Below are 123,176 nucleotides of genomic sequence, written 5' to 3' on the forward strand. Positions count from 1 at the left end.
ATCCTGGAAAGAAGACACATGGAGAAGCGCTGCAGTGAGCCCACACAAGAGAGGAAGAAATCTTTGCTTCTGTAAACCATTGAGATCCAGGGGATGTTTGTCATGCTAGCATAACCTAGCACACACTGACTGATACAACAGCTAACATTTATACAGCAGTTACCATGGGCCAGGCGAAGTCTGAGTACTTTGACCCTCACAGCAACCCTGATAAGATGGTTCCAGTTATTAAACCCTGTTTTACAGATGAGGGTAGTAAAGCTCTGAGAGGTTAAGTATCATGTCCAAGGTAGTAACGAGCAAATCTGGGATCTGAATGGAATCCATCCACCTTGAATAAGCCTAGACGGTTTTCTCCCATTTTACAGATGGGGAAGCTGAGGCTCTGAGAGGTAACACCATCTGCCCAAAGTCACACAGCTAGAGCCAGTCCATTTATGTCACGTGGCCCCCAGCAAGTCATGCAGGGAATGAGAACCAAGGTCTCCCCTCTTTGAGCCTGTAGCCTGCCACCACGTGTCTTTGCCAGGGCAGGACCCACTGGCTCTCGGGCATCCCTGCCACAGCCAGGGTCAGGACGCCACTCTTCAAGAGCCCTTCCCTCCTCCTTGAAGTTCAAGCTTAAGTTTCAGGAGCCCAGGCGCCCCTCCTCAGCACAGGGGCAGAGGCATAGCCGCATCTGCCCAGGCTCTTCAAAGCCTTTTGACACTTGTTAATATCCTGCCACTTCTGTGCACGAGGATCTGGCTTGCATTAGCACCCCAGGCCCCATGGTGGTCAACACAGGGCTTGGGCTCTGTCCAAAAAGTATCAGACTCTGCTGGGGCTCTTCTAACTACTTATCTAATGTGGAACATCGAACGGTTTGATCTGCCAATTAGGCTCCCCCGGAGCTGCTAACTGGAAGCAGATGGGCCTATGTGTTATTGTATGGAAAACCCCACACTCCCATCTTCCCTGCAGAAGGGGCAGGAGAGGCCCGGCCCACCCTGGACATCCCCCGTGGTCGCTGCTCTGAGGGCCTCCTTTGGGGGTCTTATGGGGGAGATCTAAGGCCCAAGGAGAATCTGCCTCACCTCCTGCTCCCAGAGAGATGGAGGAAATATTGCTTCTGGTTATGCAGTGAGCCAGGATGGGGACCCACCCAAGTGGTCCCAAGTTCCCGGATATCACAAGCTTCTTTCTGCCAGTTCTCTGCATCTAGTGCTCTAAGCCTGCCCAGGAGACCTTTATAAAGCGGGTCAGCGCTGGCCACCAGGCTGGGCCCCAGGCCTGCCCAGAAGCAAGGGGGTGGTGTGAATGCCCTCTGGGGTCCCTTCTGACTCTTAAGTGGGCCGGATCCACCCACCTGACAGCTTCCCCAGCCAGCGGCTGCCCAAATCAGGAGCCCCCTCCTCCTTCCAGGGCCAAGCTGTCCCCAGGTCCACGGCCGCCCCACGTCCACGGCCGCCGCAGGTCCACACTTGTGTCCTCACTCACCTGGACCTGATGCCCAAGGGGCCTGCCCGCCTCCTGTCTCACACCACACGGCCTGCTTTCTCCCTTCAGAAAGCCTTCAAACTGCCCTCTTAGGACCAAACGGCTTACCCCTGCCGGGCACTCACTCTGCCAGGAAGCCTGCTGAGTGCTTCACAAGGGCAGCTCATGTCATCCTCACAGCGGTCCTGTGACCACCCCCCATTTCACAGAGGAGGGAACTGCAACGCAGAGGGGTGAGTTCACTCTCCCAGAGCCACACAGCTGGATAGGTGCGCGCTCTCTCTCTCTCTCTCTCTCTCTCTCTCTGCCTCTCTGTCTCTGTCTGTCTCTGTTTCTGCCTCTGTTTGTCTATCTCTCTGTCTCTGTCTCTGTCTGTCTCTGTCTGTCTCTCTCCTTCCCTCTCTCCCTTCCTCCCTTCCTTTCTTCTATCCTCAGTTTCCTCTCCCTCTCTCTCGTTCTCTATCTCCCTCCTACCTCCTCTCCCTCCCCCACTCCACAACTCACCCTCACTCTCAAGCTCAGCTCCACGCCCCCTCTCTCTATTTTCTGGACCTACCGGGTCCTCCTCTGCTCAGGCTGGCCCCTGCCTGGTGCGCCCTCCGAGCCCCCCTCACGGGGCCGATGGTGCACACCCCTCAGGTCTTGGCCCGATGTCACCTTCTCGGGGCACCTTCCTCCCCCTCCCAATGCGAGGCATCTACTCCGGGTGTCCCTGCAGCACCTGGAGCCTACCCCTCACACAGTGTCACATGGAGTCCTGGGTCCCCCACTGGAGCATGAGTGCCTGGGAGCAGGGACTGACGTCTGGGGTGGTGTCTCCTCGGAGCCACACAGCGCCCGACCCTAGTGGTGTTTTGTAAGCATTTGTGGAGTGAATAAATGAACAAGGGAGTGAGAGAAGGGGTGCACGAGTGAATGCACCTCACTCACAGACCTGAACTGTTCAGCCTGTCCACCACCGTCCACGCTTCCCGACCTGCCCCTCCTTCTCTGGCTTCTGACCTCACAACCCATTATAGTTCTGTTTCTTTCACTCACTCATTCAACCAGCATTTGTTGGGCACCTACTCTGTACCAGGCACTTACCTAGATGCTTGAGATACGTCCGTTAACAAAACAGACAAAACTCCCTGCCCTTGTGCAACGTGTAGTCTATTGGGGAAGAAACACAATGAACAAGACAAAGAAGTAAAATATATAGTGTGTTAGTGGCCAGTGTTAAAGAGAAAAACTTAAACAGGAAGACAAAATGCATGAGAGAACAAGCCATGGGACTATCAGGAAGGACATTTCAAGAAGAGGGAACAGGGACTTCCCGGCAGGTCCAGTGGTTAAGACTCTGCTCTTCCAATGCAGGGGGCCCAGATTCGATCCCTGGTCGGGGAACTAAGATCCTGCATGCCGCACGGCGCGGCCAAAAATATAAAATTAAAGTAAAATAAAAATAAAGAGGAGGGAACGGCCAGTGCAAAGGCCCTGAGGCAGAAACATGACATGTCTGGGGGATGGTGAGGAGGGCACTGTGGCTGCAGAGGAGTGCAGGAGGGAGGTGGCGGGCAGCCCTGTGGGTCTGACACACGCCCACATAAGGACTTTGGCTCTTCCTCTGAGGGTGCTGGGGAGCCACGGGGTACTGAGCAGAGGAAGGCGATGAACTGACTTAGGTTTTTAGAGAACCATTTTGGGCACTATGGGGACGAGGGCAGAAGCCATTAGGAGGCTGTTGCTGGAACGTAGGTTTAAACCAGGATATAGTTTGAAGGTAGAGCCAACAGATTTGCTGACAGGATGTAGGATGAGAGACAAAGAGAAGTCGGGATGATGCAGAGGGTTCTGGTCTGAGTGATGGAGATGCTGCCATATTTTTTTTTCTTCAAAAAGTGAGATTTAGAGAAAGATATCCTACTATTTCTATGAAATTTCCCAAGTAAAACGGTTACCTGGTGAAACTGGAACAGATATTTGCTTTTTCTTTCTTAAAACAATGGAATTTAGTCTTTGGGATTTTCTCTTTCCAAGTTAAGAGTTATATAAAGTATACCTGAGGTAAGTAAACTGTTGGAGACCAGGAAGCACTAGAGACTTGTGCTTGCCTGGGAGGCTCAGTCCCAGCTTGCTGGCTCCCCTCTCTCACCCTCTCCATTCCCCCCGCAGCCCCTGCCACCTGGGAAAGCAGCACCTCTCTCCTGGCCCGGCCCCCAGGTCACAGCCAGCTCCCACCAGGTCCACTCCAGCTCTGAGTAAGGCCCCGGGCATCTCACTGCTCAGCCAACAATGCCTTGAGCGACGAGACCACAGGGGAGAAAAAGGCTGCACAGAGAACAGTTCCTGCCCTCCCCCGCAGGTGGTAGCAGACCAGAAAGGCAGCGGCCATGTCACAAGTGCTGGACCAACAGAGGTTAAGCCCAAGTGGCTATGGGAGCACAAAGGAAGCCCTCTGCCTAAGGCAGGGAAGTCTTCCCAGGGGAGGAGGCATTTGAACTGGGCCTTAGGGGACACATGTAAGTCCACTGGGGAAAAGACAGAAGGGCCTGAGTAAAGGTGTGAAACCAAGCAGTGTGTCTGGGGACTAGCTGGGGGGCTGCTGGAGATGAAGCTGGAGAGGCAAGCAGGGTCCAGATTTTGAAGGATCTGATTGGCACACGAAGTGGGTGGGGCAGGATCGTGTAGGCCCTGGGGAGCCACAGAAGGTTTCTGAGCAGGGGAGACCTGTGATTGTGATGGGAATAAGGGGACGTCAATCAGCTGGCCAGACTGTGGATTTGGGCAGGATGACAGGGGCCTCGGAGAGGAAGGCTGGAGAGGTGCTCTGGGAAAGATGGTTACGGGTCAGAGATTAAGGAGAGGACCAAAAGAGAGCTCCGGGTCGGTGGTCACAATCAGGTCCTAAGAGCAACTGAGAACATTTAGACCAAAAAAACAAATGATCTGAGGAGAGCACAATAGCTGAACCCCAGCCCAATTACCCCTTGAACCCAAATCCTAGCTCCCTCACTTATGAGCTGGTGACCCTGGGCAAGTTAATCAGCATCTCTGAGCTTCAGTTTCCTCTTCCCTAGGGTAAGGACGCATTGGGCTGCAAGGGGCAGAAAATCCAAGTCAAACTGTCTTGAGCAATAGTGGACGTTAATGGACTCGTGAAATGGGAAATTTCAGAGGTGGGGCTGCCTGCTCGCAAGATCCATCATCTCAAAGGTTTCCAAGGACCCAGTTTTTCCATCCTCCCACTTTGCCTCTAAGGCTGACTTGCCTTGTGGTCCTGCAAGAGCTGCCCCCAGCTCCTGGGTCAACAGCCTTGCTGGTTCCTCAGAAAGAAGCTACCCCAGCAAGCAGCCTGAAAGTCGCTCTGATTGGACCAACCCAGGTCATGTGCCCACCCCTGAGCCAATCACTGCAGCCAAAGGAAGAGTGTGTGTGGATTGGCTTGGCCTGGGTCACCTGCTCCATCCCCTGGAGCCAGGACACAGGAGGCAGCTTCCCTATAACCATATAGATCTCCCTCGGGAGACCAGGGGCTGCCAGGGAGGGGGGGAGGAAGGGGATGCTGGGAGGTATCGGCACGTGGCCACTGAGGGTCACAGGTACCCATCAGGCAGGGTCATCATGGGGATTAGAGATAATGTGTATGAAGCTCCTTCAAAGGCAATATGCTTTTTGTTATTACATATAAAAGACCTTCATGAGAAAAAGGAATGAGATTTAATTTGTGGTCCCCAAAAATAAAACTAGTGGCCACAGATGTTTCAGAATCCCGGGGAGTTAGGTTTTGATTCAATCTAAGAAGAATTTTATCAACATAGCAACTGGCATTGTCCTCAGTGAGCCTCCTGTCACTGGAGGGGAACAAGAAGGGATTAAGCTCTCAGCTCGGGGTGGCTGTAGAAGGTGGTGCGGAGCAGATGCCTCTGAGGTCAGTGGGATTCCTGGATTCTCTCTCTAATGGTGGTCTGTGAGGCAGAACCAGGAAAATGAGGTCATTATCTCTTAAAAAAAAGATGTTTAAACCAAGGCATCAGAAGCTTGCAAGAAAAGAGAATTAAGAGCTTAAAACTCCCTGAGCCTCTGACAAGCTGGTCCCAAGGGCGGGGGGCACGGAACACAGGCACATCCAGGAACAGACTGCACAGAGCTGCTCCCCGGAAACTCAGGGCTGGATGGGGTCTCAGCCGAGGCTCTGGGCTCCCCTGCGAGGCAAGCGGAGGGGACAGAAAAGGGATGGTCACACCAATAGTCCATCCTTGGGGTCTTGTCCCAGCAAGTCTCCAGCCCACCAGGCCAGCACCCAAGACTGTGGGAAGAGGATGGAGCCAGAGAGGAGGCTGGTCACAGAGGTCAGGGACATCCAGGGACAGCACCTCAGGCAACCCCAGGAGCAGGGCCAGCCAGTCTGTGCAGGGGACGCCGACAGTGGCCACCAGGGAAGACAAGGTCCAGATACCTAGGTCAGGGTCCCCCACATGTAGCCCCAGCTATCCTTCCACGCTCGGTTCTACAACCCAGCCACCCTCAGCCGCCTGCTCCTGCGGGCCTCCCTCCACTTTGCCTTTGCTCTGCTACCTGTCCCACCCACCCCGCCCCTCCCCAACCCCACCCCTCCCCAACCCCCGCTCCTCCCCAAACACTCATACTTCCTGCCTTCCCAAACTTCTCTGTCCTTCAAGGCTCTTTTCAAATGCCAGCTTCCCCCAAAGTCTTCCCTGGTCACTGCATCCACCAGCCATCTCTCTAAAATCTGAAGCCCCCCCAGCACACCACAGGGCCCTGGCGGGGACACTGCACCCCCTGCACCCAGCCGTGATTGCCATTCCCCTGCACCAGCTTTCCAGGCAGGGCTGTCTGGGTCTCACTCCACAGAGGGCCGTGGTTCCTGGGGTGAGCTGTGTGGTGCTGGGGACGTTTCATAACCCTTTTGAGTCTCTTTTTTTCCCCATCTGTAAGATAAGGATCCTAACAGCACCCAACTCATAGGGTTTGGTGAGGAATAAATGGATAAAATTACAGCACAGTTCTTAGGGAGGGCAATAAACCTTAGCTGTTGTCCTCATCAATTTTAAGTACAAATATTTGTAGCGTCCTTCCAGTACCACAGGCCATGAAGAATGAACTGAATGAATGATGTGATGGTTTGGGGAAGGGGCAGTGGGCGGTGGAGGAGATAGTGGAGGAAGCCGACAGCGACTTAGCGGTTCGTCAGTATCCACGGAGCACCTGCTCTGTGCCAGGCTCCAGAAAGAGGCTTAGGGAAGAGAAAACAGGGACCGTCCACGGAGAAGCGGCCCAAAATATGAAGGCCGTTGCCCCAAATCCCAGATGGTTCAAGCCAAGATCCTGCCACCCACCACCTTGAAGCATGAAAGAGGTAAATTCAGGACAAGGACTCAGTCCTGCCCTCCCAGCGGCAAATAAGCTTAGGGAAGTTGTTCCTGCCAGGGTTGGGGCTGGCCAAGCTCTCAATCACTCCCGGGGATTTCTGAGAAGGCCACCATGTCACCGCAGTTATGGATTCTCCCTGCCTGAGTGCACTGAGGCTCTGACACTCCCTCTCCCAACCTGGAGCTGGGCGCACCTGAGCTGGTCACTCAACCTCTCTGGGCAGGCAGCAGTTGTACGGAAGTTGTGGCTCCCTGGTGAGCTGTCAGAGGCCAGGTCTGACCCGTGAACAGGGAAGACAGGGCCCCTCCTGCAGCTGGAGCCCACCATCGGGGGTGGTTGACATGCACACGGCCACACCCAGCAGAGCAGCCTCTCCCGGGTTTGGCAGTGCCATGGTACACAGTGGCTCTGGAGCACGTGAGAGGCTCGAGCACCCCATAACAACACCCAGTATTTACTGGGTGGGGGCCAGTTTCCAACAGAGGCTAGTGCCATGGACTAGAAGATATACCATGGACGACATCAGGGTGTAAAAAGGAAACACAGTCTTATTTTGCCCCTGACAGTTCCAGGGACATGTGGATTTGCAACGGTTGGCATTTACTGAGTACGCACTTTGCACCCCTTATCTCTGATCCTTCAATGTTCCCATTTTAGGGACGCGGAAGTGTAGGCTCAGGGGCAGTAAATAATTGGCCCAAGGTACACAGCTCGAAAGTGGCAATGCTGGGATTGAAACCGAGGTCTCCGATTCCACATCTTCTTAGGGGACCTCCGGAAAACAAGAAGGAAACTTATTCGTTTCACCCAAGCGAGGTTTATTCCCCAGCATTTATGGGCTCAGCCGTACTCAGAGACAACAGAGAAGCCGGGGATTCGTGCTCTGGGGGAATCTCGGGGATGAGGCGCGGACACACGGGCAGCTAGTGAATGAGGCAGGGCAGCATTATTTGAGCTCACATCCTCCAACCCCAGCCCAGCCCTCCAGCAGGCGTCCCTTCACCGTGAACCTGCAGGTACCCACAGTGACCACCAGATGGCGGCTGTAGGCTGCCAAACTGGACTCAGTCCTTGGAGACCAATAGGTCAGCTTGGGTTGTTTTTCTAGAATGGGGTGGCATTGCCTGGCAAGCTAAACAGCTCGAAGGAAAGGAACGAAGGGCAAATGTTTCTAGGCATCCATCGCTAGGTGGGCAAAAATGGCCAGGACGCAGAGAACCTCGGAGGAATGCCAAATCAGATACCAGGGCATGGTGGTAATCGTTGGGGGTGGCTTCCTTGGATCCATCTGGAGTTGAACAAACAAGCCCCTGGCCTCCATCTCCCAAAGCTGGGGCCCTCATCCCAATGGGCAGATGACAGGAGTGCTATCCCCTCCCCATGGTGTAGCCCTGAGTCATGCTGTTGAAGTAGGCTGGCGTGTTGCACTCCAGGTAGAAGAGGATCATGTAGCACTTGGGGCCGAAGTAGCCCAGGGTGATGCCCAGGAGGTAGAGCACAGTGACCAAGAGGTCCAGGATGGTGACCAGCACCCCCTCGTAGACAGACACGAAGGTGCAGAGGAAGACGGCGGAGGTGATGTAGAAGGTCATGCAGAAGGTGATGAACTTGGCCTCGTAGTAGTTGGTGGGCAGCTCCTTGCCTATGTAGGCGAAGCCGAAGCCCAGCACAGAGACGAGCAGGTCCAGGCTGGTGTTGATCAGCAGCCCCCGCTGGTAGCTGGAGTTGCAGGACAGGGTCGTGACCTTGGGATCATCGGGGTCAGTGCGGGCAGTGGGGTTGGTGGTCACGGCCAGTATGCTGCTCCCCACGATGACCGTCTTGAGCACCGTGATGAATGCCGCGAAGACGCAGGGCCCATGGCAGCAGACCCAGAAGCCGCAGGCCCGTGGGAGGCGTCTGGCCATCTCGAAGATGCAGATGATCTGGAAAGCGCGCACGGTGATGCAGGAGAGTGTGAAGAAGGCCTGGAGGCAGAGGCACATGGAGACCACGGGCGGCCCTACTTACACGGGGACCACCATGTATGCCATCAGCTGAGGCGTCAGCATCAGGAAGCACACAGGCCCCCCCAGCCGAGTGAACCATGGGCGTCTGAAACTGCCTCCAGAAGATTATCGAGATGGCCAGGGTGCTGAGGAAGCCCAGGGCAGCCAGCACGACCACGGTGATGGTGGGTGCCTCATGCCATTCAAGGAAGGCCAGCTGCCGCTTGAAGCAGGAGGTGTCTTTCCTGTGGGACCACTCGTAACTTGGGCAGGGCTGGCAGTCGAATTCACCTGCAAGAGCCCACAGCAACTCCCATCAGCCGAACCTGCCTTCTCAGCATCTACATCCACTGGGCCTGCATTGGGCCAGGCCACGGCAGGAGAAAGAGAGAGAGAGAGAGCTAAGGGCGACCAATGCTCACTGAGTCCCTTACACCCCCTGACTCACCAACTCCTCACAGCAACCCCATTTCACAGATTAGGAAACTGAGGCTCAGCCAGGTAAAGTCACAAAGCCAGGAAGTTATAGAGGCAGGATTTGAACCGAGGACTCCTTGACTCAGAGTCTACTAACTATAATTCCTTCCTCCCAAGACCTCACCCTCTGGTGGGAAAGACATAATTCTTGGCCTTTGGACACTTACGTACCATGGGGGAGACCCCAGAGACCCTGCCGAAGGTGAAGGGCCCTGGAGACCACCCCCCTCCCAGGGCAGGGCAGTGGCAAGGCAAGCATGTGGGCCCATGAATCATACCTGCAGCTCGGTGTTGAGGAAGGTGCCACAGAGGCAGTCAATACGCTCGAAGCAGCAGGGGTGGATGACAGCTGGCTTCTTCTTTTGCCCAGGATGGCAGTCCTTGGAACACATAGACACAGCGATCTGGAGGGAGGAGAGCAAAAGCCCCTGAGTCCTCTTTCCCACTCTCTGGGGGCTCCCTCACCCTCTCTAACTCATCCCCAGCACGATGCTCAGGGGAGGGGAACTGGCTTCTGTCTGGGAGGGGGAGGGGTGCTGGGATTGCCATTAGAACTGGACCTCTGTAGACACCTTCTTAGTTTCGCCCAGCAAAGACCTAATCCACCTTCTTCGGGTAACAGCACCCAGCTGTTGAGACGGAGACTTTCTGAGGTTGCTGAGTGAATAGGATATAACTCTGGAGCTGCTAGCAGCCTGCTGGTTTCCAGGGGGAGAACATGCCTGAGGAAGGATCTGGGAGATGGGGAGAGTGAGACCCTGGATCCAGCCTTGCCTGAAGCTTCCCCTTCAGGTCAACTCCTGGAATTTTCAATGATGTGAGGCAATAAACTAACTTTTTGTTCATATTGCTTTCTGTCGCTTACCACCAAGAGTCCTAATTAACACATCTTTTATGGAGGGGCAGGGGTTTTCAGGTGAGCAAGGGCAGATAGGCAGTGGCCATGTCTATTGCTTTTACTGCTATATTTCTTTTTTCTTTTTTAAAAAATAAATTTACTTGTTTATTTATTTTTGACTGCGTTGGGTCTTCATTGCTGCATGTGGGCTTTCTCTAGTTGTGGCGAGCAGGGGTTACTCTTCGTTGCGGTGCACAGGCTTCTCATTGCAGTGGCTTCTCTTGTTGCAGAGCACGGGCTCTAAGCGTGCGGACTTCAGTAGTTGCGGCACGTGGGCTCAGTAGTTGTGGCACATGTAGTAGTAGTAGTAGTAGCTCCACAGCATGTGGGATCTTCCCAGACCAGGGATCGAACCCATGTCCCTTGCATTAGCAGGCAGATTCTTAACTATTGTGTCACCAGGGAAGTCCCTGCTATATTCCTAGAAACGAGAAGAGTGCCCAGCAAAGAGGAGGCCTCCAATGATTGTTTATTAAATGAATGAATGAATTACAAGTAGAGGAAACAGTAAGAGCAATGAAGTGGAGGAGAGGATGGTTATGGCATTTTGGGGAAGAGGGTGTGTCCGAGCCTGGCTGAAGTCAGGCTGCATGGGGAGAGGGTGGGAGAGAGTGGAAGACTGAACTATGACACTAAAAATGTAGGGGTGGTGGGAAGCAGCCATGGCTCTTGGGAGTGGCCTGAGTAGGTTCGGGTTGTATAAAAATCGTTCTGACAACCAATGAGGAGGGTGTTGCAAAACCACACAGATAAAGCACCAAGGGCCCAGACAAGAGGAGCCGTGGTAGGACCACTCGACCTCAGAGCCCTGCTCTTCCGGCCTCTCAGAGACCACCTGCTTTCCTGTTCCGCCCCTCTAGTCTCTTGCACATACATCGGATGGTGTTTCTGGATGTCTTGTTCGCTCCCTGAAACCTAATGGAAGAGCCTCTCCATCAGCCAAGTTAAGTCTGATCCCCTGCCAGCCTTCCCTCTGTGGTCTTTTCTGCCTCCTGTGGGACCACACACATGTGCAGGCATGTGCCCACCAACACACACACACACACACACACCTTATCCAGACCTACACCCCACCACTCCCTTGCCATGTATTCTCCCCCTCCTCCAAATTCATCTCTACACTAACTCTGAGCCCCTAAGTAACCAAATTAATCCTACCTCTTACCCATGGGGTCTCAACCTGATATTCACACATTCATTCATTCAAAAAGGCATTGAGTACATACCGATGCCAGGCACTGGAAATATAGCTGTGAACCAAATGAGACAAAGTCTCTGTTCTTATGAAATGAATATTTCCATGGGGAAGAGAGACAACACACATATAAATCTGTGCTACAACAGATGGTGATAAATATTGTGAAGGAAAATAAAACCATGCAAGGGATATGGAAAATGATGGAGGAGCTGATTTCACTTTCACATTGGGTGAGAGGGGAAGGAAGGCCTCATCCAGCAGGTGACATTGGAGCAAAGATGTAAAGGCTGGGAGGGAGCAGGTCATGAAGATATCTGTTTAGGCAGCAGGGACAGCATGTGCAAAGGTCCTGTGGTTGGGAGACTTGGTATAGTCGAGGAGCAGCAAGGCCAGCGTGGCTCTAGCAGAATGAGCAAGAGGAAGAACAGTGGATCTGTTCAAAGAGCTGGAGTCGGGCTTCCCTGGGGGCGCAGTGGTTGAGAGTCCGCCTGCCGATGCAGGGGACACGGGTTCGTGCCCCGGTCCGGGAAGATCCCACATGCCGCAGAGCGGCTGGGCCCGTGAGCCATGGCCGCTGAGCCTGCGTGTCCGGAGCCTGTGCTTCGCAATGGGAGAGGCCACAACAGTGAGAGGCCCACGTACCGCAAAAAAAAAAAAAAAAAGAGTTGGAGTCAAAATACTTTGGCTTTTACTCTGAATGAAACGAGAAGCTACTGGAGGATCCCAAGCAGAGGCGTGACAGGATCTGACCTTCATTTTAACAGGATTGCCCTGTCTGAATATAGATCACGAGGGGTAATGGCACAACAGGAGACCAGGCAGGGTGTTATTGTAATAGCCCAGCTGAGAAATGGTGGTGGTTCTGACTAAAGAGAGAGCTGTGGAAGAGGTGAGAAGTGGTCAGATTCTGGATGTGTTTTGAAAGTAGGCTGGACAAGATTTACTGCTGGGTTGGATGAGAAAGAAAGGAGTCAAGGATGATTCAATGCTTTTGGTCAAACAACAGAAAGATGGTGTTGCCTTTTACTGGAATGGGAAGACCATGGGGGAGCAACTTTGCATAAGCAGGTGAATATTTGACTTAAAGTTGAGGGGAGAAGTCCAGTCTGAAGATATAAAATTGGAAGTTATAAACCTATGGATCATATTTCCAGCCCTGTAGACAGAGAAGAGAATAAGTCCATTGGCTGACCTCTTGTACCCTCCAGGGTTTAAAGGTCAAGGGGATAAGGAGGGACCAGGAAATGAGACCTAGAAGGAGTAGTCATAGCTGTAGGGGAACCAAGAGAGAGACTGGCCCAGAATTCAAGTAAAGATATTGTTTCCAAAGAGAGGAAGTAATCAGCTGTGTCACATCTGTTCACAGGTTGACTACGATGATGATGGTTGGATTGGCAATATCTAGACATCAGTGACCTTCACAAAAGCAGTTTCAGAAGGGTGATGTGGTGGAAAGCCTTGCTGATGTAGATTCAGGAGAGAATGGGGAACTTCTGGTTTCTGGTCTGGCATGTAAGGATCTTGGAAGTCATCACCTCCATCCTCACAACAAGGAAAAGGCTGAACAAGCTAAAAATCAACAACCCTTCTTAGGTCCATCAGAGAATTGGGGTCATGGGGCAAACTACAGATCCCAAAACCGGGGAGACAGGTGCACACAAAGAGTCACAGCTTAGCGGGAGCAGGAAATGCTGCTGGAGGCAGCAACTGGTAGGAGCAGCTAGAGAGCAAATGACCAGTTGCTGGGACTGAGCTCAGACTAGCTTGAGAGAGAGCTCTAGGGGTGCATCCTTAACCTCAGGAGCCCCACCAGCTTCTCAGGGTAAAGACTGCTCTCCAGCAAGGGGAGAGGAAAAAGCAACCATTCTGAAATACACCCAGAGCATTCTGTTCTCCTTAACAAAGGCCTGCCCTCAAGGGAAACTATTTTGCCACAGCTGAATTGACATAGGGGAAAGGAAGTACCCAACTGCAGCCCCCCTCTGGCCTTCCTGTCTCACCGAAGGTGGAGAGAGCTGAGAGGCACTTGTGAAGGGCACAGCCCAGGGCACAGGCTTACCAAAAGAATAAAACCTGGTCACAGATGATTCCAGAATTCTTCCCCTCCTCCCACATCTTACCACCACATCATTCAGGCTCCTGTATAATAACAGGGGATTACAACCAAAAGAACTGCAAGGCTCAAATTCTGTTTAAGAAGGAGTCTCTAGGGAAACCCAAAGCCAGCAGGGAAGACCAAAAGAGGGAGACATTAGAGGAAATTTTAGCCTCTGACACCACAGCTATGGCAAAGAGTAAACATAGCCTCACTCCTACCCAAAAAAACATAAAACCTCATGCTAAAATTTATTTACCTCAGTTCCTTTAACAAACACATCATGTCTGGCTTTCAACAAAAAATTACAAGGCATGTTAAAAGACAAAAAAAAAGTCTGAAGAGACAAAACAAGCATCAGAATGAGACTCATATATGGTAGAGATTTTCCAATTATCAGACAGGAAATTTAAAATAACTGTGATTAATATGCTAAGAGCTGTAACTGAAAAAGTGAACAACATTCAAGAAAAGATGGGTAATGTGAGCAGAGAACTGGAAACTGAAAGCAAGAACCAAAAGGAAATGCAACACATTTTGAAAAAACCTATGGTAACAGAAATAAAGAATGTCTTTGATGGGCTCATCAGTAGACTGGACACAGCTGAGGAAAAAGCCAGTGAGCTTGAAGATATATCTATAGAAACATCCCAAAGTGAAAAGCAAAGAGAAAAAAAAAGTGAAAAAAAGAGAACAGAATACCTAAGAGCTATAGAACAATTGTAAAATATGTAACATACATATAATGAGAATACCCAAAAGAGAAGAAAGAAAGGAACAGAAGAAATATTTGAAGGAATATAGGCTGAGAATTTTATAATTATTAATGACAGATGCCAAATCACAGATCCAGGAAGTTCAGAGAACACCAAGTGGGATAAATACTTTTTAAAAACTACTCTTAGGTATACAATATTCAAAATGTAAAAAAAAAAAGTAAAGTCTCAAAGGAAGCCGGTGGGGGCTTGGAATACCAATAAAAACGTTTACTAGGGAAAAAGAAGGACCTTTATGACAATAAAAGGGTCAATAGATCAAGAAGATATAATAATTATAAACAGATATGCACCTAACTAGAGAGCCACAAAATACATGGAGCAAAGACCATCAGAATTAAAGGGAGAAAAGACAATTCAACACATAATATTCCCCAGTAATAACTGAAGACTTCCATACCTCACTCTCAATAATGGATAGAACAACCAGACAGAAAATAAGTAAGGAAATAGAGGACTTGATCAACACAATAAACCAACTGGATTTAACAGATATACATAGGACATTCCACCCAACAACAACAGAATATACATCTTCTCAAGTGCACCTGGGACATTTTCCAGATAAGGACAGACCTTATGTTAAACCATGAATTAAGTGTGAATAAATTTTAAAAGATAGATATCAGGCTTCCCTGGCGGTGCAGTGGTTGAGAGTCCACCTGCCAATGCAAGGGACGCAGGTTCGTGCCCCGATCCGGGGGGGGTCCCGCATGCCGTGGAGCAGCTGGGCCCGTGGGCCATGGCCACTGAGCCTGCACGTCCGGAGCCTGTGCTCCGCAGCAGGGGGGCCACAACAGTGAGAGGCCCACATACAGCAAAAATAAATAAATAAATAAATAAAATTTAAAATAAATAAATAAAAATAAATTTAAAAAGATAGATATCACACAAAGTATCTTCTCTGACCACAGTAGGATGAAGTTAAAAATCAATAACAGAATGAAAACTGGAAAATTTGTGAAAATTAAACAATGCTCTTACACAACCAACAAATCAAAGAACTCACAAATGGGATAGAAAATACTTAAAGATGAATGAAAATGAAAACACAATGAACCAAAACATGGGATACAGCAAAGCAGTGCTAAGGGGGGAATTTAAAGCTATAAACACTTACATTGGAAAACAAGAAAGATCTCAAATCAACAACCTAACTTTACAGCTTAGGGAACTAGAAAAAGAAGATCAAACTAAACCTGAAACTAGCAGAAGGAAGGAAATAATAAAGATTAAAGCAGAGTGAAACAAATTAAAAAATAGAAAAATATTAGAGAAAATCGATTAAGCCAAAAGTTGGTTCTTTGAAAAGATCAGCAAAATTGACAAACCTCTAGCTAAAATGGCTAAGAAAAAAAGAGAGGATTCAAATTACTAAAATCAGAAGTGAAAGTGAGGACATTCCCACTGATTCTACAGAAATAAAAACAATTATAAGAGAGTACTATAAGCAATTATACACCAACAAATTGGATAAACTAGATGAAACAAATTCCTAGAAACACAAAATCTACTAATACTAAATCACGAAGAAATAGAAAATCTGAATAGACCTATAACTAATAAGGAGATTGAATCAGTAATCAAGAAATCTCCCCACAAAGAAAAGTCCTGGATCTGATGGCTTCACTGGTGAATTCTACCAAAAACTAAAGAGGAAGGAACTCTCCTTAACTCGTTCTATGAGGCCAGCATCAATCTGATAACAAAGCCAGTCAAAAAGACTTCAAGAAAAGAAAACTACAAACCAATATCCCTTATGAATAGTGATGCAAAAATTCTCAACAAAATACTAGCAGACTGAATTCAGCAGCATACTAAAAGGATTATACACCATGATCACATGGGATTTATTCCTGTAATACAAAGATAGTTCAACATATGAAAATCAATCAATGTAATACACCACATTAACAAAATAAAGGGGAAAAAAACACATGTTCCTCAGTCATAAGAAAGAATGAAATTTGCAACAACATTGATGGACTTGGATGATGTTATGCTAGTGAAATAAGTCAGACAAAGACAAATACTGTATAGTATCACTTATATGTGAAATCTAAAGAATACAACAAGCTAGTGAATATAACAAAAAAGAAACAGACTCACAGATATAGAGAACAAACTAGTGGTTACCAATGGGGAAAGGGGAAGAGAAGAGGGTCAATATAGGGGTAGGGGATTAAGAGGTACAAACTACTATGTATAAAATAAGCTACAAGAAAACATTGTACAACATAGGGAATATAGCCAATATTTTATAATAACTATAAATGGAGTATAACCTTTAAAAATTGTGAATCACTATATTGTGTCCCTGTAACTTATATAATATTGTACATCAAGTATACTTCAATCAAAAATAAATAAATAAAATAAATTTAATAAAACACATGATCATCTCAATTGATGAAGGAGAAGTATTTGACTCATGATAAAAAAACACTCAACAAACAAGAAGTAGAGGAAAACTACCTCAACATAATAAAAGCTCTATGTGAAAAGCCAACAGTGAATATCATATTCAATGGAGAAGGTCTGAAAGCTTTTCCTCTAAAATCAGGAACAAGGCAAAGATGTGCAGTTTCACCCCTTCTATTAACACAGTACTGGAGGTCCTAGCCAGAGCAATTAGGCAAGAAAAAAAAAGTCATCTAAATTGGAAAGTAATCAATAAAATTACCTGCTTACAGATGATATCTTATATGTAAAATATCCTAAAGATTCTGCAAAAAAATTGTTAGGACCAATAAGTGAACTCTGCAAAGTATCAAGACACAAAGTCAACACACAAAAATCAGTTGTTTTCTACACACTAACAATGAATAATTCAAAAAGGAAATTAAGAAAATAATTCTATTTACAATAGCATCAAAAAGAATAAAATACTTAGGAATTAACCAAGGAGGGAAAGACTTGTACAATGAACACTACAAAACATTTCTAAAAGAAATTAAAGAAGACATAAATAAATGGAAAGACATCCCATGTTTACGGATTGGCAGACTTAATATTGTTATGATGTCAGTACTACCCAAAGCAATCTACAGGTTTAATGTAGTTCTTATCAAAATTCCAATGAGGTTTTTTTGCAGAAATACAAAAACTGAAATTCATATGGAACCTCAAGGGACCCTGAATAGCCAAAACAATCTTGAAAAAGAACAAAGCTGGAGGAGTCACATTTCCTGATTTCAAAACTTTCTACAAAGTGGCAGTAATCAAACAGTGTGGCACCAGACTAAAGAGACACAGACAAATGGAATAAAATAAAGTCCAAAAATAAAACCTCACATATATGGTCAAATGATTTTTTTTTTTTTTTTTTTTTTTTTTTTGCGGTACGCGGGCCTCTCACTGTTGTGGCCTCTCCCGTTGCGGAGCACAGACTCCGGACGCGCAGGCTCAGCGGCCATGGCTCACAGGTCTAGCTGCTCCGTGGCATGTGGGATCTTCCCGGACCGGGGCATGAACCCATGTCCCCTGCATCGGCAGGTGGACTCTCAACCACTGCACCACCAGGGAAGCCCTGGTCAAATGATTTTGACAAAGGTTTCTAGGCCGTTCAATGGGGAAAAGATAGTTTTTCAAGCCAATGATGCTGGGAAAACTGGATACCCACAAGCAAGAGAATGAAGTGGCCTGTACTTAACACCATATATAAAAATTAACTGAAAATAGATCCATGACCTAAATGGAAGATCTAAAACTATAAAAACTCTTAGAAGAAAACACAGGGCAAAAGTTTCACGACATTGACTTTGGCAATGGTTTCTTGGAGATGACACCAAAGGCACAGGCAACAAAAGAAAAGAAGTGGTGAAATTGGACTTAATGAAAAATTTTTAATTTATGCATCAAAAGATACTATCAACCAAGTAAAAAGACAACCTATAGCGTGGGAGAAAATATTTGCAAACAAGATATACAAGGTATTAACACGCAGAATACGGAGAACTCCTAAAACTCAACAACAACCAAAAAAACCAACCTGATTCAAAAATGAAAAAAATAGGGGCTTCCCCGGTGGTGCAGTGGTTGAGAGTCCGCCTGCTGATGCAGGGGACAGGGGTTCATGCCCCGGTCTGGGAAGATCCCACATGCCATGGAGCAGCTGGGCCTGTGGGCCATGGCCGCTGAGCCTGCGCGTCCGGAGCCTGTGCTCCACAACGGGAGAGGCCGCAACAGTGAGAGGCCCACATACCACAAAAAAAAAAAAAAAAAAAAAGACAAATACTGTATGATTCTACTTATATGAGGTATCTATTGCTGTCAAATTCAGAGATAGAAAGTAGAATGGTGCTTTCTAGGGGCTGGAGGAGAGGAATGAAGGAGGAGTTACTGTTTAATGGGCATAGAGTTTCAATTTTGCCAGATGAAAGTATTCTAGAGATGGATGGCAGTGATGGTTGTACAACAGTATAAATGTACTTAATGTTACTCAACGGTCAACTTAAAAATGGTTAAGACGGTAAAGTTTATGTTATGTGTATTTTACCACAATTAAAACACTGGGAAAAATCTTTTAAGATGGTAACATTTATGGGTTTTTTTTTTACCATAGTTAAAGATAATTTTTTCAAGTAACAAAACTTATGAAATACAATTGAAAGCAGTACTTAGAGGGAAGTGTCTAGCTGTCAATGCCCACATTTAAAAAGAAAGACCTCAAATCACATTCGCTACCTTGTTGCAGAGTTGTGTACTCTGCTACTGTCTGTCATGACAGACTCCACAAGGAACTTGATCACTCTAGAAGACGTGGGTCCAGCAACCACAGGGTGGAAAAAGGATTGGCCACACTCACCATTCTTTGCAGAGGCCCATTGTAGAATCAGGGCTTCTCATCTCCAGAACCTTAGATTCTGCTAGAATAAAGCATGGTCTCCAAAGGGGGAATACTCCCACCAGCAGACACAATAGGGCTCTATGGTTACCACCTGGTCATTTAGGGGGTCTCATGCCAGCGAACGAGAAAGCCAAGAAAGGAGAGGTAAATGACCTGGATTAGCAGGAGGGGCTAGGAGTGCTGCTAAGGGTAGGAAGGCGTAGGACTGGGATCCAGGCGATTCCCCAAGGTGGCATTTGGTGTTTCTAGCCCAGTGATGACTGCTACTAGACAGCCACCAGACCACAAGCCAGCCAGGACAAGGTGACAACAGCCTCTGACACCTTGGGGATGAATGTCTGGATCACCCCACATGCCAATGACCTAGAGCAGCCAGTGGCTGAGGGTGAAGGAATCCAGAATGGATGGTGGCAGAAAGAGAGGTTGAATCAGGTCCACCCGGGGCCCAGGGCAGCAGCAGGGCCCGTGGCTGGGTTCACTTGACTCCCCTTGTGCAGAGACCAACCTGGCCGCTCTCTGCCCAGGGGCTGCAGGGTGAGACGCCCGCAGGGAGCTGCTGGGTATCACACGAGCGCGACCTGGAAACGCCAGGGAATTCATACCCCCTGGCACAACCCTTGACCACTGGGAGATACGGAGCCAATGGATCAGTGCCATCCTCTTCCCACCCTCGGGGACCGTTCTAAAGTGACTTCTGAGAAGGTCCAGGTAAGACTGAGATCCCATGGCTCACAGCAGCATCCAGCTTGAGAACATTCCCTTATACTGACTCTTTCTCTGTTAAATACTCCCCAGCCCCCTGTTCCCCCAGATCATATCCTGGGATAAACCAACTGCTGGCCAAGCTGGACTGAGGAACCTGGGTTCCAGGGGCCCAACACATGGGGCCAGAAAGCATTTCCCTGTAATTCTCCTGAGTAGGCAGGGCAGGGCCTATTATTGGCAGGGGCCTGGGTCTCTCTGGGCTCCCCTTTTGGGTCTGAGCCTTGCTTCCCCTTCCTCACCTAGCCCCACCTCCAACCCCAGCAGTGGCTCTACCCCCAAGCCCCAGCCTCTCTCCTAAGGCCAGACACTGGTGTCAGAAACAGAGGAGGAGACACTCAGCTTCTACTCTGCACCAGGTAATGTACATACATTATTATTAATCCTCATAATAACTCAGCAGCATACACATTACTCCTTCTGTTTAATAAATGAGAAAGCCGAGGCTCAGAGATATGAAATAACTTGCCCAAAGTGGCACAGCTAGTGGTGGCAGAAGTGGGACTTGAACCCAGGCTGCCTGATTCCAAAGCTGTGCTCAGATCATCACCACCTGCCTCCTAACAGATGGGCTGTATCAGAGATGCCTGAGGGGTATCAGGGGAGGATAAAGACGGGGATGCCGGGAGGCTGAGCGATAGAGTAGGCAGCTGGTTCCAAACTATGGGAAAGTCAGTGAACTGTTTAAGCAGAGATGTCTAATGCTGAGTAGAAAGCGTACACCTCTGGTGTGTATCTCCTCTTCTCCTCTGGATCCTCAGTAAAACCTTCTACACTTTCCACAGGCCCGAGGTAGGGTGTGTGTCTGCCTGTGCCTAGACCAGGAAAACACAGCTTTAAATTCCAGGCCTGAATCTAGGTGATGCCGAACTGGGACCACGAACCTGAGAGCTGACGGGAATACACAAGCTCATCCCCAGGGCCTCCACCCTGGAGAGGCTGCGGGGAGAACTGGGGCTCCAGCCTGCAGGGCTTCATTCTAGGGAATTTCACCCAAATCTCCAAGGACAGACTATCATGGGTGGTGATGATTAAGTTAATTTGTTTTTTTTAAAGGAATTTTGTTTTGTCACCACGAAGGACTCCTATGTGTCTGGAGGCAGGGCGTGATCCATGGCCTCTCCCACCCATTTGCCCAGAACCCACCAAGGGAAGGGCAGGATAGAGCAGAGCAGTGGGCAGCTCTGCGGTCTCCATGGCAACCATGGACTCTGCACCTGCTCCGTGGGGCCCTGGCTTTCCACAGGCCAGAACTCACCTGCCAAGGGTAGACCACCTCCTTGTGGCAGCCGGTCTGGTTCCAGCCCAGGAGGCTCTGCAGCGCGTGAGCCACGGCGTAGACGGCGGAGTACACGCTGTAGACCACGCGTTCGCCAGAGAGCGTGAAGATGGTGTTGAAGTACTCAGAGGTGTCCATACAGGTGTCACGCTCCTGGTTGCAGGTGGCCCCCAGGCTGCTCCTGTTGCGCGCGGGCCGGCTGACCTGGGAGCGGTGCACGTGGAACTCGCTGAAGCCCGGGATGGGCACGCTCTGCTCTGAGTGGTGATGCCCAGGAAGGTGCCTGTGCGCTGCAGCTGGGTGAGGCGGTGCAGGACCGGCTCGATGGCCCAGGGTTCGGAGGCGACCCACACTGCGCCCCTGGAGTTCTGGCACAGAACCTCGCGGAAGAAGTTGAACAGGGCCAGGTCTGGCGAGGACACGGCCACAACACGCGCCATGCTCTGCGGCAGCTTGCCCATGATGGCCTCCAGGCGCTCACGCTCCTGCTGCGTCATCGTCCGGTTGGGCTGCGGCATGGGCAGCGACTCCCGGAAGGCGATGCAGATGTCACGGTGGGCCAGGCACTCGCTGAGCAGCTGGCTGCTGCCGCGGCCATAGTCATCGCTTTTTGTCAACACAAGGATCCAATTCCAGCGGAAGTGCCGCATCAGCTACACCACGGTCTCCATTTGGTGATGCACACCTGGCGCCGCGCGCAGCGCAGCTGGGAAATGCAGCTGGCCATTGACGGCACCGTAGGTGATCTGCCGGAGGCAAGGGTCCAGCAGGTATTAGCGAGGGCCTCACAGGGTCCCCCCCCAGGGGGGTTCCACCCACCACCATCAACCTTATGGCATTTGAGGAGCACAGAGCGCCAGCCATGCCCAGGGCTAAATGATGTACACCATCTCACGATGGTCATCAGCCTGGCAGCCTTTAGTGGGCACCCACCACATGCCAGGCCCTGGGCAAGATGCTTCTCATCGACGTCAGCCCCACCTCAGCCTTTAGCAACACTGTTGACCACCTATTGTGTGCCAGGCCCTAGGCGAGGTGATTTCCATCATTCCCATTCTCATGATCTAGTAACATTTATTGAGTGCCTACTGTGTGCCCCAAGCATAAAGCTTTCCTCCTCACCATCCTCCTCCTCAGATTAGTCACATTTCCTTCCGCAGCCTCTGGGATGGCACAGTCTCGGTTTTCTTCCCCTTTCACTGGTTGCTTCTTCTCCTCTTCTCTATGACCTCTTGGCCTTGGGGGACCCCAGGGCTCAGCCTTCAGTCCTTGTGTCTTCTCCATCTGCTCCCCTTCCCTTGGTGATCTCATCCAGGCTCCTGGCTTTAAATACCATATCCGCGCTGACAACTCCCAATAGCCCTGCCCCGGACCCCCCTCTGCTAAATTTCAGACTCATACCTGCAACTACCTCCTTGACATTTCAAACTTAACGTAGCCAGAACTGAACCCCTGTCTCCCCTGAACCTGCTTCACCCACAATCTCCCCATCTCCCCTGATGGCGAATCCATCCTTCCAGTTACCCAGGCCAAAACTGTAGAGGCCTCATTGGCTTGTCTCTCTCAAACATGCCACCTTCAAGCCATCCGCACTTCCCACTGGATCTACCTTCAAAGTATGTCCATTCAGTGCCTACACCTCCCCACACCACCCTAGTCCAGCCACCATCATTCCTGCTATGAGTTACCCCGATATCTTCTCCCCTCTCCCCTCTACAATCTACACTTAGCGTGGCTCCAGGGCGACCCTGCTCACACACACACCAGTCACATATTCAAGACCCTCCAACAGTTCCTAATGCCACTCAGGAAAAGCCAGAGTCCGTCAGTGGTCCCCAAGGGGCTCCATCATTGACCCCAGCGCTTACCGCTCTGATTTCATCTCCTTCTCTCCCACTAGTCCCAGCTCTGCTCACCCAGTTCCATGGACACACCAGTCACCTCCCAGCCTCTGCATCTGCTGACCCCTTGTCGTGGAGGCTGTTCTTCCTCCTCCAGCCCCTTCAAGCCTCCATCCAATCTCCCTGTACCCACTCTGCCTGCTCGCCGACGTGCCCCACCTCCCTTAACCTTGACCTGACTTTTCCTTTTATCCATTTCACGTCTCACTTCCTATCATCCTACATCACATACTATTTATATCAATCGTCTGTCTCTCCCCACTGGAAGATAAACTCTATGAGGGCAAATTTCTGTGCATTTCCCCAGCTGCATCCCCAACACCTACAGCAAGACCTGGCACAGTCGGTGCTCCATAAATATTTGTTAAATGAATGAAAGAATTACTGCAGTCCCGGACTAGATTCTTCACATAAGAATATTAACACTGATTGAGCACCTACTCTGAGTCAGATCCTTGGTGCTTGATATAATAAAAACAACAGCAAAAATTACAGTATTTGGGGCTTCGCTGGTGGCGCAGTGGTTGAGAGTCCGCCTGCCGATGCAGGGGACACGGGTTCATGCCCCGATCCGGGAAGATCCCACATGCCGCGGAGCGGCTGGGCCCGTGAGCCATGGCCGCTGAGCCTGCACGTCCGGAGCCTGTGCTCCTCAACGGGAGAGGCCACAGCAGTGAGAGGCCCGTGTACCGCAAAAAAAAAAAAAAAAAAATTACAGTATTTGTAACTACCCACTGTGGGCCAAGTCTTGTGCTAGCTGCTCTTTAATGAGCAGATATTTTATGCCACTTCTGGACTACGCCTTTTTGATCATGATGGTGAAAATAGAATAGCAGTAGTAATTCTATAGCACTTTTCTGAGGACCTGCTGTGACGCAGATTCTGTGCTAGGCAATTATATAGGATAATATTGAGCGCTTTCTGAGTTTTTATCCTTGCGCAAGATGCTTCACGTAACAACAGTAACATTATTGACTACCGATTGTGCACTAGAAATTCTTACCTAAATTGAACGCTTTCGTCTTCAGACAGTCCAAGGATGGGACTCTTATCATCCCACTTTAGAGATGGGGAAACTGAGGCTTGGGAAAGTTAAGAGGTTGGCTCAAGGCCTCACACTGGCCAAGACTCAGAGGCAAGATGCACACCGAGGTCTTTCTGCCTCCAAAGCCTGAGCTCTTAACCGATAGGCTGGCTACCTTGCCAGGGCTGGGGTGGATGTCCTGACCTTGCTTCTGCTCCCCAATCCAACACCCCCGGGACGGGTGGGGGTTTTGAGCCCTCAGGAAAAGCACTCGGCTACCCTCCTTCCCAGCCCCTTCTCCCAGGGCCCAGGGGCCTCACCTGTGGAAGGGGAAAGAGGGAGAGGACGTGGGCCACAGTCATGGGGGACTCGGAGTTGTCAGGGCCGGTGATGGCCACCACACGGGGCATGTAGTGGCTGTAGTCTTCCTGGATGGGAAGGAAATAGTCGTCCTGTGACAGGAAGTAGAGCACAGGATGGATGTTGTTGGACATGTAGCAGGTGTCCACCATCTCGTAGCCCAGCAGCACACTGGGCTGCAGCCTGCTGTCATTGCTGTCATTGTTGATTTCCTCCACTGCAACGCGCATGGCCTGCATGAGGTTGTAGCCCAGCACCTTCATCTCATACCTGGAGAGGCTGCAGTAGGGTGGAGTTGGCAACGGGTCCAGAGTGAGGAGGGGAGAGGAGGGGAGGGGAGGGGAGAGCCAGCCTGTCCCTCCTGCCTGCAGTAGGAAAGCCAAGGCATCGCCCAAGAAGGAACCACTCCAGAGGGTTCTGGCATTTTTACCACATCATTTCACCATCCCACAGCTCTGAGATCACCATCGTCCCTATGACCACCTCTGAAGCTATGATCTCTGTGGCCACTATCAGTCACTACCACTGCCACCCGTACTACCGTCCCTATGACCTCCGTCATCACTCTATCAATGTCCACCAATGTGACCGCCATTACCCACCGTAGCCTCCATCATCACTATCGTCACTGTGACCGTCAACACCAACTATTCCTATTATGGGTATCATCACCACTGCCATCACAGTCACCCCACGTCTGTGACCATCGTTATCAATACCACTACCATCATCACCACCATCATCATCACCACCACCTCCACCACCATCACCACTGCCGCCACCATCATCACCGTACTCCATTTTCCTTATCACCAGTATTACTACTACCAACATTATCGCCATCGCCATCACTTCTCTCACCACCATCATTTCTCCAGCCTCTCCACCATCATCAGAAGCATCAAAATATACCTCATGCTTAGTACCATCACCCTCACCATTCTCAAGCCAGCATATAATCTTCCCCAACATCTTATAAATGGTTCGTTTCTTATAGCCAGGCTTTAATCATCTTTGCACTCTCCTTCCTTCCCTTCTTTCTCAGAATGCCTCGCCCTCTCTGCACAAGGTCACTATTTTATAAGCCCAGGTTGGCTCCAGTATCCCAGCCTTCATGCCTGCCTGAAGGTGGCCCACTCCATCTCTGAATGATGCTGCCACCCCAGTGGGTTCACAGGGGATGGAGTGCAGAGGAAAGCCCCCCTGGTCCTGGAAACACCCCTGCCCACCCAACCACAGGCCTGGGGAAATACAAACCTTCCTTCCAGTCTGAGAACCTGCCTCCCAAAGGTATAACAGTCGGGTCTTGGCATGGACTCACTGGGAGTCCTGCTGCTGCCAGAGGGAAGGGGGTTGGTTTTGATGGTCTCTAAGACCCCTCTAGGCTCAAACATCCCATAACTCTTTGGTAAGAGACGTGACATTAAGACACCAGGTTTCAAAATTTCAGGACATAGTCGCCATAGATTTTAATAATGCGGACTGTGCTGGGCCTCCCTGAGAGCCAGTGGGGTGCATCCAGGATGGGGGCTTGGCAATGAATGAGGAGACGCATTCTGACCCATTGGTCTTGGCTTGGCCTCCCCAGGGCCACAGGACCAGCCTCGGCTCCCACCCCGCCCCCACCATCACTTCCAGCCTCACACTGGAGACTCACTCATTGCACTTGGGCACCTGCAGGTAGTTGAGGTGGACAGTGCCCTTCACGTTGGCATGGAGGATGAAGAGGCCACCCAGGAGTTAATCCTCAAGCAAGTAGAACTCCGAGTTCTCAGCCAGCTCAGCCAGGGCCCGCAGCAGGAAGATCAGGGAGCAGACCACCCTGCCCTGGGCTCCCATGGCTGTGAAGTGGAGGTCCCAGAGGTGGCTTTGCCTCCCTGGAGAGCTGGCAACCTAACCCCAGGGGATTTGCGCAGACATTTACATATGGGTCCTGTTACTGTCCAAGGAGCAGGAAAGCACCTGGGACAGGTAGAGAGGTTTGAGGGCTCTGAAGGAAGGGGAGGAGGCTGGAATGAGGATGATCCCTTCATAGGGCACAGCAGAGCCTGGGTGGTCCGGGAGAACCCCATCTGGCCGTAGACAGAGCGTGTCCTGCTAACCTGGCCACACCTACACCTTCTGCCATTTCGATGAGGTCAGGTCACATCTCCCTGATGTTTCAAGCATTTGGGAGTAAAGGACATAGATGCTCCCATCAGGAGACAGAGTAGGGGGGCAAAGGGAGCCCACACTCCAGAGCCTGACCAAGTTGGGGCTGGCACGTGGTCGTGTGTCCCGCCCCTGACCCATAGTAGTTGTTCCAAAACAGCAGCCACTGATTCTAAGGACCAGGCATCACGCTGAGTGCTTGTCACTGGCCATCTCATTTAACACTCACAGTAACTAGAACTATTACTAACCCCATTTCACAGGTGAGGAAACTGAGGCACAGAGAAGGTAAGAAACTCTCATTTAACACTCACAGTAACTAGGACTATTACTAACCCCCTTTCACAGGTGAGGAAACTGAGGCACAGAGAAGGTAAGAAACTCTCATTTAACACTCACAGTAACTAGGACTATTACTAACCCCCTTTCACAGGTGAGGAAACTGAGGCACAGAGAAGGTAAGAAACTCAGTGTCGGTTGCACAACCAGCAGAGCTGCGATTCAAATCACACAGCCAGACCTCAGGGCCTGGCTCTTAACCTCCAGACCTCAGGGCCTGGCTCTTAACCTCCAGACCTCAGGGCCTGGCTCTTAACCTCCATGCCATATTACATCGCGAGCACCTTGCTTTTGGTAAAAGTAGCAGAACAGCGGCAAAGAGATTGGGAAGTGGGAGTGGGGGAGGGGGGCCATCTGTCAGCCCAATAATCCATCATCACCTCTGCAGAGGGAGCCCTCTCTAGGTATCCCCCCTTGGATCCAAGACCCAGGGGCAGGGGTGTTGGCAGAAAGGAAAGTTGAAAATTCCTAACGTTGAAGGTGACTGCCCCCAAGGAGTGGAATGGAGGGAGACGGCTCCAGCAAATCAGGGACCTGTTTAAATCAAAGACCCTTGTCCACAGAATGCTGTTTTGGTCCTTTCCTGACCCAGCAATATGGCCTAGCAGGAGCCTTGGGGGCCTGCTATAAAACGCCCAGCCTAGGTGGATATGTCACAGGCCTGAATGCTGCTCCTGGAGCCCAGGCTTATGGTGGGAGGAGGCTCCAAGGGACAATAAGGGGATTGGAAACTCAGTACTGTCCCCCTGCCCACCCCTGCCAAACCCTGATCCTCCTTCAAGGGCCAGTTGGAGCCTCACCTCCTCCTAGAACCCTTTCCTGGTGCCAGCTCACGGGAACAACTCCTGCTCTGCGCTGCAGTGACTCTTCCATCTGTATCAGCACTGCGCCCCTGGTAACAGACCTACATCATTGACCAGCTCCTGCTGACATGTGTGTCTACACTCGAGGAACATTGAGGCAGCCTGTCCAGCCGGCCTGGACTGGACATCAGCTCTGTGTGCTGTGTGAGAATGGCAGGTTACTTAAGCTCTCTGAGCCTCTGTTTGCTACTGAAATAGGAATAATAATTCTAGCCTCATGAGATCGGTATGGGGATTAAATAAAAAGGCATGTGTGAACAGTGGGGTGCAGGGCAGACCCTGGAGAAAGGTAAATTTGCCAGAGTGCGAGACTGTCCTTTCTTGTAATGAAATGAACCGCCCCGGGGGGCACCCCGGGCTCTGAGCCCAGCTGAAAGAGCCCAAATCTTCTCGAAGTTACCCTGAAAGATACTGGCTGTGTCTTTAGCAACTTCAGAGGGAGCACCCCCTCCCTCACCCCTGACCTCCCCTGGGGTGGAGTCAACTCACAGACATTGAAAACAACAGGGAGAGGCCTCTGGGTGCTGTGGAAAGATGCAGGATTTGCTGCGTGATTTGGGGCCTGGCCCTGGCCCTCTCTGGGTGTATGTAAACCAGTGGGGGGGTGGGGAGATCCAACCCATAGCATGAAAGGAAGAGCCCTGCACGGGGTGTCTGGAGGTGTGGGTTCTGGCCCTAGCTCTCCCCTCTCCTGACCTCAGTTTCCTCATCTGTACAATGGGGAGGTCCTCTTTGGACCTTATTCACCCTCCGTGTCAGCAGGTCAAAAGCCCTAGCACTAATTCACAGTGTCTATCGGTTCTCTCCAGACTCCTCCCCCTTTTGCCACACCCCAAGCTCAGACCTCCCTGACTCCCAGACTTCCTGTCTGGACCTCCCCGTCTGCCTCAGGTTGACAGTTTAAATCCCTGAAGGACAGCTCTGAGTCTATCACACCTTGGCTCTAACACCCCCTGGGACTCCACATTGCTGTAGGATCACAGCCGAGCTCCTGGCCTTGGCTTTCAAGGCCTCCCCAGCTTGGCCCCAGCTCACCCATCCTGCCCCGCCTGCTCTCTCCTGCGCTGTGTGCCCCAAACTACAGCCACATTGGCCTCCTTGGAACGCGGTCCCTGGTGGCATTCTAGGAGCCCCCGAGACCACTGTCCTCTGCCCGGCCAGATACTTAGGGAGCCGTGAAGACAATAACTAAACAGCACTTTTCTGGGGTGTATCGTATGCCAGGCACAGTATCGTTTAGCTACCCTGCAAAGCAGCCATTATTACTCCCATTTTTAAAGTGAAGAAACTGAAGCTGAACAGTTAAGCAACTTGCCGAAAAGCACACATTTAATAGGAAGTGACGCTAGAATGTATTTATTTTAATTTTTTTGGCCGCACCGCACAGCTTGCGGGATCTTAGCTCCCGGATGAGGGACTGAACGCGGGCCCACAGCAGTGAAAGCACCGGGTCCTAACCACTGGACCGCCAGGGAATTCCCAATGACACTAGAATTTAGATCCAAGCTGCCAAGCTCTCAACCCTGTACTGTCTGATTTGGGTGTGTTCTGCCCTCGGGAGCTACACCCACCACGGGGGTGGGGACTGGTGCCGCCCTCTCCCAGTGCAGGTCCCACCTCAAGGCCAAGGTGTTGGTGAAGGACCAGTTCCAGGCACAATGAGTGTGTGCGTCAGTCTGAAGAGGGAGAATAAAGATGCCAGTTGCTGGGTGGCCCTGGAATGTTCTGGAGACTCCCAGTCAAGTCAGATTATTTAGCAAAGCTTGGGGGTAAGGGGTTGGTAGAGAAAAAGAGCATCTAAGTTAACTGGAGCCCGCTGGGTGTGGCGTTGTGGAGGACAAGAGTGGCTGAGAAAACCATGCATCCAGAGGGCACTAGCAGAGCCCACTATGTGCCAGGGCTGGGTGGGGCACAAGGGACACAGCCAGGACACACAAGGGATACGGCTTGCGGTCTGGAGACAGAAATCAGGGCCATGTGCTCGTGAAGGCAGCACATGCTGGAAGATGCCAGGGGCACCAGGGCCATCCATAGTGTGGCGTATTGTATCAGAGCTGAGAGGGTCTGCACAGCTCCACAAACCTACCCATTATACAGATGGGGAAACTGAGGCCCAGAGAGGGCCAGTCGCCAAAGGGCCGGAAAAGCAGGTGGATTTCCCCTGGGCTCCAATCAAGTCAAAAGCATGTCGGGACAGCTCTATGATGACCCACGCTGTGCTGGTTGCCAAGAAGGGGTAAGGAGGAGGGAAGGCGTGGGCCAGCCAAGAGCTCCATGGGGGAGGCAGCGTCTGTGCCACGAAGAATGGGAGGAGGATGGGGATAATGAGCACAAGTTATTTCTATCACTAACACGTTTGCAGGGCTCATTCTATGCCAGGCTGCCATCCCATTTTATTCTCACTACCTTTTGAGGTGCTGTTATTATCTCTCCATTTTTCAGATGAGGAGACTGAGGTTCAGAGAGGGACAATAACTTATTCAAAGCCACATGGCAAGTATGTGGATTGGAGGAATCCAAGACCCTAATGGGGGCTCATGGGAATGGTGTTGACCAAGGCACTCCAATGAGGAAGGAATGATGGGGTCCCCCTGCTTAGTGGGGGCTATTAGTCCAGATGGATGATCTTCTCTGAAGACTAAAATCTGAAGAAGGAGCTCTGGATAGAAAGTCAGAAGTCTTGGCTTCTGGTTCAGCTCTGCCCCAACCTGAAGGCTGCCCTCACACAAATGGCTTCCATTCTCTGGGTCTCAGTCTCCCCACCTGTAAAATGGACTCGGTGCTTCTTAACATTTCAGGGGCAAGGATCCTTTTGAGATTCTGATGAAAACCCTGGACACTAATACACACACTGACAAATGCAGCCGTGCACCCAGATCCAGGAAGACACAAGGCTCAGTCCATGACCCTTGAGATGCCCTGGGCTGGATGATCTCTGTGGTCCCCTCTAGCCTTGACATCACCTAAGAAGGGCAAGTGGGTGAGGCTAGGGCACTGGCTGCCCTGAGAACAAATGTCCGGGAACACCAAGGCCCTGCAGTTCTCCTTCAGGGCTGCACCCAGAGCACATGCCCCACGGTGGCCCAGGCTGAACACACTGCCATCCTCACGGCCCAGTCCAGGGCCCGAGGTCCCCATGATCACACCTGTGTGGCTACTGGTTGCCAAGGTGATGGAGAACCATGACAGACTTATGCAAAGTTCATGGGGCAGGGGCGAGCCATGGAAATAGGGGCCCGGGAGATGCTGCCCATTTGCCTTACATCTGCTTCCCTGGGTGCTTACAGAAAGGAACTAGCCATGTTTGCTTTGGGCGGGTGGGGGCCACCCTGAACTTCCTTCCTCTCCCTGCCATGGTGGTTGGAGGGGCCTAGAGTGCAGGGGGGAGCCCCCAAAAGGGGCATGACCCCAGGGACTGGGTGCTGCATCGGCTTCTCTCCCCTACCCCACCTTTGTACATCCTGTTTGCTTCTGTGCCCCACCCCCCGCCCACCATTTCCCCTGTCTCTTTCCTACCAGTACTGCCTCCTCCAGGACAAAATTGGGCAGCTGGAAACCTAGCTCCAATCCAGCTGAGGGTAGAACAGGGGTAGGCAGGCAGGGCTTCCCCAAGGAGGGTCTGGGAGCTGCACAGCCCCTGAGCCAGCTGGCTTGGTTCAGAGACACCTTGGAAGAGGGCACAGGATAGGCCTCAGAGCTGGTTATCAGAGGACCCAGCCTCATTGGTCACCCCTCTGAGATGTCAAAAGTGTAATGGGTAGGGTGACCCCTAGAAGCTGGGGACCTAGGGATCAGCTAAGGCCTGAAGGAGGGACTCTGCTGTGGTTGGGACACCTTCTTGAGTCCAGAGATCCACGCAAGCCATTCAGAAAAAGATCTGAAGATTCCAAACAACCACAAGCCCAATAAGAGCCCAAAAGGTGATCGTCGCTAAAGGGAGCATAAAGGGCTGGGATGGGGAAGGGGGCTGGTCCTGTTCTGTGGGGCTCTGGACGGCCCCACCCGCACCACCGGACAGGGGCCAACCAGCAGGCCCTAACTCCGCTCAGCTTCCTCGCCTGTAAGATGCACAGCCACCTCAAACAAGGGTGATTAAATGGGATGAATACGTCAAGCACCTACCTCATACGTGATAGTGAATATTACGCTACAGTGTTGATGGCTTTTGTCCTAGTACGGAACTGGCATGGGACCCTCGGTTCTAGGCCCAGTAAAGGGCTAGGGTCTATGATTCTGTATGACTCTCCTTCCTGAGACTCAGATCTCTCCACAAGCCTCACTCTCCTTCCGACAACACCTGCCCGGATGCACCTCACCAAGCAGGTGCCCGGCAGAACATCAGCTCCCTCGTTTCGCCCTGGCCTCTGTGCACCAAATGCTCACGAGACTGAAGAGTACCTGTCACGCACCTGGGGCCTGGAGGGAGGGCATGGCAGAGCCCCAGAACAGAATGCTCATGTACCCCAGCACCTAGGGTCATATGGTACCTGCTCCACCATCCAGGGTGGCTGTCAACAACCCGGGGGAGGGGGACAAGGCTGGCTATGTCTGGAGCCAGTGTCAGCCACACCTACTCCCATCCACCTGCTGGATGGCTCCCACCCAGAAGCTGCTGCATTCCTTCGAGGGACCAGGACAAGGGGGTGCTGGTATAGCCAGCTCTTGCCCCTGTACCTGTCGCTTACTGAACAAGTCTCCCTGAGGCTCCCTAAGCCTCCGTTTCCTCATCTGTGAAATGGGGCCAAAATACTACTCCCTCCCTCCCAGGCTGGTGTGGTCCAAGCTAATTAGCAGGGGCACCTGCCCATGGATAGGTGCTCAGGGAAGCCCAGCTTCATCTCCTTCCTGAGCACAGGCATCCAGGATGAGGGTATTGAGAGGGTGGGCAAAGGTAAGTTCTCACTCACTGAGCATCTCACTCTGTGCAGGGCACGGGACCTGGCATTTTGTTCTAAAACATGTCATTCGATCCTGAGCTCCCACAGAAACGTCTACTCTGAGATTGGGGAGGCCAAGGCACAGGTAAGAGGGGTTAAGGCAGGACATCAGGGCTGTGCTCAGTGCCCAGGCAGGCAGACATGAGAAACAGAAACTCAGGCAGTCATCTCCTACTGGTGCACTGGTTACTCCACCCATGCGTGCCTCAGTCTCCTCATCTGTAAAATGGGACTAACGGATGTACCTTCGGGGGCTGCGATGAGGATCCGAGGGTGTGACGTGTAAAGCATTTAGCACAACGCCCGGCACACAGCCTGCGCTCAAGTAATGGTGACTCTTACTATTTCCTACGCCGCCTCTAGACAGAGGACCTACAGGACCTACAGGAACTGTGGTAACGAACGTGTCGGTCGGGGAGTTAATGAAAATGAAGGCGTGACTCTGTGAAGAGTGTGGGTCTGCACCCTGCTGCTTCCTCTTGCCCCCCAGGAGCTCCAGGTCTGCCTGGCGACCGGGGCACTGGTGGCCCCTCATTTCCTTAGCATGCACGCCCCACTGGCGGCACCGCGGTGGCAGGGACATCCAGCCTCAGTCAAATGGTTCACGCTCCAGCCCAGGCCTGCGGCTGGGCCCCCGGCCACAGCAGGGAAATGAAGAGGCTCCTTGGGCCACCGTGGACATGGGGACTTACTGCAGTGACCATGCAAAGAGGCCTCGGGCACCCGGGTGGGCACTGGGCCTTTGGGAGCCACCAGCCCCAAGTCTAGGGGACAAGGGAGGGCAGACAGAACGGAGTGAACGATAGCTTTGAGCCACCCCCTGACCTCGTTCAGTGGAGTCAGAGGCACCAGGATAAAATGACACTGGTAGAGGCATAGCTCCTGGGAGGCATAGGTCCCTGGGAGGCGGGGACCTGATGGAACAGGTGGCAAGGACCATGGGCTGTGGCACCCATAGCCCTGGGTTCTAACCCGGCCCTTTACTAACCAGCTACGTGACCTTGGGCTCGTCATTCTACCTCTGATCTCCATAGCCCTTCCATAGAATGTTGTAATAGTTACCTGGTAAGGTCAATGTCAAGGCTCTGAGACTAGGTAGGTAAAACACTACCAGTCATCAGCCAGCTCTGCGGCTGTCTCAGCGTGACCTTGAATAAGTCACTCCACTCAGCAACGTTAACGAGGCCTATGTATCCCCCGACGACAAAAGGCAGCTGCCTCCCTTCCCTTCCGTGAGCTCCAGCCAGAGCACTCTGGGGGCTGCCCTTTGTCCCTGACTCAAGCCCCCTTTGGCACAAATCAGTAGCAGCCCCTGGGTGAGCCAGGGCAGGGGCTCTGCCCGGAGTTGAGTCCCCTTCCCTCCCCACAGCTCTGAGATCCTCCAGCCAACAGCCCTAACCAATGGACCCTCGGACAGGGTGGCGTCTGTGTGGTTCAGGGCCAGCTCTGTTTACATTACCTGTGGTTGGAGACAGGTCAGGACACACGTGTCTTCCCCTCCAAGTCAGCTGGCCCAGGTGGGTTTAGACCCACGGATTCCAGGCTCAAGCTAACTGGCCACGGTTGCTCCCTGCCATGTCACCTGGCCAACTGAGCCGATCTTTGCGAGCCATGTGTGGACATCTGGGTGGAAGAGAGAGAATGGGTTTTGGAATCAGACAGACCTGGGTTTCCACCCCACTGATAGCATACCCTCAGCAAGTCCCTTCACCTTTCTACACCCCAGTGCCCTCATCTGCAAAATGGGAGCACAGCAGCTCTTCCTAAGACTTGTGAGTGAGAAAACATACGCATAGTCTTTGGCACATGTATGACTCAGGGTTCTGAAGAGAAGCAGAACCTCTATGAGGCGTAGAGAGACAGACACAGGGAGAGAGATTTATTGTAATGAAGTAGCTCACGTGATCACGGAGGCTGCTAAGTTCAGAATTTGTAGTGCCGGCCAGCAGGCCAGAGACGCAGGAAGTTGCAGTTGAGTCCAAAGGCAGCCACTGGCAGAATTCCTTCTTGCTTGGGGGAGACCAGTCTCTGTTCTGTTAAGGCCTTCAATTGATTGGATATGGCCCACTCACATTATGGAGGGTAATCTGCTTTCCTCAAAGTCCACTGATTTAAATGTTTTTCTCATCCAAAAAAACACCTCCATGGAAACATCCAGAATAATGCTTACGTAGTTAATTCATATGAATTAACTCATTGAATTCTCAAGACAACCTGTGTGCATGTGAGTGCACACACGTGCGTGCGTGTGTGTGTGTGTGTGTGTGTGGTTATTTCCATCTAAGACATGAAGAGACAGAGGGTCAGAGAGATTGCACAACTTTTTGGAGCCAGGATTTGAACCCAGGCCCTCCGGCACCAGAGTTCCTGCCACCCACAGCAGGGATTCCTGGCATCAGTGCTCACCCTTCCTTCCATCACACCAAGGGCACTGTCCTCCTGACACCTAATGACACACTGGCAACTCCGTCGGATGTAGAAGGTGACCAGTCCCCACCAACTCCACCAGAAAGACCACCGACTTGGTTAAGTAAGAGGCATTTTATTAGGTGGCATCAGGCAGATCCTATTGCCACCTCACAGTGTAGAACCAGTAGAATCAGGAACACCTCCAGCCCCCCGCCGCCTGACCTGGCCCCTTGTGGGAAACAACCCGGGCAGCATCAGGACCCACCCCTGACCGGGGGCCAAAGTGTGTGACCGCGCACTTGGGGACCGGCCACTCCAGCCCCGCGGGGGCCCCATGCCAGCTGTGCTTGAGGAGGGTCCAGCCCTTTCGGGGCCCCCTAAAAGCTGTCCTCCAAAGTCACCACTTCTCATTCCCTGGCCACCAGAATCTACTCGGGATGCATTTGCAAGTGTCCACCGATTGGCTGCGTCAAGGAACAGGCCTCTTAGGGGCCAGTCCACACAGAGCCACTAACATGCAAAGGAGGAATAATTTTAGAGGCAAGCCTCAGCCCGGGCTGGACGGGGACCCAAGGAGAGGTCTCAGGGTGCTGGGGAAGGTGGCAGCAACATGTACCCGGGCCTGTTCAACCACAGCCAGTGGGTGCTGAGCTCCTGCAGGAAACCCCAGGCTCTAGAGGCAGGACCCGAGAGCTAAGGGAAGCAGCAGGAAGGGCCCCCCAAAGTCTGCCAATCTCACAGCCCAAACAGGAAGGACCAACACATCCCACGTCTTGGCAGGTGGCCTGCAGCAGTCCCCTCAGACCCCCAGACGGAGATAGCCAGGAATCCATGGGTCGCAGGTGAGCTCAGGCACTCTGGAGCAAGGCACACGGGGTCTAAGGCATTTGGTTGGGCACAGGTACCTGCTGGTACAGGCGCACCTGGGCAAAGAGCTAGTGAGCCGCCCGGACTACAGAGGGCAAGGCCAGCTGGTGCCCCCATGCCCTGCAGCCACGATTTGCCAGCCCTGTAGGCCACTGTGGCCACACGTGACCCTGGACACCCGGAGAAGCCGGGGCCAAGGCCAGGAGCCTCTGTGGGTGGTGAGGTTTGCCAGGGGCCCCCAAGATGCCTCCTTTTCCTCCATGGATCCGTGAGCTACTCTACCACCATTCCTCAGGTCCCTGAGCCACTGGGCCACAGTGTAGAGGAAAGGGAAGGGGACATATGGAGAACCAGCCGGGCACCAAGGTCACATCTACCAGATGGAATTTCTAGGACAGCCGATGGGGTCAAGGGTGGCGGCCCTGTTCTCCCCACAGCGTAATCTCAAACCAGAGCCCGGCATCTGACTCCAAGGGTGGGACAGGCCAGGCCAGTGGGGGGCAGGGGGCAGGCCTCGGCCCTAGAAAGAGGGTCATCCCGTGGGGAGCGGGTGGAGGGCCTGGGGTGGGGTCAGTGCACTGAGGTCAGTCGTTTGGACAGACAGACGGGTGGACGGCAGAGGCGCTGAGCGGGCTCACTGCATGTACGGGTAGCGCCAATCCCCCAGAGGCTTGTGGGTCTCCTTGATGACCTGGGGTGACGTCCACCGCAGGATGTAGTGGGGCCCTCCTGGCTTGTCATTAGTCCCTGTGGAAAAGACAGCTCTGTTTATCTCCAAAAAGATACAATGGCTCTGGGCAGAGGGAAAAGGAGTGGGGAGGATCTGATGGAATAAATGGGGCACCATGGGCAGAGGGAAAAGGAGTGGGGAGGAGGAATAAATGGGGCACCAGCACGGGCAGCAAATTGCCAAAGTAACCCTAACACAGCCACAGCAGCCAGGGTTTCCAGAGCGCATCTGTGTGGAGGGCACTCAGCCGGAGGTCGGGCAAGCCAGGAGCTGGTGAGCAGGCAGGACGCCCATGCTCCCCAGGTCCCTGCACCCCACCTGCAAGAAGTGTCTGGGAGGCAGTGGGGCACCGTGGAGCGCACTGGACTGGGAGTCGGGAGACCTGGCTTCCGGCCCATGGGAACTCTGGCAAGTCACCGCCCCTCGCCGACCCTCAGTTTCCCTATTTGTAAACAGGAGGGGGATGGACTTTGGTAGCCTGGAGTATGACAGTAAAAGGTGTGGGCGCTGGGACCCAAATCCCGGCTCCACCACTCTCTAGCCATGTGCCCTTAGGCAAGTCACTTCACTTCCCTGGGCCTCAGCTTCCCCCTCCATAAAATGGGAAGAAGAATGGCAGCACCTGGGCTTAGGCGGCTGTTGGCAGGACTGAGTTAGCACAGGGCCCGGCCCACGGTGCTCAGTAAATGGTGCTACTGCTGCAACTCTTAACACCCTTGAGATGAAGGACCGAGGGTCTCCCGCCGGGAACTCGGCCCCCCTCTGGAAAGGGGGCCCCACTCACCAGAGGTTCGGGCCCCCCCGAAGGGCTGCTGGCCCACCACCGAGCCAGTGGACTTGTCGTTGATGTAGAAGTTGCCGGCAGCGTTCCTCAGCATCTCTGTGGCCTCCCGGACGACATCCCTACAAGGCAGGGCAGCGGTAAGAGGGCGGCCAGCTCACCCTCATTCCAGACCCAGGGCCAACCTCCAACACCCCCGTCCCAGCCCACATGGGCCACCCTGGTGAGCATGAGGCCAGCCGCCAGCTATGGGCCCTTGACAGGCTCCCAGGAGTCTCTGAGCCTCGGCCTCCTCCTCTGAAAAGGGGGTTAGCACGCCTGCCTTGCAGGGCATCTGTGAGGGCTGGATGAGGCTCAGGCTGTACGTATTCGAGGGAGTGGCCCATCTCGGTCCAGTTTTCCTGCCTTTGGGAGCTGGGGAACCTCCAGACCCCTAGCCTGCCCCTCAGGTTCCAATCCCGCCTCCACTCTTTTTTTTTTTAAACAATTCAATGTTTTCTTTTTTCTCTCTTTTTTTAAAAAATTTATTTTATTTATTTATTTTTGGCTGCACTGGGTCTTCATTGCTGCGCGTGGGCTTTCTCTAGGTGCGTCGAGCAGGGGCTACTCTTCGTTGCAGTGCGCGGGCTTCTCATTGCGGTGGCTTCTCTCGTTGCGGAGCACAGGCTCTAGGCACATGGGCTTTGGTAGTTATGGCACGCAGGCTTAGTAGTTGTGGCTTGCGGGCTCTAGAGCGCAGGCTCAGTAGTTGTGGCGCATGGGCTTAGTTGCTCCGCGGTATGTGGGATCTTCCCGGACCAGGGCTTGAACCTGTGTCCCTCGCATTGGTGGGCGGATTCTTAACCACTGCGCCACCAGGGAAGCCCCCACCTCCACTCTTAAAGGCAGACACAGGGAGACAAGCAGTACCACGGAGAAAGGAAAGGGCAAAGCTTCGAGTTTAGTGTCCTGGTGCTCAAGTTGGAATCCTGCCTCTGCCAGACAAGCAGTGCACCTGGGCCTGAGCCTCTGTCTTCCACTCTGCAGCTCCATCAGACCCGGGGAGCAGGTCAAAGGCACCGATTCCCCAGCCCCGCCCCTAGACACCTACATTCAGCAGCCGAGAGTGGGGCCCCAGAATCTGCATTTTAACAAAAGAGCCCACTGCCCGTGTCTACCTGCCGGTCAGGTCAGAGGTGAGGAGAACGGAGAGAAGCAAGGGCAGCATTATTACTAGGATCAGCGCCCAGGAGGCAGTCTCCAGGGACAGCAGGGTCCTGTGGGGACAGGACACCAGGACGAGAGTGGAGGGGCTGCAGCCACTCACTTATCCTGGGCAAATACTGCCCCCGTGAGGCCATAGCTCGTGGTGCTGTCGACCAGCCTCAGCGTCTCTTTGTACTTGTCATCCGGGTAGACGTACACGGTCAGCACAGGCCCGAAGATCTCCTGGGAGAGAAGCCCCAGGGTCAGGCCCCACCTGGACCAACACCCCGAGGCCTCCCGTCTCCCTGCTCTGGCCTCCGCCTCTCCCCATCCCCCTCCTCAGCCCCTGCAGGAAGGGCCAGGCACTGCCTCCCGCTGGGTTCCCTCGGGGTTGGCTTCCATCCGGCCCACCCCACCCCGACCTGGCAAAAGATCCAAGGAGTCTCTGGCCTCCCTGCCAGCCAGACCCACACCCAGAGCCAAGGGCCCAGGCCCTTGGAAAGGAGAGACTTCTGGCAACAGCCGGCCCAGGAATTGCCCAATGGTATCACCGTCCCCTCTGCCATCGAGGGGCTGGGGGAAGACCCCCACCCCTGCACTGTCCTCCTGACCCCCCCTGACCTCTCGGAGACTCAGTTTCTCATCTGTAAAATGGGAACGATATGCCCACCTCATCTCTGTCAAATGTGCGGCCCACAGTTAAGAGTCTACAAGTGTCAGCCACTGAGACGGCCGCAGGGACCTCGGTGGCTGCGGACAGCGCAAGTGCCATGACACCAGCCCGGGTCAGCAGTGTCGAAGACAGAGCACTGGATTTGGGGTCAGGAGGCCCGAGCTCAGGGCCTGGCTCTGCTCTCACCGGGTGTGAGACAGTCCCCTCGTAGGGCCTCGCTTTCCACATCTGTGAGATGGGATGACGCCCCGTGAAGCACCAGGGCCCTGTGCGTGTGCCATGCTCGGGGGACAGGCTACCTCCTCCCGGCCCCGGGCCGCCCACCCCATCACCTCCTTCATGATGGGATCCTGGGGGTCCTTGCTCTCGATGATGCAGGGCTCCACAAAGTAGCCCACGGAGTCGTCACACTGGCCCCCAGCCAGGACGGTGAGGCTGGGCGAGGAGTGGGCGTGCTCCAGCCACTTCCTGATGCGGCTGAAGGACTGGGGGAGTAGGGTGGGGTAGGGGGCGTCAAGGGCTGGCTGGAGGCCATTCCCAGCAGCAGCCCCCTGACACACTCACCCCAAACACCTGTCCCTGAAGGGCCCAAATTCTGAAGTGGGGGGAGCGAGGGGGGGGGCCCTGACAGCAAAAGTCGGGGCCTGGCTGAACCAGGGCAGAGACAAGGGCAGATGTGCACGCTTTTGTGTGTATGTGTGTGTTACAACTACAAACATCACAAGCACACATATACATGTATGGCCATGAATTTGTAGGTTTACATACGTAGGCACACATATGCCTGCATTGTATGGACGTGTTTGTTATGTGTGTTTGTGCGTGCACACCCACAAGTGTGCCTATATACACATGTGAACCTGTACGCCAGTGTTTCTCTGTAGGATATGTGTGCACGCGGGCGTGCGTGTGTACGTGGGTGAATCTACAGGCATGCTCCCACTCAGAGATCTAAATGAACGTGCTCGCGGCTGTGCGTGGACGTGCGCGTTCGGGTTGATGCATGTGGTGTACAGGCCTGTTTGTATGTGTGTGTATGAACACAGGCACTTAAAGGGGGCTTGTCGAGCCTGGGGCAGGGTGTGCGGGAGGCGAGTTGCCCTCTGGGTACGGATGCCTCCACCCTTTTCAGAGCTGGCAGGGGTGGTGCGGGTGTATGCGTGGCTATCAGGCTGCCCTGCTCGAAGCAGCAGGTCTGGGTCGCCCCTATAGCTGTTCCTACGCCTCCCACCCAGTCCAGGCACGGGACCCCCGGGAACGGCCTGCTCATACCTTGGCATCAATCACGGCGGAGAAGAAGCTCCCAAAATCCTCTGCAGGCTGGAAGCAAGGGAGACATGGGAGGAGACAGAGTCGGAGACAAAGGGAGCGCCCTCCCCGCACCCCCTCACCAGCCTCCAATCCCATCAGCCCCCCGCTGGGCCGTGGCGGGGAGGCCGGCGCCACTCACGTTGCCCACTTTGATCCTGCTGCGCTCCTCCAGCAGCCGCCCTTTGATCTGCGACCACAGCGAGCGGGGCACGTAGAGGCGGGAGCAGGCCGAGCACTTCTGGCCGCCGTACTCGAAGGCTGAGCGCAGGGTCCCGCTCACCACGCTGTCCACGTCGGCCGAGCGGTGCACAAAGTGGAAGTTCTTCCCGCCACACTCTTCAGGGGTGGGGCGGGGCGGTGAAGGAGTATGAGGAGGGGGTGGGCTCCCCAGGCCAGCGAGGGGCCCGACGCACTGCCCACACCCGTCCGCAGGGCCCTGCGACCAGCCCCAGTACTGGCAGGACAAGGGCACGAGAAGGCAGAGTCGGAGCCCAATAACCTCCCAGAAACTGATCAGCCAGGCCTGTCCTCCCAACCTAGGGATGAGAAAACGGAGGCCCAGGCAAGGGCAAAGGGCACCAGGGGGCATCAGGACCAGCTCCCCCAGCTCACAGATGAGAAAACTGAGCCCTGGGGCTGCTGCCCAACATAAAGGCAGAGGAAGGACCAGAACCCAACGCTCCCCAAAGCTGGTCCACTCCCTGCAGTGGGTGTGGCTTCCTTTGAGCCTTCCCCTGACCCCCACCCAGCGAGAGGAGAGGGGGCCACCCCAGGTCCATGGCCAGGGCTGGCCCCTCTTCCTGATCCACGGTGGAGACACCCCTCCTCGATCTCCTTGGCATGAGGGAGCCTCGGTTTCCTCACTCCGTTAAACATCAGCTACTAGCAGCTCGTTACAAAGCACTAACTTCCAGACTCAGGTCAAAGCACTTCGAGCTCCGTCTCGCTGAAGCCTCACAGCAACCTCCCATTATTATCCCATTTTAAAGACAAGAAAACTGAGGCACAGAGAGATAAAAGTCTCATACTCAAGGGGGGAAGCGGTAGAGTAAGTAGTGGTCTCTCTCCCTCAGGGAGATGGTGGGAAGGAGACAGAACAGAAAACCATGGACAGCTCACACAAGGGACTCACTGTCCCCCATCTCGTGAAGGCTGGACTGGCGCACACTGGGGAACCGGAAATTGGAGATGCAACAGCTGGCCCTGAGGAGGGTCACCTGCCCTGACACCCCCATCACAGCTCCCACCAGCTTAAGAGGCAAACTATTATATATAGGGTGGATAAACAATAAGGTCCTACTGTATAGCACAAGGAACTAGATTCAATATCCTGTGATAAATCATAATGGAAAAGAATATGAAAAAGAATATATATATGTATAACTGACTCACTTTGCTGTACAGTGGAAATTAACCCAGTATTATAAAATCAACTATACTTCAATAAAATTTTACGAAGTTCCCACCCGCTCAGGCGTGGGGTCCAGTCTCCCTGTGAGCCCCCACTTCACACCCAGGAGCAAGAATGCTGAACCACCAGCTCCAGCTCTGCCATTACTGCACTGTGTGAGCCTGGACAGCCCTCACTCTCGAGAGGTCTCAGCATCTTCCCAGAGTGTGTTCCATGAAAAACATGGTCCAGGGGGTCCTCTGTCAAAACAGGGCTGTGTATTCCAAAGAGTTTGGGAAACACTGCACATCAGCCTTTGTTCTTGAATATAAGCAATGCGTATATTAGTGCATTAAAGGCTCTGAGAAGTCCTGCAGGTGAGGAATCCGTTTTACTTTAAACACAGTGCACGCCAAATATCCTTGACCATGAAACTGTTTCCTTGTGGGAAAATTATTTTGACAAGACCTGGCCCTGCTGACCTCTCAGCCCCATCTCCTGCCACCCGCCCTCCCTCCCTTCCCCAGCTACACTGGCCTTGTTTCTTCAAACACAAGATCGTTCCCACCTCATGGCCTCTGCATTTGCCATTTCCTTGGCCTAGATCTGGGCTGTGCAACAGGGTAGCCACCAGCCACACGTGGCTATTTAAGTTCAAATTAATTAAAATTAAATGAAACCAAGCTTTCACTTCCTCTGCCATGCCAGCCACGTTTCAAGTGCCCTGCGGCCACACGTGGCGAGCGGCTATACTATGGGACAGCACAGGTACAGCCCACGTCCATTACTGCAGAAAGTTCTAGCCGACAGTGCGGGTGCCCATGGTGGCCCATCCTCCGGACCTTTGCGAGGCTGGTTTCTTTTCATTGGTCAGGTTTCAGCTCAAATGTTCCCTCCCTGAAGAGGCCTCCCACCCCACCAGCCACCCTAAGTCACAGTCCCACCACGCCCAGCCCTTGAGGGTCCCTGCCTGTCACCTCTTTGCCCTCCTTTAATTATCCACAGCCCTTCTCACTCCCTGACATCATTTATCTAGTTGTTTACTGTCTGCCTCCCGCTGTTGGAATAGAGGTTCGTAACGGCTCGGTCTCTGGGTCTCATCATCTTTTGCATCCCCAGTGTCCAAAAAGTGCCTGTGAACATACTTAATAATTTACTTGCTGAAGGATGGATGGATGAATGAATGGACGGAAGGAAAAACGCACACTCAGAGGCATAAATGCTCTGTGTAAGTGCCAGAGCAGGGGCTCCACCCTGAAGGAGTTCTCTGCGTCTGCAGGGCCGCCCCACCTCTGGGGGCATCACCTCCGCCTCCTTCTCTTGCATGGCGGCCAGGGCAGGGAGGGGTCCCTAGGGCTGTAGGGCAGGGCACGGGGAGAAGGGCCCTTACCTCCGGCCAGGCGCGGGAAGGTGTGGAACCGGTCCAGGTTCTGGGCCACCTGCTTCCACAGGTGTTTGAAGGTGCTAAAACCAGAGGACAGGGCAGTGACTAGGGAGCTGGGCTCAGGCACCTGAGAGGGTGAGGGGCCTGGGGGCTAGGGAGCAGGCCCTAGCAGAGGAAGAGCCTGGAAAGCCCAGGGAGGAGCGCTAGGGGCAGCAGCCCCACAGGAGACGGGCAGGGGTCACAGCGGTGGTGGTGGTGGTGATGGTGATGGTGATGGGGAACCCAGTGGGTGGTAGCAGCTGGAAATGGGCTGCATCCTGGGCCTACAAGGAGGGAGCAAGGGGAGGCCTGGCGGCAAGATAGTGCAGAGAAGGGCCAGGCTTTGAGGCCAGGGGATGCCGGGTTTGAGTCCTGACTCAGGCAGACACGGTTGTGTGATCTTGCGACCAACACTTAACCTCTGTGAGCCTCAAATTCTGTGCCACATCTGGGAACTGGAAAGAACAATTCCACGTGGCAGGGCTGCTCTGTGACGGCTCTAATGCGAGTCAAGTGCTTGGGACAGTGCTGGGTATGCTGTGGGTGCCTGATGGGGGACAGGCACCACCGTGGTCTGCGAGGGGCACCACGAGCTCACGCCCAGGCTCCAGAGAACCAAAGAGGGTCCCGGGAGAGGCAGCTCAGGCCCCTACCTCCTCCCTGGGCTCCAAGTGTGACCAACCTCAGCACCACAAAACAATAAAAATGCTAATCACCAGGGAGCTGGCGACACAGTAGCTAATACTAATTTATGACTTTCCTACCTTTAAGCCCGCTGCTCATCAGAGCATGGCAAATGGGGGCCAGGCCCGCTCCACCCGCTAATAGGCAGAGACCCATGGGGCCCGTGGCTGGCAGAGCGGGCCTTTTGGAAAACAGCCCTCCTCAGCAATTCTAACGCTGCCACCGCCACCGCCACCCGGCAAACCTTAGCAGGGGTTGTTGTTGCAAGGGAGCCTGAGGCCAGGCAGAGAGGGCAAGAAGCCACTGCAGGTGTCTCTAGGATACCTGGAGGGCCCGGAGTGCAGACCCCAACATCTCCACCCAGATGGCCCATGGGGACCTCAAACTCAAAGTGACCACCATGTGATTCACCTTCTTCCCTAGTCTCCCAGGTGCCCAGCCAACTGGGTTGCCCACCTTGGTGAACGATGCCCACCTCCTGCCCCGAGCCTGGATGTTCCCACTGAACACCCCCAACCTTGACCCCACAGACAGGTGATCGAGTCTCCCTGATACTTCCTCACTTGAAGCAGCCCACCTCACCCCGTTCCCACGACTCCACCTGAGTTCAGGCGCCCACCGTCCCTCCCCGGACGTGGACACCTCCTAACCTGTCTCCTGCTTCCACCCACCGGAGACTTGTGCTCAGAGTAGCCAGAGCGATCATCTAGATCAGAGGCTGCACACGCAGGGGCCCGGAGGGGCCGGACAGAGAATGAGCGAGGCCGTCCAGGTAGGCAGAGGCCCAGGGCCTGTCAGGACGGGGGGAACCAGAGACCTCCCACCCGCCTCCAGCCAACGGTGCCACATGGAAATGCAGGCCCAGTGGGACCAGGTTCTTAAGAGAGGCCCAATATTTGGATTTTTACATGAAACCGTCCCAATGGTACAAGGTTGGTCCATCCCTATTAGGAGTCAAAGAACACAGAGCCACTTGCCAGGGCCAACTGGAGAGCTACCATCTGCAATCCCTGTTTGAAACAAAAGAAGTCTGATTAAGCCACGCCCCCTGCATGTAACTTTCCGTGGCTGCCATCATCTTCAGGATAAAGTCCAGACACCTTAGCAGGCTCATGGGGCCTTATAGTCACAAGACTAAATCCCCCAAGAGGTAGGCCCTTGCCCACTCCACGTGTTCACTGCCCAGTCTTAGCACCGGCAGAGCCTGGTATACATGGGGGCTCGATCAACACCAGCTGAGTGAGTGAGTGAATGAGCAGTTGTGATCGAACCATATCCCGCCCCCACCCTCTGACCCTCGGCCCCCAGCTCCACACTCCAGCCCCACGGGACCACGTCCACAGCCCAGAGCCCAACAGCTTCAGCCTTATGCCTCTGCATATGCTGTTCCCCCTCCTAGAACGCTCTCCTCCACCTCTGCCTGGCCTACTCGTTTGCTTAGATGCCACCTCCTCCAGGAAGCCTTCCTGACTCTCCTCCTCCAGTTTATCCCAAGCTCCCTTGTGCCCTTTCCAGGGATGGTAGTGGCATCGAAATCCATATCACTAAACAACTGTAGGCCGCTTCCAGCCTGTCACACTCCTTCCTGTCCATTAACTAGTTTGGCCTTCACGATTACTCTGCAAGGTAAGAATCATGACTACTGTCATAAAGGAGAAGAAACAGGCTCAGGGAGGTGAAGTGGCTCACCCAGGGCCACATAGCACCTGACCTCTGGGCTCACAGCCCCAGCTCCCGGACAGAGGTCACGAGGTCTGGTAAGCGTCCCCAGGCCACCCCGCCCACCCCACCTCGGGGACTTACGGCACGCTGCCTGTGAAGTTGATGCCACACAGGTGCTCCGAGCTGGTGACAGTGTCCCCAAATGTGGGCCCATCAGCTGGCACAAACTGGATGATGTTGGGGGGCAGACCGGCCTCCCGGAGGATGCGGTAGACAGCATAGCTGGCCAGCATGGCAGTGTCACTGGGCTTCCACAGGACCACGTTGCCCTGCCCAGGAGGCACAGTGATGACTCATGAGGTCAGGGGCCGCCAGCCCCGACTCCCACCCTACCCTGAAGCATGGCCATCCCTCACCTGGAGCCACCAGGACCCCATGCAAGCCAGGATATCCCCTACCCAGCCCCATTCCTACAGGTGCCCAGGTGCTGCACACCAGGCCCTAGAAGCCCTTGTCAGTGAGCTCACACCCTGCCCTGTCTGCTCCCACACTCTGGCTATGAAAGCCTCCCTTCCTCCGGAAGCCTGTGCCCACTGGTCCTGCCAGCACCCCTCGGGCAGGTCTGTTCTGGGTGTTTCCAACTTGCTGGAAGCTCACGGGGCGAGGCTGGGCAAGTGCTCACAGGGCTCTGTCTGCACGTGTCCTGGACGAGGGCACGTGGGTGCCGGGTGTGTGTGCGTCTGTCTGAGTGCAGATGCACGAGGATGACCCTGCGTACGAGCACCCTTCCAGATCACCCAGCTGCCCGACAGCTGTCAGCCCTCCTCCTGCTGTGCCCCGAGCCACCCAGGACCTCCGAGGGTAGGGCTGCATCTCCCCCATCGACTGGGAGCCGATGGCCACCTTCACCCTGATAACGACAGTGGAGCCCACCAACTTCGAGACCACCTGCCCAGAGACAGACCAAGCCCAGATCCGTACCCGTCCCGTCATTTGCTAGCCTTGCAACCCTGACAAGTAAGTGGCCAGGCACAGAGCAGGCACTCAAAGGTGGGCTCTAAGTCATCATTAGTAGCAGCCCCTACATAACGCCAAGCCCGCGCCGGGCCAGACCTGCCTGGCGTTAGATGTGTCACAAGCGTGGCCTCCTTTGCTCCTCGTGACCCTGTAATGTAAGCTTTTCTTTTACTTCCACTTTGTAGGTGAGGAAACTGCCTCAGAGGAGGGCAGGGACTTGCCTGGGGTCACCCAGACAGAGTGGGGCAAAGCTGGGACCCAGACCAGCCTCTGACCCCCAAGCACTTTCCACAGCCCCCAGCTGCCTCCACTTTCTGTGCTTCTCCCCGCGATGAGGGCTGGGACCCCAGGGGCTCTGACGTGGCCTCCTGTCTGTTGACAAGGGAGTGATGACCCGTTCCCGCCACGCCCACCTGCTGCCCACAGCTCACCATCAAGGCCGGCGCCCCCGCCAGGTTGCCGCCGATCGCAGTGAAGTTAAAGGGGGAGATGGCTGCCACGAAGCCCTGGGGAGGGAGGAGGTGGTGAGGCCCAGCCCAGGGCTTCCGGCAGCCCCCAACCCCAGCTCCACCACCTGGGGGTACCTCCAGCCCCCGGTACACCACGCTGTTGGTGCTCGGCGGCACACTGATGGGCTGCTCCCCCTCCAGCTCCACGGCAAACTTGGCGTTGAATCGGAAGAAGTCAATGAGTTCGGCTGCAGCATCGATCTCTGCTTGGATCACTGTCTTCCCCTGTGAAGCGGGAGGGCCGGGGGGTCAGTGGTGGAGGACGTGCCTCCCAGTAGCCCTCTTCTGACACTGGACCCTGAGCCCATGGTGACACTGGGTCGCAGGTGCATTGGGGCCAAGAACCAGGAGACCTGAGGACTGTAAACATTTCCTTAGACTGTCTGCTCCTCCTGACGGTGAACGTGAGCCGTGAGGAAAGGACTCTGGGCAGCAAGAACAGGGCTTTCTCGGGTCGGGCGGCCCCTCCTGGGGTCACTGGCAGCTGCTAACCCTGCTCAGGACGCACAGCAGGGGAAGCTGAGCTAAGACACACTGCCTCCTGCTCTGCGTGGCCACCATGCTTCCTACAAGCTCCTGAGTCTTAAGTCAAATAAAGAGGCACCTTCACCTGGTCTTGGAGTGTGTGCGCCTCTTCCTGCCCAGGTGTGGCTCACCTGGGACACTCTGGAGCCCGACACCCACCCCAGGGGCTCTGCTGAATCCGGAGACACTTAGCCGGGTGTGGAGCTGTCATACCAGCTCCGTGCAGCAGAGGGCGCTCTCACTACGTGATGGCGAACAGGAAGAGCGCTGGGGTCACCCAAAGCCCCTAAGGCGAAATTAACCGTCTCTCAACTGCTAATGCCACTCCCTGGCTCAACATGCATTCAACTCAGAAAACCTCTATCAGGCACTTCTGTGACTCCAGGAAGACACGGTGCAAGACGCAGAAAGAGAACACTAGCGTGTGATTACAATGCCCAAAAAACTTGTAAAGGGGAAGGAAGTAGGACAAACACAAAGGAAGTCATTACACCCCGATGGAATCTGAGCTATAACCCACAGAGGAACAGCATGTTGGGGAAGGGGGGCGGGCACAGAGGTAGGACAGATCGTTATGGACTAAGAAGGTTCTAGAAGCCTCACAGAGGAGGCGCTATCTGGGCTAGACTGACAGTTAAGAGTTCATGAGGCAGAGAAGACAGGGAGCATTGCAGGTAGGGGACCCGGGGCAGAGGCAGGAGATGGGATGCTTGAGGTGTCCAGGAGCCTTGCTAGGTCCAGGCTGGTGACATCATGGGCGGGATGGCCTGGCAGGAAAGGGCAGAGCGGCTGGTGAGCTGGACAGAGGTGGGAATGGAAGGGCTCTGGGGGCTGGCTCAGGACTTGGGATGTGACCCTCAGCCAGAGAGAGACAGATCTCGGTGGTTCATAAGGCTAGAGTGACCTGCTGGAGATGTCACAGAAACTGCTCTGAGGGCTGCAGAGGTCTGATGGAGCCTGGAGGACCACGTAGGGCAACTGTCAGTCCAGGCAAAGCACGACAAGGGCCTGGCCCAGGGCGGGGGCAGAAGTGGATGGGAGGGGCCATTTCCAGAGTAGGACACTCGAGCGTAGTTCAATCCACCTTGTCTACAAAGTATATAGGTCTGTCCCCTCTCCGAGGCCTGGTCCCTCAAGGACACCTCCTGGGCTCCCGCACGCAGAGCAGGTCTGGGCACCCAGAAGCCACTCAGCTGACGCCTGCTGAATTGGATGGGGTACGACTGCCTCCCCTACATCCCCGGTTGTGCCGGTGCGCATCTCACCTGTCCCACCATGGTCTTGGCCAGGACCTCTGCCCTGCGCGGCCCACTGAGCATATCTGCTGCCTTTAGGAAGACCTGGGCCCGGTCTGCAACAGGCTTCAGGTCCCACTCTTTCCTGGCGGCCAAGGCGGCCTCGATGGCTCTGTGAAGCAGGGCCTGATGAAGAGGGAAAGGTTGGGGGCTTCCTCCTGCAGCAGGAAGGGTCCCAGAGGAGCGAGGGAGGGAGGAGAGATCTGGAGGTCACTCTTCACCCAGGGAAGACCCCTGGCTCCCTCGGCCCTCAGCCCCCTCCCCCTACAGCGGCAGACGCCATGTCCCATGGCCAGCTGGGCTGCCCCAGGCTCCGAGCCTGCCCTGCTACAGTCTGGAGGAGTCCGAGGGGCCTGCCAGGTAGGGCAACATGCCAAGGACTTGCTCCATTCTCTCTCGTGGTCTCATCAGGGCCTCCTCTTACTCCTGGGGCCTGGTGCTCCTGAACCCGCTGTCCAGAGCCTCCAGCCCTTGAGGTCCGGGCCTGACCTTGCCCTTGCCAGGCCAGAACTGCAGCCAGAGACAGACACCTGCCGCTGGCATCCCAGCTGTCAACCGCCCTCATCACCACGTGACACCAGCGCCTTGACCCTGTGGCCTCTCGCTGGCCCTCCCTGATGCCAATTCTCTGCCCGGCTTTCCATCCACGATGCCTCTAATTTCCCTGACTCAGCCTTCCAGCACCCCCTCCCCCTCCCAAAATCAGGGTAGCCTCACAAGGGGCACGTGCAGGGATGTCCCAGCCCTGGCCAAAGCAGCTCTCATTAGGCGCAAGTTAACCCCGGCACGCCTGGCCCAGCCAAAGACACGTGCCCGGGGACGCCCTCAGTGCCAGCCACCCCCCAGACGCCCCCACCCTCCATGGCCAGAGAGGGAAGCAGTGACTGACCTCTACCCCCATGGCAGCAACTAACCGGACAAGACGGGGTAGCACCCCAACCCTAAAGTCGCCAGGGACTCACCTTGTCTGCATAGCAGAACTTGGCCACCTTGTGTCCATGGTTAAAGGGCTAAAAGAAGAGAGAAGAGTGAGGTCGCTGTCCAGGAGGGAGGTGCCAGGTCAGGTGGGGATGGAGCCAGGCTCAGAGCTGGCATTCCAGGCCACTTGCTCTCTGCCCTCCAATCCCCATGATGCCTTCTCCAATCGCCCGGGCCCACGCTGACCTCTCCACCTTGAGAGTTACAGGGGCACCTGCTGTTTGATGAGCTCTGGAAGGTTCACAGTGCAGGAGAAAGGTATGAACAGAACAGTCTTTGAGGGGAAGCATGGACGTTTGGGTCAGACATAGGTCCGAATCCCGGCTCTGCCCGCTACTAGCTGTGCAGCTTCCTGTAAACGGACTTTCCTTCTCCAAGTCTCCCCATCAGGGAGAGCACGGAGAGGAGGACCAAATGGGGTCACAGGTGAAAAGTCCTCCAACATAGCTCCTGCCCTTACACCTGGGTCCGGCGTGAGGCTCGGTGGTGGGCTGTCACCACGGGAGGCCCTAGGCGATGCACTGCGTTGTGAAACACTCAGGATTTCTGCCGCCCCCCAAGGCCCTAAAGGAACAGAGCAACTGCTTCTTGAGCCCCGTGCTTGGGACCCAGATTAACTCGTCTAAAAGGGATGAAACCCCAACAGACGTTTACAAACAACCCGGCAGTGCTGAATGTCAGCCTGGGCAACAAGGCGGGGGAAACACCACTTCTTTCCCGACCTATTTTTTACACCATAATTATCAGCACTTTCGCCACCTATAAGTCTTCCAATGGACTGTTTAGGGCCTTCCTGTCTAATAAGGCAGCCGCTAGTCACACATGCCTACTGGAACTTCAACCCACGTGGCACAAGCCAGGTTTCATGTGCTCAATAGCCACGTGGGGCTGGTGGCTGCCGAAGAGAACAGAGTAGATTCAGAACATTTCCACCATCATCTCAGAACGTTCTACTGGGCAGCACTGGTCTGGTCTGAGTGCAAAGTGGCCTCCCCGGCATGGTCACCTGTATCCTGTCTATACCTGAGATTGGCCTGTGAGCCTCAGGGGCTGAGAAGCTGGGGACACGGGCCCTTCTATTCAGCACATCCAATCCCAGTGGACTGCGGACACCCCAAGTCAGCAATACATCCCGGTAACAGAGCTCCTGCCCTCACGCCGCCACGGCCCCAAATGCCAGGGCCCCAAGGATGACACATGGCCAGGTCAGAGAGGTGGTACGGGAAATGAAAACCAGAAGTGCCCACCAGGGGGTTATCAAAATCCCAGTGTCTGGAAAAATACTCAGGTGCTGCAGTGGCCATGGAGGCCGGCGGAGCTGCAGGTGAGGTCGGGCTCTGGGCGGTTACAGAGACCAGGTGAGCGAAGCCGTGGGAGCCGCTCCGGGCTGACACCTGGCACACACCCGTGCAGACCTGCAGAGCCTGCAGACCCCAGGCTGTGCTGACACTCCAGGTGTGGGCCCTCTGGTTGCGGATCCAGCCGCAGGGGCTCTCAGATGCCTCTGTGGGTGACCCCTGCCCCAGGCCATCTTCGGAACCGTCAGAGTAGGGGCCCTGGCCCCGCCCCCTTAACCCTGCACACGCTGCTCAGGGCTCCATCTGGACAGATGTGTGCTCAGCCCATTTGCAGAAGGGCCAGCCCTTCACTCCCCTAAATCAGAGACCTGTGAGTTTCCTGATCCGTCCAAAGCACATGCCAGTTCCTGGCTTCATAAACTCCAAACAGGTGGCTTTCTTAGGCCAATGTCATCATGGGGCTTGGAGCCCAGCTTCCCACCCTAGCCCACCATTAGCCCCTAAACCGCCTTGTGGAGAAATCCATCAGGAATAACAGAAGATGCTGTGTGGACCCCTCAGGATCTTTCTTGCCTGTGGACAGGACTCAGTGATATCACAAAACCCCACATGGCACCTGCGTGAGAACTGGGGTGGGTTAGCAGAAAGTCTCTTGACAAGGTAGTGAACAACTTCCAATGGTTAAAAACAGTTCTGCCTCTCACTTCTTTTTAACTAGCTCTTTGTTTTTTGTTTTTGTTTTTTTCTGCGGTACGCGGGCCTCACTGCTGTGGCCTCTCCCGTTGAGGAGCACAGGCTCCGGACACGCAGGTTCAGCGGCCATGGCTCACGGGCCCAGCTGCTCCGCGGCATGTGGGATCTTCCTGGACCGGGGCACGAACCCATGTCCCCTGTATCGGCAGGCGGACTCCCAACCACTGCGCCACCAGGGAAGCCCTTAACTAGCTCTTTTTTACATGAACTCGCTGCAGGCCCCTGGTTAAGTTAACTAACTGATAGTTACCGTCAAAGCTAACATTAGTCAGTTTCCCGCGTGCAGAGGCACCAAGTGTTTGACACGGGCTAAACCATTGAACCCTGACGACATCCCTCCGTGGCGTGATTGTTACCCCATTTCACATATGAGAAAGCTGAGGCACAGAGAGGTCAAGCAGCTCAAAGATACAGAAGCAGCAAGTGGGCAGAAAGGGGCCTCCTCACGGAGACTAGGCTGGGATGCAGCTGGGTCCTAGGAAGACCCGAGAGGCCCAGCCTGAAAACCCCGAGGCTCCTTCTCCTTTGCCTCTGGCTCCTCTGAGACTTGGTGTCCTGCACGTTTCAACAGACCCGCTTCCTTAGTTTCTCTCATCCTTTGTGGGGAGGTGTTCAATGCCCTCCCCACAGCTCCCAGCCCCGCAAAGAAAGATGCTTGTGGCTGGTTCCAAGTTTCCAGGGCAGGTAATTCCGACTGGCCCAGCTGGGGTCAGATGCCCATCCCTGGACCCAGCATCCCTCAGGTAGCAGCACCACACGATTTCAAAGGCTGCCCTGGCTCACCGCATGGGGGCAGGCGAGGAGCTCATCAATTTGAGCAGACACAGCCCCCCCCCAGGCGCCCACTGCGCCTCTCTACCTCGCATGGAACCCTCAGTGCTTTGTTCCAAGCTGTTCCCACGGCTTCGTACACGACGCCTTCCCCGGCCTCCCAGGCCACCCACCTGCTGTGGGCTCCTCATCGTGGCCCTCCACCCTCCTTCCCATCCCAGCTCCCTGGCTGCCCACGGGAACCTGGCCCTCCAAACATCTATGTCCGGACTCACTTCTTCTGCCAAGCCCACACTCCTAATCCCTCCTCTGTCCTGAAATCAGAAAGCATTCCAGCGAGCAATGGGCTTTTTCGGAAAGTCTCACCCTCCTTAACCCCCTCCAATGGCTCCCTGGGCTCTTGGAAGAGGCTCTTAACCACAGCCAACAAGAACCATACGTGGGACGTCCCTGGTGGCACAGTGGTTAAGAATCCGCCTGCCAATGCAGGGGACATGGGTTCGGGCCCTGGTCCGGGAAGATCCCACATGCCATGGAGCAACTAAGTCCGTGCGCCACAACTACTGAGCCTGTGCTCTGGAGCCCGCGAGCCACAACTACTGAGCCTGCGTGCTGCAACTACTGAAGCCTGTGCACTGCAACTACTGAAGCCCGCGAGCCTAGAGCCCGTGCTCTGCAACAAGAGAAGCCACCACAGTGAGAAGCCCATGCACTGCAACAAAGAGTAGTCCCTGCTCGCTGCAACCAGAGAAAGCCTGCGTGCGTCATCGTGCAGCAAGGAAGACCCAACACAGCCAAAAATAAACAAACACATAAATAAATAAATAAAAGAACCACACCCAAATCCCCTGGCCCCACTGGCTTCCTCTCTGTTCTGCAGCTCACCAAGCCCCCTCCTGACTCTGCACCCGCAGATCCCTCTGCTGGCGATGAGTCCCCAGCCCGTCTTCATCCCTGGGGTTCAACTCAGATGTCACCTCCTCAGAGAGGCCTGTGGACCACCTCGCCTTACGTGGCCTCGCATCTCCAGCCCATCACCAGTGCCTTCCACAGCCCCTCTCACCATCTGGAATTCCGTTTGTTTCTTTCCTGACATGTACGCCAATCTCACTCTCCCCTAGGTCAGCACCGTGAGGGCAGAGCCATGTGCCATGTTCATTGCTGTGTCCCAGAACCCAGCCCTAGGTCTGGGGCTGAGGAGGCTTGGATGGATGAATGGATGGATGGGTGGGTTTTATTATCATGATTTACAAGTACCCCTCCTAGAAAGAGCTAAAGTCAGCCTTTTGGAAACTGTTTTCCAACTTCAAACAGGTTTCTAGCTAATAATGCCATAGAGTAAACCACTTCGTTTACATACCGTGGCATTTATTTTGCAACTGGTTCCATTTGCACAAAGCTGGAAACTCCCTATGTATCCATAACATCAAAACATATATACAGGGCTTCTCTGGCGGCCCAGTGGCTGAGAATCCGCCTGCCAATGCAGGGGACACGGGTTCGATCCCTGGTCTGGGAAGATCCCACATGCCGCGGAGCAACTAAGCCCGTGAGCCACAACTACTGAGCCTGTGCTCTAGAGCCCGTGAGACACAACTACTGAGCCCGCGTGTCACAACTACTGAAGCCCATGTGCCTAGAGCCCATGCTCCGCAACAAGAGAAGCCACCGCAGTGAGAAGACTGCACCGCAAAGAAGAGTAGCCCCCGCTCGCTGCAACTAGAAGAAGCCTGTGTGCAGCAACGAAGGCCCAACAGAGCCAAAAATAAATAAATTAAATAAATAAATTAAAAAAAAAAAACGTATATATATGTGTACACAAAGACAAACACACACTTCCCTTTTGTTCATAGCCAAGGTGCATATTTGCTTTAAGCCTTTCTGGGCTAAAACTGTCATGACCATAATAAGGGATAAAAAGGGATGGGGTGGTGCCTCTGCCTGGGGTTGGAGCAGACCCAGGGGTTCACCCTCAGGCCACCTTGTAGGGAAGCACCGCAGACTTCCATTCAGCTGTGAGTCCTGGTCAAGATCCCCAACTGTCACCAAAGAATGTTACTCTCACTCTTGAACAGACTGGCACGGGTATGGGTGCCATTTCTTAACTGTCAAGCCAGACTAGATGCCTCCCAGGGACTTGCTAGGAAAGGCACACTGTCTTATCGCTGTCCCATCATCCAGCAAAATCCCCGCTGAGAGAAAGACTTAAGGAGAATGCAGGAGGGACACGCAGACCAGCTACTGCTCTGGCCGGGGCTCTGAGAGGCCTGCCAGGGCCAGAGAGGCAAGAGGGCTGAGTGGAGAGGGCTAGGCTGGGGACTGGAGCCACTAGAGGGTCACCCTACATGCGGGCTCACAGGAAGGCCACTTGTGCGGCCACATCTTCCTTCTCTCAAGAGAAGCCAGACATTTGAATTTGTACATGAAATCGCCCCATGTTTAGGCTTTGGAAACAAAGCTACCAGCTATCGATTTGCAGCCTGAGCTCTGGATGGAAAGCCCACCCCAGCAGTGGACGTGGGGCCTGCAGGGCGACCTCTGGGCGTCCTCAGGCACTGGGCTTTGATGACACCCTCAGCCCACACGACAATGTGTGAGAAGCAGCCCCACGAAACATCCGTGCATGAGATGTGTGACTCCTGCGGGGATCTGTCACGTCACTGTGTCCTTCTGACACTTTCAGGAGAAATTTCTCTCTGGGCCCAGTATCAGAAATGGCTGTGCTTCTCCTACCACACAGTGGGGGATTTATTTCAGGAACACTCTGACTAGGGCAAGTGAGGTGTTCTCCTCTCCACTGGAGACCAGGAGGCCTAAAGGCAAGTCTGTGGCCATCTCCAGCAAGGGCCTAGGGCCTCAGGATTTTGTGAGCAGCAGGTCACAGCAAGAATATTATCTTGCTGCCATACGCTAATTAACACTCTGCTTTGAAATCCCCTTTAGACATAGTCAGGGAGTGAATGAATTCACCTGAATCAAAATCAAGGGGATATGGTTCTGGGGAAACTGCATCCATCATCCCTGTTCCGTATCTAACTGTGCCACCCCAGGAGGGTCACTGATTGTCTCTGAGCTTCTCCCCTGATCTGCAAAATGGGCAGCTAACCTCCTGCTCTTCCAGCCTCCAAGGGGGTTGGCAGGGACTGAGGGAGGAGCTTGTGCAGAGGGGACAGGGTCTCAACAGATGTGTCTGTGGATGGAGTCTGGGCTCCAACAGGAGGGCTTCTAGGAAGAGGTGACACCTGGCCACGCCCTGAGTGCTTACCTCTGCTGAGCTCATTGTCAGCTAGACCACTGGTTCCCAAATACAGACCAGGACTTTGGTGACTGTCTTTCTTTGGAAGGATTATCTTTTTTTTTTTTTTTAAGTATAGTTGATTTACAATATTGTGTTAGTTTCAGGTGTACAGCAAAGTGATTCAGTTATACATATTTTTTTTCAGGTTATTTTCCATTACAGGCTATTACAAGGTATCGAATATTGTTCCCTGTGTTAGAGAGTGAATCCTTGCTGCTTATCTACTGTATGTATAGTAGTGTGTATCTGTTAACGGAAGGATTCTCTTTGATTCTGACATTCTATCCTTGCTTCCTACTCCCTAGGCTGGTGAGCGGGTCAACTTTTCCAAAGCGATGGCAAAGCTGGGGGCAGCTGCTGTTTTTAACTTCTTGGCAGGCGCGATGTTGGCACCTTTTACGAGAGTCCCCTAAGACTGCCTTTGGAAGTTTTATACCGGTGCACGGAATTCAAAATCTTGCAGGGACTCTAAGTCCTTTTGGAGGCAGAGACCCCATGTTGCATGCTTATGTGCTGCCCGAGAGACAGACCCCAGATTCAGGGGAGAGGCTGAGCCCTGCCCGCCCACTGGACTTACAGACAGCTGGTACCGCACGTCCGAAGTCCACACCTCCTCGTCCCCCACCACGCATGGGATGGCTTCCGTCCGGCCCTTCAGCTCCTTCAAGGCCTGGGGAGAGGAGGAGAGGTCAGATGAGCACTTCCTTCGCCTCTACTTCCCGCCTAAAACACCGATGCAGAGTCTGCCAAGGCGGATGCCCAGGAAGGAATAGAAATGAGGAGGGTGCTGGGCGGGGTCTGTGGTCAGAGACGCTGTGATTGCTCCCCAGGGGCGGGGGCAGACTCGGCTCCCACACTGTCACTTCCTGTCCTGCAGGAAGGTAAGGCCAGTGTTGCCAGGTCTTCCCATTAGAGAAAAGATTTAAAAACCCGTGTCTGAAATTTATGTGAAATCTCACAATTTTATAACACTGGCAATTAACGGGAGAATTCTTTTTTTTTTTCTTTTCGGCCACACCTTGCGGCTTTGCGGCTTGTGGGATCTTAGTTCCCTGACCAGGGACTGAACACGCACCCTCATCAGTGAAGGCGCAGAGTCCTAACCACTGGACTGCCAGGGAATTCCCGGGAAAATGTGTTTAAGCATAAAATATCTGTGGACTTATGACCCCTGACCTGGCACCCCAAAGAGACCCAGGTTGCCACCCTGCTGCTCCCAGGTCCCCCACCCCCCTCCAGATGCACAGCTCTCCCCAGATTCCCAGTTTCCTCCCGTGGCTGGGAGCAGAGGCAGGAGGGCGTGGGTGGCTGTCGGCACGGAGAGGTATCGTGGGGGCTGCTGAAGGCCGTCTCTGCCCCAGGCCCTACACCACTGGGTGCCCCCCACCCTCCCATTACCTTCTGCAGTGCATCTCGCTCAGGGCTGCCCTGCGTGAATGCCAAGACGGGCTCATTGGCCACCTTCAGGGAGGAGACGTGCTTCCAACACAGCCTGGGGAGCGAGGGTGGGGAACAGAGGTGGACAGGTCAGCAGCGGCCACCACCAGCCCCAGCCCTTCTGTCTCCAACAGGGGGTCCTAGGTTGGCCCAGCATCTTGAAATCCAGGGCAACTATAGAACTGGGGGACGAGAACCAGCCTTGGGATCCAAAACCCAAGTTCAAGTCCAGACCCTGTCACTTTGTGTCCTCGGGCATGTGACCTGCCTCCCCTGAGCCTATTTCTCCACCTGTCAAGTGAGAATCATCTTAGAAACTCACATGGTTGCCTGAAGTTTTTTTGTTTTCTTTTGTTCTGCTTTGTTTCCCAGCTGCACTGCACATCACATGGGATCTTAGTTCTGCGACCCGGGGTTGAACCTGTGCCCCCTGCAATGGAAGCGCAGAGTCCTAACCACTGGACCACCAGAGAAGTCCCTGGTTGCCTGAAGTTTAAATTCATAGGTGCAAAACCATGGCTTAGTGTTTTGCACATAGAGAAGTCTTATTCTCTCTCTATTTCCCCACAATGCAGACTTTCTTCCAAACAGACCCGAGTTACTTCTTTCTCTCAGCAGGAAAGTCAGAGCATTCCAGAGCTCAGTCTCATCCGAATGTGAAACAGCTGAGACTCCCTTGGCACAAAGAGCTGAGCTCCGGGTGGGCAAGAGGGGCCGAGAGGTGGGCCGTGAACTTGGAGGAGTACTCTGAGCTCGGTTCACAGACACAGGGAGAGCTGCTGTTGGGGTATGGGCTCTGATTCCTGGGTACTGAGCTCCAAGAGCTCCTTGTTCTGCAGACGCCATCCAATCTTAACCTGTATGACCTCACTGATTAGTGCCCACCAGCGGCCTCCACCCCTAATGTGTCTGGAGGTCCCAGGGTGGGAGGACAGGTGGGTAAGAGTCAGTCATTCCACTCATGGACGTAGAGAACAAACTTGTGGTTGCCAAGGGGGAGGGGGTTGAGGGAGGGATGTAGTGGGAGGTTGGGATTAGATGTGAGCTACCGTATGGATATACGGATAAACAATAGCAAGGTCCTACTGTAGAGCACAGGGAACTATATTCAATATCCTGTGATAAACCATAATGGAAAAGAATATTTAAGAAAAGAAAGTATATATGTATAACTGAATCACTTTGCTGTACAGCAGAAATTAACACAACACTGTAAATCAGCAATACTTCAATTAAAAATTTTTTGGTAATGAAGAATTATTGTTCCCAAGTGGTCCCAAATAAGCCACACAGTGTTCTATTGTCTTAATACTGGTGAAAATGGTATATAAACAAAATAACATATACTTAAATGAAAAGAGTTGTAAATACAGCCTTAAAATTTTTCAAAAACAAAACAAAAGAGTCAGTCATTCCAGAGCTGGAGGAACCCCAGTGGTGGGACTTCCCCTCCAGGCCTCAGTTTCCCCATCTGTAAATGAGGACAACAGTGAGGACAGAGCCCGCCTAGGGCACAGGGGGCACATCAGATTTGATAACACCATCGTGGCATCCCAAGGGCCTCGCCAGTGGCACGGTGATAGAAACCAGGTAATTTTGACCCTATAAGTAAAAAGACTAGATCAAGATCAAGAGAAACCTGGATATGAATCCAGAAAAACCCAGATCTATCTCCCCCTGGTGTCAACACCCCACGGGCAGCACCCGTGGGTGGACGAGTCAGATAACTGGTCGCTGAGGTAGGGAGGACACACACCTGGGGGACCATAGGACCTCCAGAGATGAAGGTGTTGGAAAGAACCTGTCATAGGATTTGGGTTATAGAGGGGTAATTTGGGGAGGGTTAAGGAAGCTGGGGCTGGCTCTGGATCAGGAAGCTCGGCAATTCTACGGTGGGGTGAAAGAGTAGCAGTTCCTCACTTGGCGAGGGGGGGGATGCCTGGTACTTCGGGGGTGGCATGGTGACCTCTGTGCTTAGACAAAACTATAGAGGGCCTGTTCTGTCCACTTCATCATGGCCTCCGGTGACCTTGTCTGAGGCTGGGTTTCTGCGAGGTTGTTTATGCCCAAGAGATCCAAACACAATGGCTACGAGTACTGGGCACTTTTTTTTCTTTCTCACTGAGACTGGGTCTGGGGGCTCCAAGACCCAGCCTGGGAGGCCAGGAGGAAGGACACAAAACCAGGGGCCATGAGGGCGGGTCCTTCATTGATTCTACAAGACGGGCACCTGCTCCGTCTCTGGAGACAACAGCGGTGACCAAGACAGCAGGGCCTGTGGTTGCCTGCAGCTGACCTCCAGTGGGGGACACGGGTAAGAAAGGAACACAGCGGTGACCAAGGGGACAGGAAAATGAGGAACGGGAAGGGCAGGGCTGCTTCAGCTGGGGTGGTCAGGGAGGGCCTCTCGGAGGAGACCACCTCCGCCAGAGACCTGAAGAAGGTCTGAAAAGAGCTGGAAGGAGCGTTCCAGACAGAGGGACAAGCAAGGGGAAAGGCCCAGAGCAGGGAGCATGAGTCAGGAAGAGCAGAAAGGGGCCTGTGCAGCGAAAGGGGAGGGAACAGACGGTGGGGGGGCGGGGCAGGGCCGGGTGCCCAGGAAGGCAAAGTGAGCCTGGGGGCTTTCTCCTGCCCCTCCCTCCAGCTCCACCCCAGCCCCACACACCACACCCAAGGAAGCCAGCAAGCCTCAGGCCCCACCCTTCCCCAAACAGAGGAAGAAATGTGGGCTCCTTCACCCTCTGTGGAGCTGTGTGACCTTCAGCTGGATTCCTCGGTGTAACACGGAGACACCCATCTCCTGGGGTTATTCTGGAGATCTGAAGAAATAATAATGCAAAGCTACACGTGTGCCCAAAACCTGAAAATCCACACGGCCCCCTTCCACTTACTGCGTGCGGTGGGGAAGAATGCAGAGGCCAGAAAATGTCAGCGGCCACAGGTCTCAACAGCCCGGCAGGAAAGGGGAGGGTGGCGTCTACTCCTCCACCCCCCACCACCTGGAAGGTTCCAGATGCCTCTCTCAGGGCCTCAGTAGCAGCGCACCACCACAAAGCAGTGAATCAGATATCACCTGGTCCTCTTCAAGCCAGGAGAGAGCCGCTGCGTGCTGGGCTGGGAGCCAGAAGCGGGGCCACCCAAGCCCTCTCTTGACCCCAAGTCCTGGCGGGTGTGAAAAGCAAAGGCTCTGGAAGCAGACAGAGCCCGGACGGACCCCCACACCTGCTCGAGACCTCAGCACATTATTACAAACTCCGCAGGCCTCTGTTTCCTCACCTGAAGAATGGGTGACACCATGTTCCGCACAGGGTCACTGTAAGGATGACGAGCCTTGCCTCTCCTCACCCTTCCTGCTCTTAGGTTTTCCTAAGGAACTGTAAAGGTCTTCCAGAATGTTTACTCCACCAGGCCAGGCTTTCAAAGGCAAAATGGTTCCCAGACACCCCCGAGGATCAGGGGCTGGCCTGGGGGCTCAGCAAACACTGCTGGAATAAACGTAGCCCCGTGGCCCACCAGGGCAGAAGTTCAAAAGGTAGCAGCTACCAGCCCTCCTCTCCCTGTTCCCTCCCAAGCAACGTCAGAAGCAGAAATCCTACAGGTCTCCCCCGACCTTCCCCAGGGCAGAGGTCCGCTGTGACCTCAGGATCACATGCCCCCGTGGCTTTCTCTCTGCCTGGAAAGTCTCCAGGCCCCGGCCCCACTGTCCATCAGTCCGAACGTAGCTTAGGGAAAGAGACTAGTTCAAAGATCAGCCTGGGTCAACTAGAGCCAAAAATAATCCAAGAATGCCTGACTAACTTTCTTTTTTTTTTTTTTGGCTCATGTGCCCTTTGGGATAACATGAGCACCCTTCCACTGGCTCAGGGAAAGGCAGCATGAACCACTCACAGGACTTGGGGCCTCTACAAGGATCTGCGAGGCCCTTCTAGGCAGGACTGTATTCCCATTCAGTCAGTCAGTCAGCACATATCTATCCCTCATGGCATCTGAGCAGAGATAGCTCAGGTGAGGTCAAAGGGCTCACCCAAACCATGTGTTCATCGCACCTGGCAGGTGCTTGGCTCTGGGACACAGAGGTGAATCCAACCCAACCTTCTTAGGGCAGCTCTCAGCCCTCCCGCTTCAGGAAAGAAGCGTGAGGCAGAGTCTGAATTTGACTCAGTTTCCCCTAACAACCCGGGGTGCCCCTTCTGCTCACCTGGGGACTTCACGGCCTGGGCCTGAGACCCCAGCTGCCCCTCCCCATCCTCGGCAGGTACCAGGATCTGAGCTAAAAAGGCTGCAACACCAAAACATAGCCTGCAACCGGTGAAATTCAGAGGCTGCAAGCTCTGAAATTTACAAAGGGGAAAACTGAGGGGGCTGCTGCGAGGGGCTGAGCTGCCAGGGGTTGAGCTCCCAGGCCACCCCTCGGCCTCCACCCTGGTCCAAGGCACCATCAGCTTTTGCCTGGACAACTACAACAGTCATTCCGGCTCCACTGACTCCAAGCTCCTCTCAAAACTGCTGGAATAAACTTAGTCCTGCGTCCCACCCAGGGCAGAAGGTCAAAAGGTAGCAGCTACTGGTTTTCATAGTCTTAACATGAAAACATGATCAACACAGAGAGACAGAGGGTAAGTGCTCAGCTCGTAACTTAGTGGCTTCCCATTTTCTTCTACAATAAAGAATCAGAATCCTGGGACTTCCCTGGTGGTCCCGTGGTTAGGACCCCGCACTTCCACTGCAGGGGGCACAGGTTCAATCCCTGGTCGGGGAACTAAGATCCCGCATGCCACGTGGCGCGGCCAAAAAAAGAAAAGAATCAGAATCCTTACTGAGGCCTCCAGACTCATTTCCCATCACCCCCCATCCCCTCCCACCTCATCTGCTGCAATCCTGCCACCCTGGTCTCCCCACTCCACCCCACCCCCATCTCCCTCTGCAGCGGATACCAGCCTGCCCTGCCTGGATGGGACCCCTATCAGATCATCTCACAGGTGACAACCCTCATTACAGAGCTCTGATTGTCTGTGCTCCCACACTGCCCAGACCACAGTAAGCATATGAGAAATACCTTTAAAACAATTAACACACAAGTGGACACCAGGCCCCCGGGACGGACAGGACTCCCAGGCAATGTTCTTTTGCTGGATGCAGGTCCCCAGCGGCTGGGGTCAGGGCAGCCAAGGCCAAGGAGAGGACTAGAAAGGAAATTGCCTTTGCTTCATTGAGCTTCCAGGCTGTTATCTGGGACCTGATAAGACCAATCCTCCTTATCACTGAGATAAGGGACCAGTGATGGAGGTGAGCTGAGAGAAAGTACAGAGCCCAGGGCAGGGCCAGAAGGGAGGGGCCTGAAGCCCAGGATGAGCTGCCCTGGAAAACTTCAAAGAACTTTTCTGAAGCATTTACGGCATGCCTCTGGCATAGTGCTAAGTGATGACCGCATTGAATCCACCCTACAAATATATTACCCGGCAGACTCTTATTACCTCTATTGTACAGGGAGGAAGCTGAGGTTCAGAGATTAAGGGCTCATGGTCACAGCTGCTGGAGTGATGGTGCAGGATCTGAAGCCAGGTTCCCTCACTCAGGAGACACGCTTTGGCAGAAGCATGGGGAGCATCTCAGACACCTTTGGCCAGCTGATGGGACAGGTTCATCCTCCTAACCGCCCAGCTGGCACCTCCTCTCTTCCCAACGGAGCAAAGAGGCCACGCTGAGGTGGGGAGGGAAGCTCAGGGCTTTCACTGCATAACAATGCCTGCTAGTGGGGGAGGGGATCAAAATAATGCTTGATGCAACACATTACTTTTCTACGTGCTGGCCACTCTTCAGAGTGGTTTTCGCATATGAATTCGTTTATTCTCTAAGACAATTCCACTATTATCTTTCTTTTTCATGTGGGAACAAGAGGCAGCCCAGAGAGGTCAAGCAACCTGCCCAGGGCCACACAGCTGCTAAGAGGTAGAGCCAGGATCCACCCCGGGCTGTCCTGTGGGCCATTCCGACAGCAACTGTCCAGCACCTGCTGCGTGCCGAACCAGGTGCTGGGCACCGGAAGCCAAGTTCCCCAGGGTCCGTGTGCTGGTGCCGACTGCTGCCTGAGTGGGGATTCTGACACCTTTAGAAGCAAGTATTATGATCATTGTAGGTTCTACTTATTCTTTTTTTTTTTTTTAATTTTTTTTTTTTTTTTTTTTTTTGCGGTACGCGGGCCTCTCACTGTTGTGGCCTCTCCCGTTGCGGAGCACAGGCTCCGGACGCGCAGGCTCAGCGGCCATGGTTTACGGGCCCAGCTGCACCATGGCATGTGGGATCTTCCCGGACCGGGGCACGAACCCGTGTCCCCTGCATCGGCAGGCGGACTCTCAACCACTGCGCCACCAGGGAAGCCCTCTACTTATTCTTTTACTCAACTTATTCACAGAGTGCACACTGAGTCCCAGGCCCCCACCAAGCCACTTGTCACATCATCTCTAACCCTTGTGCTACATGCCTGTTAATAGCATTATTCCCATTTTACAGACAGGGCACTGAAGGGCCAAAGGACAGCTGCCTTGGCAAGGCCACAAAGTGCTGGGTGAGCATGAGTTCACCAGGGGAGGACATTCCAGGCAAGAGGCACTGCCCTGGCCACCGCTTGGAGGAGTGAAAGGGCAGAGTATGTCCAGGGAATGGTGGGAGGTACCAGGCCCCCGCCCTGCACAGCTTCTGCCCATCCCAGGGGAGAGCAGGCTGGGACAAGCACTGGGGGGTTTTGAAATGGGGAAAATTAGACAGGCTGGTGGGCTGAGAGGGGTCCAAAGTTACCAGGATTTCTGCAGGGGAATTCCAGCCCGCAAGCCCCCTGACACTGGGGGTGTGCTGAACTGGAGTCACCTCTGGACCCCGGCACCCAGCGAGGTCTGATACAAGAGTATGTAAGGGACAAAAACTAACATTTATTGTAAGCTTCCTATGAGCCCGGGTTAGTTCTTTTTTTTTGTAGTACGCGGGCCTCTCACTGTTGTGGCCTCTCCCGTTGCGGAGCACAGGCTCCGGACGCACAGGCTCAGCGGCCATGGCTCACGGGCCCAGCCGCTCCGCGGCACATGGGATCTTCCCGGACCGGGGCACGAACCCGTGTCCCCTGCATCGGCAGGCGGACTCTCAACCACTGCGCCACCAGGGAAGCCCCCCGGGGTTAGTTCTTTTATTTCTTAAATTTATATATAAATGTGCATCTTGGCTCTTTCCAAAGAGAATTTGCAGAGGACACCCATGACAAAGTTAACGAAATAGAGAAAAGGGCAGGCAGGTCAGGGCCAAAGGAGACAAAAGGCAATCAATTGAGAGGTCTGGTGTTTACCAGCTTAAGGCCTTGGACAAGTTTTCCTTAACTTCCACAGGCCTCAGCTGTTTAATCCGTGAAGTGGGGATAGTAACACCCACATCATAGGCTGCTGAGGAGCTAAGTAACATCATCCACGTAAAAGGTAAATGGTAGCCCGTAGTGACCATCCCTGGGCCATCCGTAAAGGCCAGGTGTTTGTCATGACTGTCTCCCAGACTGGTTGTGATACATCTCTGTTGGCAAGTAAGGAATCACGTGATCGTTCTTTCATTCACCAAATGTTTGCTGAGGGTTACCAGGTGGCAGTCACAGTTCTAGGCCCTGGGGACATATAATAAGGTAGAGAAGTCCCAAGTGAAAAAGCAAGCTACAAAAATGGATTTGCAGGGGAGCCCATTCTTATGTTGTTTTTCTAAAGCAAATATATTCCTGGAATATTAAAAGGCTAGTAATCAAAGTGACAGCAGTGGTTACGTCTGTGTGGTGAGCTGCCGGGCGATTTTTTGTAACCCTTTTTTGCTTTATCTGTACTTTGTACAATGGACACCTACTAATTCAATAAAAAGAAAATGTACAATCAAGAGTATGTTTAAAAATTGGTTGAGATTCCTGGCACTCCAGGCAGAAAGGGAAACACTACAGAACATCACCCATCCCAGTTCCCCAAGAGATGGTTTTTCTCAGCTTCATGTACAGGACACTGAGAGATATCACTAAAAACGTCCTAAAGCTGTTTCTCCATACATGCAGACACGGCATGCCACAGGAGTGTTCTAAATATCTGTCGACTAAATGAACAAGTGACCAAACACCACAACTGTTCTTCTAGAACCATGGCTCTCAACTAGGAGTGACTTTGCCCCCCAGGTGACATCTGGCAATGTCTGGAGACATTATTTTGTTGTCACGACTGGGGGATGCTCTGGCATCTGGTGGGTGGAGGCCAGGGATGCTGCTAAACATCCTGCAAGGCATAGGACAGCTCCCACAGCAAAGGATTATCAGACTCAAACGTTAATACTGCCGAGGTTGGAAACCCGGTCTGGGGCAGCGGGCCAGCTGCTGTATCTGAAGAAGTAACCTGAACTGGCAGATCTGGTTGCAAAACGCTTTCTCTGATTGCAAAATGCTTTTTCTCCACTCAGGAGGCTTTGTAATTAAGAGCATGAGTCTGGAGTCAGACTGACTGCGATTTTAGTCTCACATTTGTCTTAACAGGCAGATAAGTTTCCCATCTGTAAAATGGTAATAATACAGAGCTTATCTGCACAATCAGGCCTACGGTACTTGATTGCCTGACAACTATTGCTGTTATGAGCTTTTTTTTCAGAATAGGGATTTCTTTCTACCAGATATTAGAGGGAGTTTGTTTTTGTTTTTTAATGTTTAAGTCTTTCTTCCCCATTACACTGAAAATTCTTGGAAGGCTCCCATCCACGTGTAAATCCCCTGGGTACCCCCCTGTCCCCGCCGTAGCGTTTAGCAAAGCACATGCACACGGTAGGTACTCAGTAAACAGGTGAATCTATGTGGCTTCCATCTAGGGTCTGAGAGGGATGGTCTCAGAGTGCAGGGAGAGGCCTGCAAATGGGACCACGCTGAGGGTGTAGTGAGCATGGCCCCCGTCCTCAGTTTGGAAAAAGAGCCCTTCCTGTCCACGTCCTCTTCCCTGTCCCACTCCCCCACAGAGAATACACAGCGGCGCTGGGACTCATCCGTGCCCAGGGCACCCCTGCACCATCCCTTAGGACACTGATTAACTCAGAAAGGGCATAGCTCAGCAGGCGAGACGTAACTGGTGAGTCCTAGAGGTCAGGCAAACACTGGGGGCAGGGGCTGCCCAGCTCTGAAAGGGAGATGGACAGAAACACGGGTCCATAGGGGTGCAGCCTCACCAGACTGTGAGCCCCTCTGGGGCAGGATCTGTGTGCTACCTACCTTCTCCACCAAGCCCAGAGGCAGAAAGGGGCTCTGAGAACATTTGTCGCTGAGTGGGCAAGGGTCCAGGAACCCAACTCCACAGTGCGGGGGTTTGCAAATCTGGGTTTGCAGGGCAGCTCCGCTCTGAAACTGCACCTTGGTTTCTTCATCTGTAATTTGGAATAACAGCTACCCCCAGGAGAAGTTTAAATAAGAGTGATAATGATGGTCATGATTAATAGTAACTGGGCACTGCCTATGTGCCAGGCGCTGTTCAATGCACTTTACATGTAGCAACTTATTTATTAATCATCAAATAAGGCACATACCCCAAGTACGCAGCACAGGTTTGGCACGTTCTACGCACTCCATAAGTATTATTATTCCACCTATCAGAAGAAAGGGGTCCTATTCTCTGCCCAACACAACTTTTAAAAAGGGGAAGGAGAAAAGAGAGAAATAGAAATGCCGGTAGACAGAAGAGAGGGAAGACCCAGGGAGGGTCCTGAATGTGAGACCGAGGGTGGGGAGGTGAGAAGCGGGGTGTGCTAAAAATAGAGGTGCCCTGGGAGGAAGGCACTGCACTCCGGCGGTGGGCAAATTTCGAAGATCCAGCACCAGAAGAAGGAGAAGTGATTAAGCGGCTACTTTCTAAGCGTGGGAGCCAACAGGGCACTGAGGCACCCCCACCCCGCAGCAGGATTCGGGAAGGGAGTCCCCCTAGCTGAAGGAAGAACTTTGGGAGACGAGGGTATAGCAATGGGAGGAAGGCCTGCGTGGGGGTCGGGCGGCATCAGAGGAAGTGACTCCCGGCGGAGGGGAGCCCCTAGGAAACCCGGCGAGGGTCTGGCAGGGAGGGAGTCCGGCTCGGGGGCGAGGGAGCGCCCAACGACTCCCGGGACCCCGGGGCAGCAGGCGCCGCGAGGGGCCTCCCCAGGCCTGGTACTCACTCACCCGGCAGCCCTCCACGGGCGAGCCAGCAGGGCGCGGCGGAGCGCGGGCGGCGACTGCAGGAGCAGCATCTTGAGCTTTCGACACTGCTGTTGGCTGGACCGTTCGCCCCCGGAGCGGCTCCGGAGCGGCTCCACAGCGCTGCCCCACAGCGCTGCCCCGCCCTGAGCGCACCACCTCGGCTGGCGGGGGGAACGTGTCACCCCATCCGTCCTCCAAGCCAGGCTCAACCGAAACGCCTCTGTATTTACCTTCTGCTAATAAAATAATTCCCTTTTTAGGGCATGATAAAGGACGTTATGTGACATAGGGCAAAATTGCCCGAAAGAGAAGCCTTGAAATGTACACACTTCCCCCTCCTCTCTTTATGGTATGACCCAGTCGCCCTCCAAAGGGGGCCGAGGGCAAAAGGGAGTGAGCTCCATCGACCAATCAGAATGATACATGGAAGCTCCTGGACCAATCAGAGGGGCTGTCATGTAGCAGTCTCCTTAGGCCGGGATAGAGGGGCTGAAGCAGCCAATAAGAGAGCGGGAATGGGGCACGTGTGAGGCGGCGCGGAAGGACAGCGGGTCTGCCAGTCAGGGACAGCTAGAGTCCCAGCCCTACCACTCTCGCTGTCCTCGGCCAGTGACTGCTAGAGTATTCGACCGTGCAGGGCTGCATAGCGGCCAAACCCCCAACCTCAACTCGGGGGCTGCAGCCCCTGGAATGAGCCTGCTGCCCCTGGCTCTAGCCTCCTGGTTGGGACTCAGCCGCCCTCCACCTCCCGGCCTGGCGCGGGGCCACCCAGCTTCCTGAGGCCTAGCGCTTAGATAAATCAGCCTGCTTCTTTGCAGGTTACGATCGATAAAAGATAAAACCGGAGCCAGTCTATGCTCAGGCTTTCCTTCAAAGCCTATGGACGCGGAACCAGTTGCTCCTGTGCATTATTTTTGCGCCCCGCACCAAAATTTGAATTTTCGGGGAAGTTTTCTGCCTGATGAACACGTGAACGTTATTTAAAACTCGGTTTCTGAAGTCTTCCAGAGGATGGAATCTTAGGGACCCATTCGATTCCTAAAGTCCTGTTACAGCTTTTCTAACGCTCGCTTCTAATATATCTGTTTATATTTCCTCTAGCAGCGTGTACCGAGAACTTGCTTAGGAGTCAGAGTTCAGTTGCTGATCGTGGTTTCTCCCTATGACAAGGGCGAAATACGTAATTCTTTCCGGGCTTCAGTTTCCAAGTCTGTAAAGTGGGGATAATAATACCCACCTTAGAACGCCCTCATTATTTCACGCTACTCCTTTCTCCAGGAGGGCACACTCTTCAAGGCACTTTGGAGAATTTAAACAGAACGGGGAGTGGGAAAGGAAACTACAGTCGTCTCTCGGTCTTGGTGGGGCCTTGGTTCCAGGAGCCCCCGCAGATACCAAATCCACGATGCTCAAGTCTCTTACATAAGATGGCACAGTACGGTCAGCCTTCCCTATCCAAGGATGAGAAACTTGCAGGTTCGGAGAGCCATTTGTACGTTAAGCACAAGTCTTAGAGATGGTAAAAAGTTAATTGGAATCGGCAGTGGCTGTTTTTCTTCATCCTTGAAGAAAACCCTAGTCATGGGCCCAGTTCACACAGGTCAATGTCTCCCTGAATTCAGCCATGAACAGAAAGAAACTAGAATATTGGACAGTGTCAAATCCAGAGCCTAGGAGGTAGCCTTTCAAGGGCACTGTGAGGAGGTTTATGAAATGGGGTCGATGATTAACAGGACCTCAACTCCAAACCAGGCTATGCCAGTTATTCAGTCTGTGATCTCTCTGGCTCTCTTCCCCTTCTGTAAAATATGTATAATAATTTCTGCTTTAACTACTTCCGAAGATTGTATTGTGAGATGCAAATATAACAGGTGATGTGAAACTTCCCTATTTGATCACTAATCAGCTAATTACTTTAGTGGTTATGTGGCCCACCATCCTCTTGCCCCTCCCCATCACCTCTTTATCCTTAATTTTTTTTATCCTTAATTTAAAAAAAAAAAGGCACCATCAATTCTAAGACATTTCACTTTATTTAAAAGAAGCCAATATACAGGATATAAAGGGCATGATATTTACAACAGTACAGTAAACAGGTTGGTTTCCGGTAGGATCAGTAGTCTTTCAATGAATATAAACCCCCCCTTCCCCTTGACGCTAGACCCAGCTGGCAGACAAACAGCAACAGTGGGGTAGGATGGGACCTCAGGATAGAAAGTCTCCCTGGATGGGGCTAAAAATCAGGTAGATGCTAAAATGTCCACGAAGGGGTCTGTGGGTGGGTTTGCCTTTGCCTCATCTCTTTGAAGGCTTGGCAGAGGGAATGGTGAGGGATTTAGCCTGAGACTAACAAGCAGCCCACCCTGAGCCTGGAAATCTTCCACTCGTGGAAAATTCCCTTCCAGAGAGAATCTGCCTTTACCGACACCCACCTGGCTGCTTCCAGACTCCCCACTCTAGGAGAGTGCCCTCTAGAACCAGAGCTTAGTGTCTCAAGGTGGAGGACCCAGGAAGCTCCCAGCACCCTAGTTCCTCATCCAGGTCCCTGGAAGAGCACAGCAAGGACGACATCCCAGGCCTTGGCCTGGGGTTGGCACAGCCAGGGCTGGGCTGTAGGCATCTCATGGCATTTGCACTCCTGCTCAGGCTGCCTGACAACCTTGGACCCACTGAGGCCCGGGCCCCAAGGAAGCTGTGGGCTCCGTGAACCAACAGCCCATTGCCACCCACACCCTACTGCTTCTCAGCTCTCTCCAAATACAGCTGACTTGGCAATGGATCTTGGCAGACCAGAGTTTGAGCAACTAATCGGAGCCCACCTTCTGAAGCAGAGCTTGTCCCCTACCTAGTGCCCCCCTTCCCTCCCACCACCCACCTCCGTTCTGAATTCCCCACTGCCCACCCACTCCCACAAGTGCCCAGCCCCCTGGACTTGCAAGGACCAAGGAGCTGGGGGATCAAGGGACAAGGAAATGAGGTGAGGGGTGACCTACACTCTGCTGAAGCCGCTCGTGGGTGTGGATGAGTAGGTGGTGATGATGCGGAGACAGGTGAGGGGTACTGATTATATTAAATCCAGCAGCAACATGCATCTTGTCCACAGAAAAATGCTGGGCTACCATAACTGCCTACCCTAGATTTAAAAAAAAACTTTCATAAAAATAGATGAGTCTCTTCCTTTATAAATAGATTACATTTAGCTTAAGTTACACCTTATATGATCCCCTGCCCCACACCCTCTCCCCCATCCCAAGCCAAAGTGGTCTGATTCTCCACAGGTCATATGAGCTACATCCACAGAGCTAAATCCATGATGGACAGGCCCGTCAGACACCTCTAGACATACTGCCACAAGAAAACAAAATGTGTTTACTTGCCAATCATTTTTTTCCCTGTTCAGAGTCTCAGAGAAGTGTGTGTGTGTGTGTGTGTGTGTGTGTGCGCTCCACAACCAGGGAGCCCAAAGGAAGCTACTCTCCCTGTCCCTCCCCAATCCTCTCTTTTTATAAAACCCCCCAAAATAGGAGAGTGAGAGAGGTCAGCACAGGAGAGCCCATCTGAGACCAATTCTAAAATACCAATGTCAATATGACACTGGGCTGAGAAATAGAAAACCAAAATTACGTATTTACATCTTTACAAAGGATGGACCAGTTCATCCCAACTGGACCTGGTGCTGCCCCAGCGAGCGTTGGGGTCTTTCTCGGCAAGCTGTGGGCCCATGGCAAGGGTACAAGCGGGGCCCACTGGCAACTAACTCAAAAAAGAACTTGGTGGGGAGGGAGGCAGCCAGGCCAAAACCAGGATCGCACCCTGAAGGCAGGTCACTAACACTCTTGTTGTCCCCCCATCCACCGGCCCCAAGTCCTTGCTCCCCAGCGAGAACAGCTATTGAAAACCAGCAAGATGGACCTTTCTGGCCAGCATCTGACTCTGGCTCCTGCCATTTCCATACTCCCCAGATAAATTCAGAGTACGCTAGTCCCCAAAGACAAATATCTATGTATCCAAGGGGGAAAGCAAAAATAATACCATTGGACAGCAATCACCATGGTAACCTCAGTTACCCCCCCAATGCTTACATTGTTGCCTAACTGTCTTAACTCTAAAGATAGGTCTGTCACCCTCCCACCACCTTGAGGAAAAACCCGGGGCAGGCCTCCACTCTGCCTACCTGTCCATGGAATTCAATGCCTCCCTCAACCTGGGCAGAGGAGGCCTGAGAGGCAGCCAGTTTCCCAGCCTCCCAGAAACGGAAAATCTTTTCAGCAGCTGAGGTCCAAGCCCAACTGGCTCTGATAACCTTTGGTTAAACTAAAACTAAAACAACAATAATGACAATAATAATGTGATATGTTTGAACCCTGTAACCTTGAGAACAAGTGTCAGTGAGGAGGAGGAGAAGGGGTGATCTCTCCTCCGAAACCTCGTCCCTCCACGTACCCGACAAGGGGCTATTTGGCTAATGAGAGATTCTGGGAATGGAAGACTTTCAGCCAGACTTTCACAGGCAAAGAGCAGGAGGTTCCTCCACAACAACAACAACAAAAAAGGAAAAAACTCACAATAAAGGCCACCAAGTTCTGATAAATAAAATTACACACAATCACTAACAATCTCCTCTCTCTCCATAGATATATATTTATATAATATGAATATTATGTACAATGATTTTAAGACTGAAAAACAGGTGGGGGAAAACGGAAGAGAGGGGAGGTCCTTACAGACCACTGGTACCCTGGGAGAGAAAAGACAGGGGGCCTGATCTACACAAGGCCAGATTTCCCCCTCTGCCTGCAGACACAAGCAGTGGGTAGCAAGGAGCTCTGGTCCCTGGGCACATTTTGCTCCTCTGACCTCCAGGGGGAGCTCCCGGGCCAACAAAAACAAAAATCAGCAATCACACCCACAGTAGTGGGTCCAAAGAGAAATTTAAAAAACGAGCAAAGCTGGCTCTGCTGGCTCCAAGCTGAGATCTGGGGGTGGCCGCCACACAGTGCCCTGTGACTCAGGCCCTCTCAAGTCTGGGGAGATATGGCTCAGCTGAACTCCCCAGCTGGTCAATCAGTGAATTATGGAAAAAGGTGAGCTTATGTCCATGAGCAGAACAAGGACCGCTCTCACTCGAGCTCCTCCTCTCCGCCAGCAGGCCCCGCTAGCTCCCTCCCCTTCCCTTCCCAATGCCTGCCAGTGGCCAAAGAGTGGGCCACTGCGGCACCGTGGAGAAGCAAGATGGCGGCGGACGGTACCGACCCAGCTCCGAGGTGGAGGGGGTAGATACCAGGCCTGGCCCCCTCCAGACTTTCTCACAGAGAAATTACAGATCGATAACCCCTTACTGTTGGCTGGGAAAAACATCAAGTCATCAGGGCAATAAAAGACCCGCTCCCCAACCCCAACCCACAGAGGTCCCAAGAAAGCAAGCAGTCAGGTGGCCGAGGGCCTTACGGGGCCCAGGCCTCGCTAACGACCTTGACCAAACTCCCTCCCGAGTCAGTGCTCACCCCCAGAGGTTGCGAGAGAGATCGCCCTAGCTTCCTCCCTCCCAGCTCCAGGGGAAAACCAGGGATCTAGGAGAGGGCCTACCTTCCACAATGGTATAAGGCAAGCTGCTTTTTTTGTTTTGTTTTGTTTTTTGCATAGTAGTTTAAACACAGTGAGGTTCCGCCTTCCCCCACAGTGCCTTGTCCCTCTGCTTTGCCGCTCGATCCAGAAAGAAAAGAAAAATTTGTCTTCCCTCCCTCCTTCCATCTTTTCTCTCTTTCAGCTCCCAGGCCTGGAGAGCTCGCAAAGGCCAACAGCTCCTTCTTGGGGGGAGGTGGGCCATCCCAAGTCCAACTCCAGCAGAGGAGGGAGGGCAGAGCTTATGGCCAATCAGAGGAGCAGGTGGGAGGGTAGAAAACGGCGTTGTACCACTCCAGGGCCCCCCCCACCCGCCCTCACCTTAGAGTTTTGTATAAAAACACCTGCTAGGAATAATTCTTTGGAGCTCAAAGTGGCTCAGCTTAAGGGAAAAGGCACAGTTAACACTGCATCGTCCGGACAGAAGTCTGTATCTGTAATGTGGAGAACAATAGAAATTGACAGCACCATTCCTTGGGTGGGTGGATGGAGAAGGGGCACTGGTTGGTGGTGGGCGGAAGGAAGGAAGGAAGCAGCGGTCCCTTGGGGCCTCCAGAGAAGGGAGGGCATAGGAAGTCTGGCGTGGCGAGGGCCGGAGCCCCACTTCCTGGCCCCGTGGGGAGAGGCGGGCAGAGGCCCCATCACCAAGACCACCAGGCACGGGCTGGGGGACCTCAGTCATCAGCTGACCATGGGCTCCACATCCGCCTCCCGCTCAAACTCATCCTGGATCTCGTCTGTACTTCCTGAGTCGCTGCTGGCCATGGAGCTAGGCGACGGTGAATTCCTGGAAGGCACAAGAGAATGGGGGACATCAGAGGGCAGCCTGAGGACCTCTGAAGGGATTCAAAGAGCTGGAAAGATGGAGCAGCCATTCCCAGAAAACCTAGCCTCAGAGGGGGATCCTGCCCCGAGGCCCGCCCTTGCACCACTTGCCTTAGAATCTTCAAAGCCCAGGAGCTAAACATGGCTATAGAGACCTATTGGGACGCCCTGCACCCGCCTCTGTAATTGCTTGGTCCTGAGAGCTCCTTGGGAGCAGAAACCACGGGTCAAGCTCAGTTTTTACACTCCCATCACCTAACACATGTCTGGACAATTAACTCAGAGCCCAAAGGGAGAACACACAGGACAGTGGTTAATAGCACTGGTTTTGAATCCTCACTCTATCACTGCTGAGCTGGGGGGCCTGGCGCAAGCTATTTTCCCTGCCTACGGGGCGCTTCTCCATCCCAACAATGGAAATAACAACAGTGGCTTCTGGGAATCAATGAGCTAAAGGTGACATGCTAATAAGCCCAGGGCCACACACACACACACACACACACACACACACACACGCAACCTCCCCCTGCCTCTCCCTCTCTTACAGCCCAAACAACGGCCTGCAGGAATATCGTCATGATAAGAGAACAATTATAATTAATATATCTGTGCTTGATGCCAAGCATTTTATGTGTATTATCTCATTTTATTATTAGCACGTCTGTCTTCCCCGAAAGGCTGCGTGTTCCTTGAGGGCAGGGGCTCTGTCTTGGTTCTGGTGTCCCCCAGCAAATAAAAGAGGCCCGATGCATGTCAGTCTCCCGGGGACAGACCCACATGGCCTCGGGTTGGAAGACGGGAAAGGAAGGAAAATGGCTTCCTAAGGACACATGTGAGCCCCGGCCACCACCTCCACCCCCCAGCTCAGCAGGAAGTGGGGCGTGGGCTCCAGGAGGGCCAGGGCTGCGAATGTTCTGCTCATCACTGTATCCCCATGGCTTTGCACAGAGCCAGCCTTCAACAGTAGCTGTTGAATCAGTGGGGGCAGGGTTGTTGTGAGTGGTCACGTGAGATTAGATGTGTGAGGCATTAACACATAGTAGGAGGCTAACAGTCATCGGATGCACGGACAGGTGGATGGATGGATGGACCAACGGCCTGGGCAGGTGAAACCACCAGGCTGTAAGTTGCAGCCCCACAAATCCCGCCACCCACCCCAAGGATGCCACCACTGCACTGCCAGGGAGGACAAGGCCAGGTACCTGTCTGCAGAGCCTTTGATGAGCCGGCGACAGGTCTCCATCTGCACGTCCAGGCCCCGCTTCATGCTGCACATCTCCATGTACTCATGCAAGTGTCGGTTCATGTCGCTCTTGGCCGTGGCCAGCTCCAGCTGAGAGGAACCAACATGGCATAAAGGGGAGGCCAAGTCATCCTCCCTCATAGCAGACCACTCAGCAACCTCCCGTCCTCAGTGGTGGTGGCAGCATCGGGGCCACCCCAGGACACCACGCCCTCAGGGCCCTCCCTCTGCTCTCTGCTCTCTACATACTGGCGCAGGGCCCCTAGAACCACTTCTGGTGGAAGGTGAATGGTTGCTTGGCAACCACTGGGGCAGCCCTAGCAACTCCACCCTGTCCAGCATCCCTGCAGTCCTTTCTGTGGACTGGATTAGAAAAGTCCTGAAGTCTCTCGTGTTTCTGACCCTTCTCCTCTACCAAGTGATACATCCCCCAGGAAAGGAGCTGGCCTTCTCTTTCTCCAGCGTGACAACAGCAGTGACTCTCACTGACAGATGTGGCCCAGCACACAGGCTCCAGAGCTGGGAGAACTGGGCTTACAGGCTGCTTCCTGGCTGGGGGGCCTTGGGCAAGTCACTTGGTCTCTTTTAACCTCAACTCCTCCTCTGTAAAATGGGGCACACAGTACCTACTGCATAGCGTGGAGGCACCCAGGTCCCTCTAGGTACATACATAAGGTATGCAGATACCAGGGAGGGTGTATTTTTAAAGGGCTGAGTGCCCAGTGTCGCTTGATGTCACTCAAATGTCAGTTCTCATTATTTTGAGATCATCATCTCAGTCAATAACCTAAAAAAAAAACCTCTCTGGGGCCAACATGGATCACCACCCCCATTTCACAGATTAGGAAACTGAGGCCCTAAGAGGGGTGTGACTTGCCCAACACTAGGCAGGGAATCAGCAGATGTCCCAACTTCCGATCCTGCATCTGCGTCGCTCTCCCAGCCCCTGTCCACACGGGCACCTAATCACCATGAGTCTCGGCGGTCACAACCGGGTGATGTGAACAAGCTAACGCCTCACCTCGATCTGGCCTATGGTCTCCTGGTACTCCTTGTCTCTCGTCTTGAAGAAGGATTCAGTCTCATGGATCAAGTTGCCCAGGTTTTCCTCTTGCTGGGGAAACAGAAAAGAGGGGACAACTCAGCTGGGTGGTAAGGGCTGCAGGGTAAGAGTGGGGGATGCGGGATCGTGGAAAGGAAGTGCTCCCAATGCCTACCTCCCAGCCTCTAAGAAGCCATGCCCGGCTCACCTCGCCCTGCAGGTCAATGCTCGGATTGCAGTTAGTGAAGTCCTCCCAGAGCAGAAGTGTGTCTTCGTTCTCCTCCCACGTCAGGCTGTCACAGTCATCGTCGAAATCAAAGGTCTCCCGCCTGTTGGGGGGGGACACAGGAGGGCATGAGTGAACAGAGCCAGGCTCCAGGGGCCTGGACAGGGGAGAGCAAGGGACACTGCCCTGATGATTGGGCTCCTGCCAGGTGGCCATCCAAAAAGGCAGGGGCGGTGGCCAAAGGGGACGCATGCCTTCTCCTTGGAGTTTAACTCTTTTCAAATGCAGAGTGTATTTACATATTATTTATACAATTTAAAATGTACATTCCTAAAGATGCCAGGCTTTCATTAATGGAGACTAAAGATATTTTCCTCCCAAGTCCAATTTTGTTGACTGTTTTCCTTTCATTTAATAACTCATTCCTGGAGCCCCTGCTATGCCTGAGGTGATTCATATAACCTTTTCTGCAACTTGGAAAGGTGGGTATTATTATTATTCCCATTTTACAGATGAGGAAACTGCAGCTCAGAAAGAATAATTCACTTGTCCAAAGCCACACTAAGCTAGGCTGTACCAGAAACTAGGGCTGATAAAAAAGAACAAAATAATGCCATTTGTAGCAACACGGATGGACCTAGAGATTGCCATACCGAGTGAAGTAAGTCAGAGAAAGACAAATATCCTGTGATATCGCTTATGTGTGGAATCTAAAAAAAGGTACAAATGGACTTATCTACAAAAGAGAAATAGAGTCACAGATGTAGAAAACAAACTATGGTTACCAGGGGGTAAGGGAGGGAGAGATAAATTGGAAGATTGGGACTGACATATACACACTACTATATATAAAATAGATAATTAATAAGAACCTACTGTATAGCACAGGGAACTCTACTCAAAACTTCGTAATGGCCTACATGGGAAAAGAATCTAAAAGAGTGGATATATGTATAACAGATTCACTTTGCTGTGTACCCGAAACTAACACAACATTGTAAATCAACTATACTCTGATAAAAATTAAAAAAAAAAAAAAAAAAAGAACCTAGGGCTGAAAGCCAGATCTTTCTGTTTCCTACGGCTTTTTCCTGCCCATCAAAACACCACCAAGCACCTATTATGTGCTGGGCACGGGACAGGCCACCATGCATGTATTAAAATGCAATTCGTTCCATCCTCACAACAGTCCTTTGAGGTGAGCATGACTGTCAGTCCCATTTTACAGGTAAGGAAATTGAGGCTCAGAGGGATTAGGTGGACTTCTAGAATAATACATGCTGGAAATCAGACTTGAATGCAAAGCCTGAGCGATTTCTGGCCTTCCCTATTCACTAGAACTGGAAGTAGGGTGATGGACCATACAGGTGGGCCTGGGACTGAAGGGGTTCTGGAGGTGTACTGGTTACCCCAACTGGAGGGGACTGTAAAAATCATTCAGCCCAATATGCCCATTATCCAGATGGGAAGGCTGAGGCCTGCAGGAGTTAAACTGCTCGACCCGGTGAATCAGCTGCAGAGGAAGATGTGGGTCCCAAGTCCTGATTCCCGTCCCAGGGCTCTCCCCTCTGCCTACGCTCACTCCTTCAACTACTTTCTGGATCCTACAGGGCACTGCTCCCAACCTGCTGACAATGGACCAGGCTGGAGCCACCGGGCAGAGCCCAAGAGCACCCCTGGGAGCCAGGTTCCCCACCAAGAAGCGGTTCCTGCGGGAGCCTGCAGGTGGCTCCCTGCATCCAAGGACCAGAGCTGGGGCAGGGCTGCAGGGTGAGGCGCTGCCCACACCCCGCCCCCCACAGCAAGACAGCTCGGGGCGAGCCCCTGGGTCAAGCGTCGTCGTCGACCCATGGCCACCTCACATACTAGACTGCTGACCTCACTTCCTTCCCAGCAGCTGGGACAAGAAGGAAACCCCAGCTGAGTAATGGGGAACTAGAAAGGATAGGAAGCTGCCTGCACAAGAGAAAGGGCTGGGAAGAGGCGCCCCCCCTCCCCCCAGATCTGGAGGGCAGGGCTGAGCAGGAAGGCTGGCCGCTGGTGCAGAGAAAGTAGCAAATTTCTCCCCTTCTCCTGGGCCTGAAGCCCAAGCAACTGATTTTGATCAAAACAAAACAGCCCTGACACGGGTGCATTATTCAAGGAGTTCAGAGGAGCTGGCCCGGGGCAGTGGGGGCTCTAGCTTGGGTCTCAGCCCGTGCAGATGTCAGCGGGAGGGGGCCAGGGCCCTGCCCTGGTGCCTTCTGCGTGGCCTTAGCTAGAACTACAAGGGTGGAGGGGTGATCAGAGGTTGGCCTTTTTTTTTGAACTAGGCAACTTTACAACCAGATCAACCTAATTGGATACTGAACCCAGTTCAGACCTGTCAACGCTCAGGTGCCCATTTTAGCAGCAATGGAAAGAATGCTCTTCCATACACCTGGGAGCACAGCTTTTTAGCTCACGCCACTTCCTGGGCAGTCTCTGGATTCCTGGTGACTTTATGAAAACCAGGGACAACACTTTCTTCAAAGCAGCCCTTTAATTCAACCAAGTGAACCCAGCCTGGGTCTCTGGGGCATACAACCCTGCCCTACACTCAGAAATGCCCACAGCAACGTTCAGAAAACCTACACCCGACCAAGGGTTCTCTTCCAAAGCCCCTCTCATCAGCGAAAGATGAGACTGTGAGAACTGGGTGTGGGGGGAGATGGTGAAGATGAACCGAGAGTCTAGGACTCTCCTTGTCACCCTCAAAACAGCAAAGCCCCGAACACAGCCCCATCTCCAGGTTGTTTCAAGGGAACAGCGAGCATAGGTAAGTGCTGGGCAAACCCATCCCACCCAGGTCCGGTTCCCGTCTTCCTGACAAGTCACCAGGGTGGGGACGGTGTGGCAAGGAAACAGAAGAGGAAATCTCTTGTGAGCACGGAGACAGTGCTGGACCGGGAGTCAGGGCCCGGCTCTGTCCCGACTTGCCCAGCCCTCTCTGAGCCTCATCTGTACAATGAAGGGGCTGGGCAGAGTGATCTCGGGACTCTACCGTGCTAGGCCAGCCCCCAGCATTGCAGGAAGCGTTAGGAGGGGCCTGTGCCCCTGGCTTTGGAAATGAGTATGATGGCAGGAGCGCCTGCTGACAGGAGGTGCCCTCCTGGAGGGGCCTGGAAGGTCGGTGATGGCTCAACAGAGGCAAGCACTCGAATCCAGCCAGCCCCGCTGCTGGAAGCTCAGGACTCCAGAGAACGGACATCAGGCCAGAAAGTGTGCTGGGGCCCTGAGACTCAGACGCAAGGGGTGCGGGAGGTAGGGGTGGGGAGGGAGGACTCCAGTCCTGGGCAAAAGCTGAGTTCCCAGGGCTCAGGGGAGAGAGCAGGCAAGAGCAGGCCAGTGGGGCAGGGGGAAAGGTGGACGTCAGAGACCCAGTCCCAGCCTGCTCTCTGACTCAAGGCCCTTAGGTGAGTCAGCCAATGCCCACAGCTGCACCCCTACCCTCCCCAAGCCCACACCGGGATACTCTACGGATTAGAGCCAAAGATGGATCAGGATTGCAAGTATAGCACTGCGTACACCAAGGCTACGATGCATCCCTGCCCCGGATGACTGTGCGCAGCCAGGTTCTAGTAAGTCAGCTGTCCACAGGGGTGGGAGAGGGCTGCCCAGACTGGTAGCCCCTGACAATTTCCCATCGCGGCAAATGTTAAGCTACTAATATGCCATCGCTAAACCTGGAGTGGGCAGACATGCATACAATCAGCTTTTACAAGCTGGTACAAGCCAGCTCCAGCCCACCACTGACCACACCCAGCCCAACTCTGCCACTAACCCGGGCAGCAGCTCATCCCAAGGGAAAAAAAAATTGTAATTCTGTATGGTGATGGATGTTAACTAGACTTATTGTGGTGAGCATTTTACAACATACAGAAGTACCAAAACATGATGTTGCATATATGAAACTAACAGAATGTTACACGTCGGTCCTATTATCTCAGTTAAAAAAAAAAAAAGAACTGCCCACAAATGTGACCACCGTTACCAATTTGACCCTTTCTGAAAACGTGAGACTCCGAATCCGAATTCTGTCAGAGCACCGTGCTGGCCAAAGAAAACATCTGCCGGCTACTTCCGGCCCAGGTCACCGGTTTGCCACCCCTGCCCTGCCCAACCTGGGGAAACGGAGAGGAGGCCCCAGGCAGCAGGGATACTCACAGCTGGTTAAACATGCGTTTCATCTCGTCTGTGATGTTCATGGAGCCGACCTCGTCATCCGAGAACCGGTTCACCTCCCCGTCCTGCTCAGAGATGTCATCATCCGAAGCCACCTTACGCTCCTTCTTTTTGGGGACCACCTGACCCGGAAAGGAAAAGACCAAGGTCACTGGGAGGCTCTGCGGGGATGGAGGGCGGGGTGGACTGGGAAGGGAGCCGGCGTCCCATAGGATGGATGGAGCATGGCTGGTGCAGCCACTGCTTGATGCCGGGTCCTCTAAGAAGCAGGCAGCGTTCGCAGGAAGCGTGAGGTGGGGAGACATGCAGGATGGAGGGGCAGATGGCCTGGACCCTTCCCTGCCCTGGGAGGCCTGGTGGTTGGGCTAGCTCAGCTCACCCCTTCACCAGAGAGGCAGCCCCATCATTTGGGGTGAAGAGCAGGCCAGACTGGGGCACTGAGTCGCCTGGTATGTGTCAGAGGCAGCCAGAGAGACGGAGAACCCCTTACAGAGGCGCAGATGGCTCCACGCTTCCCAGAGCCCTCCTGTTCACATGCAGAGTTGACAGGCAGGCAGCCCCAGGTTCAACAAGCTCCCTCCACTCCAAGCAGACAAGACACGACAAACCAGACGAAGGCTGAAATGGTCCCTTGCTTCCCCGCAAAGGGGCAGCAAGAAGGCACGAGGTGGACAATGGGCCCCAGGGAAGCCCAGACCTCACCCCACTACATCCAAAGTCACACACTTAAAGCGACAACACGCCATACTGCCCTGGGCTCAAGCAAAAGCCAAACCACAACCCAAAACTCAAGCAGCAGCCTTCAGAGAATGACGCACGCCCTTTGGGCAGCTGGACCAGCCCCCAAGCCCTCCCTGGAGGACATTTGCCAGTGCTAACCCATCGCCTTCGCTTGGAACACACCCAGTCCCTTGCCGGTTGGAGGCGGGGTGGGGGTGGGGGGCGGTATGGAGTGAGTCTCAATGTGGGACTGAAAGAGTCAACAGTCAACAGCTCCTCTTCTGAATTCTGAGGCTCGTGGACCAGGGCTCAGGCCAGCTCACCCAGTGCTCCCATAGCCTGGCCAGGGCTCCCCGACCATGGCATTTGTAGCCAGCTCTGGCTCCCAGAGGAAGAGGCAGGAAGCAGGGCAGTGGACGCAGGGTGGACGGATGGACTGAGCCCTGGAGGGTCCAGAGACCTGAGTCCTACTCCCAGCTCTGCCATGTCCGTCCTGGAGCCTGTCACGCCCACCACCCGCCCGGGTGAGCGGCGTCCTCAGCCATAGGATGAAGCGGTCAGCCTTGATGATGGAGGAGTCAGACGTGCCTATGAGTCTATGCGTCCCTGATTCTACGTTTTCCTGGGGAGGCCAGAGGGTTGGGCAAACGCTACCTCGGGGGGAAGGGGCGTGGGCAGGGTGCGAGGAAAACGGGGGTTGGGTGGCCAGGCAGGGGCGGAGGGCGGTGGGCGGCTGGGAGTGGCAGCTGGTGAGCAGGGCAGCCCTAGTCACCTGGAAGATCTTGGACACGTCTTCCGAGTTCCGCTGCTGTGCGACATCGCACAGCTTGGCCGTGATATCGATTCGGCGGCAGATGTCCATGTCCACCTTCATGGCCTTTTCTTGGATCTTTGTGTCCAGGTCTGTCATGGGCTGCAGGGAGGACAGCAGGGGGTTACGTGAGCGAGGGATGGAGCAAGCATGGGGGTGGGGAGGCACTCCCAGGCTCCGACTGGACAGAGGGGTGGGGAGACCCCCAGGTGTCGGGCGGGAGGCCCCGCAGTCCGAGGGGGTCCTTGAGCCTTTTCTGGACTTGAAGGGTCGGGCCAGCTGCTCGGGTTCAGGGCAGGGGGCGGAGGGACTGTGGGAGCCTAGGGCTTCGGCGCCGAGTGGACAGTGTGTTTGCTGGTCACCCTAAGGGCTGGAAGGCATCCTCTCAGCAGATACAGCGTCAGTGTTTATTTTGTCAGAGCAGAGAAAAAAGAAAGACAAGTCCCACTGCTGAAAGACCCCCCTGCTTTCCCACCGGGCCTGCTCCACCTGTACCCCACACAGAGATTCCTCCCACGGCTGATGGTTGGGGCTGCCTAGGATGGGGGGTCCACTGGACCCCGGTGAGGGGAAGCCACATGGCCTCTTCCAGCCACCCCAGCTCCACGCCTCTCGGGACCAGAACTGTTCCAGGCTGAGTCACCTGTACTGGACTCCTTCTCCTTTGTGGAGACTCTCTCTACATACTACCCGCTGCTTGAAGGTGGCAGGAAACCAGGTCCCCAGTAGGAAGAAGGCCCTTGATGCCATCAGCTGCCCCTGCCCACGGTTACTCAGAGGGGCTCCGATCGTCCCAAGGATATGCACACTGGCCTGTCCCGACTTTACAAAGCAAACCCTGCTGAAGGCCGCTGGCCCGGGGAGCCTCTCAGGCCGGCGCAGATCAGACCCGGGGTCTCCTTCAACCTGCCATTGGCCGCCACTGCGCCCAGACACAGAGGCCCATGGCCACCACCCGCCCTCACCGTGGTGAGCTGGCAGGAGACGAAGCAAACACACACAGACCATCAGAAGAGCCCCAGGGAGGGCAGGATGGGTTAAAGCAGCGGATTAATGCATCTCTACTCAGACCAAGGGAAGCAGAAGTGGGGAGGGGACAGGGAGGGGGGCCTGGTCTCCGATGCATCCGTCATCCTCACGGGTCAAACGCAGCCAGCCAGGATACTAACTAGAAGCCGAGCTCTGGAGCCTCGGAGTGAATGAAGCATTTTGCATGATGGCTGTGGGGGGAAGTCATGATGCCTGGGGGTGGTGGTCGGTGGCACTTACGTCACTCATGAGCCCCTTAAACACCACCAGCTCGGCCTTGAGACGCTCAATCTTCTCATTCATCTCCTCCTGGATGGCTTCTGCTTCCTGCGCTGCCTACGGGGGATGAAGATGGGGGAGGTTTTAGGGGGGCTGGTCTCCCTGTTGGAGGGGAGGGGATGGACACCTGGGTCCAGAGCCCCAGACACCTGACATCCAACCAAGCCGGGTGCCTTTGTGCCAGGGAAGGAAGGGGTGCCAAGGACCTCATCCCAGCCTGGGTCCCCACTCAGCCCTCGCTCAGCACAGGGCATCGCTCAGCCTAAAACACTTCTCCAAGGATTATTTATTGTATGGAAAAATCCATGGCAGACGTTAAGAGAAAAAGTGGATGTAAAAGGGATCCCAGTAGTAGGTCAATTCACGTGAAAATGCCAATATATCTGACCATCTCCGATCTCCAGAATGGCAACGTCACACGTGCCACCCTAACCGAGCACGCACACCTCGGGCTTGTGTGTGGCTGCACAGAAAAGACCAGAAGGTCACACACCAATTTATCCACAGTGGAGCAGGGAGAACTGGAGGTGAGTTTTATTTTCTTCTCTGTGCTTTTCTGAATTTTCCAGGTATTTGACCATGAGCATGTGATGTGTATAAAGCAAAAAGTACTTTTCTTATAAAAGAAAGCGGGGTGGGGGGACGTTCATCCTTTTCCTTCTGCATATTGACATTATTTTAATCTGTCTCTAACTTCCTTAGAAGGTCAGTGTTTATTTTCTTTCTTTCTTTCTTCTTTCTTTCTTTTTTTTTTTTTTTGGTTATTATTTATTTATTTAGAGGATCAATACTTTAGATACCAGAAGGCAATTAAAGAGCTTTCCATGTCTTCTCATGGGGTTGCCATTCTTGTGCCCATTTGGCTGAGAGGAAAACAGAGGCCGAGAAGGTAAAGTCTGTTGCCCAGCGTACACAGCAGGCGAGTGAGAAGCAGGCCCACCCAGAACACAGAGCCACCGAGCCAGAAGAGCAAAAGAATGTCCTCATGCCCGCTGCTGAGCACCTGCCAGGGCTGGGAGCCCACCTGATGATGTGGCCACCCGCCCTCTGCAGGGCACTCAGCCCCGAGTCTGTTCCTGCACGCCAGGGGCAGCACCGGGATTCCCGTGCCCAAGCTTTTCTGCAACTCTTGTGCTGGTGCCTTCCCAGCCCCAAGGAGGGGAGGCGGGAGAGGCCTCCGGCTCCATTGAGGAGAGACTGAGGCAGCAGGAGGTAGCAGAGCACAGAGGCTGTGCTGGGAACTGCCCCCGGCTTTGCCCCTTGGCCACGTGGTTCTCCTGCGAGCCTCTCCTGGTCGGGACCTCTCACCTCCTGCAGCGTGTCCACCATGGTCTGTAGGTTCATGCGCTTGGCGAGCTCCTCCTCCCATCTGCAAGAGACAAGAGGGACAGGTGGTCAGAGGGCGGCCTCCCCAAGCCAGTCCAGCCTCAGACACGATGCCAGCACCCACCCTGGGCCCGTCCCCGGGCTGGGCAAGGAAGGTGCGGCAGCGACTCTATCCTTGCCTGCCCCTCGGGAACTCCCAGTCTCGGGAGCTAGATGTGTGGGACAGCCAGGTGACCCATGATACCAGGTGGTGGTGACGGGTGCCAGGCCCCGGCATGAGCACAGCACCACTGGGAGATGACGGCAGGAGGGACCGCCAGCCCCCCACACAAACTGTAAAGCATTGTATAAATGCTACTGCTCCTCCCATTCCTGTAAGACATGGTACTGAAGCTGCTCTCAGGGGCAAGGCTGCAGCCAGCACCACTTTCAGGCTCTCCTTTGCAACCACAAGAAACAAATTTGATCGTGCCAACCATCGCAATCTCGGAGTCATTGTGTCCTACAACCTACCCTAACCAACAAAGACATCTCCTACCTAGCTGTCATCATCCCTATCTTACAGATGAGGAAACTGAGGCTCGGAGAGGTTAAATACCTTGCCCAAAGACACACAGCTAGTTAGGGGGTGGGGCTGGACTTCAAACCCAGGTCTGTTTCATTACATTAAAACAAAAAATAAATATAACTCTCCCTTATTTAATGCTTATTAAGTGCCAGGCTCTATTCCAGGGGTGTTACATACGTCATCTCGTTTGTATATATGTGGCCTGAAGTTGAACAGGAAAGGACAAAGGGGAGAAGGCACATGGGGGCTCTGAGTGTACCCCCAGCTTTAACCGGAGGCAGGACAGGATGATAATAGAGTTACCACAACAATACCAGCCCACCTTAACTGAGTGCTTACTTTGTACCAGGCACCATTCTACGTGATGTAATTCAATCCTCAAAACAACCCTCTAGCCTAGGTGCCACAATGATCCCCACGTTACAGGTGAAGCAAGGAAGAGTCAGGTACCCAAGGTCAGGGTGAGGACAGGTGGGGCCAGGACTCAAACCCAGGCTGGAGACTCCAGATTGAGTGCCTGTGACCCTGCCAGGCTTCCTGTAGACGCAGGACCCATCAGAGCCCTAACCCGCTCCCCACCCAGATGCCCCTCCTTCCCCAGAGGGACAGGTCCTTCTCCCTCCACCCCCATCCTGGGACAGACCGACCAGGAGTTTCTCTCTTTCTTCACCCTACGGCTGCCTCCCTACATGGCCTCAGAGCAGGCAGGTCTGGAAGCCTTTTAGGATGCTGTCGGGGCCAGCTAAAAATAGGCCAGAGGGGAGGGATGGCTGAAGAGTGGGTTACGTCACCAGCTTTTGGAAACAAGAGAAAACGGATACTGTTTGCACACACAGAGGAAAATTCCTCCTCTTTCCCACATGAGACACGACGGCCCCGGCCAGGGCTCCCAGAGGACACACTCGCCACTCACCCCCCATCCCCCGTTCCCTTCGGTCTTTACCAGCCCCCAGTGGTGGTGGCCAGGCCTAGATCTTCTGTGGGCTGCAGAGTTCAGAACCCAGTGGGCAGTGGGGCTGGGATAGGGGTCCTGGCAGGGATGAGGAACACAGAGGAAGCTAAGGAGGGGCAGCAAGAGAATCTAAGGGTCTAACCCAGGTGGGATCATCTCACTGAACACCCTCGTTGTACAAATAGGAAAACTGAGTCCAGCCCCAGGCCCAGTGTGGGGAACAGGAATCCCAGGTGGGGAGAAGTTCAAGGCTGCCCTCACCTCGCCCAGCAGCATGGGGCATCTGGGGCTCCCCTCAAGGGAGGCCAAGGCCCAGAACACAGGTCCCAAGCTGAATCATCTCTACTGGCCACGCTGCCCTGAGGGGGGCAGGGGGCTCAATTCCAAAGCCGCTGAGCAGAGCAGGGACAAGGGAGAGCCCGGTGTGGCACTGGCTGCAGCCTGGCTCCTGAGGCCAGCCTCACTACGGCATCTCGCAGCAACACCAGGGGCAGCAGAGGAGTGGGCAGTGAGGGCTGAAGATGCGGGCACCCAGGGACATCTCTCCTCCACACACACTCATTTCCAAGACAGGCTTTTGGGGATAAGGCCCAGCCCCTCCTCACTTTTCCTTTAAGCAAACTTCTTGTGAGGAAGGTGGGGCAGGGGTCAACAGACCCATTGAACAGACGGGGAAAATGAGGCCCAGCAAAGGAAAGCAACTTGTCTCAAGTCAACTCAGAGCGAGAACTTAAGCCACGTCTTTGGATCTCCAGACACATTAGCTGTAGTAACAGCAGCCACTGATTGGCAAGCACGGTCTGAGTCCCACGCACTGGGCCCAGGGCCTCGTACACATCTCATCGGCTTTCATGCGAATTATTAACACTCTCGGGTAAAGAAATTTTCCCCAAACCCATTTTGTAGATGAGAGAGCTGAGGTTCAGAGAGGTGAGGTAACTTGTCCAGGGTCACACAGCTAGTAAGCAAGGATGGGACTCAAGCCAAGCTCATGCTCTAAAGCAGCCAGTTTCCAACTGCGATATGCATGGGAATCACCCAGGGAGCTTGTTCACGTGCAGACCCGGATTCAGCAGGTCTGCTGTGGGGCTCATTTCTAATGAGCTCCCCTGCAGAAGGCACTTCGGTGGCCCCCTCGCCTAAGGTGCACCCCAGTTGAGCTTGCACAAATGACTTCATGGGCCTTTTATTACCAGAGCTGGATAGGTGGGCAGCTGGTGCACCTGCCCCCAGCAGACCCAAGAAGGACCCCTGTGTGCTGACAGCAGCTGGCTTGACAGACCAAACCTGCTGCCTACGCTGACCTCCCCTCCCGGCCGCAGCGGGAAAGCTTGGCTTCGCCGGCTTCAATGTTGACAGTGCAGAAAAGCTTTGCCCTTCAGCTGCTCTGGCTGACCGGGGTGAAAGGATGGTTGAGTGATATTTCTTAAGGCACCCCAGATGCCCTGCATTTACTGCAACTCAGCCCAGAGAGAGGGAGCATGCAGCTTAACCAAAAACTGGTCAACCATGTTGTGGGCTCTGACATCCCAAAACCTGCTTCCCAGGCACAGCCCCCTCTCCTGACCTGGATCTGCCCACAGGAGTAAGGTTTCAGCAGGATGGAAGTTTCAGGCAGCAGGACCAACATAAGCAAAGACGGGCCAGCAGGAAGGCCAGGGAGTAGCCAGCTGCCACCAAGAGGGGACACACCTCCCACGGGTCAGAGGCTGGTGGATGTCATGTCATTTAAGCCTTTGCCCTCCTGACTTTCATGTGTGGCCCACTGCTGAGCACAGGAGCGCACACAGTGGGCTGTGAAGCTGCAGAGAAACCTCCTCCCCATTTTACAGGTGGGAAAATGAAGGCCCAGTGCATACAGAAACTCTAGCCAAGGCCAAGACAGCCTGAATCACTTAGATCCATCCCTGCCCGCCCTGACCCACCAGCTCATAAAACTTCCAAATTCTTTTCTCTTTCTTTTTAAATTTATTTTTATTATTTTTTAATTTTTGGCTGCATTAGGTCTTTGCTGCTACGCATGGGCTTTCTCTAGTTGCGGCGAGCGGGGGCTACTCCTCATTGTGGTGTGCGGGCTTCCCTGGTGGTGGGCGCCACCAGGGAAGTCCCCAGATTCTTTTCTCTCGAAGGGAGTGGAGAGAGGGACATTTATTGGTCACCTTCTTGGTGGTGTACACCATGTTGGGCCGTCATATACATATAAAAGATAAGGGACTTCCCTGGTGGTGCAGCGGTTAAGAATCTGCCTGCCAGTGCAGGGGACATGGGTTCGTTCGCTGGTCCGGGAAGATCCCACATGTCGCGGAGCAACTAAGCCCGTGCGCCACAACTACTGAGCCTGTGCTCTAGAGCCCGCGAGCCACAACTACTGAACCCACGTGCCACAACTACTGAGGCTGCGCTCTAAAGCCCGTGCACCACAACTACTGAGCCCGTGTGCCACAACTACTGAAGTCCACGCACCTAGAGCCGGTGCTCCGCAACAAACGGAAGCCACTGCATTGAGAAGCCCGCGCACCGCAACGAAGAGCAGCCCCTGCTCGCCGCAACTAGAGAAAGCCCGTGCGCAGCAACGAAGACCCAACACAGCCATAAATTAATTAATTAATTAATTAATAATAAAAAAAGATAAAATATCACTTAATCCTCCCCTAAGGACGGTCCCCATTTTGCAGATGAGGAAACAGAGAATCAGAGGTAACTCGATTCCCCTTTCCCTCCCTCCTCTTCAGCCTTCTGAAATCTATCCATTCTCCCAGGCTCGTCTCAAATGTCATCTCTTCCCTGAGCCTCCGCAGCCACCTCCATTGTTCTCCCTCCTTGAGCTCAGGCTTGAGGCAGCAGACCTCAGGAGGCCATCTTTCCCAGGCGGCTTGGCTGTGGCATCTCATCAAGCATGGCTCTCACCCAAAGAGCCGGCCCACGATGCCAGGGACAGCGATGGACCACCCTCCATCTTCTCCACCTCCAAAGAGTGCTCAGGCCCCAGATCTAGCTCCCGCCCCGACCACATCACAGGGACCTTCTCTCGCCCCCAGCATCTCCCCCCAGCATCCTCTCACTCTCCCCCCATCTGCAGACACCCTTCAGCAACAGCCTTGTAGGCATGCCAGCTCCTCAAAACGCTCTCAGGCTATGGATGCTCACGCCAGCCCCTGAAGCAGGTGGGATGCAGGATGGTCGTGGTGATACTGACACTGCTGCTGCTGCTTATGCTGACGCTCATGACGATGATGATGTGATGGGGCAGCTAACACAGACTGAGTGCTTACGACGTGCCTGGCACCGTCCTCAGGGGCTTCACAGGCAGAGCCTCATTTAGTTTCACAGTAACCTCTAAGTCGGGTTATTTTTTTCTCCATGTCGTTGATGAAGAAGCTAAAGTCCAAAAGCATGAAGCACCTCCCCCCAAATCACACAGCCAGCAAGGGGGGGTTGTTTCTATTTTACAGAAACAAGAGACTCAGAGAATCTCCAGAAGCCAAGGCTGAAAAGGGGACCAGAGTTCCCCTAGACCACGCCTCTGAGTGTACAGATAAGGAAACTGAGGTGCAGGTCACCCAGGGAGTGGACAGCAGAGTGCCCTCCCCTCCCCCAGCCCAAGCGGCGCTCATGAGGAGCGAGGTGGAAGGACACGAGTCTGAACCCCAGCTCTGCCTCCCCCACTCAGAGCCTCCATCTCTCCATCTGTCAGTGAGACACTGTGTGAGCCCAGCATACCCCAGGCTCGCTCCAGAAAAGCCATTCTGTTCCCACACTCTCTGACGGTCATGTGACTGGCCCCCAGTCACGGGCTGGTGCTGGCTGGACTGGACCCCAGGGCCCATCTCCCAGCCCCAGCCCAGCCTCCTGCCCCTGGACTCAGTCACTCCAATCCCCCTGCTTACCAGTGTCCAAACCCGCTGGGTGTGATCCACAACACGGCAGTGCTGGATGAGGGTTAGTCCTGGGGGGCCTCTGTGCCAATGCAAAGGACAGGCAGGGGCTCAGACTGGGGAGCCCACAAATCGGGAATGTGAATGTGGGTACAGGTAGCACCCTGGTGCCCAGGCCAGGTGCCCTGGCCTGTTGGAGCACAGAGGAATCATGGGGGAGACACCTGTTCTAGGTGGGAAAAGGGGCACAGGAGGGCTGCCACTATACAAGTCATCGGAGGAGTCGGGTCTAAAGCTGGGGGTCTGCCCACTCCCCCAGCCGGAGAACTGGTTATAATTATCATTTCTGTGCTCACTGCTGTTCTCCCTGCACCTAAACCCACCCACACTTGGTAAGGAGTCCAAGAGTTATTGAATGGATTTGTTGAATGAATGAATGATCCCAGCCGCAATCACTCCTCAGCCCCACTGCTTGCCGCTCCCCAGCCAGGGCCCCTTGGACATCCTCAATCTGCACAGCCCCAGCTTGGGGACTCGGCTGCTCCGTCCACTGGCTCCTGAGCTTCCCCTGGGAGAGACCAGGCCAGCGGGAGGGCGGGCCAGGGCAGGAAGTGGGCAGGGAGAAGGAGAAAGCTTCCCTCTCCCACTTCCCACAGCTCCAGGCCCGGGATGGGAAAGCAGGGATGTCAGGGCAATGAGCGGGGAGAGGAAATGACTCTCCAGCCCTACACCGCTGCTGAGATCTCGGCGGGGCTCAGCCACCATCTTAGCAGAAGGAGCACATGTGTGAGAGGTGGCCAGGAGGGGGAGGTAGCTGCCCCGTCTCAGCCAGATGTGGTCTCCCCGCATTCCTGAGGAACCACCGCTGGACCACGTGATGGACGGGAAGTCTCAGCAAGCCACTGGGGGGAGGGGATTGGCAGCTTCAATGCCAGTCCCCACCCCCAGCTGACACTCAGGGCCAGTGTCTCCCCTCCCCCATCAGCTCAGGATGACACACAGACCCACCGGAAAGGGGCCACAAAGCCTGGCCTACTGAGGGGCGGAAAGCCAAGCTGAAGTCACTGGCAGCGGGACTGACTCACAGATTTTGCACTTCCTGTGCACTCACAGAAAGAGGCTCCGGGGCTCTAGCTCCAGAGGAAAGTGGGTGCAGCCCCAGGAAAACAACTTAGGCTCCTGGGATAGCCCTGGGGCTTCTGAAAAGAAAGTCCTAGAGACTCCTGGGCAGCAAGAGACTGGGTTCGAATACTGCCCCTGCCGCTTCCCAGCTGCGTGACTTTGAGAAAGTCAATTAATTACCCTCTCTGGGCCTCAGTTGCCTCACCTGTGAGATGGGAAGCACACCACCCCTTTCGAGGGTGGGCTGGTGTGGGTGAAAACACCCAGTCCCACCTCTGGCACACAGCAGACAACTGATGTTCCGAGGCTCAATTCAAACTGCAGAATCCCACAGCTGGCTCCAGTGGCCAGACCACAGAGAGCCGGGAGGCCCTCACAGGGACGGTCCGCACCTTTCCAAGGAAGGTCAGCCGCCGGCACGCCCAGGCCAACCCACTCAGGTGATGGAAAGCAAACTCAGGTGAGGCTAGGCCAGAGCTGTCAGTGGAAAACTTCATTCTGGGCCAAGCATGGGCCTTGCCTCTGGCGGAGGGTAATTTTCACCCGGGCACGGGGAGCTCACCCCACGGCAGCACAGCCGGCTGCAGGCTGCCGGGGGTGTGCTGGAGCCACCCCGCGCACCTGTCCCCAGGGCTCTGCGCTGCCCCTGGCTTCTGTGCGAGCCCACCCACAGGTGCAGAGGTGCCTTTCCCCTCCCCGCGTGGATGTGCCTTGCGCCACCCTCGCTGCAGAGCTGGGGCTGAGCTGGGGTCCTGACTGGCAGGTCCTTCTCTAGACTTACATCCGAGCTGGAGGATGAGGCAGACCAGGGGAACCCTCCTTCAAATGCAGTTTTGCAGAAGCCGATGGGTAACAGATCAGAGTGGGCACGCAGAGGGCCCCCACCCCTTAGCTTCTGCTGAGCGCCCCCTAGAGAGCTTAAAAATCACGACTGGGTCAACTTCCTCATTCCACGCCACCACCCTTGTTGAAAATCACAAACAATTCATGTTTGTGGCAGAAAAAAAAAATACAGATGAGCAAAAGGGCAGTGGGAGTGGGGTGGAGCCAGGGATACACGGTGAGAACCCACTTTTCTCTGAGGGAGATCCTCCTTCCGGGCAGCCCAATGCTGAAACACTTGGAGCCTCATTTCCTGACTGCCTCCTCTCATCTGCTTTGCTGTATCTTCCCTCTCCAGTAAAAGGAGGGCCGGGCCGCCCAGCCTGTGAGCCGAGAGGCCCTCCATCCCCCCGAGCCCCGCCCTCACGGGTACCTCCCGGCCCCCTCCCTGTGGACTCTGGTGCTCCCATAGGCACCCAGCCCCTCATCCGGGGAAGGGACTCCTCCCAGACGTGCCTATCCGAGGCCCAGCTGCCCAGCTGTAGTCTGCTGCTCGGAAGGAAACACAAATTAAATGTCAGCTGATTGTCTCTGCAGAGGAGGTATTAATTTAATGTGAACACTTAACCAGGGCAGCTGATTCCATTACAGGCGGGCAGTAACAGCCCGGGCAGGCCAGAGCACAGGCTGGGAGCTGGCGATGGGCCGGGCTGAGCAGCCACCATATCAGGTGTGCACCTCTCCCAGCATGCTGCCACCGCGCGCGCACACACACGCACACACGCACACACAAACGCACACGGACTCACTCTCAACCTGAAACACCAGGCGCCTCCAGGGATCCCAGCGGAGAGGTCTGTGCAAGGATACTCGGGGTGGGTGGGGGTCTAGAGTCCATGGGGAAGTACCCAGTGGGGGAGAGGGTTCTGGGCGAGGGGGCAGGAGATCCTGTTTCAAGTCCTGGCTCTGTTGCTAATTCACTGCACGACCCCAGCAAGACCCTTCCCCGCCTGGGCCTCAGTCTTCCCATCTGTAATATGATCTCTAAAAGTCCCTCTGGATATGATGTGCAGACCCTGGATGTGGCCCTTCCTTGGAGCCCAAAAGAGGAGACAGCCTCAGGGATGTCACCGCCATCCAGAGATACCCTGGGTGACAGCATCAGGCCGCTGGCCCCTGACCTCATCACCAGTGACCAGCAAGCAGGGGCTGGGATGGCAGCACGCACTGATTCAGCGTTTGTCCACTCACTCATTCCATGATTGGTTCTGCAGCACTTGCCACGAGCTGCTCGGGCCTGACAGAATCAAAGGCTACAGGAGTCTCCACCGGCCCCACTGAGAAGGGCAGCAAACTGAGAAAGCCATCTGCCACTGTGTGGTCCCCGGAAGGTCTGCTTACCACTAGCTAGAAACCTCGATTTCCTCCTCTGTGAAATGGGGGTTGCAATCCTACCTTGTAGGGCTCACGGACATTGAACGAGCTCGAGTGAAGGTACACAGGTGCCCTTGCTGGACGGCCATTCTCATCACTGGCGTTGCCCTGCCTATGCCTGTCTGGGGGAGGCAGGGACAGGTGGGTGCGTAAGGCCCGGACCACCTAAGCAGGGACACTTCTCCATCCCGCCCTGACCCTCTGGGGATCTAGAAGCAACTGAGAAGGTGGCGAATGAATTTTCCCAGCAAGTTGGTGATCGCAAGCCTGGCCAATGGACAGCGGTGCTGAGCTGCGTGGGGTCATCCTCACTCTCCCTACCTGTTTCAGTGACCACGGGTACCCTTTACAGGGCAGCTGGCTGGCCTCTGGGGCTCTCCGCAGGGAGCCACCAGGCCTTTAGAGAGGAGGGAGGGAGAGACTGGCAAGCCTGTCCCTGGACCGCATTCCCCGGACCCACACCCCCTCAGGCAACAAGGCAGCCTGCGTTGTGCAGGCAGCCCTGTATCTGGTCCTGTCTCTGCCCCTAACTTGCTGTGCGACCTTGGGCAAGTCCCTTCCCCTCCTCTAGCATCACTTTCCCATTCTTAATGCAATGGTGTCAAACTGGATACATTCGAAGGGCCCACCCAGCCAGGCCAGAAAACAATTTCCACAGTGCCTGGACAAACACCCCAGGCTGACGGCAAAGCTCTCTGATAAACTACGGAGTGTCAAAGCCAGCTGGGACATCAGCCTTTGGGTTCAAACCAGTGTGTGTAGTGGAGGGATAGGCAGGGGCTCTGGAGCCACAAGGTCCTGGGGTCAAACCCCAGCTTTACATCTTGTAGCTCTGTGACCTGGTGCAAGCTGCCAACCCTCTCTGAGCCTCAGTAAGACAACCCATGTCACAGGGTTTTTTGCAAATAGTCAGTGGACTCGTGTATGACAGGTGCAGTCAGTGACATCATTCTCACCCCCGTGACCTCCCAACGGCAGATGGTCAGAGACACTGGGAGAATGGTCCTGGACCACACTGCAAGTGACAGGGCCAGACCTGAACCCAGGACTGGCTGACCCCACAGCCTCTATGCTGCCATAACCATCATGTTGATGATGATGATGGGAAAGATCTAGATGCCACCATCACCTGGCTGGGGGCCCAGGGGCACAGGGGGCTGGGGGTGGCCAAGGGAGCCAGATGCTGACACCACCGATTCCACTGCCAGCGAAACCCAGCAAGTGTCCTGCTTCTGCCCACCATGCCCCCACACGTGCCCCAAGAATGAATGGGCAAGTGCTCAGGCTTTGAAGTCTGTCCTGACAAGGGCTGCCATGACAGCAGATGAGACTGAGGCAGGAGGGGTCCCTCCAGCCAGAGCCCAGCTGTTCTCATGGGGCCACCCCAGCAGGCACAAGGCATTGAAGGCCATTCTCCCAGGCCGACAGGTGCCCCTGGTCACCTGTCCCACTGCCAATCCGAGGTTCCAGCTGTTTACACCAGTCTTCCATTCCAGTTACCCAGTGTCCATACCTGCCCAGGTGCATAGCATCACTCCCACTTTGGTGTCATTTATTGAAAGCCCCTTTGGAGACCCGGCAGCTCCGTGGATGCCGGTAACCCAGAACTCTGGGTGGGGAGGGGGGAGGGTTAGGTTGCTGTCCTTCCAGTGCTTCTGTCTAGAAACCACACCCAAGTGGGCACTGTCCCCCACCAAGCAGGCCGCTCCGAGAAGGAAAGTGGCTCAATGAGCAATCTCATGGTGAGGAGGAATCTGTGTCCCAAAGTGCAGGCCACCGTGAAGTTTCTGGGGCACCATTTCCAACCTCTTCTAGGCTTGCGACACCTTCATCACCTCCTCCAGGAAGCCCTTCAGGACTTCCCCAGGATGAGTCACTACATCCATCCTAGTATTTCCAGCCCCAGCACATGCCTTCCTCACGGCATGCAGGTGCTGTTAAATATTCACTTCTCTGCCTCTCTCATCAGACTCTGCTCTCCTGGAGAAAGGGAGGACTTGCTTTCGCTGTAAAATGCTTATTTTGTGCTAGTCTAGTCACTTTACTCCGACCATAGCTCTGTGAACCAGGCGTTATCCTTCCCACTTTACGGGTGAGAAAACTGAGGCCCAGGTGAAATGACTTGCTCCAGGCCCAGGTCCACCTGACTCCCATGTCTGAGCAGCCTCGCAGTAGTCAGAGCATCTCATCGGTTCCATAAACCGCGCTGCCTACCATGCCTCCCAGTACGCTGCTCAGGAAACACCCCCAAATTACCCTGCCAGGGTCAGCACCGATGTGTACCCCTGGGTCACAGTCACTGACTTGGAAGAGAGCCGCTTAGCCAGGCATTTGCTTTGCCTGTTTACTCACTCCCTGGGCCCCAGAACCCAGGTGGAGAAAGGCCCTAGCGTTCCACCTCCACTGGCCAAGACACACCTGCCCACAGCCCTGCCACCCGTCCCACCCCTACGTGGCTGCGGCAAAGCACTGAACCTCCTGTGCTCCTGATTCCCATCTCTAAGGTGGGGGCCAGTGGAAGCACCTGCCTCGTGGGGCTGGTGTATTAAATGAGTCAGCACCCGCTGTGCACTTAGCACAGAGCTCAGCTCCTAGTAACGCTCAGTAGATGGACGCTGGTTAGCCACGGAACGTGGTCTTTATGTTGTCTCTCCTGCCATGGAGGATGGGCAGCTCAGCTTGCGGGGGCAGCTCTGCTGAGTGGATGCTCAGGGCCGCAGGCACCAGGCAGCATCCCCGGGTACCAAACCAGACTCCCTGCTCTCAACGCCTGGTGACACATGGGGCCGTCAAACAAGTCTTTGGAGGCCTGTCTCACCTCAGGAGGATGTCTCACCCCCCTCGTGTCCAATCCAGCGCCACATTCCAGCGCTGGCATAAGAGCCGGCACCGAGGACGCCCCAGTGAGTGAGTGTGGGGTGTTTCTGGGATGCCCAGCCCAGCAGCCTCAGGGTCCACCGCAGCCCAACCCCTCTGGCTGTTGGCTTAGATTCTATCTTCTTTCTCCCACGACAGATTCAACAAACATTTCCCAAGTGCCCACTCAGAAGCACAGGACTGAATCAAGAACACTCTCCTCCCACTGCGAGAGGGACAGCAAGCGCCGGGGCTTTCCCCAGGCAGGACCTCTGCCCCATCTCCCAGCCTCCGGTCCTCAATCCCCCAACCCAACAGGGCTAGAAGCTCTGGACACCGCTGCCTCGTGCCCTGGAAGTGGGGATGGGAGGGGGTGCTCATCCCAGGCTCTTGGAGGGGAAGGCATCTTTGCTCTGCTCATCAGTGAAGGGGCCTCATCCGAGTTGCCCCTGCCCAAGGTACCCAGGGCAGGAGGGAGGAAAGCAAGCAGTCTCCACCATGACACTGAAAACAGTGGTTGCCTCCAGAGGGAGAGCCTTGTGGCTGGGGTCAGGGTGGGAGGGAGACTCGTCACTCTGTCCCCTTCTGTACCATTTTCTAAATTGTAGTAAAATTCTCATAATATAAAATTTGTCATTTTAACCATTTTTAAGGGTACAGTTCAGTGGCATTAAGTACGTTTACACTGTTATGGAAACCCCACCCATCTCCAGAACTCTTCATCTTGCAAAGCTGAAACTCTGTCCCCGTTAAACAGTAACTTCCCAGGCCCCCTCCCCACCAGCCCCTGGCAACCACCATTCTATATACTTTCTGTCTCCAGGAATCTGACTACTCTGGGCTCCTCATATAAGTGAAATCATACAGTACTTGTCTTTTTGTGACCGGCTTATCGGTCACACTTAGCATAAGGTCCCCAAGGTTCATCCATGTTGTAGCATGCATCCAAATTTCTTCTGTATCGTTTAAATTTCGAATCACGTAATGTATCTCCTAGTCAAAAAGACCAAAGCCATTAAGACAAAAATACCCATTCGTTTTCCCCTTATTTTAAATTGCCTGAGTATTTTACGATTACACAAGAAACAGAAAAAAAAAAAATCAGGTAAGCCAAACAAACAAAAAAAGAATTGAAAAACCCACCCAATCCTCCGTCCCTGAGAGAATCGCCATTAACACTGGCTGCACATCCTTCCCAATGCTTTCTTATGAGATTTTTTGTTCTCGTGTGAGATCTTTTAATAGTGAAAGTGGGATCAGACCGTGTGCGATTTTCAAGTGTGCTTTTCCCACTTAACAACACATAGCAAGCACCCTTCCCAGCAGGTGATACAGCGGGTGGCCGTGGCACCACTGACCTAATGGGTCCTGCAGTGTCATTCCCAAGTCCTGGCAATCTAATCAACACTGTAAGAGGACCTTAGTACATACATATCTGCATATTTGTCTAGTTACCTCCATGGAGTGGGTTGCTGTCTCAAGGGTATGGACATGGAAGAGTCTTCTGTGAACCTCAAAAGCTCTGGATGTGACAAAGCTGTACTCTCACGGGGCTCAGTAGCCGCCCAGCGAGCCAAGGAAAAGCAGGGTCCCTGGGTCCTGACTCCAGCTCAGCAGCAACACTGTTTTGTGCCTCAGTTTCCCCATTAGTCAAAAGGCTGCCTTTCCCATGGGTGGAGGAAGACCCCACCATAAATACTGTCCTTCCTCGCCCTCATTGGGTGGCACTCTGCCTTCTCCAAGGAGCAAGGGCTGTGCGATCAGGCTTATATGAGAAATGGGCCCCGTCACCTCTCTTCCAAAAGGGTAGACATTCCCACCTGGTGTGTGATGAGCCCCGGAGCAAGTGGCCACGTGCTAGGGTGGGGCAAGATAAAACAGTGTCCCCTAGGGCACCTTCAGCCCGGCCTGACAAGCTGCATCGCACCTCCAAGCCTTTGCCTGTGCTGTATACTCTGCCTGGAAGGCTCCCTCTACATGCCACTTTGTCATTTCTTTCTCTGAAGCTTTTTCTGAAGCTTATGCCAACTTCAGGCCTCAGTTTGTATACCCCCTCCTCCAGGAAGCCTTCCCTGGCTCCTCAGTCAGGGTCAAACGCCCCTCTTCTGTACTCCAAAGGCACTGGTCATTTGCTACTGAGGTTACCTGTTCACCTGTTCATTTCCTCTACTTAACTCAGCCCTTGTAAGATGAGACCCATCTCTGGCTCCCAGCTGCAACTCCAGAGTGCAGTATAGATCCTGGTACACAGTAGAAACTAAATAAATGTTCGCTGGATAAAGGGCCCATGGAATATCCCCTCCAGGGCCTTCCTTAGGAGACCCTATCTGGAGTCAGTGTAGCACCAACTCACTGTGTGGCCTTGGACATGACCTCCCTGCCCACCCCACCCCTCCCCGTCAGCCTCAGTTTCCCAGACAACCTCCACAGTCCCTGCCAGCTCTTCTAATCTCCTCCAACAATCCCCTTTCCTCACCTTGACACCCGCGCCTGCCACTCATGGGGCCCCCGATGGGCAGGTTAGTGCTCACAGCTCTCAGTCCCCAGGACTCAGCCTCTCTGCCCAGGCCTGGCCAAGCCCCCAGGGACCCTCCATCCAACCCCCATCCCTGGTGTCAGCAGCTCTCAGCCTCTGGGACTCCATCTCTTGTTCAAATCCAGAAGCCAGGAGGGGGTCTGGACACCAGGCCAAGAAACTGGAGGCCCAGGGGGTCTGTGCCCAGGAGGCTGGGGGAGCCCCACCCAAGGATATGTTTATAGCTTTGAGGAAAAACAGCAACTCCCAAGGCTATTTTGGAAAACTAATGTGCACTTTGGATCTCCCTGTTGTTTATTTCAAGTGACCTTGCCGTCCTGCAGGTAAATGCACGACACTGCGGGTCTGCAGCTCAACGCCATCTCCCCATCACAGCCATGTCACTCACTCCGAGCTAAGCACGCCTGGACCAATGAGGGGTCGGCAACCAAGCAGATCCCACCAGGCAAGGGTTGGCACACACCTCATCCTGGGTTTAAACCTCCCCAGGTCACCTCTCTGTGCCTCAGTCTCCTCACCTGTGAAATGGGGGAGAATGACCCCCCTCTTGGATTAAATGAGGATTGGCAAGTACATCAGGCTCCAGGCGTAATGGGGGGAAAAAAAAAATCACAGAACATGAGCCCTCAGGACCTCAGAAGGGCATGCTCAGAAGCCCAGGCCATTTGTAAATGAGAAACCCGAAGCTCAGAGGGGTGAAGTGACGTGCCCAAGGTCACACAGCCAGGCAGCGGCAGAGCAGGGACTGCAACCCAGAGACTGTATGTTTCCTGCCATGCCGCGGGGAGGGAGGACAGTCCTGAGCAATCACCAGGAAGGAAGGAGGGAAGAGTGACAAGGACCCCAGGAACCAATTACATGTGCAGCTGGTGCAACAAGGGATGGGTCATGGCAGCTACCACCTGCATGTGGAGCGCCATCAGTGTCATAACTGGCTGGGAAGGCTGCAGGCACAGCCGGGACAGGTAATTAGAATGCAGTCACCACACCAAGCAGGATTAGTGACTACACACAGCTCAAGGGGACGGACTCATGACTTAATACCAGCCTCCTGCCACCATGCAGCCCTGACATTCAACATGATGTGAACCAGTGGGAAGGGCACTTCACACACACACACACCCACAGCGCTCCTCCCATCCATCCACAGGGCTGGGGTACACCTTTAGAGGAGAGAGAGGTCAAAAATAGCAGACTCTCAGAGAACCTTCTGTGACAGTAACACCCCTGGCAGAGCACCTTATTGGAGCCTCTAGTTTCCTCACCCCCATTCTGCCAATGGGGAAACTGAGGCTCACAGAGGTAAGGCAACTTGTCCAGGTTCCCTAATCATAATAGTTAACAATATGAAATGTTAGGATGTGATAGGCACTATCAACTCATTTAATCCTCACAACAGCTTTATGAGGTAGGTGCTATTATTATGCCCATTTTACAGATGAGGAAACTGAGGCCCAGGGAAGTGAAGCAATGTGTGCAAGGTCACAGAGCTCAGAAGTGGTGGAGCCAGGACTTAAAGCCAGGCAGTCTGGCTCCAGAGCCCAAACTCATAACCACCGGACTCGCCTGCCTCTGCTCTCCATATGCAACAGCAGATGCTACAGTAGAACACAGGTCTCTCTGACCCCAAAGCCTAGGCTCCTTTTCTCTGTGCCAGGTGGCGTCATGATGGAGAAGGTCAGGGAGCATGTACCTGTCTCCTGGGGGTCAGAATAGACCCCAAGTGGCATCACCTCCAAACTGTAAGAGCGAAGCACAGAGGCCCTACCCTGGGCCCCGCTAGGCCCCAACAGAGGGGTTGCTGAAGTGAGGTTCTCCTAGGCCTGGCCCGGCCCCTAGGACCCTCAGATGGGCAGGGCTTCCTGCAGACACTAAAGATCCCCAAGCTGCCTGGATCCTGCCAGGCACCCAGCCCAGGGGGAGGAGGTAGATGATCACCAATCCCAGCCCCGCCAAGGGACCAGCACAGATTCCCTTCTCAACTCAAACCCAATCGGGGCCTCTCTCCCCCTGAGACTTGGTCCTCCAGCCACACAACCCCTGGCCTGGACTCAGCAAGAAGCCAAAAAGGAGATGGTCCAAGACAGAGGGATGAGAAGGAGAAGCCTGGGGGAAGGGGTGAGGCCACTCACACGGCCCCACTGCTGCCTCTTCATCTCAAAAGATTTGTAAGTCAGAGAGAGAGACTCAGCCGTGGCCATGCCCCAGCTGGTGACCTGGTAAAAGTGACTTTACCTCTCTGAGTCTCAGTTTCCTCATCTGTAAAATGGGATAACAGTACCTACCTCACTGGGTTGTGACGATTATACAAGATCATGAGTACCAAGCATCTCATGTTACTTTGCTCACCTTAGTGAGCAGATCCCACTTCCAGCTGCTGGGGCTAGGGGCTTGGTCCACGGTCCAGGGTCCTGGGCTTGGCTGAGATGTGCCATTTTGCCCCTCAGAGGCTTCATTCTCTGCGCCCCTCTCCCCCACACTGAGACTGGGGCGCTGTCTGGTAGACTTGGATACCAAGTACCCAGCACATGCAGGCCCTCAACTGGTATTTATGCACCGGATGAATGGATGAGCTTGGGGGCTGAAGCCCCGGGGAGGAGCAGCTAGCAGGGCCTGGGTGCAAGTCCCGCTCTGCCTGTGTTCCAGCCCGTCCCGGGACCCATCTGCACAAGGAAGCTCTGACCATCCCTGGGAGCTCAGGCTCTCCCTCCACCAGCCACCCCCCTGGGCAGCCTGCCAGCGGTGGGCCCTTTCCCAACCTGCCTGGCCTCCTAGGGACAGACGGCCGGTCCACGCCCACCCCAGCAGGCCCACAAAGGGAGCAGGCAGCTTCCTCCTGGTGACTTTGCCTTGGGAGAGATGAAACTTGGTGTGACGTCTGCCAAGCCAGATGGCCTGGTTGGCCTGAGGGGCCAGGACACCAGCTGGGACTCCTGCCCCAGCACACAGAGCTCCTTAACCCATTCCTGCCCTAGCACGGGAGCTAGCATCCCCCTGGCAACTTAATTACTGTCGTAACACTCAGGCCTCCTGCCCTCCACCCTCAGAGGTGAGAGGCCTCCCAGGGGCCAAAAGGGAGTCAGCGAGGCAGTGGGGTGAGAGGGAACCACGGAGCATGTGGGAGTGGAGGAGGTGCCACTGCCCGGCTCTGAGGGGTGGCCTGGCCCGCCAGGAATCTGCCAACCCAGAGAGTGAGCGGGGTGGGTACTGGTTCCTGGCTGCGGAGAACAATGAAGCCAGCTGCCTCGCTTCCAGGACACCCATCTGGGGCAGTGACTGCCAGGTGTGAAGGCCACCAGCTACCTTTAGCAGGCTGGAAAACCCACTCCCCGACCCAAACCCCAGAAACAGCACTGCCCTGTGAAGGCTGTCTGAATGGCCGCAGACATGCTTGCTCAACCTCTCTGGGCCTCAGTTTCCCCATCAGGAAAGGTGGGGCCAGGGTGATCCCTGGGCTCCAGGGCCACTTCTGGCTCAGAGGGCTCCATGACTCCAGGAGAAGAAATGTACCTCCTCCCTGTGCCCCGCCCCCGGCTCCCCCAGGAACTTGTGGAATCCTAGAGGGACCAGCCAGATCCTTTCTACACAAAAAGTATGTCCCAACGAGAGCATGCATGAGTCAAGAGGAACTTCAGGCAGGAAGAAGGTAAGCTTCTGAGATTCAGTGGGGGACTGATGCTGCCTGGAGAACTCAGGAAGGGTCTTCACCAGGCAGTGCCCGCCCACTCCCCTACTCAATGGAAGGCTAAGCAAGGGGAAATGCAGCGTATGGGATTATGGCTAGAGACCAGGAAGCATTTCCCAATGGAAAAGCCTACAAGGATGCTAGAAGGCCCTGGAATGTCCTTCCCAGGCAGTAAAACCTTTAAGTGGGTTTTGCAGAGGTCCCACCCTCAAGACGAGGGAGGAACAGATGACCTCTGGAGACCCTCTGGGGACAGCAAGCTGGAGTCCACAAGCAAAGCAGGGCCTCAGAGTCTCTGCACTCGGGTGCCCAGCCAACCTGACATTGCAAGTGGACAATGGTGTCATCTCAGGGTACAGCACAGCCAGGCCCAGCTCCAGCCTGGTGCCTGTACGCTGGTCCAACCAGGATCTCTGGATGTCTCTCAGGAGAGAGGCTGAAGAGGACTCCAGAAAAGCCCGAGAACACATCAAAATAGCCAAGGAAGGAAGGGCCAGGTGAGAGGGCTGCCAGCCAGGAGTGGAGCCGTCTGTCAGCACAGCAGAGATGCAAGAACATGGGGCTGGGATCCACAGACCTGGCTGTGAGTCCTAGGTTTTCCACCAACTTGCTGTGTAACCTTTAGCAAGTCACTACTCCTCTGAAAAGTGTGTGCTCGGGGAGAAATCAAACATCTCTAAGGACTCTTGCAAGTCTGATTTCACAGTCATTTGGCAAGCTCCCTAGGGATAGGAGTCTGCCTTTCCAGTCCATGCAGCATCATCCCCAGGGCCCAAGCATAGGGCCAAGCACAAGCCCCCTAAAAATGATGGATGGATGGGTGGATGGATGGATGAATAGGTGGATGAATGAATAGATGGATGGATGGATGAATGAATGATCAAGCAGAGTAATTCCTGAAAAAGAAGAGCAGAAGGCCCTAGGTGTCCCCTGGGATGATTCCTTACACTTGCCCTCAAGGGCTCCCTGGAATCACCTTTCCATGACTATAGACCTTCCAGCGTCCAGCCCCCTTCTCTAACTTGTGCTCACACCCACACACACATTCTTAAATATGCAACACATGCTCCAAGCACCGTGACCCAACATCCTGAGAAGAGAAGCTATGGATCCCATCAGCCATCTGCTCCAGCCTTCCCCTGGGGCGCCTCAACCTCCTGAAGCACCCTCCCAAAGCTGGGTTTGAAATGAGACTGGACAGTAACGGAACCCCAGTGACGATCTTTTAAGACCCAAGTTCACATGCCAGCTCTGCCACTTTCTGGCCATGACAAGTAACAAGTCATTTCACCTGCCGAGACTGTGTCCTCATCTGTACAGTGGGCATTAACCACAGCTACCCTTCAAGAGTCTTGCGAGGTTCAAGAGTCTTGTGCAGTTCAAAACATCCGTGAAGTTTTGAACAGCAACAGGCACATGGGATGTGCTCGGGGAACGGTGAGAGGAGTATAATGGAGTTAGGAGATCCTGGCTTCCTTCCTGGAGGAGGTGAGGGTGAGTGAAGCCTCCCAGAGTTTCTCTGCAATCCCTTCCACCTCACTTCCCACCTCGGGAGGGTGATATGCCTGGACTTAAACCCAGCAGAAGCTACAAAGCAGCCTTTGTCTCAGAGGCGAAACCCTAAACCAGCTGCCTTGACATCAACTCTGGAAAAACAATGCCAGGACAGCCTTCAACGTCCGTCACCTCTCTGCCAAGGTCTGGGAGCGGGTGCTTCACCCACAAGGCCTCGCAGCGATAGTCAGTGGGCTGGACAAGAACCCGGGAGCCATATTCCCATGGCCTTCAGGAAGAAGAGCTGCCCCGGTGATCGCTGAGGTGTAAGATAGGACTTGAACTCCTGTATCTCAGCCCAAGGGCCAGGGCCAGGAACATGCAGCCCATTCCTCAACCTGAAAGACTGAGCCTGGGAGTGTGGCCGGAATTATTCTGGAAGAGCCCACCAGATTCAGGTTCAAATCCCAGCTCTGCCCCGGCCTCACAGTGAGACCTCAGGCCAGGGATGGGTCCCAAGGCTGCCTCCGTATCCGCACAAGGATGCTGGGACTTAGGGGGCCCCTCCCCGGGGAGGCAGGGACACAGACAGACTCCCCATTCAAGACCGCTCTCCAGCAAGGCCACTGGAAGCCACAGGCTGCAGGTGACACACAGTGCTGGCCACAGCCTCGGATGCTAGGTCTTGCCCTACCAGTGATCCTGTTCTGACAGTCTGCTGGGGAGGACAGGGGATGCGACCTCCTCCTTGCCAGCCAAGCAGGCAGCTCTGCTGGGGAAAGGAAGTGCTCTGAACACAAAGGCCACTCTGCAGCTGGAACGGGGAGGGAAGAGGCAGTTCTCACTGTGTGGGGCCTTGGGGGCTGGTGAGGGCCAGGCTGGGACAGAAGGGACAGAGCAATAACAACTCAGGGGCCGGCACCCCACTTAGCCCTCGGCGTGCACCATCGCACTGAACCCTCTTTACTACCCGTGAGCTAAGGCTGTCATCCCCATTTTACAGACATTTTACAGATGTCATCCCCATTTTACACCCATCCCCGAGGTGGTGATGGGAACCCAGGCGATCTCACTCCAGGATCAGAGCTCCCACCCGAGTGAAGGCCCCGATCGCAGGCTGACAACGTAACCGAGGAAGAGTGAACAAATAATTTCTTTTTAATTCCCCATGGATGTATTACGCCTTAAGGCCCAGAAAGGAAAAACCTACACGTTGGGGCTTCCCTGAACTCTGTCCGTAGCCTGGTGAGCTCTGACCCCAGTTTTCCCAACTTGAATAAGCCCTGATGTTTTAAACATCAACACTTTCTTTAAAGGCAAGTGTCAAACCAGTTGCAATGTAATATCAAGACTTTCCATAGAAAACTGTGTACAGATCCAAACATACTATTTGTTAGGGCCCAGCCCCAGGCTGGGGACTCAAGAAACATGGTCTTTGTAAAGACTGGGGGATCAGCCTTTGTGGTTCACCCAACTCCCCACTGTGGGCAAAGTTCTCAGACCTCCAACTCCAGGGCTCACCCCAGAGAAAAGGGGATGGGAATGGCCCTCAGTGGGCCAGGCTCATCAACAACCCTGTGGGTCTCGTCATCCCATTTTATACACGAGGAAACCAAGGCACAGAGAAATGCACAGCTGAGTACACAGCTGGCAGACAGGGACAGTAGGTCAGTCGGCCACTCAGTCAAGACGCCAACGCCAAGCCGATCTCAGGAAATTGCCTCTGGTTACGAGGAGACAAACCCAAGGTGACCTCAGGTGTCTCTTTTGTAGGCCAAGAGAGCCTCATCTGCAGCACTGAGGACCCGGATGTCTGGCCGAGGGGCACGGCTCAGTCTGTGTGGGCTCCACTTTGACAGGCTCCGAGGCCTCTTCAATCTACGTTCTCTGGCCTCTGCAAGTTTTCCAAAGCCCTCCTTAAAGGACCAGCAGCCTCCAGAAGGATCCCTTAGCCCAAGGGTTTCAAAGGAACTCTGTTTAGGGGACCTGGGTTCTAGCCCCTACTGTTCTGTGTGACCTCAAGGGAGCTGCTCTCCTTCTCTGGGCCTCAGTTTTCTCATCTGTAAAATGGTCATGGGTATGTGGGTGGGAGTAGAGAGAAAAAGATAAAACACTGAGGGACGGACTCTCAGAAGGTCTTCTTCAAAAGACACCAGGCACATTTAGTCATCTGGGATGACAGGGGAACGACGTCTCCTAGAAGCAGGGGGATAGATTAAATGACCTCAGAGAGAGCCTCAAACCCTCTGGGCCCACCAGGGGGTATGAGGAAGGCACAGGTGTGAGGGAGAAGGGGCAGGTGGGGCAGTCAGGCGGGAGAGGTAAGGTGAGCAGCTTAGCCTCGCCAGCTCACTCCCCGACCGACCGGTGTCTAATCACAGGCCGAGACCTTGATAGGGGCGGGGGGGGCTGAGGCCCCCATGATGGCATTGACCTCTAACCTGGCAGCTATCCCTCTCACCAGGCAACCTCCCCTGTCACCCAAACTGATGTCAAGACCCCAGGCCCATAGTACAAGGGGTCTGCCTTGGACAGAGGTGGGGTCCCGACCCCGGGGCCTCCAAGTCCACAGTGGGTAGAAAGAGGCTCTCAGCCCCATACTCACAGACACACGCGCACACCCACGGGCTTACGCACGGGCTCACAACGCCCCAGCAGCAAACAAAGAGCCCCCCACCAAGGCCTGGCATTGGGCGGGGGTGGGGGACAGAGACCCCCTCACAGCCCTCCCCTGCCTCCAGCCATAGGGAACAGAGACCAAAACAAGAAAGAAGGGAAAGAGGGAAAGGAGAGAGGAGGAGAGACAGCAAAACAGAGCAAAGAGAGCCAAGAAGGCCATGAGGAGGGAGGCAGGCCAGAAAGGCAGAGAAGAAAGAGCAGGCAGGCCAGGTTCTGGCTGTGTCCTGACTCCAGCCCGGGCCTGGGTTGTGCACCAGCATGGCAATCTCAGCTACAGGTCTTTGCACAAGCTGTTCTCTCTACCAGCAGCACCCTTCCCCCTTCTCTTCCACTCTTACTGGACCTTCAAAACACAACTCAGCTGATGTCTCCTCCAGGAAGCCTTCCTTGACTGGCCCTAAGCTGGCTCAGCTGTCTTCCAGAATCCCTGGATTTCAGGCACTACAGGGTCCCACCAGTGTCCCGCCTAGTGCTCCAAGGCTCTCTCTCTGGTCCAGTGTTCTGACTTTGCAACAAGCTTTCCCCACATCTATTCCAGTCTCAGTCTCCACCCACACCCTGCCCCCAGATGGCCTTCTGCCCATTAACCACAGCAGGCGGGGACAAAACGGGGGTGCCAGTGGGCCCCGGGAAGATGTACCGACTCTGCCCAGAGAGAGGCCTGTCTGCTGGGGAATTTCACAAGGTCCACTTAGACCCAGCTCTTCCCCTCCCCCTAGACGGCAAACAGGTGGCAGCGAGCCAAGAAACTCCTTAAATAACCCAAGTAATAAAAATGCCAATTAAGAGGGTGGAAGGCAGTGTCTCCACTGTGGGGGTGTCTCTCCGTCACGCAGCAGATGAGCAGGGGCTGTGTGCACCTGTACATCCTGCAGTCAGAGCACGCAGGCCAGAGAGCGCTGAGCAAGCATCTCAGAGCCGCCCTGGAGACAGCCCCGACCCAGCACAGCCCAGGCCGGGGCCCCAGTGCCACCGGAGTGCCCCCTTGCTTCTCTCCCCAGGACCCCCAGTCTCACTGAAGAATCACCGTGGCACATATATACACTACTATGTATAAAATAGATAACTGATGAGAACCTACTGTATAGCTCAGGGAACTCTACTCAAGGCTCTGTGGTGACCTAAATGGGAAGGAAATCCAAAAAAGAGGGGATATATGTATACATATAGCTGATTCACTTCACTGTACAGTAGAAACTAACACAACATTGTAAAGCAACTATACTCCAATAAAAATTAATTTAAAAAATCATCACAGCAGCTGCGTCTGAGGGCCGTCACCTCAGTCCCTTTCTCATGCCACCCATGCAATATGCCTATCCATCCCCATTTTGCAGGTAAGGAAGCAAGGACTCTCTCAAGGTCACGGAGCTGATAAGCAGTGGAAACACTCTTGGACTCCTCTCTTCCCAGCTTCCAAGTTCCACACAAACGCTCTGCTCCGAGCTGTTTAGTTCCAAAGGTTTTTGTCCTTTGACTTGGGATCTAGGGGAGATGTGATATAAAGGCAAGGGGAGACTTGGTGCTTTGATCTTATCGTACCCTCTGTACTCATCTGAAGGAGACCTAAGCCTTTCTCTTTCTGAGTTTGAATCACAGCCTTGACGTGCTCTTCCTTGTTTTATGTCCTTATTCCTAATGTAACGTGTTTAACTGCTTCTTGGTTGTATTGGGTGGCATTGGGATAAGATTTTAACTGGGTATTCTTGAATTGCTTTTACAATAAACCAATTTTATAATCTTTAAATTTAACAAAAAAAAAAAAAAAAAAAAAGGCAAGGGGAGGACAAGACCTTTCATGGAACTTCAAGTAGCCCCAGGTTGCATGAGAAGTTGGAGAAGAAACAGCAGTGTGGGTGTGGCCCAGGGCTTCCGATCACTTAGTCACCATGGGCACAGCACTCAACAGTTTATAAGATGCTTCCACAGGCATCACTTCGTTTAATCTTCCAAACGGCCTCATGAGGCCAGATTTATTACCCCCATTACACAGAAGGGAAAACTGAGGCTCAGAGCAGGAAAGCTGCTTGCAATGCGCATGCCCCTTCCCGGGTACCACACAGGATAAAAGGTTGGATCTGGAGCCTGACTTCCTGGGTTTGAATCTTGGCTCGCCACTTCCTGTCTTGGCCCGGCTTCCCTCAATGTCTCTATGGCTCAGTTTCAGCATCTCTAAAATGGGCTAATGATAGTATCCAACTCATAGAGTTGTTATGAGGTCATATAAATTAAATATTTGTAAACTGCTTTGAGTGGAGCCTGGCAAAGGGTACATGGTCTATAAATATTTTTTAAATTAATTACTATTTATTGTACCTCTAGTATGCATAGGCACTATTTGGGCAGGTACTTGTCACGTGACACTGTCCCATTTGTCTGTGTCCCCAGACACCGAGCTCCTGAGGGCAGGGGCTGTGTCTGCTTCACCCCGGTGCCCAGCATGGGGCCTGGCACACGGTGGGTGCCCAGCCACCGTCCAGAGAACAGAACCTTGGTTTCTCAGACACCCACATCCAGCAACCTCATCTTCCCCAACAAGAGGCACAGGATGACTGTAACAAGTTCCCTCTACCCTGGCAAAGTTCACAGCACCAACCGAAAGCAAAAGTCAGACCTGAGCCCAGGGTGGAGGCCAGCTTCCCTCTGGCCACCAGAATGTCCGCTGCTCTCTCCTGCTCATCATCAGGCAGTGAGCCCCTGACCACTGCCCTGGGAGTGCTCAGGCGCTGGGCGTGAAAAGGAGCATTGAAACTTAGAGTCTGAGACCCACATCCAGTCCTGACTTTGCTGTGTGACTTGGGGCAAGTTAATTTTCCTCTCTGAGCCTCGGTTTCCATCGTGCAGGGTTGTCACAAGGTTTAAATCAGATCACATGGAAAGTGCCTGACAGGTAACGATTAGTGTTCCTAGCTCGCCATCCCTTCCCCCACCCTCACCCCCAGGTCTCTCAGCCTAGCTTTGCCAACCCAGGAACTCCCCCTCCCCAGAGCTCAATCCTCAGAGATCAGGGGAGCTGGCCTGCCCTCTATGGCGGCCCAGGAGGCTCATCTGCCTGCGTTGCCAGTGATTCATTGGCTTCGCCAGAAATAATTACTCTAAAGTCACAGCAGGAAGTCTTCCCTGCATGGTGGCCACCTCCTGTTCCGCCACCCGCCCCGGCAATACTGTGACAGGTGCCGGGGAGACCCACACCTCAGCCTGCCTCTCGTCTGCTTCCTCCACCCTGTGCCAGCATCACCAGCCTCCAGGCCGCATGAGACAAAGCCAGCCTGCGTCTCTGCCAGGCAGAGCACTGAACTTGGGGTCTGGAGACCCAGGCTGGACTCGCTGGGAGATCTGGGGCAGAGTTCTTCACCCTTCTGAAACTCTCATCTGTAAAATGAACAGAATCAATCCTACCTCTTGGAATTGCTCTAATAATTAAATCTCACTTATTTAAAGAATTCATCACAGAGCTTAGCACGTAGTAGGTACTCAATTAATGGTGGCTATGAACTCACTATGATTTATTTTATTTTATTATTTTTTTAATTATTTTATCTTATTATGTATTTTTGGCTGTGTTGGGTCTTTCTTTGTTGCTGTGCACGGGCTTTCCCTAGTTGCGGTGCACAGGCTTGTTATCACGGTGGCTTCTCTTGTTGTGGAGCACGGGCTCTAGGCTCGCAGGGCTTCAGTAGTTTTGGCAAGCAGGCTCAGTAGTTGTGGCTCACAGGCTCTAGAGCACAGGCTCAGTAGTTGTGGCGCACGGGCTTAGTTGCTCCGCGGCATGTGGGATCTTCCCGGACCAGGGATCGAACCCGTGTCCCCTGCACTGGCAGGCGGATTCTCAACCACTGCACCACCAGGGAAGCCCCTCAACTGATTCTTATAACAACACTGGGAAGCAGAACACATAAGAAAACGTATCCCCATTTTACAGAGCAACACATCAAGGTGCAAGAGATTAAATGACATGCACAGAATGCAGATCACTCCAATAGAGTTATAGAGACAACAGTGTTCCTAGGGCACTGGGCGAGCCCATCTTCCCAGTGTCCCCACGCCCAGGTGGGCAACACCCTAGGCAAGCCAGGACCACGACCTGGACTCCACAGGGCTCTAACTGCCCCCTGCTACACCCCAGGGGGCTCAGCCAGGCCACAGGCCCTCAGGGGAACCTGAGGCATTTGCCAGATTTAGTATTGGGTGACAACTACTCTTGTACCAAGAACTAGAGCAAGAAACTACATCCTGCCCAGGAAGCCAAGCATGGGTGCCCACTGGGGTTGGGAGGGCACTGCCCTGGCAGGCAGGCGGCAGCATCAGAAATATTCACCAGCCTCCCACCTGGCCTGGAATCTTCTAAGCACCAGTCCTGCCAAGAGGCTTCACAACCCCCAGATGCTGCCAGCAAGGTCATGGACTACCCTCTCCCCAGGTTCAAGCCCCGTTCTTGACTTTTGCCCAACTCACAAAACCAGCACTGCTCACCCCTTCTGCCCTGTGAAATCTGGCTGTGTAACTCTTGGAACTTCATCACCTACAATGTACTGTAGCTCTGTGAGCCCATTTACTGCTCTCACAATGTTGGGACACAGATCTCAGCATCCCCCTTTTCCAGATGAGGAAACTGAGGCTCAGAGAGGCAAAGTGATAGCCCAAGCTCGTTCAGCTTTTAACTCCTGCACTGGTGGCCCAGCGTGTGGCACCAGGAGACAGGTATTCATTCAAACTTGTTGAACTGATGTGTCAGGACTGGAGCGCGTGTCTCCTGACTCCAGGTCCAGACCCTGCTCTCCACAAGCTGTGAGTCCGCCGGATGTAGAGTCCATGCGTGTCAGTTATTGTGTCAACCCAGCCTCACTGGGGCCTACCAGCACGCAGCAGCCGGGCACAGAGCGCCCCTCACTGCACAAATACTTGCTCAGCATGGACTCTGCCCAGGCCCTGGATGGGTTCTCTGTGTACAAGGCGAAGAAGACAGACCCGGAGCTGGCCCCCACAGAGCTTACAGTCAGTGGAGGGGGCAGATACATCCCAGGCAATTACAATTCAGGGTGTACGGTCCTGTGATGGGGAGGCAGTGGGTGCTCAGGAATGCCCAATGCAAGAAAGTCAGGGGAGAGCAACATATCCTGACCCTGAGGTTACAATAGGGCTGCCTCCTTCCCTGCCGTGGGCCTCCTGCCATCTATGACCTGGGAAATAAACGGAGCACCAACCCAGTTGAATCTCATCAACGTGATCGAAAGCCAGGACTCCACATGCAAAGTCCGCAGCCTCCGGTATCACTGACACATGGCATGGTTCAAATCAATTCCCTTGGAAGTCCATGCATCTCTTAGCGGCAAGGGATGTCTGAAAGTTCTGGGTCTACCCTTCTATGTCTTTCAAATACCGACACGTGTGGGGATGCAGCCACGGGCTCGGAGAGAGAGCCTGAGAACGCGCTTGTGCGTGCGTGCGTGTGTGCGTGTGCGTGTGCGCGTGTGTGCGTGTGTGTATGTAAGCTGGTGGGGCCCAGGGGCCTGTATCTGGTGGCCAAGGCAAAAGCCCCGCCTCAAATTCCTGGGAGAAGGAATCTTCAGTGTCAGCTGTATCCCTGCTTCCTGCTTCCTGTTTCCTTTTCTTTTCTGGGACCTCATTCCCCTCCTTCTAGCATGAGGCTCTGAAAAGCCCTCCCAAATTTGTTCCCAAAGAGTCTGCCAGCCTAACCCAAGAGACTTGGAATACTGAGGAGCTAAATGAAGGCGGGGTTGGGGTTGGGGGCGGGGGGCGTGTTTCTTTTAAAGGAGGTTGGGAGAAAGGGCAGAGGGTGGCCAGAGATTCCCGGGGGCACAAATCAACCACTAAGAGTAGGAAGAACAGCCTCCTTAGTTGCTGGACAAAGAAGTAGCCCTTTCTCCCTCCGCCCCCAGCACCATCTCTGGCGCCTTCCACAGGACAGAGAGCGACGATGGGTCCTGAAATGGATGTGTCAGTCCAGCGCTGTGCTGAGAGATCTTTGTAAATGAAGGGAACAGATATTGCAGGGGCGGGGGGAGGGCTCTGGGATGGGGGACGTCCCGGGAGCTTCATGTGCCTTAACACATGAGCTTATTTACTCCTTTCAGAGCCCTAGGGGAGTTATTCTCCCTCCTTTACAGAAAGCAGTGTCTCAGGCAGCTCAGAGAGGCCAAGCAATTGCCCATAGTCCCGCAGAGAGTGGCAGAACCGGGATTCAATCCCTTTTTCCACCATCCCAGGCTGCCTCCCAGGAAAATCAGAAATAAAGACTCCGTATCAGCAGCCTCGGAAACAATGGAAGTGGCAGGGAACGAAGCCCTCTGACCAGCTTTCCGGGGCAGTCTTGTGGCTTTGGGGCACTTAGGGGCCAGCACCCACCTGCTCAAGGGCCTCCCAGCACATGACGGGAAAAGGCAAGGGACGCTCCAGCTGGCTCACCCACCAGCCCTTTTTGGAGCCCTCCATTCGGGCCCAGCCGCTTCCGGCTCATGATCAGAAATAGCTGTGACAAAAGTCCCGCCTATCCCTGAAAGTGGCTTTTTAAAAAATGCTTAAAGGCAGACACATAAAAAGGTGGAGAGAATTCTGCCAAGCCCCAGTGGAAGGCAAATGATGCGGGCATCACCTCAGGGCAGAGAAGAAAGCTCTCAATGGCAGACAGAAGTTCTGCCTGGCTCGGCTTTGTGGGTCAGCTCCCTCTGGGCCTCAGTTTCCCCAACTCTAAAACGAAAGTATTTAGCTGAATCAGTGATTTCTTTCTTTCTTTTCTTCTAAACTGTAAAACCCTGGTTTCCAATCGAATCTCCCTCAGAATATTAATCTGAGAATCATGAAAGTGGAGCTGCTGTGTTTGATGTTGGCCGAATCCTAGGTGGTCAGCCCCCCGGACTGTCCCCAGAATCATCCCCAAGACACCCTCTTCTAGACTCCAGGGCTCCAAAGAGTCCACTTGCAAACCAGTAGGCTAAATGATCACTGTGGTCATCCTGGCTCTCAAACAAAGCTCCAGGGAAAACAAACCAAGAACTTTCAGGCTGACTGGAGTCAGGGGCACAGACACTCAGCAACTTGCAAGGGGAGGCAACAAAACCAGCTGGTTCCAAACCACACGGGGCCTGAGGCAGGAGAGGGGGAGGCCCGGAACAGAGAAAGGCCACACTGTCATCTCAGGAGGCAGAAAGAGCCGCCCTGAACTGGGCCCCTCCAAATCACAGACCGAAATGTAGAGCGAGCTGGCAGGGATCACCTAAAGGAACCCTGTTGTGTATAGGTAGGGGACCTAAGGCTCAGAGAGGGCAGGAATTGGCCTGAGGTCACACAGCGTCTAATGGTAGAGCCAGACCTGGAGTCTGGGTCTCTAGGATGCCCATTTAGAAAACTCTCTGCCTGTCTAAAGTTTATCTAGTTTCAGTAGGAATCTCCCAGGGAAAGGCCCCCCAGCTTGCAAACTCAGAACAGGGTATTTTGGTGGCACTGCATGGTGACAGGGTAGAGATGTTTGTTTTGGTTTTCAAATCAATGCTTGACAACCTTGTCGGCTACAGTTTCAGTGACCACATTTCCCTCGTGGTAAAGAGCTCAGAGTTGATTGGACCAAAAGGAAACCAAAGCAGGAGTGATGGGGGCCAGGGCCCAGTCACCCCCAGGCCAGGGGCTCTGGTTTGGGTTGGTATTTCCAAAGCACAGATCCTGTAGCACTGACAGCACACAAGACGATGTGACGTAGCACACAGGTGACTTGTTACATTTACATTTTATTGACTATGTGTGTGAATGGATATACAAAATGTAGTCTACCCATACAGTGGAATATTATTCAGCATTATAAAGGAATGTACTGCTGATATAAGCTATAGCATGGATGGACTGCACAAGCGCCATCTAAGTGAAAGAAGCCAGACACAAAAGACTACATACTGTATGACTCCATTTATATGAAATGCCCAGCAAAGGCAAATCTATAGCAATAGGAAGCATATCAGCGGTGCCTGGTCTGGGGTGGGAACAGGGATTCACTGCAAAAGGGCAGAAGTGTTGCAAGTGTTCTAGAACTGGATTGTGTGGTTAGTTGCACAACTCAGTGGACTGGCTAAAAATCATTGAACTGTACACGTAAAATGGGAGAATTTTATGATATGTAAATTATACCCCATAAGGCTATATAAGATATTTTACGTAAGAAATAATATGGATGGTGGTACACGAATATGGCCACAGTTCATGGAGGTGGAACCCCAAAAGTCCCCAGCTTGGAGAACACTGAGCTACACAACCCAGGGTGCCCTTTGGAGACGCAGAATGAACATCTCCAAGGCTGCGAGTTCCACCAGGTGGACCAGAGGAAACCCTGGAAGCTTTCCTTTCCCGGCACAGGCTCCTTCTGTTGGCCACTGCTTGGGGCTCCATGCTAGACATCCTGGAACGATCTGAAGCCTTCAGTGGCCAAGAGCCCAGGTAAACACCTTGGTCTCGTTCTCTTACGAACAGGAGATCAGAAGTGCGCAGGGAGTTCAAACTCAGATTTACATATTGTCCAGGCTGGGAAGACCCTTTGAGATCATCTACCCCAGTGGTTCTTAAGCTTTTCGAAAAGCTGATCATACGCCTGCCCTTTTCCCAAAAGAAAATTCTTATGATAAACCCAAATACAGAAACAAGTAAAAACAGAATGTTACTTGTATAAATTTATATTGTAGGCTCAATGATATAACAGTTACCTATTCTAAACTCAGTCCATGAGGTTGATGAGGCTATTTTGATCCATTAACATTTAGAACTGGGATTATGGATGACAGGTCCACCTTCGCTTTAATTCCATCTCTGGTTTTGGCTACAGAGTATTAAGAAAATCCTGACTCACACAGATTAGTAGCTACAAACGGGACCAGCTTTAAGCAGTTGCTTTGTAATCTCAGAGTACTCTTCTGACAAAGAGAAGGCAGGGGTAGGCTCTAACTTGAGGCCAAGTACTAACAAATCAATGTCAAGTAGACTTCCATGAGTTAACAGTAAGAACTTAAAAGTGACTGAGCACACTTTTATGACCATTTTAACATTTTTAAAATATTAACTTTTATTTAATATTCAAGGAACTTCCTAAGGTATCTCTGAGGCAGCCGGGGGCTTCAGGGACAGTTCTAGACCACCCTCCTCTCGCTTTTACAGATAGGGAAACTGAGGCTCAAAGACGGGAGTAAACTTGCGTTGAAAAAATCCAACTTGAGCCCTGAATCAACTTCAGAAAAGATGCGTCTCCCCAGTTCACAAAAAAAAGGAAAAAAATGGGGAAAGAGAAGGTACACACTCACCCCAGAAGGGCGGGAAGAGAGACACCCACACTCCACCTGTCTCAGCAGCACCCATGTCACTCCAGGCCAGTGCCAGAAGCTGACATCACACCCCACACCCTGGGTGCAACTTGAACAGGGCATTGCTCAATGCCGACCCATCTCCCTCTAAGATTGGGCAGAGTTTTTTCATCTCCTTAGTAGCCAGGTCCCAAAAGCACACACACAATAAAGCAAACACAGTGCAAGCCTGGGGCATGACGACACAATCAACAGTGGCAGACAGAAGGGCCCATCCCTCCAAGTTTCACCATCGAGAGCAAGTGCCTGTTTCTCTGCCCCACCCCAAGGAAGCTGCCCACTAGGGGCAGAGAGGTGGCCTCCGCATGGCGAGGCACCAGGCCATTCTCAAGTCCTCAGCCCAGAAGAGTAGCTTGCTCCCCGCAGGGTCCAAGACCTACCCCCAAGAAGCCAGGCCCTGCATGAGAGACCTGAGACTCCAGGCAACTGCTCCCTGACAGCTTGACAGAGCTGATCATCTTTAATAATGTCAAGTTGATTACTGTATACCTTCCAAAAAGCATCACCAGCCTACTCACCCCTTGGGCAACTGTGGATGGATTTTATTATTCCCATTTCTCTGATAAGTAAACAGGCTTCCGAGTGGTTCTGTGACCACGTGGTTCAGCCAGTGGTTCTCACAGGCAGGTAATGGAGCTGGCACGTGAATCCCGCCCAGTGGCCAGCCTGCCAGTAGAGGAAAAGGAAGGAGACCCATGCCCAGCTCTCTGTGCTCATGTGAGCACTAGGACTCGAGGAATGGAGGAAAGATGCTTCTCAGTGCATCCTCCAAGCCCTGAAGTTCAGAGCCACAGCTCCCAATGCAGAGTTGCCCATGCCTGGGACAGCAGAGGGCCCTGCCCCTATCCAGGCCTGAGATGCTACAGACAGACCCCTCTACTCTTATCAGAAGGCCGATTTGACAATACTGTCAGCCAGGTTGCAGGCAGGAAGCAATGTCAGTTTCCCAGCTAGGGAATCTGGGCTGGGCAGGAAGGTGCTAGCCAGTTCAGCAGGCAGTCTGTGCCATACTCCAGCAGAGACAGTGGTCTGGGTCCATTCGGTGCCCAGTCTTCCAGCCTAAGGTTATCTCCTTCTGTGGGCCTTTAGGGCTGAGTTTGTTGGGGTCCAAAAAACCATGAGAATTGGGGGTGGGGAGAAGAGAGGTGAAGGTAGCTGTTTCTAAAAGCTCGTGGCCAGTCTGATGTAGGTCTGGTTATCCAGCCCAGCCAGCTGGACCTTACAGAGCTGGAGCAAGACAGCAGACCCTGGCCTCAGTGGAAAGATCCAACCATTCTTAAACACATGACTTTTTAATTCAAGGAACAAGAAGCCAGTGGATTACTTAAGAGTTATTTCTTTTCATCCATTGACAGAGGAGAGCCCACCTCCTACATCCTTGGGAAAATACCTAAGCTGGAAGACAGACTAGCCAGGTAGTATTTCACATCCTGGCTTCACCACCTATTAGCCAAGCCATCTTAGGCAGGTCACTTGCATCTCTGTGCCTCGGTTCTCTCATCTACAAAATGAGGATAAGAATGCCCCACACTTTGCGTTGCCATGAGGATTAGATGAGATCACGGAAAACACCAATGGTCACTATGTCACCTAGAAAACAATGTGCCTGGTCCAGTGACGGAGCGGAGGTGTCCTCCACCATAGTTAGCGCCCGCTCCCATTCTTGGAACTAGATAACTGAGTTTTCCAAGCGTGTGTAGGGCGTTCTGCAAATACAGCTTCCAGCCCACCTGCCAGGACCAGCTGCCGCCCCCGGCCCCTCCCGAACGCACACATTCCTTGGCCGCGGAGACAGGGAAGACCCCCCCGGCCGGGAGTGCGGGGGCAGGAGCGGGGCCCCACTCACCTCCGCTTGTACTCGTCGCGCTCGCGCTTCACCTTGGCCAGCACGTTGTAGAGCGCGCGGATCTCGGGCGTGATGGTGTCGATCTGCACGCCCACGCCGTCGGGGTGCACCCACGACACGCCGGGGCCCTGCACGGTCTCCACGCCGCCGCCGCCCGTGCGCCGCACCTGCGTGTAGCTCCAGATGGTCCCGGGCAGGCGGCCGTAGTGCTGCGGCTGCGAGCCGCCGCCGGGGGGCAGGCCGCCCAGAGCCGCGGCGTTGGCGTTGGCTCCGGCCGCCGCGCCGCTGCCGTGCCCGCCGCCGGGCGCGGGTGGCTGCAGCAGCTCGGGCCCGGTCTGCACGGCCTGCTCGCGGGAGAAGGTCTTGTAGCGCAGCCTCCGCTCGCGCTCGCTCTGCTGCTGCTCCAGCTGCTTCTCCAGCAGCCGGTTGCGCCGCTCCAGCTCGTGCACTTTGGCCAGGAAGCAGCGGAAGCGCACGTTGAGCCCCTTCAGTAGGTGGATGTTGGAGCCCAGGTCATCCCGCAGCGCCGCCGTCACCGGCGATGGCCCTGGCCCGGCCCCGCCGCCGCCACCCGCGCCGGGGCAGGTCCCCCCGGAGCCGCTCGGCGGGCAGACGGAGGCCAAGGCCATCTCCCCGAATATCAGCGAGTTCACCATGCGCCGGCTACGCGGCTCAGGGACCCGGGCCCGCGGCTCCAAGTGCGGCTCCAGCTCCGGGCAGGGCTCCCGGCGCGGCCGGGCCAGGGAGGGCGCAGGATCCAGCGCGACCTGCCGGTCGGTTCCAGATGCGCGCCAGATGCGGCCTCCGCAGAGACAGCGAGCCGGACCGCCCCCGGATGTGGGCGCCGAGGCGAGGGACTGGACTTGGGTCGTGGTGGAGGCCGCGGCGGCTTGCGCGAGGTATCGAGGATCGCTGGTACCGGCGCCGGGGCTGTCAGAGACGCTGTGGAGGCTCCGCGGTATTAGCGCGCAGAAGACTCTCAGCCTGCACTGCCCCTCTGCGGCGGGCCCCGCCCACTGCAGACACAGGCCCCGCTCCCGAGTTCGCCCCGCCCACCCCGCCCTCCTCTGCGGCGCTCCCAAAGCTGGAGGCAGGGTCCCCGAGGCCCGCAGCGCCGGGCCCCGCCCACGGCCCCGTGGCTCCTCCCATTCCCGGGCTCCACAGTCTTCTCGGCTCGGTGGACTTGCTGTCTGCAGCTTTGGCTCCGCCCAGCTCCGGGTTGGGCCACTCCCTCCCCTGCGCCGGGTCCAGCCCTCCAGCCGGGCTCGGATTCTTTGCCTGGGGACACAGACCGCAGAGCTGCACCAGGCACGCGGTTAGGTGGAACCGCCGCAGAGCCAGCCCGGCCTCTTAAAGGGACAAGCAGCCACGGCAGCGCTCGTTTCCCCCTTTAGGAAGTCCCCTCCCCCACGTCCTCTGTCAAGGAGACCCCGCTTCTCTTCCACCCCACCCCAGCTCCCCGGCCCCAGATTACCACGAGGTGAGGGAGACCTCGACCTGGAAGAGCCGGGGGGCCAGAGCCTCCGAAGGTGTATCCGCACCCCACCCGCACTCCAGCCTGGGGCGGCCTAGTTCGACCTTCCCAGGATAAGGCAGCGTTTCCAGCGGCAGGTCCCCCACGCGGTGGACCCGGGAGCGCTCCTCTACCGCTTGCCCCCGCCTCTAACTGCGGGCCTCGCCGTCCCGAGACTGGCCTGGGCAATGCCGAGCCCGCTGGTCCTCGGGTCCAAAGATACGCCGCACGGATGGTGGGGACAGGAGTGGGGAGACTGAGCAAAGACCCTCCCGGAATGTGACACCCGCAAGCTCAGCCTGGGCTGCTGCCGCGCCCCCGCCCTGAATGACCACCTCCCCACCACCGCACACTCATATGCTGAGATGCAGCTGACCCCAGAGCGGGCCATCGAACTGCTTGGGGGGCAGCTTGAGGGCAGAACAGGTATAGAGGGCGGAGCCCACCAGAGGACGCATTCATTCGTTCATTCACTCATTCATTCAAATCTGTTTTCATATTTACCACCGTAAAGACGAAGTTCTCCAGTCTCCTGGTGTCTCTTAAACCAGTTTGCAAACATCTATGGTAATTTTTTGAACGCTAATAGTAGTTCCCATTACTGAGTGCTAAGTATATGTCAGGTGCCATAGTTGTTATCCCGATTTTACAGAGGTCGCTGAGACCAGAGGAACAGCGATCCATCCCCAAACACATGTTCTAACCCGCCTACCGATGCTGCTGGCCTCTTGTCCATTTCCCCGTTGGATCCTCACCACAAACCTCAGAGGGCCATCATCAAAAAATCTAGAAACAATAAATGCTGGAGAGGGTGTGGAGAAAAGGGAACACTCTTGCACTGCTGGTGGGAATGTAAATTGATACAGCCACTATGGAGAACAGTATGGAGGTTCCTTAAAAAACTACAAATAGAACTACCATATGACCCAGCAATCCCACTACTGGGCATATACCCTGAGAAAACCATAATTCAAAAAGAGTCACGTACCAAAATGTTCATTGCAGCTCTGTTTACAATAGCCAGGACATGGAAGCAACCTAAGTGTCCATCATCGGATGAATGGATAAAGAAGATGTGGCACATATATACAATGGAATATTACTCAGCCATAAAAAGAAACGAAATTGAGCTATTTGTAGTGAGGTGGATGGACCTAGAGTCAGTCATACAGCGTGAAGTAAGACAGAAAGAGAAAAACAAACACCGTATGCTAACACATATATATGGAATCTAAGAAAAAAAAAAGTCATGAAGAACCTAGGGGTAAGATGGGAATAAAGACACAGACCTACTAGAGCATGGACTTGAGGATGTGGGGAGGGGGAAGGGTAAACTGTGACAAAGTGAGAGAGTGGCATGGACATACATACACTACCAAATGTAGAATGGGTAGCTAGTGGGAAGCAGCCGCATAGCACAGGGAGATCAGCTCGGTGGTTTGTGACCACCTAGAGGGGTGGGATAGGGAGGGTGAGAGTGAGGGAAATGCAAGAGGGAAGAGATATGGGAACATATGTATACGTATAACTGATTCACTTTGCTATAAAGCAGAAACTAACACACCATTGTAAAGCAATTATACTCCAATAAAGATGTCTAAAAAGAAAAAACCTCAGAAGGGAGGTAACCCGTACCTTTGAACGCCTGCGGCTTGCACTGTGCACGTAACCAGGTATGTGGCATGTTCCACATTCTTCAGGCTGCATTTTTTGAATTGCAATTTAATTTTTGTCTTGTTATTAATTTTTGTGTTTGTTCCATTTCTTTGTGTGTAAGCTTGCGGGCAGGTACCCTGTCTCACAGGGAGAATGGCTTGGTGTTCTCAGTGACAGAAGAGACACAAAGGAGACACAGGCATACTCTGGGGTGAGGTCATGGCTGTGATGTTAGTCGGCTGTTTAGTCACAGGAGCAAACCCTCCCCAGTTTCCTTCCCTCAACCCCCAGTTCCTTGCTCCCTTCTGAAAATAGGCTCACCTTTCCAACACTCAGAGCTGAAACTCACCTGTCTTGAAACATTTCTCTTTTTAACCCAACCCAATGTGGTCACTGCTCTTCACTCTTTGTTCTCTCCTCTCTTGGTGATTTTCTTGTTTAACCTAAAGAATCAAAACCTTTTGCCTTAAAACAAGAGTTCACGGACCCTGGCGGGGATGAGGATAGAATTCTGAGAGGTCCATGCCATGGACAAAAATTATACCTTTATTTTCATTAATCCCTAAATGGCATTCAGCATCTCCCTTGATCATGAATGCAGGCAACAAGTAGAAGTCCCTGTGATTTTGTCACTAATAGAAATCACAGGTATTTTCACATCACCTTCAGTTTCTATATATCTCAAAGTATCACTTAAGCTACCACGCTCTGAAATTAAGATCGTATTCGACTCACCACTAAATCTTACTTAATGTATTAACACATGTTACTATATCACAAATTTTTTTAGTACTTTGATAGTTGTATTTTAGTAAAATTGTTTTCACTGTTGTCAGAATGCAATTTTTAAAAATTTATTATGAGGTGGATCCACAGGCTTCACCAGATGCCTAAGGGGCCTTAACCCACAGAAAGGGTTAAGAAGCCACACCTGGGGAGTGGTTCCCTGCTGTCTTTTCTCTGAAGGATCTGCCCTGCCAACAGCATTGCCCTGGAATTGGAGTGTGAAGCCCTCCTGGAGGGGCGGGGTGGGGTGGGAGGCACCCAGCCCTGTCCTGGGCCTGGAGAGATCCAGACATTCCAAGATTATTTTTTGAGCTCCTGCTTTAGCACAGACCCTGCCCTAACACTAGAGAAACAGCCGTGAGCAATGCAAGAGCTCCAGGAGCCCTGGGGGAGCTGATGGAGACAAACAACCCAACGGACCATCCTGAGACGGGGGCCGAAGTGCAGTGGAGGGAAGCCTGACCAGGAAGAGATGGCTGCGCAAGGCCAGGAGATCCAGAGGAAACGGACGAAGTGGTACCTGGACTTGAAGGGCTTTTCAACTGAGTCCTAGAAACATGATTTGTACAAACAAAATGGCTAGAAATTAGCTCTGTGGCCACATAGGTGCAAAAGTGAGATGCTATGTATCCTGCTCTTTGTGGGCAAGATGAGAGGGGAGGCCAGCCTAATGCCCTTGCAGCTAGAGTGACCAACTGTCCCCATTTGCCCAGGA

The 123,176-nt window shown here is 53.9% G+C and overlaps 3 protein-coding genes across 3 annotated transcripts; all 3 read right to left on the minus strand.

The window, feature by feature from the left end:
- Positions 1–8,219: 8,219 nt before the first annotated feature.
- Positions 8,220–26,298, minus strand: TAS1R2 (taste 1 receptor member 2). The gene is given in 7 exon segments (XM_065873589.1): positions 8,220–8,924; positions 8,926–9,150; positions 9,596–9,721; positions 21,154–21,429; positions 21,432–21,920; positions 24,420–24,729; positions 26,117–26,298. Coding segments are annotated over 7 exon segments (2,313 nt in total).
- A 9,531-nt stretch (positions 26,299–35,829) lies between these two features.
- ALDH4A1 (aldehyde dehydrogenase 4 family member A1) lies at positions 35,830–68,007 on the minus strand. The gene is made up of 15 exons (XM_065894328.1): positions 67,938–68,007; positions 57,707–57,800; positions 56,886–56,978; positions 50,173–50,220; positions 49,181–49,336; positions 47,466–47,615; positions 47,313–47,387; positions 46,006–46,193; positions 43,486–43,559; positions 40,845–41,041; positions 40,667–40,714; positions 39,727–39,879; positions 38,843–38,964; positions 37,540–37,658; positions 35,830–36,772 (listed from the first exon to the last, which is right to left on the minus strand). The coding sequence occupies exons 1-15, from the start codon at positions 68,003–68,005 to the stop codon at positions 36,660–36,662; spliced, it is 1,698 nt and encodes a 565-aa protein (XP_065750400.1). The 5' UTR covers positions 68,006–68,007; the 3' UTR covers positions 35,830–36,659.
- Positions 68,008–74,258: 6,251 nt separating this feature from the next.
- On the minus strand, positions 74,259–119,162 carry IFFO2 (intermediate filament family orphan 2). The gene is made up of 9 exons (XM_065894341.1): positions 118,507–119,162; positions 85,264–85,324; positions 83,917–84,012; positions 82,609–82,749; positions 81,099–81,238; positions 76,896–77,016; positions 76,667–76,759; positions 75,605–75,735; positions 74,259–74,364 (listed from the first exon to the last, which is right to left on the minus strand). Exons 1-9 carry the CDS (start codon positions 119,160–119,162, stop codon positions 74,259–74,261), a joined length of 1,545 nt encoding a protein of 514 aa, XP_065750413.1.
- Between the last annotated feature and the right edge of the window lie 4,014 nt (positions 119,163–123,176).

This window comes from Phocoena phocoena, chromosome 1 (genome assembly GCF_963924675.1).
Source record: "Phocoena phocoena chromosome 1, mPhoPho1.1, whole genome shotgun sequence".
NCBI lineage: Eukaryota > Metazoa > Chordata > Mammalia > Artiodactyla > Phocoenidae > Phocoena > Phocoena phocoena.

What these genes read in the sequence shown, in the direction of transcription:
- ALDH4A1 (XM_065894328.1), bottom strand. Translation starts at nt 68,005, where the DNA reads ATGCTGCTCCTGCAGTCGCCGCCCGCGCTCCGCCGCGCCCTGCTGGCT. An exon ending in AGCGAGATGCACTGCAGAAG is followed by an intron (nt 56,979 to 57,706) that starts GTAATGGGAGGG and finishes TCCTCTCCCCAG; the next exon opens with GCCTTGAAGGAGCTGAAGGG. An exon ending in CGGGGGCGCCGGCCTTGATG is followed by an intron (nt 46,194 to 47,312) that starts GTGAGCTGTGGG and finishes CCTCCTGGGCAG; the next exon opens with GGCAACGTGGTCCTGTGGAA.
- IFFO2 (XM_065894341.1), bottom strand. Translation starts at nt 119,162, where the DNA reads ATGGTGAACTCGCTGATATTCGGGGAGATGGCCTTGGCCTCCGTCTGC. An exon ending in TTAAGGGGCTCATGAGTGAC is followed by an intron (nt 82,750 to 83,916) that starts GTAAGTGCCACC and finishes TCCTCCCTGCAG; the next exon opens with CCCATGACAGACCTGGACAC. An exon ending in ACGTGTCCAAGATCTTCCAG is followed by an intron (nt 81,239 to 82,608) that starts GTGACTAGGGCT and finishes TTTCCGGGTCAG; the next exon opens with GTGGTCCCCAAAAAGAAGGA.